Genomic DNA, 142,267 nt, shown 5'->3' on the forward strand with positions numbered 1-142,267 from the left:
GGCCAGTTTTATTTACCTGCTGACCTAGCAGGTTCGGCCAATCGCGGCCCCCACTGGCCGCGGTTCGCCGTCCCGGGCCAATGGGGGCGGCGAGAAGTGGCGCGGGCGACCGATGTGCTGGCCGCGGCTTCCCTGAGTTAGACCCTGAGCTTGTGGGCAAGACCCACCAGCCAGACACCTGGGCAAGAATTTCTCTGTAGTAACTCAGAGCCCTCCCCATCCAGTGTCCCATCTCCGGCCGTTGGAGATATTTGCTAATAGCCATCATGGATGGGCCATGTGCCATTGTGGGCCATCTCATTATAACCCCCTCCCCCCCGAAATGTATCAAGTTCAATCTTGAAACAAGTTAGACTGTTTCCCCCCATTATTCCCCTGGGAAGGCTGTTCCAGAACTTCACTCCTATCGAATTTCAAGCCTAAATGTATTGATGCCCAGTTATATCCATTTGTTCTTGTGCCAACATTGGCCTTTACCTCTCCCATCCTGGTGTTTATCCCTCTGATGTATTTATAGAGAGCAATCATATCTCCATTCAGCCTTCATTTCATTAGGCTAAAGAAGCCAAGCTCCTTAAGTCTCCTCTCCTAAGGTAGGTTCTCCATCCCTCTGATCACCCTAGTAGCCCTTCTCTGCACCTGTTCCAGTCTAAATTTATTTTTCTTAAACACAGAAGACAGAATTGCACACAGTATTCCATATGAGGTCTCACCAGTGCCTGTATAATGGTAATAACACTTCCCTGTCTCTACTGGAACTACCTCGCCTCATGCATCCCAGGACTGCATTAGACTTTTCCTCGGCCACATCACATTGACATCTCATAGTCATCCTGTGATTGACCAGTACACCCAGGTCTTTCTCCTCCTCTGTTGTTTTCAACTGATAAGTTCCCATCATATAGCAAAATTCTTCTTGTTGGTCCTGAAGTGCATAACCTTGTACTTTGCACTATTAAATTTAATCCCATTTCTGTTACTCCAGTTCTCAGGTATCAGAGGGGTAGCCGTGTTAATCTGAATCTGTAAAAAGCAACAGAGGGTCCTGTGGCACCTTTAAGACTAACAGAAGTATTGGAGGCATAAGCTTTCGTGGGTAAGAACCTCACTTCTTCAGATCTAAGGCTTGCATCTGAAGACGTGAGGTTCTGACCCATGAAAGCTTATGCTCCCAATACTTCTGTTAGTCTTAAAGGTGCCACAGGACCCTCTGTTGCTTTTTACAGTTCTCAAGGTCATCCAAATCTTCCTGTATGATATTCTGGTCCTCCTCCATATTGGCAATACCTCCCAATTTTGTGTCATCCACAAATTTTATTAGCACACTCCCATATTTTGTGTCAAGGTCCTTAATGAAAATGTCTAATAAGACTGGTTCCAAGACCGATCCCTGAGTAACTCCACTAGTAACCTTCCTCCAGCCCGGCAGTTCACCTTTCAGTATGACCTGTTATAGTCTCCCCTTTAACCAGTTCCTTATCCACCTTTCAATTCTCATCTTAATCCCCATCTTCTCCAATGTAACTAATAATTTCCCATGTGGAACTGTATCACATACCTTACTGAAATCAAGGTAGATTTCATCTACTTCACTTCCTTTGTCTATCTTCTCAAAGAAAGGGATCAGGTTGGTCTGGCATGATCCACCTTTTGTAAAACCATGTTATATTTTATCCCAATTACCATTTACCTCTATGTCCTTAACTGCTCTCTCTTTCAAAAGTTTGTTCTCAGACCTTGCGTACAATTGAGGTCAAACAGATCAAAAGAGAGATCCCTCACCATCTCCTCCTGTGGTCTCCAGGCCAGCACTAAGCTCAATAGAATTGGGCAGCCTTTCTAATAAAGGCTCTGTTCCCTACAGGCCAGCCTCTGGGATTATTCCTCGGCTCTAGCACCCCCAGCACCGGGCCTTTGGGGAGCCCCGGGGCTCTCTGCACAGATCTCTGGCACCGGGGCACAGTCTGCAGGGCTCCCCCCACCCTGAGGGACAGGTCCTGTGTCTCCCTTCTTCATCCCATGGGCTTCTCAATTCTCATTGTGCAGGGAGGCAGGGGTGGTGGGGACATCTCCAACGTGCTGTGGGCTCAACACATGGCCAGCAGCCATCAAGGTGCTGGAGAGCAAAGCGAGGAGGGGCCTGTTTGTGGAAGCGGGCTGTGCGGGGAGAGGCTATGTGGGGCCGTGCCTCCTATCAAAACCTTCTGCAGTGATGGCCTGCGGGGAGCCGCCGTGCCCGCCCGGCTGCGAGAGGGAGGGGATCTCTCGGCATATCACAGCCCCACCTGGGCCTGCAGCTGCCACAAGGAACTGGATCACAGGCAGCCCGGCAGGAATGAGGGGCTCAGCCTCCTCCAGCTGCTCTGCCTGCCCGGAGAGGCGGCTGCTACAGGAAGGGACCTGGAGGCTGTCAGGCAGAGTTAGCTTCCCTACAGCAATACCCTGCCCACGCTGGCCATCCAACAGCATCCCACAGTGACGCCTGGCTCCTCTCATGACCTACTGGAGACAGAGCTGCTGCTGTAACCCTCATTTCTCCCTGCTGGCTTCCTCCAGCCGCCTCTCCTCTTGCAAAGTCTCCAGGCACTGTGCTCTGAGGAGCGTTTTCAGGGGAGGGGCCTGAGTAGCCAGGAGGCCCCCCCCGGAATGAAGCCGGGCATTGGACCTGTGTGGGCAGCTGCTGTGAGTCACCCTGCACCGTGGCCTGGCCGGCAGCTACCCAGCGGTGGCGTCACGCTTCCAGCGTTTATGGCATCCCCATTTGTCTGCTGCTGGATGTGTGACTCCAGCCCCCGACAGGGGGGCGCCATCTTCACAGGGGCCGAGCCCTTCACACAGCCCCGCCACTTCCAGCCTTTGATCTCCCCTCGCATGCTGGGGCCAAAATAGATCATTAATGGCAGGGCAATGCCAGCAGGGCGCTGGGTCCCTAGAACGTGCCACCCAGGGCTCATGCCTGGATGGGCCATGCTGGGACATCCCCTGGCTCAACAGGGACCTGCTGACACATCAGCTCCCCTGTTGAGAGGCGGTGCCAGTGCAGGGTAGGAGGTACCCATGCAGGGGGCTGCCACTGTGTAGGCTTTGTCCCCCGGGACCATGCAGTAACAGCCTTACTGTGGCATCCCCATGCTGCGCCAGTCCCCCAGATACTTTGGGGCTGCTGCCAGTGGCCAGCAGGGAGCAGGAGGGCCACATCAATTCATGATTGTCCCTGCAGTCCAGGGGGGGAGGGCCATCCCAAGAGATGACCATCCTGCCCTGCAGCTCTGTCTAGCTCCCCATCTTCTGGCTCACAGACTGTTGCCCAAGGCCTTGGCACTTCAGCGGAGGTGGGAAGAATATGCTTTAGTTCAAACTGTCCCCTCTCCCCAGCCCATGCTGGGACCTGGCTTCTATTGCCCAGTCTAAACAACACTGCCTCGGTTTCTCCTGTAAGGAGCATTCTGGATAGGGGATGCAGGTACCCTCTGTCTTAGTGATTTAAGTAGCTACCCAGCTCAGGCCAGGGAGAGCAATGAGACGAGGGATGAGTATTAAACAGCAAGATCTGCCGGGATCAGACTGTAGAGAGGGAAGAGCCCCATTAAGCCCCATCTCATCTCTCGCCCAGAAGCTAGGGCAGGCGCATCCCCCCCAGTGCATTCTCAAACCAGATAGTATTATGGGTTCCAAGGGATGGGGATCCCAGCCTTTCCCAGGAGGCTGGCTCTGCAGCCTGGGAGATCTTGCTGCTGGAATGGTTTTCTCGGAGACTCCATCTTTAATCAGTTTCATCTCCGCAGGGAGAATGACAGGCTGAGTCTCATGGCAATACCTGGGGCTCGAGGGGGGTACATTGCGTGTGTGTGTCTGTGTATGTAGTAAACAGCTGATCAGATATTCCCTTCTGCACCCCTAACCCTCTCATTCATTATCTCTCTCTCTCCCTCCCTCCCCCACTCACCCCCTTCCCTCCCCAGGGATAGCAGCAATCCCTTTTGGTTCATCCCCCTCCCCCCAGTCCAGTCTCCCTGCCACACACCTGGAAGAAAATTAAAGCTGGCCATTGTGGAAGGTTTTGCTCCCCTCTTGGAGCCAATCTCGCAGCACAGCAGTCTCCCAATATGCTCGGAGGGGTGGCAGACCTGCCACAAATACCTGCTAACTCCAGACCAAGGCCAGGTCAATGGGTTATAATTGTCTCTCCTGCTGCTTGGTAATCCACTATTGTCTCCTATTCACAGCCACACTTGTTACTCTGGGGACAGACTGTGTGTGTGTGTGTTTGGGGAGAGTGGGGGTGGCGAAGGGGGTTCTCCTAGAGGGACTTTTGAGCTGTCTGCTAGGGTATGAGCTTTTAAGAGAGGGGCATCTACTGCTTCAGAGAGAAACTCCAGAGCATTGTGGGGGTGATCTGTGCAGGCCCCACTGCTAATGGCAATGAAGATGAATGTTTTACAGAGTAAGGGGTGCTAGCAATCCTAAAGCACTTCACAAACTGCACCAATAAAAGGCTCCTTCACTGAAATGCAACTGCATCTGGGGTGCAGCATCACAACCAAGCCACACACAGGAAGGGGGCAGTAAGGGACATTTTGGCCAAGGATGGTAGGGTAAACATCTACAGTTTGGAAAAGCTTGGGAGGGGAGCTTAATGTCTGGGTTGGATGGTCTTGTAGCCAAAGCAGAAGGCAGGACTCCTGGGTTCTGGATACCCTGCATGAGACCCTCACTGTGCTATGTTTCAGAGTGGTAGCTGTGTTAGTCTGTATCAGCAAAAACAACAAGGAGTCCCTGTGGAGCCTTAGAATCTAACAAATTTATTTGGGCATAAGCTTTCGTGGGCTAGAACCCACTTCATCAGATGCATGGAGTGGAAAATACAGGAGCAGGTATGTGTCAGTTTCTGCCTCTGTAGAGTGAAAGCTTGTCCTAGCACGGCTTTGGGGTCAATAGAAGGGGCTGTCAGATCTGTTTAGCATGGAAGGCAGATGCTGCGGCCATGCCGGGTGGCCAGCCCAGCACTCCTAGAGCCAGCAACCCACTTTACTGCTTCCCTTAAATGGAACAGCTGGGTTTGCCTCTGTGGGTGACCTGGTAATTAGGGGAGCATGTGATGCCCCAGCTGGCATAAGAGGCCTGGTGCTGCTGGGGTTATCAAAACAGGACCCTGGCCAATCTAGCTTATTAAAGGTCGCATGGCACCTTGGCCGAGAGTTGAACGTTATCCCGCTGTTCTAGCCAAAGTCACCAGTGATTCCAGGCAGGGGCAGTGGGTTCTTCAATGGTCAGATAGCTTCTGGGAGTGGCAGGGGTGGAACTGAGAGTGGGGGTCAGGCTTAGGGCCATAGGAGCCAGCAGTGATGGCTGTAAGTCAGGTCTGAGGGGACATCATGGGTCCATCTGCACTACGCTAAGAGACGGCCCAGCTCAGTCTTGGGATGCGGCGCTAGAACATGGGAGTGCAGACGTTCCGGATTGGCCTGGAGGCCCTGTGAGGGGTCGGGTCTCAGAGCCCAGACTCTAGGCTGTGCCCCTCTCAGCTGACCCAGCCTCTGGAAGTGGGCACTATGGGGCCTTTTAGTGGAGCGTAGCCATCCCCAAGAAAGGTCTCTGAGAGGGGCAGTGGAGAGCTCAGGAATCTCTGCCCCTTACTCTCACCCTGACACAGCAGCACTCCCAGGCCCTTGTATTCCAAGCAGAGATGGGGTGGCCCAGCACGGCAAGCTGAAGACCACCCAGTGTCCGCGGCCATCCGTCTCTAGGACTGCAGAGTTTTTATAGCCCTGGACAAATTGGGAGCCTGGCCAGCAGAGCAGCAGTTGGATTCAGTAGCAGAAGCCTCTGTTCCTGCTTCCCACCCCCCAGCACTAAACCTGTCACCACCTCCATCAGGCTCTCTGCAGTCAGGTCCCAGCTCACATGTTAAGTGGCCCCTATTTAGCTTCCCTCCTGCAGATGCATTGCAGGGGGAGGGGGAGGGATGGGGACGCCAGCTACTGCAGGAGCAGCTGGGCAGAGACCACCCTTTAGACCAGGGGTCGGCAACCTTTCAGAAGTGGTGTGCCAAGTCTTCATTTATTCACTCTAATTTAAGGTTTCACGTGCCAGTCATACATTTTAACGTTTTTAGAAGGTCTCTTTCTGTAAGTCTATAATATATAACTAAACTATTGTTGTTTGTAAAGTAAACAAGGTTTTTAAAATGTTTAAGAAGCTTCATTTAAAATTAAATTAAAATGCAGAGCCCCCCAGACCGGTGGCCAGGACCCAGGCAGTGTGAGTGCCACTGAAAATCAGCTCGTGTGCCGCCTTCGGCACGCGTGCCATAGGTTGCCTACCCCTGCTTTAGGCAGCCCCCTCCTCACAGAGCTTCTGCTGCACATTCCATGCAGGACAGCAAAGGGTCTCAGTCAGGCTGAGCAGGGAGGTTTGTGCACAGACAATGGGGTCAGAAGTAGGCCAGGGATGGCAGAGGGGCAGGCTGCCCTCTCGTGGGGGTCCCCATCCCTGGGAGGAGAAGCCCTTGCATTAGGTGGATGGCACCCAGCCAGTGCTGCGCCGCTCCAGCCAGCATAGCCCAGTGAGCACATTGCTCACTCCGCAGTCCCTTCCCTTTGTACCTCTCCCAGTTAGGTCATGTCTGCTGGCGGCCAGTGCAGCCTGACGGCCCTGTGCACAGACTGGCCTCTGGTGCATGCCAAGCAGCAGAGGCTGCCCTGTCTCCTCACTGCCATGTTCCCAGTTCTAGGTGTTGTACTTCCTAGCTGCACAGCTACAGGCCAGACAGCCCATGGGGAAGGCTAGCATGCCCCATACGGACCTCAGTCTACGGCTATAGCAGATGCTGCCCCAGGTCCTGACAGATATACAGGGTTATTAATAGTCTGAGCTGACTCAAGGGGGTGGAAGGAAGCTGGCAGACTAGGAGAGATGGAGAGTCTGCCCTAGCAGCCTCCAGTCACCGTCTGAGCAGAGACCCGTGCCATTTCTGGGGCTTTAGCCTGACAGTGTGGGGTGACATTTCTGAACAAGCATAGGTGCTGGAACGAGGGGTGCTGGGGAGTACTGCTGCACCCCTGGCTTGAAGCGGTTTCCATCATATACAGAGTTTACAGTTTGGTTCAATGGCTCTCAGCCCCCCTGTGAACAAGGCTGGCTCCCTGCCACGAGCTGGTTCAGGATCAGAACCAGACTGAGTTTGAGGCTACGCATTGTTACCAAAGCAGATGGGATCTCTCTATGGAAAACGAGAGATCTGTACAGCGGCTCATTTAGACAGCATCCCTGCTCAGCCAGAGATGCCGTTCCAGTCTGACTGGGCTCAGAAAGAGCTGGCAGACATCCGCCCATGAAACTGCATTCCATACTCCCCAAGGCGCTGGGAGCCCAGCCTCCAGCAAACCAGAAGGCTGCTGAGCTTTTTCCTTTTGCAGTGCTGTCCTCTACAGCACCAGAGCAGTACTACACTGCTAGAGACAGCAGGGCGTTCACTCCAGCAGAGCAGCCTTTTGGCACAGCTGATCAAGCTGCTCAGAAGGTCAGGACTCCAGCCCAGGAGGCTGGAAGCTATTTCTCATCCTGAAGAGGAAGGGTCTAGAAGATTTAGCTAGGGCTTGGAGCATGCAGCAGGAGGGGAGTCAATGACTAATCGGAGGTTTCTACTGGGGGTTCAAGGTGTCTTACACCATGACCTGCCGTTGTTCATGAAGAAGATCATGCCCCCTCCACATGATTTGAAGGGGAAAGTCTTAGGTATTCTCATCATGTGACCCTATACAAGCTGGGCAATTGTCCCTACAGCGTAACACCCACTGCTGTTGCCTGTTTGGTAGACGACCTGCAGCTGAAGCATTAAGGCCTCGCCCTGGTGCTGTTGTATCTGAAAGCCTCTTACCAACAATGCCTGCAAATCCCAGGCTATGGGGAGATAGTGGAACATGGACTGGTCTAAGGTGTGCCGCCAAAACTAGACTATGGCTAGAATTTGAAGCTGCTGAAGGAAAAAAATCTGACCCTAGTTGTGGGGCCTGAGTCCATCCTGAAATTCTGGCTTTGGCTCCTTGGAGTCTCTTGCTCTGTCCAGAGGTGCCCCACCCTCTTCCAGGCTTAAGAAGAAAGTGAAACCCAGGGTGCAAAATAAAAGGCCCTTTATTTTTTCTAAAGACATTTACAGAAAAAAGCACACCAATCTCTCTGGTCTCTTCTGTACCAGGCCCTAGAAGGCAAGGGGAAACAGAAGTCAGATCTTCGCATGGCATAAGGGCAAAGTCCCGGAGCACTTCTGTGCCAGATGAGTTCTCCAGAGACAAGTCACTAGTTTGTACCTCCCACAAAGTTACCTTGCCCCACAGATGGATTCCAGTTGGTTCGGAGCCAGTGCACAATATGAGCATTTGTATAACTTCAGAGCACTACAGAGCAGTGAACGACACAGTAAGTCAGTCAGAACCTGGGAGTCCTACCTCCAGGCATAGGCTGCTAGACCATTTTGCTGGCAGCTAGATACTATGCCAGTAGCTTCCTGCCGGAAGGATTCTACTTAGTGGATTATCCGAATCCCGTTGTGTTGTAATCCTTAGTCCTCTCCTTAAATACCCATCCCCAATTAGGTGGCATTTGATTAGCCATTTTCCTCACACAGCACCACTAAATATAGCATAGTGCATCCAGCATTTGCCTCCAGGGAGGACAATGGAGTGGCCAGACGGTTATGGTTCCCCTAGCCGCTGCATGCATGGGGAACCTGGGACACAATATTGGTCTCTCCATGACAGTACAGCCATCAGCTCATCTCCTTGGCAAGGCCTCATCTTGGTGGCTTGCTCTACTCAGCCAGCCTGCGGTTTGCAGAACAGCCTTACCTTGTAGCTACCTCGCTGCAGATCAGTCTATTTCTTCACTGCTGGCTTTCTCCCTCTGCCAGCTCCTCTTCCCTGCAAAGGGAACAAAGCAAGGCTATGGCTTTAGAGTAGCACAGGCCAGTGGCTAGGCACCCCCAGATTAAATGGCCCCACTCACTAGGCCAAGATGTTAATGCAGAGCGACTCTGCATTGCTCCCACAACAGCACATGGAAAGTGATGAGGCATTAGAACTAGACAGCAAGAGCTCAATTCACGAGTGTGCAGATCTAAGCCCAGGTTTAGTTATCCATATGCCTGTTGGTTATTTTTCCTGCCAGGGTGGTGTTTTCATGTTTGACTGTCTGCCCTATTTCAGGGGTTGCCAGCTAATTAGAAGCAGATAGTGGCATGTGGCAGACACCCACCAGCTGCTAGAATATCTGGTACTCATTTTTTTCAGCAAGTGATTTAGATAGACTGAGTCATTTGCAGAGTGACTTTTTACCTTTGACTAATACTAGTCATTCAGCTCTAGAGACAGTGACGCAGAGATAAAGCAGCCACAGATGAAATGGAAACGGGAGCCCCGTGCAGAACAGAGGGACAGCTTTAAAAACCACATTTGCTTCAGAAGAGACTGCCACAGTGAAACGCTTCTCAAGCCAGCATTAATGCTATTCATGTTTCTCCCTCAGTCTGTCCCAAGGGGCACAGAGATCAGTGCTTGGCTTCTTACCTTGCTGGGAAGGACATCATCATCAGAAGGAACGTTGCTACTCAGAAAAGAAGGGAAGAGAAGGATTGAGAATAGCTTCACTCCTGAAAACTCATGCCATACGTTCACAGATCTAACGACAGATACTGAGCTTCTGCCTCTCCCTGGGACAATCCAGCTGTTAGTGTTTAGGTTTTTAGCATGAAGTTACTTAGACCTAACTGGTGGCTTTGGGCACATGTGATGGGGATAAGGGCATGCCAGTGTTCCTCTAGGATTTCCCATAGCAATTCACAGGACAGTTATCCCTTTGCTCTTTACCAGAGTTAGGCACCAGCGCAGCACTGCCGGGACTAGCCAAAAGGCTGTTATCTCCCATAGACCTGGAGGTTAGTCAATGTCACTGTGTGTTTCCTGGCCTATGGAATTCTAGTCCCCTCTTGCCATGAGATCCTTAGCTTCCACCTGTGCCAGAGATCGGTCAGGCAGTATTCTCACCATCTCATCTAGAGGGTGCTATCCAGACTGTTTGACTCCCCTGCACCGCACCATTGATTATACTCACTTCTCTTCCTCTTTCTCCATCTTCTTCTTCTGGGAAGAAGAAAGATTGAGTTAAATTTGACAAGGCTAGCACAAGTTCTATGTCACGGGTGGGGAGAGGACATTTTTTTGAACTGCCCGAGCATAATTCTCCAAAGTAGGAAGAATTGTGTAGCTTATCCCTATAGCAGGAAAACAGGTTATTGCACAGGCATAGATCAGCTGTAGCAGCAAGAAAACAGTCTATCCATGTGGGACTTTCCCAGGTCAAGGGAGGGGTCCAAGCACCATAGAATACATTCCAGAGATAGCAGTGACTTGGAAGCTATATGCCCACCACTGAAATGCAGCCACCTCTGGGCTAGAGCATAGCTGTTAAACCCTTAGCAATACTATGCAACAGGTTAGGGCAGCAGCATTGGAGGATGCAGTGTTCATTTGACAGGGGGTGGGGAAGAAGAGGTTAGGGAGCAGAACATTACATATAGTTAGCTACACTGGAATTTAACCAAGACACTCATTACCCGGCCTGCTAAGCCCAGGGTTGTGAGTTCAATCCTTGAGGGGGCCATTTAGGGATCTGGGGCAAAAAAACAAAACAAAATCAAAAAAACTGATAGTACATGGTCCTGCTGTGAAGGCAGGGGACTGGACTTGATTACCTTTCAAGGTCCCTTCCAGTTCTATGAGATAGATATCTCCATATTGATACCCCCAGGACTCTTGGGGGCAGCAATGCGGTCTTCAGTGGTCACAAGCACTCAGGAGTCTCATGCTGGAGAAATCACCTCCAGCAGAACATCAGCCGCTTCTCAGGGTTCATTGGGTGAGCCAGCAAGATTCTGCAAGGCCCAGGAGACTAGATAGGCTAGTTCACTCTACTCTCTCACTAGTCACCTCCACACCCAGGGACAGATTCAGAACCAGCAGGTCCACCAGGGAATTAGTGGTGCCGCCAGGGAGGAATTGGGCCATGCAACTGACAGTGGGTGCTCCTCGTTTGACAGTTCTTGCAGTACCTTGGCAATGCTACCCCGCTTGTTGGAAGCTGGATGCTTGATGGCTTTGGGGGGAGAATCCTCCTGAGATTCTTCTTCCTCAGCCACCTCCTCCTCTTCCTCCTCCTCCTCATCCCAGGAGAGATCTGGTACCACTGCAAAGCAGAGCAGCCTTGGCTCAGAGCTGTTCACGCACCCTTAAAGCGGCTAGACACGCTGATGCCTCTCAGTGACCTGCTGCTCATATTGGGGGACTTACACACTTGGCTTTATTCTGGGCCCTGATTAGAGCAAGCCCAACAAGCCGCAGTTAGTAATGGCAGAGATGCTCCTCATTCCAAAGAGACACTAACTTGAGCTGATTTTGGCCCCATTGAGAACGTAGGTTGCAGCACAGCTCAAGTTACCTAGATGTGTCACTGAGGTTAGTGGCTCCTTAGTAGGAGTGGGAGTCTTTAGAACTAGCCACTATCCCCAGAGCACACCTGCCAGCCATCCTGCCTGGAGGAAAGGGTAGGGAAGAGAACCTGTGGTTAGAGGCATGCAGCGCCCCTGCTCTGACAGTGGGACGTTGTGCCGAGGTTGTGGCCTTCCTGTGCCTGGAGATGGTGGAAAGTCACTGAATTCCCAAGGTGCTGGCACGTGGGTAGGCCTTGGACATCCTCTAGGGGACAGAGTAGATCCAGCAAGTGCAGCTCCCATTGGAGCCAATGGGCATTGCATTACATTTACACCAGGGTTGACTTGGGTTCAGATCCCCTCTTCCTACCTCGCTCCATTCGCTTACATGTAACATGTTGTCCAGTGATGTAGACTGGGCCAGAGCCAGCTCTCAACCTGAAGGTGACAGGAGGAGTCAGCTCAACCCCCACCATGGTGGCCTGGAAGAGATTAATGTCACAGGTTATATGGGCCTTCAGCTTTCCCCCTCCTCCTCCTGCACTGCCTACAGACAAGTGCCAGAGCCTGGCAGGAGGTTCCCCCATGCATTTCCCTCCTAGGAGAGACTAGGGCTAGTTAATTTAGAGACAACACAGGAGTTGGTTTATGCACAGCTGAGCATTATCAGTGCTGGATTTTCAGTGTCCTGGCCTGTTGGGAAAGCTACCCATCTCCCCAGTGATAGGCTTCGTAAGCTCTTCAGGGCAAGGACTGAACTGCCTAGAAGGGCTGTTAGCTGGGAGAGCCATGCATGCATTGCTGCCCCCTTGGGCAGCGGTGAAGCAGCAGTGTCTGGTTGATAACAGGTTATGCTGAGTACTCAATTAGAAGCTATATCTGGAAAGCAGGTGTGCTCTCAGGCCTGACAGGATCCTAGAGCAAGTCTTCAGGAGGAAAGGGAAAATGAAGGCACACTTATTTTGCCAGGAGCTGAAGGCTGGGTGGATGCACTCAGCCTTCAGCTCATGGATTTCCCCCTCCCTATAGGGCTGTTGCCACATCAAGCTTCCCTTTGCTATTTCAACCTGTCCACTGCCCAGGGCAGCATTCGGGTTTGCTCCAAGTCTGGCCTTTTCTAGTGAGCTGAGCCAAACTACAGGGTTCTGTCCACAAGCCATTCAGATCTTGTGTTTTTGTTCAGGCCCATCTCTGGTTGGACTTTATGCTTGATCTGAGCTAACCCCAGATCAGTGTCATTGTCCCCCACCAGAGTCCTTTAAGAGACTGATGAGTGGGCACTCACCATTGGCAGTACTGAAGGTTTCAGAGTTGCTAGGGGCACAGGCGTGGTATCCTGGCTGTCCTCAGAGGGTACAATCTCCACAACATTGAACTCATCTTTGGCTTTTTCTCCTAGGCAGATCTTTGGGTGAAAGCATGAGTCATCAGTACCCCTTTAGTGGCAGAACTCCAGCAACATCTGTGAAGGCTCCAACTCTAGACTTCTCCCCCCCGCCAAACTCCAGACCTGGGAAGGAGGGTTCCAGACAAGTCTATAGGGCCCTAGCCTAGGGTTGGTCCCATCCAGGTTCTCAGGACCATCCCTTTGGGGTCCCTGTCCCAGGAAATCTGGGAGGGTGCTCCATACACACTGCCAGCTGCCCAGTTTTATGGGTTCAGGAAAGGTCTTGGTATTTTGTGCCTCAGAGATGGCAACCCTACTAAAGCCTATAAGCCAATAAGGAAGACCCTGCCGCTGCTCATTAGAGCTCCACCACACTTTCTGCCAGTCCCAAGGGAGAGTGGCTTCCTTGACTGACTGATCAGGGCAGCCATTTACCCTGGCAGAGATCAGGGGTGGGAGAATTAGGGCCTATCACCCCGCACAGGTTGTTCTTCCACAGCAGCCCTTGTGGACATGAACACAGGAGCAGACAGTGGGACACAGAGCATAGATACTCCTCTGCAAAACATGCCCCTCCCTTCTGTGGCTGGAGCAGGCCAGCCTTGCAGGAAATGGTTGCACTGAAGGGACTTGGGCAGGCTGGTCTAGTGGCAGTGCCCTTTGAACTGCCATGCAGAGACCCATGTTACAGGTGCTCTAGGGCCAGTAGTGTCAACAAGCATGAATGAGTGCACGGCCCCAGGCAAGGGAGTAATGAGGCTGTTCTCTTCTCTCCCTGCAGGGTTTGCATGCCAGATGGTTCTAGAAGTGGGATTGGTCATATCTGAACATCATGGTACCTAGATTAGGGGTCTTCTCTTCCTCTCCATGTCCTTATATTAGCTTCCTAGGCCAGCCTGTGCTCAGCTACCCACTTCAAACACCAGCGCCCACACCCTGCCCGATAACCCTCTACGGGCAAGGACAGGCCAGGTACTCACTGTCCGCAGGGCCAGCTGCTGCTCATACTTCCATTCATCTGGGATCTTGAATGTATAGGTTTGCTTCTCATGGTTTAGTTCACATCCTGTGGATGAGGCAGAGGCCCCATCAGGTCAGCTCAGCCCACCGCCCGCCCCATTCTCGGCTGAGTCACGTCTAGGCTGAAGTGTCAGAGATGGTGCTTTCACCACACCTCGTTTTTGGTAAGGGGGGGTAGGAGAAGACACATGAGAGAAGCCACCAATACATAAGTGCCCCCAAACTAGAGGCAGCAGTTTGGCTCCCCAAAGCTCCTCTCTGCTTCCTGCACCCGTCAGGAAGGTTGATATTAGAGCCAAAACATTGTCCTGTGGAGCTGCCACAGGTGTTGACCAACGGGAGCTAAGAGATGCTTAAGACACAGGGGAAGAGTTCACTTCCTAAGAGATTAGGGAGAGAAGAAGAATTGGGTGGCAGTTTAAGGAGGTACAAAGTAATTGGACTGCTCAACTCAGAGAGACTAAAGAGGAGACTGTACTGAGATGATTTTCAGGCAGATGGCTGTCCTGAGGCCCACAACAACCTAAGCACATCCTCATCTCTAGATGAGAGCACTCTCCAGAACCTACCACTGGAGCCTGCCTCCCTCCAGAGGGGCAGGTTTTCAAGGGTTCCAGTTATTTGGTTGGTCACCGAGAAGCAGAGCCTCTCAGCCCCTTGGAAGAATGGTTTCATTTCAGCTGAGGGCGGTGATTGTCAGGGGAGCCTTGGAATACACTTCCTGAAGTAGCCCGAAGCCACCTAGTTATTACAGCTTATATTGCAGTAGTACAGAGGTTGGGGCCCCGTTGTGCTAGGCACTGGACAGGAAGACATATGGTCCTCCCTGCCCTCCTGTGTTTGTACGGTTCTCAACCTTTCCAGTCTACTGTACCCCTTTCAGGCATTTGATTTGTCTTGCCTACCCTAAGTTTCACCTCACTTAAAAACTACTTGCTTACAAAATCAAACATAATAAAATAAAAGTGTCACAGCACATGAGTACTGAGAAATTGCTTACGTTCTCATTTTTTACCATAGAATTAAACAAATTGATTGGAATATAACTATTGTACTTGCATTTCAGTGTCTAGTATATAGAGCAGTATAAAGTCATTGTATGATATTTTAGTTTGTACGGACTTTGCTAGTGCTTTCCTACATAGCCTGCTGCAAAACCAGGCAAATATCTAGATGAGTTGATGTACCCCCTGGAAGACCTCCGCGTACCCCTGGTTGAGAATCACTGGTCTAGACAACAAGATGCAACAGGTGGACAGAAACAAGCAGATGGGAGGGAGGACAAGTCAATGGAAACTTGTTTCAGCTGCATGCATGGCTCTTAATCACAGTATACACAGAAATTATATCCCCAGAAGCAGTCATGAGAGACAGGTTCTTACCCCAGATTAGAGACACTGGCTTCTCAGATTTACTGCTGCTGTTGGCACTACTGTTAAGAGCCATGGTTCCTAGGATTCACTTTCCTGGGAAGGAAGAAGATGTTATTTAGAGTGGAGTCTTTACTAAGCTAAAAAACTTTGCAACAGCCCCACTGATATAGGATTTAAGTTTTCCACAGAATTCAGGCCAGAAAGAAGCATTAGATCATTTAGTCTGACCTCCTGTATTTTACAGGCCATTAAGTTTTCACCCAATTACCCCAGTATTGAACCCAATAATTTGGGTTTGACTAAGCTCTGTTTGGATCTGAAGAATCCACCATTCCCATCCCAGTTTTTTCCAATAGTTAACACCCTCACTGTTCATTTGGGCCTTGTTTCCAACTGGAATTTTTCTGGCTTCAGCTTCCAGCCATTGGCTCCTGTTATACCTTTCTCCACAGGATTATAGACTCTGAGGACCTAGTATTTTCTCCCCATGAAGCTACTTAAACACTAATTAAGTTACCTCTCAATCTTCTTTTTGGTAAACTAAAGAGATTGAGAGACTCAAAGAGCACAAGGAGAGACATTTTCCAGCCCTCAAATCTGTATGGTGCTTCTCTACACCATTTCTAGTTTTTCCAACAACCCCTCCCCGCCATTTATTTTGGAAGTTTAAAAAAAGTTTACAAATCCCTGCCAGGTAACTATCAGAAACAAAACCAATCCTTGTAAAAGTGAACTTTTGTTTAGCGAGATATAATACATGGACAGTCATCAGATCTCTCTATAACAGGGTGATACCATATCCTAGAACAGGGGTCGTTACACCCAGTCATTTCTAGTGATTTTATTAAACTGAGCAAAATCTCTCTATGTACCTTTTTAACACCAGAACTGAACACTTAAACACATTGGAGGTTAGCAAGGGCACCAGCAATTCTTTGCAGCAGGATCACTACAAACTGTAGTAGCCATTGTTTATTAGCGGAGTAAAACAAGAGCAACAAAGGGCCCAATCTCAAACACTTAGGGTCTGATTATAAGTGGTGCCAAACAACTCCAGAGCCAATGGCTTTCCAGCAGAGTGGCGGGTGCTTAGCAGCCTGAGAAGTCAGATCCTGACCATCAAGAGCATTGCTATTGACTTCCACAAGGCTGCTCCCCCTCACCAGCATTGATCACAGCCACTATGCTAGGGCAAGATACTTGGCTCTTTCAGTGCTTGCTAAGAGGGACAGAGGGTCCTGCGGCACCTTTAAGACTAACAGAACTATTGGGAACATAAGCTTTCGTGGATAAGAACCTCACTTCTTCAGATGCAAGACATTTTCCAGCCCTCAAATCTGTATGGCGCTTCTCTGCACCATTTCTAGTTTTTCCAACAACCCCTCCCGCCCATTTATTTTGGAAGTTTAAAAAAGTTTACAAATCCCTGCCAGGTAACTATCAGAAACAAAACCAATCCTTGTAAAAGTGAACTTTTGTTTAGCGAGATATAATACATGGACAGTCATCAGATCTCTCTATAACAGGGTGTTACCATATCCTAGAACAGGGGTCGTTGCATCTGAAGAAGTGAGGTTCTTGCCCACGAAAGCTTATTCTCCCAATACTTCTGTTAGTCTTAAAGGTGCCACAGGACCCTCTGTTGCTTTTTACATATTCAGACTAACACAGCTACCCCTCTGATACTTGCTAAGAGGGAGTTGCTCTGCTGGTCCAATGAAATCAGATCCCTGCTTGTCCCCAGCACTGGCAAGATAGGGCAAGTTACAGTTTCATAGCATCACTGTTGTGTCCCTGGTTATTCCTAGGGGATACCCTCTCCAAACAGCACAGCTGCAATTTTCAAGTCCAAATCCCCCGACCATCAATGGTGTTGTGAGCCTAATCCCTTTGAGCTCCTACAGCAATCCTACCACTACATCCGTAGCACTAGCCACACACAAGAGGACAGCAAATCTCTGCCTTCCAGGAGACATTTAGGACACACAATACAGTACCCTCAGGTTACATCTCTTCCCAGGACACAGACATTGCTAACTGCAAGAGGAAGCTTTAAAAGAAAAATAAGTGTTTGCTAACATTTGTATTTGATAACTCACCTCACTCACACAACTTAAAATAGTCTGCTAAAGGGACTGGCACTAACACTCCCTGCAAACAGAGACCTACCCCCCTCAAGCCATTTATAAAGTCAGATTAGGTGAGTGGGGTCAGTACTTCACCCAATCAGCCTCAGGCTTGTTGCTAGACGCTGAAATGTGGCCTTAAGGAGGAACAGCCCTCTCCAAAGAGAGACAGTTCCACAAGCTCACCCTGGCCGAATTCAACCGTGGAAATAAAATCTTGATCATTAGCATCTAGCACATCTACAGCACTTTTCATGCTGCAAATACTTACAGATACTAATGAGTGAAAGAAACCCACTGATCAAAATCCCAGGTTTCCCACAAGAAGGGAATTTATAAAAATCAATCAAGGCCTCAGCCCTGTAAACTGATCTTCATGTGAGCAAGAGTCTGTTTGTGTGGAGAAGTTTGCAAGATCCAGGCCAGTAGAAAATGAGCCCAGAATCAGATATGCAGAAGTCAGAGGGACTCTAGGCTGTTTGTACTGTTGTGACTTTTGTAGTCTAGTAGTTATGATGTTGAACTAGAAGACTTGACTTCTAATCCTGACTCTGGTGCTGTGTGAGCTTAGGTGAGTCACTTTTTGTCTCTCCTCCCAGTTGCCTGTCTTGTTTCTTTAGATTTTGAGCTCTTCAGGGCAGGAACTGTTTCATACAAAGCATTTATACAGCTGTGAGCATAATGATGTGGGTTGGAGCCCCTAAGCCCCACTGTAAAAACTAATAGGTGACAATGAGATTGTAAACTCACTGAGTCAGGGGCTGTTTTTATTTTTATTGAATGGCACCAAACAACACATAGGAATAATAATAATTGTTTATAAAAGGATCCTGTTGTGTGACTGTTTTTCCTGTTAGTTTCTACTATTTGCCAACTTCCTTGGAAGCTGGAAAATAACAGTTCACTCCCTTGTTGGCTTTGCTCTGCACATGGACCTGTCACCGATTTTTATTTCCTTAAGCATGTGGCTGACTATATTTAGGGCAATTTTATTTAATTCAAAAACCTTACCAAATGCTGTGTCCAAGAGTTTGGTCAAAACAGCGCCTTATGGGAGTCACACTGTTGATCTGAGCAAAGCCCTAGGAATAGGGTGTCCATATTTCCCCAAGTGAAATGTGACTGGCTGGCCTGAGGGACTCCCCACCCCCTTCTTCCTCCACCCCCTGCACAGGGCTGGCCCCAGGGGACCCCACCATGGTGCCGCTCACCCAAGACCCCCCCTGAATGTTCTTCCATGCCCCCCTATGGAGGATGCCCGGAACAGGGCTTAAAAAGGGGACTGTCCCAGCCAAAACAGGACATATGGTCATCACCCTGCCTAGGAATAGGGCTTGGCATGGGGATTGCTTGGACAGAACCATCATAGCTTTGTATAGTGTGGTTACAGAGATTGCATGGGAATTATGTATCAGAGGGGTAGCCGTGTTAGTCTGTAAAAGCAGCAAAGAGTCCTGTAGCATCTTATAGACTAACAGACGTATTGGAGCATGAGCTTTCGTGGGTGAATACCCACTTCCCATGCATCCGACGAAGTGGGTATTCACCCACGAAAGCTCATGCTCCAATACGTCTGTTAGTCTATAAGGTGCCACAGGACTCATGGGAATTATGACATACTTGATTTTTGTAGGTCCCACAAAAACAATGGCTGTTGGGCAGTGCTTAATTTGTAATGAAAGAGATGCTGGGGCTGAAGCAATTTTTTTGATTTTCATAACTGATGCGGCAAGCCGAGGTGCTGGGGCTACAAGCTGCCAAGCTTTAGAGGTGCCGGAGGCTCAGCGTTGGCATGTCCTGGCACAAATTAAGCACTGCTGTTGGGAGCCTTTGCTATGCTTCCTTTTGGTTAGTTCTCAGCAGCAGAGTGGAACGCAAGGGAATATTCTCCGCCCATTAAAAATTGAGAAGATTGTGGAATTTGGGCCTGAATTTTGACAGCATATGGCTCTGTAATTTGCAAAAGACCCAGCCACCGTAGGGAAGAAATAATGGCTTTGTAATTTACCAGTATGTGTGTATGAGAGAGCCCTGCTCGCGGGTGCGTGATCTCCTTCTGCAATTCAAAGGACGTCATTGCAATTAATACAATTGCAGGTACTGAGAGTCAGGTGTAGCCCACCTGGTACAGGCCAGTGTTTGGGGATCAGAAGTATTGGGATAGAAAGCAAGGTAGGTTTGAAGAGGTGCTGTGGCTAGTGCACTGGCTCAAGATTTAAGAGAGCCAAGTTCTCGACCAGCCTCTGCGGCTGGGTAACTGGCAAGTCAATTCTCAGCCCTTTGTCTCAGTTTCCCCATCTGTAAAATGAGGATAATGGGACAGCCCTCCTTTGTAAAGTGCTCTGAGTGTGATTGCTGAAAAATGCTACCCACCGGCTGGGTGCTATTATTCTTATTAAGGTGGGAGAGGGACCCTGGTGTCCTGGAGGGAGCTTCCTGGGATGTGGGCGGCACTGGGACCTTGGTGCCTAGGGACAGGGTGGAGAGGGACAGGCTGTGATGTGCTGGAGCTGCCGCCAGAGGGAGCCAGGGAGCACCGCAATACCACGCAGCATCTGCCCAGTAAGAAGCGAATCAGTACTGCAGCTGCCAATTGTAGCTGGGAGAGAAACAGTCCTTCAACATATTTAAAAGAAACTATATTTTACTTTCTTACACTCGATACATTTATATACATCCAAAACTATTCTATTAACTGCTAAGGTCAGACTAACAGTTAAAAACCTAAAGAGTTATGGTCTGATTCAAAGCCCATTGAACTTAATAGTAATTCTTAAAATGAATACTAGCATCAGACTGTGACATACTGTCTGCTAGATGTCTATGTAATTTTCTTGCACTTTGCAACATAATACAGAGGCTGATATGTAGATTGGATTTATGCATATAATAATTCTTATGCCGTGTTTTTAATATTAAAATATTATAATATTTAGCTCAAAAAAAAAAAAAAAAAAAAAAAAAAAAAAAGAAGCGAATCAGGCACCCCCCTGCGCATGCGCCATTCCCTGCACGCTTCGACTCCCCCGAGCGCGGCTGTGCGCATGCTCAGTGACCACACTGGCTGGGCAGCTTCCGGTGTGGGCGGAAGGGGGACGATGGAGGGTCAGGGGTCACAGGCAGCATGGCCGCTGCTGGAGGCGGCCTGGGAGCCCTGGTAAGGAAAAGTGGGTCCTAGAGGGCCGGGGGTCGAGCTCCGGGGGGGACGGGACTAATGGGGAGGCCGAGCCCCGGGCAGGGGGTTTGGGGGGAAGGTTTGATGGGGGGGTCGAGCTTTGGGGGGGTGTTGGGGGAAGTTTAAAGTGTGTGTGGGGGGTCGGGGTTAGCAGATGCCAAGTCGGGGAGAAGATTTGGGGATGGATTTAGAGTCCTGGTGATTATGAAGCCCTTGAAAGGAGGGGGACACAGTCCTGGTTTTGGGGGTGCATGGGGCTGATCTGCAGGGGCTGCAGAGCCCTTGTAAGTAGGGATCATGGTGAAACAAAGTCTTTGTGGGGGGATAGAACCTTTGGAAGGGCAGAACAGAGGGTGTGATGCCTCACGGAGCATCTAGAGGGGAGTTTTGTCCTAGGACACTGTCCTTATGTCACATCCCTGTTTTCTGCCTTCCAAAGGCAGAAATTTGCTCTGTAGGTGAATTTTCATTGTGTCTAACTGGGGCTGAGCCCCACAGTGTCCTGTAACCACTCAGGCATAGAAGGGAGAGCATAATGTGTACCTCCATCTGCCCCCCTCCCTCTGTGATGTCACCCACCCATAGACTAGCATTGCATGTATGTGTGGGTCTCGGGGAGCTGCTCTTTGTAGTGAGGAGTAAAAGGGTCTCTGCACATTTAGGGCTGCATGCCCAGTACAACTGCTCTTTGCTTTTATGTTACAACCCTTTCCCCCTCCTTTGTGAATTATAAACTCTTCAGAGCAAGGATTCTGTACAGTCTTCTGCACCCTGACAGTGCTCGTTTGACTCCTTCGATTTATATATTTGCCATTTAGTTGTGCTGATTTGTTTCAATACAACTCAAATTCACCCCACGTTCTCTTTATTTCTCTGTGTGGTTCCAGTTGTGGCTCTAATAGCAGCCATCTCTCTTTGTTTCATGTGCAGGGGGCCGGGGAAGCCGTGGCAGCAGCCCATGCGTTGTCCCTGCCAGCTGAAGCCTATGGCAATGATGTGAGTATTCCCAGAAAGGCCCGAGAGAGCACTGATGAGGGACTAATAGGTTTTTCTTTCTGCGGGTCCAAGAAAGGTGTTGAATAGGAGCAGCACTTAGTTTTACATTCGTTGATGTGTAGTTGTTACCCCTGAGGTCTCTGTTTCATGATGTATTTGACCTCAGAGTTGTTCCGAGCTGTTGCCTGAAAGTGTGTACTCCAGATTTTTTAAACTTCCCAGTCCTTGTTTGATGCTATTTCAAATGAATACAAAGAACCACTTGTGATTGCTAAAAATCCCGTAGCTTGGCAGTGTTTGGTGGGTAGACAGGGGAACGCTTGCACTGTCAATGCCCATTTGGATATACACAGTATTTCAGTCTCCAAAGCTGTCAAATGGGCACTTCGCATCAGTGCTGCATTCACACCAGACCCCATCCCCTGTCCTATTTGTTAGTTCAGTGTCCCATCTAAATTCCAACATGAATAACTACAGTCTGCCTCTACCACAAATTTAACCATGTTGAAATATGATTGTGAAACACGGAGGTGGCTAAAACCTGGTATAAATAGCTTATTCTTGCCTGGGTGGACAAGAAAAAACTGCTACCCACATTAGGGAAATATGTTCTTGCCTAGATGTGTCTGCTTATAACATTGTTCTCTAACCCAGTTATAATGTAGTCCCTGTAGGCAAGGGGGAGGGGAGGGAAACATATTCAGACATGATTTGGGCAGAAACATGTAAACTTTCCATTTTTGTAATGTAGATGGGGCTTAGGTTTCTCCTATATTTCATTTGTCTGTGTTCTTTTCCACTTCCTGTCTGTTTGACAATACTGTACAACTACTGTACTTCCATGTTCCACCCAGAGGTGGTTGCATTTCAGTGGTGAGAAAGTGTAATTGATGTATAGTTTGAATTGCATCTTAAATTGATAAGGCACTTTAGCATGAAAGCAGCCCTAGAATGTCAGTGAATTGTATCTCCTCAGACTGATGCTACTCTTGCAGCTTTCTTCATATGCTCACAAGCCTTCCCCTGTTTTAGACAGGAAGTTGAGAAGAATATCAACATGAAACTAGTGGAAACCTAAGCCCTATCTATGTTACAAAAACATCTGCAAATGCTTAGGTAATGGAAGGTGCTGGACACAGAGCCAGGTCAGCATTTAAGGGGATGTTACAGCTTTTTTTCTCTTTCTCTGCAGCCCAACATTGAAATGATCTGGGCCATGAAAGCATATCAGCACGCTGAAGTCTATTTTAATGTAAGTCCATGGAGAATTGCTTCTCAAGCTTTTTATTTTAATAAAAATAACCCACTGATATTATCCTTGTAATAAGCCACTACCCGACTGACGTATTTCAGTCTCTCCGGAGAGAAGCCTCAGACTAAAATAGCAGAAGGGGGCTCAAGGTCAGGATTGAGGGGCTTTAGCACAGCAGTGTGTGGGGAGCCCAGGGCTGGAATAGCAAGGAGTGCTGTAGACACTGGAAGCAAGTTTGTTTCTAGCCAATGAGTTCTCATTTCCATGGGCACTGGAAATGAAGACTGAGATGTGGTAATTTTGTGAATGTGACTTGGTCAGTGAGGGGAAGGGATTGTGTATTGGCTTGTAAGATTTTCCCGTATGAATGTATTGATCTAATAAGGGGGTTGTGGGGAAAGCAACACAATCTGTATAGATAAGCAACCTCCTAACAAACACTGGGTCAGGGAATTACAGGACACACTCCAAACTGAAGTTGGGTAGTGCTGTAAATGGTTGGAGTGATCAAAGGACTGGGTAAGATTACAGTGACAGTGCCTAAAGCAGGGGAGAGTGGTCAGTCGCTCTAACATGGGCAGGTCCAGCTCAGATGAAGATTTCGCCTTCCCCAGCTCTGGGGAATGGTAAGTTTCAGTATCAGGCTGAACATGCATATAGACAGCTGATTGTTTTAAAATCACTTGAACCATTTGCAGCCCTTCCCATTTTAGCTCCCAGCAGTTTGCTCTGAAATGCTTCTGTGCTAAATAAATACTTTGCTTGAAGAAAGCTGCTTGGTTGCTGGACATCACTGTTACTGCTCCTGGAGGGAACAGAATTGCTGGGTATGGACCTAAGTCAGGCCTGCTGAGGTAATCAGGGTTGACATGTGGGGGACTGCAGCCCAGTCTGAGAAAGTGAACCACCAAGAGAGGTGACAGCGAGCTGAGGGGATGCAGTTAGCTGTAACTGATAGACACTCTGGTCCAAACTTTGGAAAAGTGCCCAGAACTGAGTTCAGGTTGTTGGGTGAAGGGCTTTTGTTAAGAGCTAGTATCACCTGCTTTGAGAGGTGTGTCACTGTCTGGCTGTGGTTCATGATGGCGAGGGAGTGGTAACTTGGTTACCACTGTGTTTGAAAGCCCTATGTATTTTTCCTCTCATTCAGCATGAATGCTGTGGTGACCCACCCCTCTGCTGCTTGCCTGGTCTCATTTAATCTGATTCTCATGCTTCCTTTATAGCTTATTTCCTCTGTTGACCCCAAGTTCCTGAAACTTACAAAAGTCGATGACCAGATCTATGCTGAGTTCAGGAAAAGCTTTGGTGACCTCAAGATCGATGTGCTTGATCCAGAGGAGCTCAAATCGGAACCAGCCAAAGCGGTCAGTGCTTTATGTGTATCATCACCCTTTGGGACTCAAACTGCCCATGAGCTTCTGGATCTGAGTGGTTGTGAGGGGGAAGGTCCCCCTCTCCGTGGAGAGCGTTTATCTGGCCAGAGCGGGACGGGATAGTGGTATTCTGATATTTAGCTCAAGAGTAAAACAAAAGCTAAGGTGCTTTCCTTAGCTGCCAAATATTTCAAGTCCAGTCTCCAGTTGGGTGTTGCTTTCTGACTGCTGTGTAGTGCAAGCAACATGCTTGCTATTCTCTTGCACAAGTGCTCCCTGCTACCCATCATTTTGAGGCTCCTTGGTTAGCCTGCCTGTACCCTACTGTGTCCTAGATTTGTACATATAGATCTCTTGCTCCCAACCAGAATTGCACTATTCAGAGAGACTTTCCCAAACTGAAGCCCCCTGCAATCCAGCCCGTTTCATTGAGGAAGCATGAAGCTCATCCCTGAGCGCCAGCTCTTTAGAGAAACCTTGGGCAGGATGTCTAGGAACTCCTGCAGTGATTCTGGCCTCTGCTCACTCTAGCTGAGTCCAGTGGCCGTGGAGCTCCCCAGGCCATTGTAGGAAGGTGGCAGGGAGACTAGAGGACACAGTTTATCTGCCTCCCAGAAAGAAGGCTGAAAGCTCTCTTTGCTGTCTCCAGAAATGGCGCCCCTTCTGTATGCAGTTTGATGGAGTAGTTGAAGACTTCAACTATGGCACCCTGCTCCGTCTGGACTGCACTAAGGACTACACGGAAGAGAACACAATATTTGGTAAGCACCTGCGTACACCCTCCTCTTCTCAGACCTGGGCAGTGTAGACATTGAGGCTTGCTTGGTGCTGAAACTGCTCTGTGCCAGGGAGCCTGCCAGCCCCCAGAGCATTTGGCTGGATCAGGATCTTCGGGTGCATCCACAGTCCCTGCTGTAGTGCTGGAAAATCCTAGCTCCCAGGGTTGATGATTTTGAGGCAGCCTTAGGATGCCAGACTTCTGACCCAGAAGTCTGGAAGCCCTGGTGTCTCTTGTGCAGGGTGGTTTGAATAAAGCTTATATTCGAGTAAGTCTCTGTTTCTTTGTGTATGCTGGGGGCTGTTAGGTAAACAGATTTTTTTTTTTCCCTTTCAGTCACCAGGATCCAGTTCTTTGCTATTGAAACAGCTCGTAACAGAGAGGGGTATAACAATGTTGTTTACAGCCAGGCCATGGAGACAAAGTCTGTTGCTGCAGAGAGGGGAATATCTGCATGAGGACTGGGATGGAAATATTTTGTCACTTTACTAGCCACGCATGGAGATGGACAGGAAAGGTGAGGAGGAAGATTCCCTGGTGCCAGGAGCATTCCTATTAATTGTTTAAAGTGGACTCTTACCCAGGAGAGGCACATGAATTCATGGTGGAGGGATAGAGAACAAAGCAAGACTCTGCCCACTTTGGGCCTGGACAACTTGGCTTCAATGTGAGAATTTGTTTGTGGTGCTCTTAGGGCAGCATTTCTGCCATGTTAACTACCAAGCACCCTGTAAATAAATGTGTGTGCGCGTGTCCTGGCTTAATTTGACATGAGTTCATGAAAGCAGTGTGGGAATCTAGCAGAGCAACTGATCCTGGACACAGGGAGAGTCTAGATGGAACTGCAAGCTATTTTACAGGATAAAATACTGACAAGTTTTTATCCAGCTATAATGGCAAAACCCAATGAATGAGCTCTTACTTTCATCTCTGTTAGATAGCTGTCATTAGCTTTAACAAGTAGTGCCTGAATGAGTTTAGGGCACAAAGGGCAGGTTTCACAGATTGAAGACCAGATACTAGCCTGTGGTTGACTTGATGTGGAACACTCCCCTCCTGGGAGTAGCAGCATGAAGCACAACAGAAGATTGTGTATTGTATAATGGCTACTAGTCTCCCCTTGGCTGTGGTAGTCCTGCTCCTTCTAACAGCCTAAAAATCTTAATATTTTATTTAAAAAGTGAAACCAAACTAATGGATGCAAAGCTGTTAAAATACCTCCATCTCTAGCAGGCAGATCAGAGTGAGGGACATAGTCATTCTCTCATAGCAGCTCCCTTCAGGGGAGAGTAGAGGTGATGATCAGTACACAACAGTCAAGATCCAAAAAGACAAGCTCAGTAGAAACCATTGAAGTTTATTTGCAGTCACAATGCTTACACTGTATGCAGCAAACACCCTTACAAGTCAACCAGCAATCTGCTCACACAAAAAAGGACCCAACACACAATCGCCAGAGGAAAGAACAAAAAAAATTTTTAAAAATTGAGTGGGTGGTGTCAGGGAAGAGAAATTGAAATAAAACCTAAGGACAGTGTCTGTGGGCTAGAGCTGAGCTAGAGATGCACACAACTAGCAGCAACAATAGTGGAAAAGTACAAGGCAAACAGGTTGTCCCCTCCCCCCCCTTAACTTTCTTCTGTAAGTAAATTTTATATCCAAAAACATTTAATATGGTGGTTTAGAAAAATGGATTTGGTTTAAGGGGGATGTTAGGTACTTCATGCTATGCAGACCTTGTTATTAAGAACCCTCCATGGTGGTAGATTCAACACAAAAATCTTATGTTCTTGGCTGTGCCATACATTCAGGAGTGCACTCTATATAAATATACACATGCACTACCTCAAGGGAAGTTGCTGCAGTTCTTTTGCTCAGTGGGAGCGCCACTTATGTCCCATAACAAAGGGCTGGGATTTTTTTTACAAGTACTAGGGAGAAGCTCAACCTTTAGAGGGCTCTTATTCCACCTGCACTTCCAGCTTTACAGAAGGGGAAGCAAAGGGACAATTTACAATTAAAAGGAAAATGTGTTGTGGGGCTTCTGGGGACAGGCGGGGGGAGAAGCATCCCAACCCACATGTTGAGTGGGAAGGGCCCTAAGCTGAATGACAACCGGACAGCATCTACTGTTACAGAGGGGAGACACCCATGGGCTAGCACAGCTGGATGATCGTACAGCATGGCTTAGAGTTCCTAATAACAAAGAGGAAACAGTAACAGGAAGTTGTGATTTAAAGGGCCTTATAAGAAAAAATATACATTTGGAATTTTACATTTTTTTTGCTTCGCTCTACACTTGTCACTAAATATATCTCTGCACTTTCACACCCCCTTGCCCAGGAAAGCTTCAGGCCAGCATGAGACACACCTTCCTCACTCACATACACAACCCTCACGTCAGCATTGGTGCACTAGACTCTGTAAAAATTTCAATCATACTTTTTTTTTTTTTTTTTAAACGGAGTCAATATAAACCTTGTTCAAAATGTTATGAAAAAATGTACATGTTTATACAAGGCAGGCTGCAGCAGAGTGCTAGGGTTCCACCCAGACATTCTGGTAGGGAGATGTTGGATTCTCACCCCTGGGCTATGCCCCTTCACCCCCTCCCAAGGAAACAGAAGCACCCTGCCCTGGTGAGTTTTAACACTGCTCCTGTTCCCTCCTCCCTTGGACATGGAGTACGGCCAAACAGCACCGCAGTCCAACCCTAGGGAAGAGCAGGGATCAGAAACGCCCTCTTATCTTTCCATCGGAAACGTTAACCCCTCTGGTCCAGGCCAAAGAGATGCTGCTCTGTACAGGTGGAGTCAGGGGAAGGTGTCAGCTCATCATGTCGTTGCTGTTCACGCCATAGGTGGAGTTCTTCATAGAATCATTTACCTCTCGTCGGAACGCGGACAGGTTCTGAGTGAACCTACAGAGAACACAGACCAGCATGTTAGAGCAGGGGGCAACCAAACAAGGGGCCTTGCGGGCAGCTTGTCAGCACTTACAAGGGCTACATGAAACTTGCTCTCTCCCCTTTAAAACTCTGCTATAGCCAGGAGGCTCCAACTCCCAGCCTATAATGCCAATTCTGGGACAAAGATGGAGCAGTGCATGCCGGGATCTGTAGTGTCTGATCATGCATGAAGCAGGAGAGTAGCTACAGGACTGCATTTTGGTCACTCAGATGTGACAGGCTCCGCATTTCCACTGAAGGGTATCTGGTCAGGGACTTTTCAGGTCAGGTAGTGTTGGCCCTGCAGGTTTCAGTGAGTAGTGAGAAGGCAGCAGAGGAGCAGTGAACATATCAGCCAGTGTGATAATGTAACCTGCAACTACCCAGCCATTCCCTCTGCAACAGGGCATGATGCACGAGTATCTAATCAGCAGTGCATACACAGAGGGGCCTGCCAGTTGGAACCACGTACAAGAGAAGATGCTATAGAGGCGGTTTTTGGTGAGGGAAAGGGAAGGGCCAGCAGCCCTTTGCCCCTGCTCCCATTCCACTGAGCAGATGCACAGGTTTAGATCCTGCACCCCTGCTTTCTGCATGTGAGATGCAGGGGGAACACTGCAGCTTGTAGGAGGCTGCCATGTTTGAGTGAAAGGGGAGCCAGTGACAGTTCCATTATTCCTGCACATCAGCACTAGGAAGCCAGTTTGCCTTTGAGCTGCTGCTTTTGGAACAATTCTAACATGTACACAATGCGTTGGACCCACCTTAGCTCCATATAGCTCCTGGGCAGGTGCTCAGGCTTTTAGGCCCTGGAAGCTGGTGTTACACCAAGGAATTTAAGAGTTTACTCCCATGAGATGCAGCACTTGGCCCCCAGGAGGCAAGAACTGTCCAAGGCATGACCACCACTGTGGGCACAAATGCCTGATGTGTCCACGGAGCCTAGCCCTTTCCCATGGTGTTCTGGGGGCCTTGACACATGGAGCAGGTTCATTAACCATGCAGTGCCACCCCTTGAGGGGAGCTGTCAGCTGCACTGCCTGGTCATGAACCAGGTTCTTTGGCCAAGGGATTTTTCCATACTGACCTGTCCCTATTCTTGGTTAGCAGGTTGCGTTCAATGCCTTCCATGAGGTTCTCGAAGCAGAGGTGCATCGCCTGTTGCTTCTCAGGGGGCTGGCTGTTCACTATACTGTTCCGTAAGTCAGAGAAATACTGGGAGGAGACAAGAGAAGGAAGATCAGCCTTCAGAGGCGAGTGCTGAATGGCGCCAGCTCATCTCGGCAAGGCAGAGAGCGCAATGATTATTTTGGATAGATTCTAGGACTTGGGAAAACGAGCAGCCCACAGGACTTAGAATTAATCATGGTGCAGGCAAGTGCCATGCAAGCTTCCCTGCTCAATCCTCAGTGCGCACAGCCATGCCAAGCCTGGCTGCCCACACCCCAGCTCTGCCTGAGTACCCCTTGTTCATTTGTAGAATACGAGACTGGGCTCAAGTCCTTGGGTCACTCCTGATTAAAGTCAGCTTAACCCAGCCAGAGGGGTTGGGCCTGCCTACCTTTTCATTGAGCAATATCAAGCCTAGCAGAGGTCGAGACATGGACCACTGATTCCTGCAGTCCTCAAAGATGATGATATTCAACACTGTTGACAACATCTGGAAAGATAGAGGGAAGTCCGCAGAGTTAGGCTGTTCCCTCAAACCCACCTCTTGCCCTGGGAGCATGTGTCAGTATTTACCATCCCATCCCCCTCCTGGGCCATTAGAGCTGACTGTGGGTTACCAATAGCATAATCTCTTCTCAGGTGACCCTTATTTGAAACCCAGGTTTGCCGCTGTCTCCCACTAGTCCTGGGTGGTCTCACTTTCGTTACTTTAATTGGAGGTCAGAAGCTGACCCCAGATGTTGAGGCTATAGAGATTAACCCCAGTCTGTGCAGAGCTTCCTGGACTATTCACGTGTCCCCTATTTGAGCCTCAGCAGGTTGCCTCTTAATCCTGCAATGCTATCATGCTGTGGTAGACAGAAATACCAGGAGAGACCATGGATGCTCCCAATAGATTACAATGAACTCCTATGTAGGAATGTGTGCAGCAGCTGAAAGCCATTTGGGGCTCCATGGCGGAAACTCCCTCTATTGTCCCAAAGGGATCCCTGTCTAAGAACCACCTCAAACTAGATGCATGCAAGACCTAAAATGGAGTGCATGCAGGTGAGCATGCCCTTCAATCCATTGGAAAGCCTCTTCGCCACACTCTGTCTTCCCCACCCATGGTCTGCCAGGCCAAGTCAGAACTAGACTCAAAGGTAAGCCCAAGATCTTAACACTGTTGGTTCCCACAAGCAGCTTCCAGTCTCTTCCTGTATCAGACTAAGGCTCCAGTTTGTGCTGTAGCAACTTCCTCTAACCAAACACAAAGCCTGCTGCTTTTTTCAACCAGATCTGCCAGGAGGGGGCAGCATGAGAGCAGCACAATGGTCTCTGATCCTCCTCGAAGTCGGGGAGAAGTACTGGATGCCCCCATGGGAATGCAGTGTGCCACCACGGAAGCAAGCAAGTGTTGGGGGGGGGGGGGGGGGAGAAGAAAGGGGCACACGGGGGACAAGTGTTTCACCAAAAGGGGTGAATGAACAGATCCCAGTAATGGAACCTCTGGTGGAAAAAGGGGCAGACCCACCATCCCAGGAGATATGCAGCAATTCACCTGGCAGATTAACTGAATGACAGAGAGAGGAAGTCAGTCTACAAGGAGCTGGGATTGATTCAGGCAAGGAAAAGGACTATTGGACTGGTTTTACAAGTCGTATTACAGATCTTACACTCTATATTCACGACCAGCAAAGGAAACTGGCCAGTTCTGTGTTCATGGAACAGCAGTAAGAGGAAGATGACAAAAGTGCTAACACGACTGCAGGAACAAAACCAGATTAAATTTATCCTGCGGAGGTGATTATGAACTCCAGCATAATGGCACCAAGGTAGTGTTTGCTGTACAAGGTAATAAACACAGCTTGAGTAGATAAAGCAAAAGGCTCAAGGCAGAGTGTTGATCCCCACAGGAAGAACCTGGTCATTGCCTCATTAAGCAGCAAGATTGTGCTGTTTCTGTTCTGTTGTGAACACTTATATAGCCTCCTGAAGCTTTCTAGCCTCTTTTGAATTGGCTCTTGTGTTAAAAGAGTGTAAGATTACATGCTTGCTGCTGGCAGATATTTTTCTGGTTTCAGCTTTACTAGCTACCAGTAAGTCCCACAACATAGGCTATACCTATTGGGGTATTTTAAAAATTATATTTAAGAAGTTTAGAAGGTTTTGACTTTTTTTTTTTTTTTCAAATTTAAGTTTAAAAACAGTGCATCCAATCTGTGGTGGGAAGGCACAACCTGCTGATTCCTAAGATTACCCCAACCCCATCTGGCTTCAGGTAAGTCCTTTAGCCCCGCTGGACTTCAGCTATAGAATTGGGGGGAGCAGTGCTGGGGACTGAGGATTAGCAACTGCGAGAGACGATGAAAAGCACAGATAAGAGTTCAGCATAATCATATTTTTGACCACCAGATGGGGACAGCACACTGCAACAAGCAGCATATCCCCCCTACTGGTCCCCTTCCCTCTTTACCTGTTGAATCATCTCTGGGTGCTGCTGCATGATGTGCAGGAACCGATCACTCTCCTGGGTCAGGGGAGTGGTTCTCTTCTTGGTGCTGCGGGACAGCTGCTTGAAGAGATACGTGACAATGTGGTCCAAACAGGAACAGCAGCCTGTGCAAACCATGGTGTCTATGAGGATAAGAAAAAGGGAATAGAGTGGGACAACACGAGTATTTCCCTCCATGAGACACAGCTGGGAAAGACCCCCCCCCCCCAACAAGCCCATCACCACTTGACCAGCCCTTCTCCCCTCTGAGGCCTACCCAAATAGCACAAATTTATCCTAAGCCAGCCAGCAGCAGACAAGTTGACACCCTAATGATTCTCCAGTGTGCAAGCCCACAGTAACTGGAGGTGAAGCAACATGGTACCCTGCATTAGCTCACTGTGCCCTGTTCATGTGTGCAGGACATGGGAAGCCATAAAAGTGTTCACTTGTGTTTGCACGTAGCTAGGGTAACTCAGCACAGCTTCCCATGTAACCAGCAGATGTCTGGCATGTGATGCTCTCAGCTGCCTGCTGTCACAGTTTGGGTTGTGGGAACTGCAGTGCCTTTTTAGGAAGACTAAGCAGCACATTAAAACTACCTCTGTTGTATATAAGCAGCTCTTTCCCTTTAACAGACTCATTTGGAGGGAGCAGACACCATTGGTACAGGGGTCATTTTTGTTGGGCCCACAACATAGTAGTTTAAAACGATGTTATGAAGATAAATCTTGGTACCACACATATCCATGTGGGTACAGTCACCATTAGCAATATAAAACTAGATACATCAAGACATGCATCTAACTTCCCAAAGTAACCACATGATCTTACTGATGTCCTGCCTGCACCCCTCCCTGTCGGTCATCACCACGTGTTATGTTAGGTGTGACTATAGGGCCGGTAATGGGAAACTCGTTGTAGTAAGTGCTATTCCTGCCCATGTGCGTTGGCTGGGAAGGGTTCTGAGGTCACAAGTTATTTGGGACTATCTTGTGTGTAGAGCACCAGGAATACTGACTGAGCTAAATTAACACTCAGCCTGTTCATCTACAGAGCTCCATTTTTTACAGCTAGATTTTTCTATTACGTTACCCACTGCTCTATTGCAAATTTAAGGGATTCAACAGAATTCCCCTTCCATATGGGGCATTAATTTAGCGAGGATTGCCATGCACAGTAGAGTTCAAAGTTGTCCTCCTCGTTTGCTCCTCCATGGACTCATTTCAGCCATCTTTATAGACCACATGTCTTTCTTTTCTTCCCTGGTTATGGCACTGGTCTGGGACACTGGGTGCAATTCCTGGCTCTACCTTCTTAGGCAAGACACTTAACCTCTCTGTGCCTCAGTTCCCCAGCTCTAAAATGGGGACAAAACAAGCTCTCTAATCTCTTGTCTATTTAAACTGTTAGTTCCATGTGTGTGTGTGTGTGCGCGCACACACACACACTGGCTGGGGACAGCCTTCTCTGGTGGCCTCTAGGTACACCTCTACCCCGATATAACGCTGTCCTCGGGAGCCAAATTTTTTTACGTTATAGGTGAAACTGCGTTATATCGAACTTGCTTTGATCTGCCGGAGCGCTGCTTTACCGCGTTATATCTGCATTAGTGTTATATCCGGTCACGTTATATCGGGGTACAGGTGTACTACCATAGACAAAAAAAGGTGTGCCATGAAAATTAAACAAACTCCCTCCCAATCTACATCATAAATAGTTCTGAACTCTAGTTCGTTAATGGTTTAAATTTATGCTAATTTAAACTAAAATCCTTAATCTTCCCCTCATTCCCAAAAGAGCCCGTTGCATGTACCCCCAAAAGAATATAGATGGTTACCTAGTGCAGTCAGACCTTCTGAAATGGAAGAAAGAATATACATGATTACATGGGGCTCTAGACTGGCTATAAAGTTCATGTGGTCCTGGGTAAGAACTTCCAGTAAGGAATAGTATGACTGGCTGAGTTTGGGGTAATCCTGCAGAGAGAGAGAAAGAGAGAGAGAGAGAAAGAGGGAAGAGATTTTAGGGTCTAATGGTTAATTTAGAATCAAGCACAGGACTTCCTGCAGAGCAGAGCAAGTCTAATCACATCCCTTTCAACCCACTTTTCAACCAATTGGAAGTTGCTCATTGAGAGAGTCTACTTGACTAACGCTTATGAAAACATTCCCCATGGACAACTTATGTGCGCTATATTTACATTTTTTAGCTCATCACTTTTATGTACTCAGTGTCACACAACAGTATCCAGCCACCTTTCCTTCATTAGTGTAATACTGGAATATCTTTTTCATCCAGTTTTTGGCTTGGGGACTTAGTCAGCTAACTCCAGTGCTGGATGTGCAGCCTTCTACTTTGATGGGTCAGGGGCAACCTATCAGACAAAGAACCCCCTGTGTGAGCCCTTGGAGCATTAGGGTCAGGTTCTGCTGTGGTAGGAAGTCTAGTGAGCACACAGGCCTGGATAATGATGCAAACTCTCACCAACCCTGCAGAGATTCTGGCCAAGCATGTCAGCACAGGCAGGCAGTGGGCAGAGAATACTGTACTCCAGGCTTGTATAGAAGACAGATGTCAGGCTGGCCTCTAACAAGACTGTGTTGATTGCTGATGTGCTGAGAGCTCTGCCCACAGCCTCAAAAGGTAAGGAAAAGTCTCCATTTGCATAAAGTGTTTTTCAGAGAAGAAAGGGATTATTTGGGTCGCTGCTCTACAGAGACTTGCCAACGCCCCCGATGAGAGAAGGGAAGAGAGAAGCTGCAGCATAACGCCCTAGGGAAATGGGGTGGGTGAGGAGGAATGGGGCTATTTTCAGACAGGACTCTGGGCATGCAGCAGACTGCTGAATATGAAGTAGTTCTGTCTTGCCCAGAATCCCAGGACCCTGTGGGAAAGGCACAAGCTCACTCATCTGTACAGTTTCACTATTTCTTCAAAAGCCACTGTTTAATTTCCCATCCTGCACTCTTCACCCTTTTAATAGTGCTTCCCTTCAAGGCAGATCTTACTGCAACTTGGAGTCCGAGCAGCTCTGCTGTAGAACAGAGACAGATGATATGCAATGGATACCAGCCCGTCAGAATCCCCCGCACTTGTCCCAGCTCATACAAGGCTGCACTGCCTGCTTTTCAGGAGCAGAGGGAGATCGTGGTGTGTACTGGGACCTGGCAGGATTGGCTGGAGCTGGGGCAGATGGGAGGGAAACTAGACACATTTGGAAAAGGGGAAGACTGCCTAGAAGGCTGTAACTGCCCTGTTGTCAAATTAACTCTTTAAAGCTCAGCAACTCGGGCTCAGTATTAGTGCTAATGGCACTTGGCATTAGGAAATCCCTTCAATGAACACCAAAGGTCCAACGTTTCCCTTACTACAGTCCAGCTAGGTTTGTAACTCTAGTCTCCAAATACGTTACTGCAAGCAGCAGCATATGGGGAAGGGACAGGACAAGTACAACTCCTGTTTGTCAGAGTGAGGAGTAGTCTTCTGAGCAGCAAGACACTGAAGAATTACTTCATAGGAACACACACTGGCACTATATCATTTTCATTGCTGAGTTTGGCATATCTAATTGTGTGGGCCTTTGGGCATGAAGCACCGAACATGACCTACAATTGCCCTCTAGAGAGAGAAAAGCAGATGTACGTATATCAACATCCTAGCTAAGTCTGCAACACAGGTATGGGTGTCAGCCGGAATCAGCACAGAGGGAATGGGTGCTCTGCAGTTGGCACATAGCTCGTGATTAGATGAGATCTAGTGGTTAATCACAGGTGTGTTGGCTTACCAGAAGATCACTGTGCGGGATGGAGAGCAAGAGCTTAATAAAGGTTTGCAAGGCATTGTCGAGTGCATCGTCCCCGTACAGACGGAAGACACCGAAGTTGACGTAGCTGCCGCTTAGCGCAGCCTTCAGCATAGAGAAGCAGATGGAAATCCCCTTGAGCTTCAAGGCATAGACTTGATCCTTTGGGACCTCCCCTAGCGTTAGGATACGATTTCCTGCACAAGCACAGAAGGAGACTCAGTATCACAGCACTGCTTCCAGACCCCATCTCAGTGTATTGCTCAGTATGGGGAAAAAGCAGTAAAGCTGTCTGTCTGACCAGAAAATGGACACTTGGTGCTGAAACTCTGGGCCGGTTTCATGAGTAAAGCTTACAGCAACCACTTGTCCTGTTCTATGATGTGATAAGTCCCAGCAGGAACTGGTTAGTAGCAGGGCTCTTTACCTACACACCACGCTGTTAGAAACCGTGAGAGAATTGGTCTGCCTGGCTGAACACAAGCGTGTGGCTTTGCTGATGGGAACAGGACAGTGTTAATGGCTTCCCTTAGCGGTAGGATCCAGTCCCCAAGTAACCCCCAACTCCATACAGAAAGGCATTTGGTCATGTGAAGCTCAGCACAGCTGCTGCTTAGCCTCCACCAGAAGAGCCATGAGCTACCCTCTCCTTCTCTCAATCCCATGCAAAATCCCTAAGCTCTCACCCGTCTGTCTGGCATCAGGTCGCGGAGAGAATCCTCCCCCTTTATACAAGCAAGGCCAGTAAGAATGTGGCAAGTTACTTCACCCTGCCTCTCACCCCAGTCTCCTCAAAACCCCAGGCAGCACTGACCAGGGCACCAGCCCCTGCTCACGAAGAGACCAGCAGTCAGGAGCTAAGTCAGGGCAGAAGCTGGGGACTCACCATATGTAGTTATCATTTTACTAGTTTCCCGGAAGAGCAAGATGCCGTTTGGTGAGGACACATCAAACTGTAGCCTTTGGGACCTAGAAGGGAGAACAGAACAAAGTAAACACAGAGCTGCTCTCACAGGTGTGCGAAGGAGAAAGGAGTGACCATCGGCCCTGCTGATCTATTTTGTGGTATCCTTGAGCTTAGAGCCATTTGTGGCAGGTCAGAAGCAGTTGCCCCAGTCTGGTAATAATAATGGCACTATCTAAGCCAGACAGCTCAGAGATGGAGACAAGAGAGCCGCTGTCTCCAAAGAAAAGGCCTGTGCTTCACATGGTTTAAGAATATTAAGTTTCGCACATGCCAGAAATCCCACCTCAGCAATAACTGCTATGTTACTGTCATCGAAACCCAAGGAACATCTTGGTAGGCAGCCTTCCAGCAAGGTCTGGCAGTGCTGGGACTAACCCCTAGCCATACTGCGCTGTAGGCACTTGGCAATTAGATAGTTTGCTTCCCTACAGATGAATACATTTTCAACTACATTTAAATGTAGTAAGGGAATCTTTTTTCTAGCTTACACCTCAACAAATAAGGGGGAAATTCAATAGCTTTGAGGACTTCAGTAACTCAGCCAGAGGTTATGGGCCTACTACACGAGTGGGTGGGCAGGGTTCTGTAGCCTGCAATGTGCAGATGATCATGATGGCTCCTTCTGGCCTTAGTCTATGAGGGTTTGTCCTTTCACAAATATCTCTTTTGTCTTTGGTCTACAGCACAACAATATGGATCCTCAAGAGCAATAAAGCCCCATGTCTGTTCAAGTCTAGTTTCCTTCTTGCATGGCTATAACAACGCTTAGCAGTGCTCTCGCGTACAGAGTTCTGTTCACCTGGCAGTACTCCAGAGCTAAATGTTGGGCAATCTTTCACTCACATGTTAGGCAGCTTCCCAATTATCTGAACAGTGGCAGAGATTTATCTATCTGCTAGCAAAAAGAACCACTGGTCATCTGACCACCAGATGGAGCAGCACTCATTTTAACTGCATGTTTTTAAATTAATGTAAATTTCTCAGATGTTATGGCGATGGGCCCAGAAACAGGTACTCCAATAAACAAACACTGGTTTCTGATCTAGTCTCTCCACACATTCTCTTCCACTAAGAGCTTACAGAGGACAGCTCTTTGGTTTAACTGGGTCATGATGCAGGATTAATATGTGAACTATTATATTTGCTTCCCTACTGAGAGAGTGGCTGCTTTTTTTTGCTGGCAACTTGCAAAGCATAAACAGAGGGAAATGGAAGAGACATGGCTTGGCAGCAGAGAACATTATCAAGCCCCAAACTAATGGGTCACAGAGTGAAGAGACAAGAATCCCATTTGCTTTTGGATGTTGGAGTCTCATACCTGTTATGCACCAACTCTGCCATCAGTTTGAGCACAGGTGTAGTGCAGGCTGGGTCGTGGTACCACAATTCAATCGCCCGCTGTAGAATTGGCATATAGGATGGATAGCTGCAACTCAGAAGCTAAGGAACTTTGTTGTTTCAATTATGAAGAAAAGCTCAGCAGTTTAAACTCAAGTCAAAGGTCTTGCCCTGCTCCAGTCTTTGGAGAGAGGCTCTCTTCCTCCTGGCCTCTCTCTGGGCACTAAGCTCAGCCAATGGTGCTGGCCGGGGCTTACTCTCCTGGAGAACAGAGTCATTTGTTTCCATTTAAACCATCATTTGGCTGGTAATATTTATCTACACAGTATAACAACTGCAATCCATGGCTGCAAAATTTCGGGGCAAAGGGACATAATGGGGTATCTCTATGCCTGCATCCACTGCTGCCAAAGCCAGCCATGATCATTTTACGTTCACCTTTTCCAAGCAGCCTGCCCCATGTTATGGCCATGTGGCCTCCACCAGGCAGAAGACTACAAACAACACCTGGAGTCCACAGGTGTTGCTCCTTAATCAGCCTTATTTGGGGGTCACCAAGGTGAACAGGCTACTTCCCAACTACTGCCAGCTCTAGGGAGCAAGAGATGTAGGGTAGCATTTTCAGAGGAGCCTAAAGGAGTTGGGTGTCTAACTCCCATTAAAAGCCAGAGGAATTTTGGTGCCTAAAGCCTTTAGGCCCATTTGGAATTCAACCCGAAACCTTAGAACTGATTTCTAGTCTCCTTTGTGGCAGAATGTAATACGAAACCACAGGCAGGGCTCCCGAAAGGAGTTTTTTCTTAAAGCTTGAGAGAGATGCACCAGGAGCTGTACATTCTCTTGACTGTAAAGAGAAGAACTAAAAACGAAGAGTTAACTGAATACAAAATTAACTGGGTGCTCAAGGGGTTCAAATCCTGCATCTTGGCAGGGGACTAGACTAGATGACCCTTATGGTCCCTTCTTGCCCTATTGTTCTGGGAGCAACAGCCCTGAACCACAGATCCCTCAATTCTAATGTATGGACGGCTAATGCCTTTAAGTCTTCAGTTCTGTCGTGGCCAGTGGGATTTTAGGGTGAGGATACATCCACTCAAAGAGCATCATAAAGCTGGTCTTGGCATTGAAGGCAAAGGCTATTCCCCTCAGGTCTCTCACAAGGCCGACCAAGGTCCTCTGAATTGGGAAGGGAGAGACACATTACATGTTGAGTGACATACTTCCTGACATTTCCCTCTCCTGGCCAGCACTAGCCCGCCGCCCTTCCAACCAAGAGCAATAGGGTGTTTCTTTGGTGGCCTCCAGTCTCAAAAATTGGACACTCCTCCTCCTTAAGCAACAGGAATGCACCCAAGTTAAGCCAAGGCAGAGAGGATACTGAGAGGTGTCACTGGTTAAAGCCACGCACTGTGTCTGAGCTACTTTGGGTGAATGAGACACCTCCCTTCCCCAAATGCCTGGACCCCTTCTAGCAATCATTTGCCCTGTCTCTAAGAGATCAGGGTCTCCCCAACCTTGGCTACCACCTCCCAAAACATTGGGAGTAAAGCACTAAAGGAAGTTTTGATTAAGTCATGGATGACAAGGCCACTGTTGGAAAAAGAATGGATGCAAAATCCCCAGGCACCGATTAACTAGAAAGTTTGTCTTGCGCAATTCGGACTTACTTTTGCCTCTTGTTCATTGAAAGTGTTTGTGCTGAACATCTGTGCCACAGCCTCGAATGCAGCGGTGAGGGGCAGCATGAACTGTTCATACTGATCCTCATCTTCCCCTGAAAGAGAATCAAGAGAGAATTGACACCTTCCAGCCAGACTCCACTTCCCACAGCAGTATGTGCACAGGTGAGGGACAGGCACTGAGGGTGCTAATTTTAGGGAGCCTGTGTTCCTCTGAATAAAGATGGTGCCTTTATCAATCCCTAACATGGAGAAAAGATTAGGGATGCAGAAAGAACTTTGTGGAACCAAGACTGCATATGGGTTTCTCTGTAAGAGTCAGCTTGTGAAGGAAAACTTAGCCCTAAATATTAGTGGCATGCATCTCTCTCCTGCTAGTACACAGTATCACAGCAATCCCTCCCCCCTCAAGACTTCTCTCCCTTCCTGGTGGGGCTTCTGCGGTTTCCAATAGCTTTTACTGGCTAAGGCATCACCTTCCACAGTCAAGGGGACTAGAACATTTAAGAGCCCTGTGTACAAAAGTTAGCAACCCAATTTCCCCATTTGGTAACTGGGGTTGCAGTACCTAAGTCCACCATGAGGAGGCGCCCAAGTGCAGTGTAGAAAGTAGTCCGACATCTCATGTCAGTCAGGTTGGACTGATTGTTAATACCCAGGAATGAAAAGTGCTCACTCTGTCAATGAAAAAGCAAAGTTAACAGTGAGTGGCAGGTTTACAACAAGGCTTATATATTAGAGGTTCATGGGCATTTAGGGGCCCCTGATTGTTTTGACTCATACTCTGTTCTTTCAAGGGCCTTGGCAGGACTGAACCACTCTGTTTACTTTGCTAACCACTTTACTTCTGCGGCTAACCTCAAAGAATAAATCATTAGAGGGCCACTCTCCCCAGTGCTGCGTGTATTACAGAGATAACATTAACACATGTTCTTTGGCAAGGATACTTGGCCCTTTACCTTTAGTCTGAGGATTCCGAAGTACTATATAAACAATTAAGTCTTGCTACCCCTCCAGTGAGGGAAATGAATTTCCTCATGTGTAAGATAGGGGTGGTAAGAGGTTAGGAGAATTGCCCAAGGTGTCACAGCGAGTAGGTGACAGACCCAGGAGTCCTGATTTCCAGGCCATTGATCCTATCATATAGGTATTTCTAGGAGTCATCATATCCAAGCACCTGTGGTTGATATTTCCTCCCAATGAAAGCCAGGAAAACAATTTAATGCAATGTTATTTATTAATTTCCAGTAGCTCTGCAAACAGTAGAGGACCAGATCCAGGACCTGCACAAGTACAGGAAACCTCCAAGGAAAACCCTTGAGTGCTGTTGTAACTGGTGTTGATTCTGAAAATGATCTTTGAGTCAACACCCCAGAACAGTATGAGAACATACTGCATTGCTGGAGGACCACCTATTGGCAGACCTGTAAGTCCGAGGTCCTGGCCTCTGCGGCAGCTAAACATCCTTTGGCCCTTTCCCCCCCAAAGGTAGGGGTGTCTATTAGATAGAAATGTGACCAGGATGCTAGAATGCTATTACATTTCATCTCCCTGAATTCCCAAAGTAGTTCCATCTGGATACAGTGTTCTTCACTTTCTGCCTTTAGGCTGTAGCAGTGCATCACAATGCCATACATTCCTCCCCAGAGTTGGCTGCCTTTCAGTGACGGGAATGACTGAGTGAGTGAGAGAGAGAGTCCTGTATTATGTTTGTAAAGAAGCAGGAATCATTTGGATGAGAGGGACTATATAAATCCAGGACGTCAGAATTAAAGTGCAGGCTTTGGAAGGAGGCAAAGAGAATAGAGAACATCATCATAAAACAGTCTCTTATGACGCACGTATTCGGGAGACTTATAGTTACACTGCAGAAGTGTCTCTGCGTGTGAAAACACACAGGGCTGGTTCTTGCTTTAGCGTGCACGCAGGCACCTGCATGTGAGGGTTTGTTACATGAGAGAGGCTGGAAGGGAATGAAAGACTTACCGTGTGATTGTTCAGCATGAACTGTACTGCGCTCAGTTTCACCAATTTCCTAACACTACTGTATGTAGAAAGGGTGTTAAGGAAACAGCAAGCAGAACCAGTCAGTCACTGGACGGTTCCAAGTGCCTGCAAAGCACATACAAGGGAATACTTTCCAGAGTACGTACAAGTTTTACACAATGCTTTCTGGCCTTCTGAATTGTTTCTCTTCTCAACCACGTTTTTTTGGACCAAATCCTGTTACCAAGGCCTCGTCTATACGAACAGTTGGTGCGCAGCAAGCCGGAGTGTAACTCTACAGTGCACAAGCCTTCCATGCAGTAAGTGTCTGTGTGGACCCTGCTATCGCGCATTACAAGTTCTGGAACGCGCTGGGATCTATTCTGCTTTGAAAGAGGACGCTGCACATTTTACCCTATTCCAGGCTCCATTTTCATCTTATTTTGGAAGGAAGACGTAACCCCAAGCTGTACTATGCTCTTCGACACCTCAGCAGCACACAAATGAAGGCTGTGGGCAATAAGCTATGAAGTAGCCATGACCCATGGTTACAAAGCCTACAATACTACAGCCATCTACTGGGATTCTTTGCAACCAGGTGAAAAGGGTACCAAGTGTCTATGCTCTCTTGGCTACTCAGATGTTTGGGGGCTATGGGAAATTGCAAATCGGTGAGTGAGGGGTGGGAGAGGTGTTTTTTTTTCTTTTAGATAAGCCAAGTTCACATGGAGAGTCAGCCAAGAATTGGGAGAGTGGATGATGGATGATAAAGTCAGGCCCAATATTACGTGGTTGGAATTTGTGGTTGGAGATGCCTCTCTCCAGCTCTAGGAAGTTCCTGGTGAATTGACAGACCTACCGGAGCATCCGTTAAAGATGCATTAGCTCAGTGGATGGCAATAACTAATGGACTTATGCAAAATGCTCCCATTTCATCTGAACACACTGGTGTAGTGCTCCCCAAATTCCACCGTAGAAGTGTGTTCTACACACCCAGGGCTCTCTACAGAAAAGGATATCCAATGGAGAGGTCATTGAGAAGCTGCAGCGTCTTGGAGGTGATAGGTTCGCATCGACCCCAGTACTTCAAGTTGGTGATGCTAGAGGAGAGGAGAATAAGAACAGGTCAGAGGGACGGCTTGGATTTCTTTTGTTGCAAGGTGAAATCTTCCATCAAACGTCACCCAATACCATCTCCACCCTCCAAGAAGTCACAGACATCACAAGCCACAAAATATTGGTATAAAATTACTGTACTTACATTTGGTTGACTAGAAAATTATCCTTCAGATAATCTTCACTACTTGGGTCCCAAGCTACACTGGCCCATACCCAGGCCCTTGGAATTCTGTGGCACTCCAGGGCTGATTTCTGCAGCAAGGGTAAGAGAATTCTGCGGCAGTGACAACATGCAGACGTATGCAATTCTGCACCTGCACCATCCACTGTCAGCTGCAGAATTCTAGTAGCCCTTGCTTCTTCCAGGAGAGCCATTTAACCCCTTGTGGATGTGCAGCTCAGGTGCGCAAGAGTGGACAGGCACCATGCACACCAAGGCAAAAAAAGATGTGCGGAAAGCCGGTGGCCATGTGCATCCAGGCACTTGGAGCTACTGAAGTGGTTAAAATTCTAATGGTGTCTGCCAAAAAGACACGACAAAACCCAATTGATGTGTTCAATCTGGAGGCAGCTGCCAAGCAACTGGCCAAGCAGGGAGTAGCCTACTAAAGTGGAAGAGTTTTAAGAATGGTACTGGCACTACTTTTGTACTGAGTTCTGCTATTTGAAAAGAAAACCTTTGAGAGAGCAGTCCCCTCCCCACAGTGCTTTCTTGGCTTGTGATTGGCAATAATGGTGTGGCAGTGAACGATAGTGGAGACTGCTCCTTGTAACAATGTCAGACAGCGGATTAAGTGGGCACTGGAATAAGAATCCATCATCCTCATGTAGCTGGCAGGGGATTACATTTGTGTGTCTCCATGGCCCAAACTAGATTCCATGGTGGATAAATAACCCTGGATGCTGCACAGGACCTAAACCCCTGGCCACAGCCTATAATTCTCTCAAATAGCCAGAGGTTACTTTCTCAGTCTGAACAACACTGTCTTATATTGAGGTTGTCCCAGTTACACTTTCAAGTGAACCCTGGGATCCCCGATGACTGCAAGCAGAAATACTTACATTTTCCCTATGAAGACGCTCAGGACCATGGTCTCGTCATTCAATCCCAGGACCTCAGAGAGACGGCGGTACAGCTGGAAGGAAAAGAGAGCAACACAAGTTAAAAAGAAGCCAATGGAATTAGTGATACTTCTGCGGTAAGAGGGTGGGACTCTACTGGGGATGCAGCCTGAGCTTAAAAATAGCTATTTCGTTTCCCTGAGCACTAGGGCCTCCGAGCCGTTAAGCATGGAGAGCGTTTGATCCATGACCCACATTTATGAAGTGGCACGATAGCTCTTTCATTTTCTTCCCCGCTCTATGCAGCACTGATCCAGGGATCTATCTAGTCCATGCTTTTCAAGACCACCAAGAGAAGGTTCCTGCCCTGAGGCACTCCCATTCTAACTTAGACTGATACGCTACATGGGGTAACAGGTCAAACGAGAAGAAAATGTTGTTGACCTGCACGATTTTTCCATCCTCCTTTTCATTCTAGCGAAGTTCATCCCCAGCCAGGCTCACAGCAGCTACAGATGCTGTATACAAAGTGTGGGCATTCACTTTCTTTCTGAGAAGGGGGATTCCCATAGCTCCAATACGAATGCAGTTCCTCTACTGACAGCTATGAGTTCAAAGAAGCAATGAACTCTGCACTCATATCCCTGTGATCTAGCCCCACTCTCAAACACTCTTAAGCCCTCTGCACCTTCAGAAGCAAGAGTGTCACCCTGGTGCTTTAATCCGTGTTCCTGGGCGATAGTGAATTATGGGTTATCAGAATGGCTGAGAGCAGGGCCGGCTCTAGGCACCAGCAAAACAAGCTGGTGCTTGGGGCGGCACATTTTTAGGGGCGGCATGGCTGGCGCCAGAATGCTGTCCCTAAAAATGTGCCCTGGCCGCCCTAGCTCACCTCCACTGCTGCTGCCATGGCGCGCGAAACAGCTGATTCGCGCGCCGCTACTCGCCCTCCCTCCCAGGCTCTCAAACCTGGGAGGGTGGGGGAGCAGCGGCAGGCGAATCAGCTGTTTCGCGTGCCGCGGCGGCTCGGGGTCTCCCCCTCCCTCCCAGGCTCTCAAACCTGGGAGGGAGGGAGGGAGAAGCTCTCAAACCTGAGGGGGGGGGGGGGAAGAGAAGACTCCGAGTGGCCGCGTTCTCCCCCTCCCTCCTTCCTAGGCTTGAGACCCTGGGGGGAGGAGGCAGGGCTGGGGATTTGGGGAAGTGGAGGAGTTGAGGCGGGGCCGGGGGTGGGGTAATTAAATAAGGGGGGAGGGGGGCAGCCAAAATTGTTTTTGCTTTGGGCGGCAAAAATCCTAGAGCCGGCCCTGGCTGAGAGTCAATTTTTGGAATAAAGATGGCATAGTTTCTCTCAATTCCCTTTTCCTGGGCTACTTTAAGCTCCAAGTACACAGATGTTAACTTCCAGTGTATCTTGCGAGAGAGAACACAGCAGGAAAAGTGAGAAAGGCCCACTTCCACAAACCCTTCCTTGTCTGCAAAAGCTGCCCTTTTAGGCAGCCAACGTGTCATGTTTCACCTCAGCGCAAAGGCTAGGGGTTTTTCAGAATGTCTGGAAAAAATTCCAGTAGGTTTTAACCAAGTATCCGAACTCCACCCCAGCCCTAACACCTCTCTTAGGAACTTATATGGCTCCCCATTATCCTAAACACTGAGAGGCACTCAGATCCCAATGCATTTCCCCCCTCATGTCATCCCTGTGAAGTAGGGCAGGGCTATTAACTCCCATTGTACAGATGGGGAACTGAGGCACAGAGAAGCTAAGTGACTTGCCAAAGGTCACACAGGAAGCCTGCGGTGGAGCAGGGATATGAACCCAGGTTTCCTAAGTCCTAGGTTAGTGCCCTAATCAGACATTATCTTACTGAAAAGCAGTGCCAAAGCTGCACTGCTGAAGCTATAATTGTAAGACTGGGAATGCAGAAAGCAGGAAGGATGGGGGCTGCTAATAAGCTTTTTCTTAAAAAGACAAGAGCAGATTAAGAACTAGCAGCTCATATGCCAAAAGATGTGAAGACATTATGGTAGCCAGCAATGCCTCAAGGCTGCATGGTAGAGGGAATTACCTTGGAGGATTTCTGCACCTGGTCTCCAATGTAGATCTTTCGGAACTGCTCAAAGAAGCTCAGCATGGCAAGCTCCAGTTTCTCGTTCCCAGCCTGTGCCAGGCGAGAGTCCGTCAGGTTCATCAACTGCAATACCCTGAAGGGAGGGAAAGAAGCAGCAACAGATCTACCAACCACTCCAGGAGGACAAGAAATACCAGCCTGCCTGAACACTGACAAGGGTGAGCAGAAAAGCGATTTCAGGCAGCTGGTATCATTTCGAAGCTGCATATGGCTGAGAACCCTTTTTGCTCTCTAGAAGGTGGCGTGGTGGGCCAAGAGCAATCGAAACACAGGAATGAGGTTACGTTAAACTAAAGAAGATGACCCCACCCTCCCATGAAAAGGAGCCAGCAGAAGGCTATGCACCACTTAAGTCCCACTTAAGATATGGGCAGAGGGTGGGGAGGGGAAAGGGAGAGGCCTTGGTGCCTACCCTCCATACAGAGGGGAATTTTCACCCCCCTATAGAGCTTATCAAATGCCAAGGTTCAGTACATTCTCTGAGCTATCCCCTGAGCAGAAGCCTCCAGCTCTCATTACAAGACTGAAGAGGCATTTAAGGGGTCACCTCCACCCCCACCACACCGATTTTTGTTATGGCCACGTGGGGCTTATGGATAATGCCCATGAATGATCTATTGGGGTAAGAAAGGGTTTCACTGATTGAGGTTATAAACACGTGGTGGGGGGCAAAGCAAAGGTCAACTCTTTTTTGCGAAGTGGCCCAAAACGAATAGGGAGAGAAAAGGTTAAAGTAAACAGACTAATATGAGAAAGTCTCTTGTGTATAATATAAACGGAGGGCCACTCAAAATGTTTGAGGTCTCATATCTTCCCTCTACTAATGCACCAACTGCAGGAGGAGCTAGTGCCTGATTTACAGTTCCTCATTAACAACACTTATCACATGGCCACCTTCCATAAATTCTCAGATTCAGTCCTCTTGATCCCAGAGAAGCAGAATTAGCTTATGTTCTACATGGAATTTTGCTCAGCTTAGGGTTGTTTAAGAGCCATAAACTACATATTAATTACCTATACCAAATAAATCAGTAACTGTGCTAATAGAAGGCTTAAACGGTTCTGAAACAAGCTACAAAAATGTACCGGTGCCACCTTGTATAAGAATTCCATCCACTGTAAGGTACTGCGATATTCACAAGATATTTACTGTCAAAGCCACTTTGGGTGATATCAGAAAAAAACATCTTTTCCCTAAAAAGAACCAGCATGCACTGGGTTCTACTCTACCGTGGGCATTAAAAAAAATAGGAAAAATTCCACCCTTACATACTGTCCCCATGCTTATTTAGATCCCTTGCCAAACACCTATGCAGACATCCAGGTTTAGACAAATCCCACAGAAGTTTGCTCAGTGGGTCTAGCCACTGCTATCAAAGTCTTTGTTCGAGGGCCAATTCCATCCAGTTATTTTTAGCGAGAATAGAAGAGGGAAGGGAGAACACTTAACGCCCCAAAGAGAATTACTACCATGCAGCCACAAGAATGGAACATAGCGCAGCTAGAAAGCATTCAACATTCCTACCGACAAACCAACTCGCCGTCCATTGCATCCTGCTCATCTGTGCTGGCGAACGAAACCCTGCCACCAATCACTGCCCCGATGATATAAACGAGCCATGTCAGGCGCCCTGAAGCCAACAGATGACATCAGAAACAAACACTTCACAGGCCACGTGGTAGAGAGAAAGGGATTCTTCGGGTTTTTCCTCTGGCAAAGCCAGGGTTCACGAAGAAAAAGATTTCTTAAGAGCATATTTTATTCCTCTGATCAAGAAGCTAAAGTTATGCCAGTGTTACTTGTTTTTCCACTAAGTGGAAAAACATGTACAATTTCCAGGATCAGAACTGTAGTCTGTTTGCTTCAGAGCATCATTTCAAGCTACAGTGTGCTCACAACTTAAGATCACCCTCACCCCAGGAAATTCCTTTAATACAAGACCAGATTCTGTAGACTTTGCACATACAATAATGTTTCCAAAAGGGGAGCACTCATTCTCTGAAAGCACACGAGGCTGATATGACAGATAACTCAAGCCCTAACCATCTGAAGTTGTACTGATTTAATTACAGCAGTGTAGTAAAGCAGCATAGTAAAGCAGCCCAAGGCCCACCCAGTGTGGATACATTTATACTGGTGTAACTTATTCCCAAATGGGACGAAGGTTATACCTGTGTAACTACAATAGGTAAAAAACCCACCCCTCTAACTGAAATAGTTATACCTGTACAAAAGCTGTGCACAGACCAGGCTGAATGCCCATTTTCTCAAGGGAATACTTGTAGGATCTCTCCGGATATGATTCTATCAGGAAAATGGGCTTCTGGAGCTGTAGTTTTTGGAAGGGGCAAACTGGTCAGGGCTCCCTGGCCACTGTTCTGGGAGTGCACTCACCTTCCTGCACTGCGATGTCCATGGGGCTGGCGGTGGCACTCTGTAGCAGCTCCTGGTAAGTCTGGGCTGACTGGTCAAAGAGCTGTACGAGGAGAGCACAGGTCTTTTCATACTCACACCGGCCAATGGTGGACAGCTGATCTAACTGCTGTTGCACAAGGCCAGTGTCGTCTAGTGGATCTTCCAACCCGTCTCTGCATGGGAAGGAAGCAGCATTATAAAGGAGCTTTAATACCAGTGCTAGCCTAACCCACAACACAAGCTTATTTCCAGCATGGAAGACACCTCTCCTAGGCACATGGCTATTTTTTAAATCTGATCATCTGATCCTTTGCCTCTAGTAGCAGTCATGGTGGAGCATTGCACAGACTGATGTAATACAACCAAGCGATCATCACTAGTGTCCTCTTGTTTTATGGGCACAGAAATAACTAACAGAATTGGCAGGGCCATTACAACCTGCAATGAGTAAGTTCTTATTGCAGGCTTAAGACAATATTTGTCCAGGGCTTTAGAACACACCACTTTACATGTTTAAGCAGTGCCAAGTATTAAGGCATCTGGTTTTCATTGTGCTTTAGTGTTTTCCATCTTTCATATTTTGGTTTTCTTCCATCTAATAAATTAACTTTAATTAAAATATACAAGGAGGGCACATCTGATTCTGGACATCCCTACCAAGACACTCCATTGACAACCAAAGCAAAACATCCCGGGGCCAGAGTCAACACTCTATTTGCCTACACATCTAATGCCAAAGACCCTTGCGAGATTTTCCCTTATGTGCTGCAGGCACTGTGGTAGAAGTGTTCATGCGTCTCTAGGCTTCCCTTACCTCAGTATGATGTGCACAGACTCCAGCCTGGACGTGATGTAAGCTTTCGTGACTTCTGGAGTGTATGTTTCTAGCATATGAGGCTCTGTGGCTTTAACATATGGCACTGATGCTGCCAGCCGCTGCCATAGGCTTAGCAGATAATGTACGCTGTTCGGTGCAAACTCCCAGTGCTACAGATACCAAGATAGAGAAAGGAAAGGAAGCCAGTGAATTTAGGATCTTGCAGAATGTCACATTTGTCTTGAACGGTTTGCTGTAGGAGAGCAGATATTCAGAGGCTTTACACAGGATGCTTTGATGCTTCATTTTCCTATATAGCACTGAATTTAAGTCAGCATCCAAATTCCAGGAGCGCCTAAGGAAGAGAACTGTTCAGCAAAAGAGCCAGGGATACTCCAAAATAACTTTCATGAGATATAGCTGAGCTGAAGCCTTCAGCTCCCAGTGCAGGTCTGAAAATACAAGCTTGCAGGATTAGATATAGAACCTTGGTGCCCTCCCTCAATCCTAACAGTCTTGCTGCTTTCTCTCCTCTTTCATCTTAGCATTGTAGCGTAGTGAGGAAAACATGCACTGGTATTGCAAGGATACAGGCAGTGCAGGAATCATCACTTGCTGAGCTCCATCTCTATCATGACTCACTGTGCACAGCTTCTCTAACGCAGCCCCTTCAGTGGTATACACCTTCCACAGCTCAGGGAAAGCCACAAGAGAAGGACTGTCAAACTCTGCTGCACTAGACTTTCAATTCTGGAGACCTGGGTTAAAACAGGTTTTTCTTGAAGTCATTTGGGTGGCCTGGTCCAGCCACTGCTGCTGGACTCCTACATAAGAAAAACAATTCTGTCCTAAAGGGAAGTTACATAGCTGCACAGTAATATGCATAATTACTGACATTTACATTACATAAAGGCAATACAGCAACACACAGTTCTGGTTTGATGAAGCGCCAGTAATACAATTTAGTCCCTCACCTGGGGCCATGCACACACAGCTTTCCTGCTTTTTAATATCCTAAACTGTTTTATTCAGAGCTCTTAGAAATCTCTATTGTTCTATCAAACATGCCCAATCCTAACTCAAGCTGTAAAATTCCAATGCTCCTGTTTGCCTCCCACTAAACCACTGAATTCACAAGTCATCCTAACACTTGATATTTCTAAAAGCTACATACACCCCAATTATCTACAGATCAAGCCTGCCAGTTTGCAGTAGCTATCATGGAAGAATTTTTAAAATACCATTTTATTTTGTACAGAGATGTAGTTGTATGCTGCACAGCAACAGAACACACAGAGGCAACCTCTGCATGATATTGATGGTATCAGCAGTAGAACCACCCTCTAAACTACATTTTGATAATGGGTTGAGGCATTATACAAAAATAACCTTGAATCAGCAGTTGCTACTGATGGGACATGGGAAAAACTTCAGAGCTGTAACTACAACCCTCCCCTCATGTGTTTTTCAGCCAGAGTTCATAATACGATCAATATTGCACTGCCAGACTCTCCTGTTACAAAGCCTGTGTGAATGCTGCAGTCTTCTTGCCATTGGGCCTGACAAATTGGCATAGCTACTACAAAGTAAATGCAAGGAGGGGAACTGCTCCATTTTGAGAGGCACCAACAAGGCCAAATGCAATGAGTTCCCACCTGTAGGCTGGTCACGGTGAAGTTGGCAATGAGTCGGATGACCTCAGGGTAGTTTTCCACCTTCACCAGCTCTCCCAGTTGATAGTTGCTTTTTAATCGAGCCAGCAACCTGCAGAACTCATGGTAATTGTTTGGGTCTGACAAACTCTGGGGAGGAAGAGAACAAACAGTATGTCAAATCATGAGACAGGTAGCACTGTCTAGTGTTTTAGAGCACAGGAATGGGAGTTAGGAGACCTGGTTTTTATTCCCAGCTCTGCCACAGACTCATTACGTGATTTGGCAAGTTATTTTATCACTCTGTGCCTCAGCTCCCCCATTTCTAAAAAAGGGGTAGTGCTTGCCCACCTCTAAATTGCTTGGAGCTCCTTACATGCAAGTGCAAAGTATGATCTCTCAAAGCCACATGGTACAGATCACCAGCTAAAACGAAACCCTACCATTTATGGCAGACCTTGGAACACGTCTAATGTCTGGCATCCAAAACACCAGCCTGCAACACACTTAATTCCCAGTAGCAAATTACACAAAGTTTAAACCACAAGACTCAAGTATCATTCTTGAGAAAAGGAAAGGTAATCTTCTTCCAACACAGATAAGTGATATTTAAGTGATTGGGAGCAGGAAACTAGAGGAAAGAAGTTAAAGAAGACAGACATCTTTCTTCCTTGGCCAGTGCAAGATTGTTCCCCTAAGCATATTTTCAGCAGTTTTGTCCAGTGAAAGTCTCACCTCTCTGTTCTATAGTGGGGTAAACCCCACCATTAGTCTCCCAAGCCTTACTGATTTCAGTGCTGTGAAGTTTACCATATATTTAGCCTAAATTTCATACCACTTTGTCTGGTTCTAGCCCTACATACCATACCAAACAATTCGCTTCCATCCCTGGGGTTTACACTTTTTAAACCTTCACCTCTGACCGTTATTCTCTCCTCTACCTTTTAGTCTCCCATTTAAATGAACTATACATATTTAGTTCATTAAACATTTTAGTTGCTCTTCTCTGATCTCTCATCATCTTCCTCTACATTTTTCTTGTAACGAGGGTGTGACAGGTTCCCCCCGGGGTGCCGCCTGGAACTGGGGTACATACAATCCAACAAGATATTAATGTCTAGCAGATCAAGACATTTAGAATGATACCTCACAAGGCATATTTTGTACAAAACGTATCCTAATTACATGACACAGGTGAATATTGGAGTGCCAGGGTGTGTCAGAAGGTCTAATTTTTTTTTTTTTTAAACAGAAAAACAGGTTCCCTAACAGAAGAGTAGTTTATGGAAGCAAATGCAGTAAATTGGACAAGGAGTACTCTAAGAAATACCTGGCTTCCGATATGCTCACCTGGGGGTTTTCCAGTATTCGTTTAACGCCATCAACGAGATGAGACAGGAACTTTGCTCTCTCTGCATTGTTAAAAAGGGATCTGCGGACAGAAGCTATCTGGACTAAGCAGGACAAGACCTAAAGGAAGCAAAAGGAATAAAGTGGAAAGACTTTATTCAAACTGAAGGGAATGGTTTGAGTTGTTTCCCTTTCCAGAGAGAGTAGTTCATTCAAGTGTTCACCATACTCCTTAGCAATCCAACTCAGTTGCTATAGTTCAAAGGATGATTTTATAATGAAGCAACCACCTCCAAATGTTCTCTCTATGAAAAGAGAAAAATAGGAGAAATCCAGTGGAAACAAGCAGCAGGGATTAAGAGACTACATTATACAAGGATCATCTCTCCAGCTTCAGGGCTCAATGAACACCCAGCTTTAGGAAGGCCCTTCCAGCCTTAAACTCCATTACTACGTTACAGTCTCCACTGTGTTGTCATGTGGTGACAGAGAAAAAAGATTTCCCCAAATGGTGAAAGCAAAAACGCAGGTTGTGCCCTCTCATCCGACTCGTGTCATCTGTCATTGTGTGTAAACAAAGGCTGACTTGAAAAATACTGGCAGTGGGAGGAAAGCCTGCCAGCCTCTCCATACAAGAGTTTACCATGGTCTAGGGAAAATATGAGAGAAGGAAGAATAGCAAGATGCACATTTGTTTAAGTTAAAGCGCTCCCATCTCAGCCTCTATTAAGCTGAAGGTAGATTCCAAGGATGCAGTTATGCAAGTGAATCCATTACCACACTGCTGAATGGGATTATGAACTTCATGAACATTAGAAGCAAATTAATTATAGACTCTTCGCACTGAGGCGAGCCCCGATTCCCCCAACCAGCCTAAGAGCTACCTGCTCTGCTGTTAAAGCCCCTCTGATTCTTGCTAGCTCACACTTTTAATGATCAAAGCTCAGAGCAATTACTGGCTTAATTGTTTTAAATTTCTGCTTAACAGTGTGTTTCTTTTTAAACTCTCTTGAATAACTGAGGCTTAAATCTCAGACTTGGCTAGCAGTATATAATGAAGTGACCAGCTCTGTCCTACCTCTCCTAGAAACATCCTTTTGAAGAAAGATCCTCCCTTCCCCAGCCAGAGTTAAGAAGTGTTTCCATTGCAGCATGCGTCTATGTTAACTAGAAAAATATTTAGCCCACAGTATTTAAGTGCCTATACAAGCAACTGGTCCAGTTCTACCCCATGCTGAAATATTTAGTGCTTTTAAGGGAAACAATCTACCAACAGGGAAACTATGTAAGTTTCTCTCCTCCCTTCCTTTCTTTGCCTGTTATGACCAGCCTTGTTGATAACTAATTTTTAAGGTTTCTGGAGCAAAGATGTTTAATGCTTTGCTGGGCTTCTTCCTGTACAGCACCTGAAGGGCATTTGCTGATTCTGCTTCCCACCAGACCACAGACGCACACAGATCAGAGCAACTTCCAACTGAGAAACATCTTAGCGTTGGACTCTTGCTGACTGAGCCAGCGTGAGAGAAGTTTCCTGGATTTGAATGCTTTATGCACACAGAGTCCAGCCAGAGTGAGCAACTCCATGCACTGACAGTTATTGGATCACCTGGTTGCTGGTAGGCAGACAGTATTTTAAAAGAAAACATCAAATCACGTGAATCCTTTACTTGGGCTGATGCTATTGGCCCTTTCACCATGTGGGAACACAGTCTTGTCTAGTGGATCGAGAATGGGACTAGGGGTCAGGCTCTTGGGTTGTACTCCCAGATTTGCCCCAGACTTGCTATGTGATTTTGGGCAAGTCATTTCAACACTCTGCTTAGCTTTCCCAGACTACAAAATGGGCATACCATCACCTAGCTCCCTCACAGGCAGTTGGGAGGCTTCATTCACTTAGAGCACTTTGAGATTCTCAAACGGAAGGGGCAAAAGAAGGGCAGAGTAGCAATATTTCAAACAAATGGGGACTGCTCCTTAATCCACTCCAAAAACACTGGAGGTACCAAAACTATCAACACTAAGGAGGCTTGGCACAGTCTCCCTTTGGTCTTTATGGGATAATACTATATTATCAAAATAAGCAACTGTTCTGAACATATTCTACATCATTTTAATCGAAAGGCCAGTATCTCAGGCCCATATACCAATGAAGTCCTTCGATATGGCTCTCCTGGTGCTGTAAATGCTTTCTGATATTAGGCGTCATAAGAACCATGAACTCTGAACTCACCAGAGGTGAAAACGATGGAGGGATGGAATGATACAGGTCAAAAAACAACTGTAGGGTCGAGGAATCCAAGAATGCTGAAACAGACAGAAAGGAGCACCTTACTGTGAACATCTGCATTATTGCACTCTGTGGAATACTTTGTTTACAAAGACACTTTTATGCTTGTCTGTCAAACTACAAGGGCATCCACACTCTTTGCGCTAGAAAAGATTACATGATGCAAATGTTTTCAAAGAATTATAGTGCTATACTCCAGAGCCTCCTCCTCCAGAATACACATATTAACCTGAGAAATATAGAAGGGCATTTAAATGAAGCAATCTGTGACTGCAGAATGACTGCTAAGGGCCATGAGGATGTCAAGGATGGACGCTGTGCTCCAGGTGTCCCTAACCACCCCCCCAGAAGCTGGGCTTGGATGACAGGGCACGTATCACTCAAAGTGGCCCTGTTCTTTTAATTACTTCTGAAGCATCTGGCACTGGCCACTATCAGAGACAGGATACTAGGCTAGATAGACCATCAGTCTGACACAGTACAACCGTTACATCCTTAAGTGACAAGTGCAGAGGTACTGCCAAATAGTGCAACATTGTCTTAACAATTGCCTAGTTAGGGAATCCCATTTTGAAGGTGAGTGGCATGAGAGAAGCTCTGGATTTCAGAACTGACAAGGCTCCTTTCTGACTTATTTTCTTCCTTTCTACGAGAAGTGTACTGAAAAAAAAAAAATTGAGCTGTCCACATAAGCCAAATTTGTGATTTCTGAAGTTCACATAGTGTACGATTGAAGGGCCAGGAGGAAGGGTGCTTGTGTGGTTTTGGGCCAGCAATACTAGCAATATGAATCACATCTGTAATCAGGTTAGGGGACAATGGGGCTGTACACCTGGTTCCCTGACACAAAGGTCTATTTATATACTGTGGACAGAGCCTTGGCCAGCCAGCATACTTTCATTTGGCACACTGAAGAAGATAAGCCCGCTTCCCCCACCCCCCCCCCGGAGCATTACCTGATCTCCAACTGGTTGGAATCTGCACTGTGCAGAGATCATCTGAGGACTCATCTGTTGACGTGCCAATGAAATCAAAGTTCAGGCAGTTGTGTGTGAGCTTGAGTAGCTGCATGAGCAGGCCGTGTTGGCTTTCATCATTCAAGTTCAGGTTCTTCCCTGAAGCCTACAGAACACAGTGGATAAAAAGAACAATGCAGTGGCTGAGGCAGGAGCAGAATTCCATTTCAACAGGAGATGACATTTGTAGGTATCACATGCCACCTTCATGTCAAGGCTGAGACAACACCCTAAATATCCCTGGTGCCCCACACTTTTACAACAAAGAATCTGTATTTGGCTTTTTAGTCCTTACATGAAGAGGGTGGACAGTGCTTCCTTTTCACTCAGTTCTCCTTGTACAATAGAAGGGCAGCAATGATTGCCAGCCAGTAATTATTCTGGAAGATCCATCAGATTAGGAAATTCTCAGTTGGGTAGAACACAGGAAAACACTATCTGCTTGACATGCAGCAGGGTCTCTTGTTACTCCACCACCCCCTCCGGTAGGGAAACAAGTGCATTCACTTTGTTGCACAAACAATCTGGATAAATCCTACTCCAGAGTCAAAGCTCTGGGACTAGACAGAAGGATTCTGAAGCAACACAAGGTGATTAATGGGTTTGTGATGCTAGATCAGCTCATAGTTGTTTTATAGCAGCACATGGGTCTGGAGACAAACCAGAAGGCCTGTGCTTTGTACAGTTGCTCTATGCTTTTCATAGAGAAACTAAACTTCTTCTACCCTAAATCTGCCACAAACTGATCTGGGCAGTTGCAATGGGACCCAGTATACTGTTTCACTGATTGTTGGAATTGTCTGCCACAACCACTCCAGAATGTCTACCAGACGGCATTGTTCTTAAATGACTGCCTAATTGCACTGTTTTATGACAGTGATATAGACATAATCATTAGTTCCTAGCAGACCAATCCCTTGCTCCCTCCAAGGGAAAACAACTAGAGTCATTGGAGGATCACCTTGGAAACATCTGGTTTTATACACAGAAGCTTGTGCAAGCTGCCAAACAGATAAAGGAATAACTGGGGTAGTGGGCGTTAGTGACAGGAAAATAAGGACATTAAATGGGACAACAGAAAACATCACAATTTGTCCTTAAAATTGGGGCATCCTGGGAAACAAAAGCAGGATGATTGAGAGATAAAGACATATAAAACTGGAGGCTATCCCCCCAATGAGTCATGTCATTCAAGCCTCCAAGTTTCATTTCACCTTGAGGGACAAATCACAAATAAATCACGCAGGCACATGGCACATGCAAGAGTTCTAGGAAACATTTTAGTTTTAGTTATGAATCCATGGTAACATTAAAAAGGACAAAGGCAAGAGACACAAATCTTGTCAAACCCAAACTCTTTACCTGTATGACTAGCACAACCAGAGATTATTCAGACTGAATGGTTTTTCCAAGTGAAACTTGCTTTTCACCCTTTATGCAATTTGTTTACTTTAATACTTCACTCAGTTTGAAGAGTAAAACTAAACTGGTGAATTTCACGCTGTTTCTATTCAGTGTCATATCCCGATTTTCACACACTGGCACAACACTGGTTGTGATGACGGTCCAACGTGATGTTGCCACTTTGAGTGGATCTGGGGACCCTGTAGATCCATTTCTTGTTTGGAACAGAAACCAGGTGTGAAGTCAGGATTTTATCAGTGTAATTTCTTTTCTTACAAAAACATACACAATTGCTGTGTTCTTGAATAGAGGCGGTGAACTGCATAAGGCAACTTTCTCTTGCAGAAAAACCTTTGTGAAGGCACTGGTGCCCTATTGCAAAAAGCATGCGCCTTGGGCCTCTGCCTCTAGAATTCACACCAAACTGCACACACCTGTGCACCTTTTCCTTCTTCACTTTATACCTGGGAAACCACTAATTCAAAGCTCCCTTCAGACTGCATGGACTGGGAAAGGTGTCAGGGCCATTAACCTTCCTTTTGTGCAGCTGCTCAGCAGCATCAAGGAATTTTGGCAATACCTAACAACCCAGACAAAGGCTTTGTTTACATTGGAATGTTGTACCTGCTTTAATTATACCAGTATAGTAAAAGTGGTACAATTCCCCGAGTAGGAATGCCATTAGATCACTATAACAGTGCTTTATACAGGAATAGCTATCCTGGTATGGAATGGGGGAAATAAGCTATCCGAGGTGTTTTCATTTGAAAATTTTCAAAAAGGTCATGACATTTCTATCTTAGGTTTGTATTAAACAAAGTGAATACCTAAATCAGGGCCTGACTTACCTAATAGGAAAATCAGGCTGTTCTATAACCTTGCCTGTAAATGAACAGCTAAGCACTTTTGCAGTACAGAGCTGTTATGAAGAGAAAGGTAGGAATCTAATCTGAAAATCTCCTTCAAGGCAGATGTGCGGAAAAACTGCCAAATCTAGAAAGAAAGGACTAGTTCCAAGGGAGTTACAGCAGGAAGGAGTTTACACCTACGTTTGATACAGGCATTTGACAAGAACTGCCGTCTCCCTACCTGTTTCAGTAAGTTACACGAAAGCGTGAAGATATCAAATAAAGATGAGTCTCGGAACGAAGAGGCTATTTTCCTGTGCTTGGTCAGGGGATGGGTGGTGTCCGCCTGGATAGAGAGACAAGCAACTTTTAGAACTAGTTTATAGGAAGGAAACAAGGCAAATAGAATTCACAGGAATGTTGCTAATAAAACATTAGTGGCACACCAAGGCATTCCTCCCCCATAATTGCATTGCATCAGTTGATTAAACTGAAGGGACGTTCTCCAATTGTATTACATTCTATTAACATAAAATAATGGTTCCTATACTGCCATTAACTTTTTAGTGAGCTGCTGATAAAACTATATTACCTGTCTTGGGTATTAAGTGAGAACAATGTTCCTAAACTGCTTAAACACACAGTTTCATCTCAAGCAAAAAAATCAAGTTTACTTGAGCTGGTTTTAAAGAAGGATTAAGGGTAACATTTTCAACAGCACTTAAGTGATTTAGGAGGTTAAAGCCCATTTTCAAAAACAATTTAAGCTGTTAATGTCTAAATTATTTTTGAAAACGGAATGTAGGTAAAATTTTCAGAAGTCCCTAGTATCTAGTTTGGGTAATAATTCTTGACCTACTTAAACTAGACCCACTAAATAATTCCTGATAGCTCATTACTCTTTCCACTCCCATATATGAAAGTGTTGGCCAGATGCAGAGTCCTCTACCAGCAGGGAATCACAGTCACAGTGTGAGCCAAGTGACAAGATACCTGGATGAACAGAAAATTACAAGAAGCCCTTAGCATTGGTGTGCATCACTTTGGATCTGGCCACGTTGGTTTTTAAACTCATGTATGTGACTTGTAGCTGCATGACAATTAAGTATGCCAAGTGTGTTAGGAGAAGTAAGTGGATGTTGCTCGATATAGGATACCACAACCACATACTAATTTGAGAAATGTGCTCTAAACTCTGAATATAATACAGGTGATGTTGACCGCATCCTATGTATCATCTTGTAAACTACAGTATTATCACTAGAGATTTTTAAAAATTCTGAATATTGCAAGGCTGGATTAAAATAAATGATCTATTCCCCCAGTGGCCTATGGTGAATTACTTTTTTGTGTGCAAGTAAAACCTTCTTCCCCCCACCCTCACAATCACTCATGGTACACAGGGAAAGAAGGCTTAAATGCATACCATAGACACATACTTAACCTGAAACCACCTCTCCATTCAGAGTTTCATTATTAGACTACTGCTTGTTACCCTAGTTTATTATATACACTACTTATCACCTACCATCTTATACGGCCGCCGTTACTGTAGGATCCAAGCATCTTACAATCTTTACTGTATTTATCCTCACAACACCCTCCTGAGGCAGGGCAGTGCCATTATCCCCATTGTGCAGATGGGGAACAGAGGCAGAGAGAGACAGTCACCCGCCCAAAGGCACACAGTTTTTGTGGAAAAGGAGAGAATTGAACCTAGTTCTCCCCTGTCCCAGAGTAGTGCCCTAACCACTAAACAGATATTTCTCTCATCTCTCCCCTATCAATTATCTATTCAATGAGGTCTAGAAAACAGGCATCCTGTATTCTCTACATGCCCATTGCTGATCTCATGCACTTTTTGCAAGAGTCGGGATTTGCTTCGCTGTTGCTGGCAAGTTTCCCAGCTCTCCAGCGTTGTGCCACACTCTACAAGCCAGTTGGCTGCTACTCTCCCCATACCAGACAAGGCAGTATTTCAGTACATGTATTGTTTGTACAGCTCTTTGAGACAAAAAAATGCTATATTAGTGTAGATATTTTTATATACAAAAGCTACCAAAAATTCACTTTAAGAAAAAAGACCCATACAAATTACATGGTAATGAATCTGAAATTCACAGTTATGAAACCCCAAGTAAATCACCATCCACTGTATTTGCCACATACCAACACAGTGACTGCTAGCAAGTGAGTGTGCTTTTAGCAATACAGTGGTGGCAATTTTAGGAGGGGGTCTTTAACCCAAAATGTATTTAGATAATATTTTGTGGTAGAATTCTTCCTCACGTATTTAAACAAGAGATTCACGAATCATGGCCAAAATTTTCTAACTTTGTTGCCTACATACAGCTAGGCACTTAAATATGGATTTAGGAAACAACTGGTGAGAGAACTTTTCTGTTTATCCCGTCTCCTGTTAGGTATTCGACCCAAGCAGAGAGAAGCTGATCAATATATACTGATTCACTGCGTCTTGCTGGCTTGTTAGTTTTGCCCTTGATATTCGGGAGGTGGGAGTGGTTCTCTGGGCACAGGGAACGAAGGTCTGAGACAGAGAGGTCTCCTGCAGGGAAACTACAGAAGCATCCAAGGCTGAGGAGCAAGTCCAGCCACAGGTTTACAGTTACTTTGTTGTCTGAGTAACCAATGAAGCCAAATCCCAAGAAGTGACTTAAGTCTGGACTAAACACAATGGGTGGGAATAGATTCTCTGTTTAGAGTAGGGTGGGAGCTTGCAGGCTCCTAAACAAAAAAAGTATCCCAATTTTTAGAGAAGCTGAACTTCACTTCAGTGTGAGCTGTGGGTGCTTTGCACAGCTTTAGACACCAAAATGGGAAAGTTCTGGCCTATATTCCCTGTACCTAACAGACTGCAGACAATCATTTTTAATTAAGTTATTCAACGCCATGGTAGAGTTTCAAAGCCTGGGTTATTTTCAAGTGTTTGCACATGTATTAGCAAAAGCAAAGCTAGTTTCCATATTAATGAGAACTTAAAAGGCTAAAACAAAACTAATTAGGATTGGTCCTTTCAGCAAAAGTCTAGATAATCTATCATCTAAACTAGAAGGGTCCCCAAGGAAAATTGCTCCTTGGGGTGACTGGTGGCAGTCTGGAATGCACTATTAAAATCTGTCTGAAGGAGTCATAGCTAGAAAATAAATTGGGCTTTAGGAGTGTATGATTATTTCCTTCATGCTTAGATGTGACCAATTAATGTCTCTAGTCCCAGCTTTTCAAATAAATACCAGAGAGGAAGAAAGATCTAGCAGAAATCGGACCATGGGACTGAAAGACAAGAACTCCTGAGTCCTAGTCCTGCTTATGCCACTGATTCAAATGTAGGCTTGGTCAAGTTATTTAACATGTGTCCCTTTTTGCCCTGTCAGTGCTCCCCACAAAACCCAAAACAAAACCAAAAGTGCAAGAAATAGGGTCAGTATTTGTAAGGAGCACTGAACATGTAACGTTATGTATTCGGAACAGAAACTCAAAATATTTACCAGATTTGCTATGATTATATCCTATATTTATATCCCCATGAAGAAGTTATTGTAATGATTGACAATGCAAAAAGTTAAGAAATTTTTTAAAAATGAGACCATAAAGTTAAAAGAATGTATAGGAATGGAGGACAGAAGATGCTAATGATGCTTTGCTAATTGATGCTGTGGGGCTTTATCCTCACAGGCAAGATAGTACTGGACATGAACCCATTTGCTATTTTAGTGTTGCTTCATTTTTATCTTGGAGCATTACATCCAGGTACTGGAGAAGATGAGAGATGCTAAAAGAGCAGGAGATGGCAAAGAAATCCTTAGATCAGAGGAAATATCAATCTCTTACCACAAAAGCGCATGATAGCATAAAAAAAATAAAAATCAGCGCACACACACACACCAGAACAATACAAATGAGAAAATTGGACACTTACTTCACTGAAGAAGGCTGTAGCACTTACTTGATTAATTTCATTCGTTAGCTGAGACAGGATTGTCACTCCTATGATGCAGTGTTCTACGCTATCCTGATGAGCAAGATTGGAGGGGAGAAGAGGAGGAATAAGCAGTGTCAAGTTGTTCTTGCCAGTTTTCACTGTAATTCCGAAATCCTTCTGCCATGCAGAAGGAAGTACTTGCACACCGTAAATCAGATATATTTGGCTAGATATGCCATGTCCTTGTAGAACAGTGATTGGAAAAATGTTTAAGCACCATGTTTTTTAAAAACCCAGGAGTTCTATATTTAGATGCATTAAAAAAAACAAACTATTCATATTATTTACAATTTGATACGTTTGCCAGACTTCTCAGCAGCTAACAATTTCTATGAAATGCTCAAGCAAAAGCACATGTTATTTAATGGCTCATCTATCTATTCTAAATCACATTTTTGGTGCCTACTTACCCCTGATTCGTCAAAGATTTACATGTGTGCTTAATTTTAAGTACTTAGTTCCATTGAAATCAATGGTAAACTTAAGTGCATAAATCTTTGCAGGACTGGGACCTTAGTGATCATGAAAGCTGCCAATTGACAGCTCTGAAAATTGAAGTCTTAGAGCCACAGAACTCCTGCAGCATGAGAAGTGGCAGTTAAATTTTCCCCAACCACCACCCAATCAATATCTCACTCCTGACAATGAGGCCCCACCTCTAGCAGTCAAGAGAGTTCATTCTCCATGGCCCTTACAGTCTTTGGCTTCTCTTTTATAGACTAACACATTGTTGGCAGTCTTGATACAAAACACCTGCTCACTGGGAATGAGACTTTACATACCAACTAACTTCACATAAGAGCTACCTTGGTCTCTTCTTTTACCACAAGGAGTTCCCTTCCTGTAACTAGATGGGGTTCCCTTCTCGGGCTCCACTTTGGTTAGCACCCGCCTGCACTAATTGTCCCAATTTCTTCTCTGATCCGAGTCTAAGTTCATCCCCTTTGCAGGAGTCGAAACACACTGCAGTCTTGGTGGTGAAGAGGCTACGATCACAGGCCTCTGTTTTGAACAATGGTCTCAAGCATTAACCTGATACTATGTGGCTGTAGCCAGGAAGCTTTGCTGAACCCATGACCTAAAACCAAATACAGCCTTCAACATGTCTCAGGAGACTGAGTTGAGAATTGAGTGAAAAGCAAAAGAATTGTCTCAAAAAGCTAGAAATCATTTGAGCTGTTTATGGAAAGGTGTAATCCTCCGGCATTGTAATATTTTCTAGATATCACTTCTTGAATTTTACTTTTCTACAGCAATTTTTAAGTGCAGAGATCCCCACACTCATCATACTATTCAACTGCCTATCCAAATAAATAAATCCCACCATCACAATACAGAAGTCCCACTCTAGTTCCTTTCCTCTTCTCCCACTGCAGCCATGTACTCTGGGATTAGTTACTACTACTCTTCCATCTTCCTCTAATTTGTGGAAGTTAAGTTGTAAAAACATTAAATTAAAAAAATAAGAAATGAAGTTGAGTGTGTTGTGAGAACAGTGAGATTTTATGCCATGCTAGCTTCCTCGGGAAGAGAGTCCCACAGTTTGGGGCCATCTGCTGAAAAAGTTCAGTCTTCTATCTGTAAAGCTATGCTCTTGTGGGCAGGGACTGTCTTTTGACTGTTTATACAGCTTCTAGCTCAATGGGTTTCTGATTCTGATTGCAATAGCACCCTGAGACCCCCGTGTCTCATAATAACAATCATGTTATGGGATGGGATGTTTCTACAGATATATCTAGCCATGATGTTCCACATAAGATCTGTGAAGATCTTCTATAACCAACCCCCCCACGTCACACACACTTTTAAAACCTTCCTCTGTCACACCCCCAACTCATATCTTGTACTCTGCAGCCAATGAGTTGTAGCCAGTCTTTTTCCACTTCTTCACTGAAGCTATGTTGGCCAGCCAGAGCAATGAGAGATTCCCCCATGCTTAGTCTCTTTTCTTAGCAGTACTACTCTGATGGCTGCCCAGGGAACCCACTCTCCTCCCTGGCACATCACGTTAGAATTTTAAAGGATCTCGCGGTCGTTACAGCCAAAATTAATGACCTAAAAAAACAGATACACCCAAACTGATTGACTGATCGTTTTCCCATACTAAAGGGTCCAAATTCAAAATTGAAGGCCCTGATGGTTCTGGCTTAATACTAAAAGATTGGTATTTAAACAAACCAAGCAGTTTGTCACATTCGAAGTAACAGCTGCAAATGAGGTGAGGTGAGGTGCACAGATCAGTTTAATGGGAAGTCATCCTGCTTTTCATTTTGGATGGATCATTTGGATTTGGGGCTTTGAGAGAGGAATTACATACTTGGAATCCTAAAGTTCTGCCATATTATTAAATATTTATAGCACACCACGAGTGCCAGGCATTTTACAGAAATCAAAATGACAGTCCCTACCCTGAAGGGCTTACAATCTCATATGGGACAGTTATCAGCAATAGCTATTAGCTATATTAACTAATTATTATATTATAATATATATATATTATATAATATATTCACTAATTATTAACTAATAAATAGTTATTAGCAATAGCTAATGCAGTGGAAGAATAACTGCACACTTACCCTCAGAGCATTATATGGCAATTATGCACAACAAGAACACTCCAATCACACCAGGTTTTGGTCCCCAGTCCCCCACTCCGCCCCCACCCCTACCTCTTTGTTTTTTAAAGGTGTCCCTGACCTGTAAAAACCTTGTGACATCTGTGATCACATTTCTGAAGACATATTCATCCTTCTGACAGTCAAACCAGCCCAACTTTGTGATCCTGGCATATAACTGAATTAGTGCTTGTGTTACAAAAGTTGCCAACTTTGGCCTGGTGGCAAGGTAGTTGAGCACATAGTTCCCTGCAAGACAAAAAATAAAAATAAAAATCAGGAAATTCCTAGACAAAAAGACCGTTAAGCTGGACATAAGGTTGGAATCTGCATTAGGAAAAATATCTTTATAAAGCTTACACCGAAACACAGGGAACAATCACCATGTTGGAAAGTATGGAAATGCAGTTATGGTATCCAGACAACCATAACTGATCTTTTATTCATGTCTTTTTTGAGAGACTAGTCATAATATAATACAATACACCAAGGGTTTGGAGGTTCTAGAGATATGAAATTGTGGGTGGGTATTCATGTAGAACAGTTTCTTCCCACACACAAGTGTGTTATTTTGTATTACAAGAGGAGTTCAGTCCTTTGAAAGAACACGTCTGGCAAGAACTGCTGAAAGGTTTAAGGACCATTCCTCAGAAAAGGCCCCCCCAACATCAGGGCATTCCGTTGTCCAGTGAGAAAGGAGAAGCTGATTAACTCTGGCTTGTTAAAGCACCTATGACATGCTTTCTCAGGGACCCCAGATTGCAAGTCACCTTGCTATCCCCCTCCTACATCCAGTGTGACAGTCTTGTGCATGGTAGCTAGATGTCAGTCCTTCAGTCACACAAACACTCTTCTGAGGGCTCTGGCAAGCCCTTACTCAGCCTTGCAGGTTAATAACAGGTGCACCCCAGCCCACGAACCACCCTGAAAGCATCCCTCTTTAGTGTCCAGCCCCTGTCATCGGACACTCTCAGTAATTACTACTCCCAAGGGAATAGTATATACACCACAGCTTGTTTGATTCAGCTGAGTATCAGCTCTAATATAACAATACAACACTGTAATCTATGTATAGTAAAAACAAAAGTAAGTTTAGTAACAAAGGGAAAGATTTAAGGTGCAGTAAGCACAGATAAAAACAATGGGTTACAAGTAAAACAAAAGTATGAAATGCTTGTACTAGACTAAGACTGAACTTTAACAGACTAAACTTGTCTAAAGCAATTTCTCACCTACGCCCTTTCTTGCAGCATTTCAACCAAGGCTGGTTGAGATCCTGTTTTCATGGATATAACTGCACTGCAGGGTCACCTGCTCAAGTGCAGGATAAAAGAGTGATCCTTGTGCCTCTCTCTTATACCCTAGAGTCAGAAAGACTGCCTGGGGTTTCCTTCCTGGTGTCCTCGCACCAAAGTGTCTCCCCACACAAGTTTATTTCGCATCCCCTCTTGACCTGTTTTTCCTGTTGATTCTCACATGTAAATGGGGCTTCCTTTGTGCTATGCTTTACAATGTTTGATTTACATATAAATACATGAGGTAGGTGATTCCACATCCCTTGTCTGGCAAAACCCACTTGCCAACCCTGCCTGGGACACAGATTCTAAAACATTTTCAGTACGTACATACAAGTTCTTAAATATCACCTGTACATACATCACACAACTATTATGAGGATCGGTCTGACACAAGCTTCCATCTGACACCTCACATATACCACGAAAGCAGTGTGTTAGGACAGAGAGTTTGTCAGGCCTGATAAGAGTTGCTGTTATAGAACAGTAAACGCTTTGCCAGTTGGCACCGAAGGGTTCCTAGGGTCACAGCCACACTAAGAAAAGGAGATATCATAGTTACTCTCCCAACAAGACACTGGTCAGAGATAGCCTTCTACCCCATCCCATCAGAATGACTTTCCCACAGGAACTACTGCAAATGACAAGTGGAGTCCCACAAAGCATTCTCAATTCTGAAACCATATCTGCCATTCTCTGCCTGGTGGGTCTTGCGCACATGCTCAGGGTCTGATTGCTATATTTGGCGTTGGGAAGGAATTTTCCCCCAGAACAGATTGGCAGAGACCCTTTGTGTCTTTTGCCTTCCTCTCCAGCATGGGGCACAGGTCATTTGCAGGTTTAAACTAGGGCAAATGGTGAATTCTCTCTAATTGGAAGTCTTTAAACCATGATCTGAGGACTTCAATAACTCAGCCAGAGGTTATGGATCTATTACAGGAGCGGATGGGTAATGTTCTGTGGCCTGCAATGTGCAGGTGGTCAGACTACATCACCACTATAGTCCCTTCTGACATTAAATGTTTATGAGTCTATATCCTTGAAAGAGACTGCCCAAGTGTCCTATTCATTCTCCCTTCCTTCACTGGTGCACTTTTTAGGGCAATCAGACCTGCTCTTACTCTATCACCCCTTAGCATGCAGATCACTGTCTGAAAAGACAGAACATACAGTAATCTACAGTCACAATCAGGGTTTAGTTTTAGTCTTGGATTACTAGAATCCTAGTTTTCCAAGTGGCTTTCCACCTTGGCCTACTCTTTAGAGCTGGCTTGGATCAGAGCTGTGGCTGAGATCCTTTGTCCCTTTGATAGTAGCAGAACTGTGAAACTCACCAGTCTCAGTTCAATGCAATTTCGTATAGACAATAAAACATGAAAGTTATCCCTGTACTGGGTCATAGGCAAAAAGCAGATTTTAGCCAGTATCTGTCTTCAATGACTTGGGAGACAATGAACAGAAAGAAACTCCTCCCTTCTCTCCCCCACCTGGCAAAGTAGAAGAACAAAGAAGGGCAAATACAAAATAATCACCTTTCCTAATAACTGGATTAATTAAGATACCCTTTGCTATTAAGGAACAAGTAGGGAAGAGAAAGGAATTAGGAGATGAATAGCCTAATTCATAAAGAATTGAGTTACTATCTTAAAATTTGTTCATTCATAAGGCCACAAATTTGTGATTACTTTGGACCTGGATAACTCCTATCTATCTGGCATTCAAACCCAGTAGTCTCTGGGCTAGGAAGAGATATTGTCCGACAGCAAACTTGCCTTTTCACTATACATTTTAGGCTACCAATGTCCATACATCTTAATAGCTTGCAGAAAGACTTCCTGTCACAATGTAGTCCTGTTAATTAGTCATTATCCATAGTATTTGCTGGCTATGCCAGTGGCTTGGCTAGAGAAAAGAAAGCTTTCTACTTACGAATGTCTATTCGCTGTTCCAATGGCAGGGGGTTGTTTGTGCGTGACACAAGTTTTGTAAGGCATGTAGCTGCCAATAATTGGGAGTAGGATGACTGTAAAGAAAAAACACAACAAGCAGTGGTGTAATGCAAGTTTCAGTACAAAAGAGGACACAGCTGAAGACAAGGTGGTTGTGCACTACGTTAACCTAGTAACTTTCAAGTCTCTGGAAACCTGGGCTTCAATATTAGCTTAGTTCACAAGTCTAAATGCTCTGGACTGTCTTAGTTCCTTGTTTCTGTATACACCAAGTTTATCCAAAATATTTTAAAAGGAGCATTTAGAAGGAAAAGGTACCAGAGTGACGACAGCGGCAGAAGGATAACATACCCTCCACCTGTGTGCCACCACATAGGGGTGGAGAGAATTACGACAAGCAGGAAGGAACAAGTACCAATAGCAATATGCTGCAGGCAAGTGTTACTGCACACTCAGTCCTAGATTTTATACAAACACTTCAAACTCTTCCACTTGACTACAAAACAGGTTAGTTTTCCCTCCCCCTTCATATTTTATTTATATATCATACAGAACAGCACTCGGACCAATGGACATTACTAACTAATTTAATCCAGGGAATAGGATACAAATAATGTGAGTGAACCATCAGAAATCCTAGGCAGTATGAGATTCTATGAATTACAGGCAGTGTAATTGCAAATGTTTCTTGTGTTAAATAATACTCAGTACTATGAAAAGGATTTGCCTCTATAACCTATTCCAAGAATCCAAGAGACCAGAAACCCATTTATAGTAATATGCCCAAAGAGAGTTTAATGTAAGTGAGTCAGATCATCCAATTTGTGCATCAGCTTTACAAAATGGCAATCTGACACAGACTACACATACATAATGGGTTATATTCAAAGTAATAAAACTGTGCATTAGAGACTTTCCATTAAAATTGACCCCTCCCTTTTCCCCTGTGCTAGTTGCTGGTTCGTCCATGGTAGACAAATGCAATTTGAAACCCAGAGGCTAATTTATTTTTTATTCCAAAGAAATTAAGGAGTGCACACACACACAAAAACTTACAACACAAAGAGATAAATAATTCAGCTCTTGTGTTCAGCTGGAACTGCACTGCACAGTGCCCAATCTCATTCTGTAAAAAGCAACAGAGGGTCCTGTGGCACCTTTGAGACTATCAGAAGTATTGGGAGCATAAGCTTTCGTGGGTAAGAACCTCACTTCTTCAGTATACATATATACAGGAATGGCAATATACAAAAACCTGTAGGAGAACACTTCAACCTCCCTGGCCACACAATAGCAGATGTAAAAGTAGCCATCTTACAGCAAAAAAACTTCAGGACCAGACTCCAAAGAGAAACTGCTGAGCTCCAGTTCATTTGCAAATTTGACACCATCAGATCAGGATTAAACAAAGACTGTGAATGGCTATCCAACTACAGAAGCAGTTTCTCCTCCCTTGGTGTTCACACCTCAACTGCTAGCAGAGCACCTCACCCTCCCTGATTGAACTAACCTCGTTATCTCCATACTGATTTATACCTGCCTCTGGAGATTTCCATTACTTGCACCTGAAGAAGTGAGGTTCTTACCCACGAAAGCTTATGCTCCCAATACTTCTGTTAGTCTCAAAGGTGCCACAGGACCCTCTGTTGCTTTTTACAGATTCAGACTAACACGGCTACCCCTCTGATACTTAATCTCATTCTGGTTCCTTGATCCTTTGAGATAGGGTGGCTAATGTTTCCTGATTTTTGTGAGCAAGCCACTGATCTAATAGACTCAAAGGGCTGAATGCACATTGGGCCACAAGTCAAACCTCAAAAGGTCCTGTGACCAAGCAATTTTAAGCATGATTTATCCTGCCACAAAGTGAATCAAGTGACCACTTGGGGGAAAAAAAAAGTACTCTAAAGATAAAAATTGTTCTTATTTCCCATGGTTGAAATTGTTGCTAGATTGCTTTGAGGACATTATTGGAGAGGCTAACCTTTGCTTTAAGAGATTCTTAGTAGTAAGCTAAAATGGCCCAAAGCAAACTCTGTTTTAATCCCATCTGAGTCTCAGATCTCATGCTGGGATTTTAATCTTTGATCACATCTTCCAAGCTATTTTAGAACTCCTAAAGCAGTGGAAATAAGAGAATTTGCCTTTTAGAATTAACGTTGTATTCTTAGATCAGGCTGCATAATGGATTGGCACATAAGATTAATCAAGAACCAATCCATCAAAAGACAGGTTCTTTTCATGTGATTCACACTATTGGTATAAACAGACACATGGACAAAACTGGAATGATTGTGCAACAATAGCTCTCCTGCTAGAAGTGTTAGTGACACTTGAGCCCAAATTCACACAGTTTCCTAGCATGGTTATAGAGCCATACTTTGCGTTCCCAATCACAATAACCCCTTCCACAGCTCATCTCCCACCAACCCTCCCCCCCCCCCCCCCCCCCACAAAAAAACCCCCACAACTATGCTATATCAAGTCTGGACCACATTTCATAACTGTGTTTAAGCATACTTATCTTTGTACTTTAGGATCTAAGCAGGATTCCTCAAAAGGGAAACCTTTTAGTGGGTACACTCCAATTTTTTTCTAAACGAACAGAAAATGCAGGACCAACTGAAGGTTTAATTCTGGCATGCAGAAGACGTTCATGAATATGACACGTTCCAGCTTACTGGGTATGCATTACCTAATGTGCTTCCCTGTTTTATTCAGGGCATTCACCCAAAATGCCAAATTTTAATGCCAGTTCGTTTGAATCTATTATTATTTTCTACGTACACTTCCTCTTTCAAGGAGGAGCTGGCACTTGCTCAGACAGTCCGGGCTGTTGGTGAACTCGACCAAGGCTTTTTCTGCCTGGAGCCGTGTCGCGGTGTCTGTAGTTTCATACAGCTGCTTGCACAGGTTCTCTAGCTGGGCTAGGCTCTGTAATGGAATGACCACAGGGGAAAAAAAAAATCAGTTAAAACAATTTCTTTTTACAGTTTTGTCAGATAGCGACTCAGCCGTGCAACCCATCTCATCTTTTTTAGGGAATGAGTATGTTGAAATTATACCTGGCTTTTCAGCCCATGCTACTTTTTTTAGACGTTTCATGGCCATCTTCACCTGAATTAGGCACAAAACAATTGCTGCTTGATGGGCACATGAGAAATCCCCTCGCACTACAATCCTGTACAAGAGCAACAGATAGCCTGCCAGACACCCTACCTAAGAATGTGTCTTGCACCATCTCCCTACCCCTCCCTAGCATATTGCAAGAGAGCGAATTCCAGAGCTCTGCCACTCACTCCCAGGAGTTCAACTTTTATCCAGAGTGTGGCCTTTTTCTTAATGTATTGCGGATGGTCAGGAGCCTGGGTTCTATTCCCAACTCTACCACATGCTTCTTGAGTGAACTTTAATAAGTCACACCTTTGTATCTCTGGCCCCAATCCCACAATAAGCTCCATGCAGATGGAGTCATATGCCTGCATGGAACCCCACTGACTTCGATGGGGTCTGCCCACCTAGCAATGACAGGATCAGAGTCCTAGTTTTCTCACCTGTAAAATGGGGATATAACACTTACCTACGATGCAGGGTTACCAAGAGGCTAGAGCCATTAGCTTGTAAGTCATAGATCTTTTTATAGAAGGAGTTATGCAATCACTATGCACACCTATGGTTCTCTATTATACTAATAAAAGTAGGATACGGATTTGGGGGTGGGGGCAGAAAGAGGGGCAAGCTGAACCAATTCTGCGATATTCTATCTTGAAAAGTAAAGAAGCCTTTACCACAATGGGACGCTAATTGCTTTTCTGTGGCCAACATTCCTTTTCCTTTCCACTCCAAAAACCCCACTAATTCCTTCAGTTACTGATGCTCCCATCACATCAGCCCTTCAAAATATAACAAGTTACAGAGCTTCCTCCAGGAGAATCACTAACGTAGTTCCAAATATCAGGTATCCCAGGGGCATTTTCACAATCATTTTTGCTGCTTCTTTTGCTTTCAGACTACACACAACAAGCTTTCCATTATACCCAATCCACTACTGGCCAGGGAGCAGGAGTAACTACGTGTCTTCTTGAACAGGTAGCTACCGTGTAATAGCATCATGTATTGCTGCCAAGACAGCTTGCCAGCCTGAACATCGCTATGAATGTATCTTTTGAGCTGGTGCCCTTCCTATCCCCCTACTCTTTACTGTCATTCTTGCCTCTAAACTTCGGTCTTCGCTCTCAGAATAAACTACTCTCTGCACACACTAAAACCTCTCTACTAAGAAGGTCCTTAGAATTACGCTGAAGTTATTTAAAAGTACAGATTATTAGCACAGCTTCCCCTCCACCATACATGTCTCCCTCCTTCTCCAGCGTAGGACTGGAAGCATTCTGTGCTTCGTAAACATTTTTAATTTATTTGCTACCAAAGGATTTCTAATATTAAAATTTCAGCTTGTTTTCCTCCCTTAAGTTCCAAGCGTTTGTGCCTGGGACTGAAGGATCAGGAACACGGAACACTGCATTACAGAGATGTTTTATCAGGGGAGGAACTCAATAGGATAGGGGAAGAGAGAAAGAACTTCTTGAGGGGTGAGAGATGAGATGGGATCAGTAAAAAAGGCTGAATGCTTGAGAATGAAAACCCAGTGTGTTATTCCAAGTATATTTATATAGCCTTTGTCAGTGTGTCTCCTAACACCTCCCCCTCTCACCCCAGATGGCTACTGGTAAGCAATGAATCTCTGAGCTGCATGATTAGTTTAAGGTCTTGGTTTTGACCTATGACAGCCCTGTCTGGCTTGAGACCTGCTTGCTGGAGAGACCCTACCTTCCCATTCAGTACTGACTGACTGAGTCAGCAGAGGCACTCCAACTGGAGTCCCCCTCCTCTGTTTAAGAAAGAATTGCCAGCAAGATATTCTCTATGAAAGGCCTTCAAATACTCAAATTTCAGAATTTATTCCTCCTCCCTCCATCCCATAATCCAAAATGGATTATATCTGTAAATCCCATCCATTTACTCAGGTTCCTATGGAACAAAAGACAGCTGACATTTGTGGGTGAAATGTGGTGTTTTGAGTTTGATTTTCTCTCTGGTTCTAGAGGAGATTATTTTTATCAACTCTTAGACTATTTTAATTGAAGTAAGCGCTATCTAGAGCTCATATGGGATTATATATTTCAATACAGTTTCCTTGCGAAGGTGGCCTCTGACTATTCATATTATTATTTCAAATTTCTGGAGAATCTAATTTCTCTTCCACCCCAACTACGTTTATCGCTGTTACCCTCCAATGTTATGCAAAGGTGGATACACTGTTTGTTGGAGGATTTTGTCTCAGATCGGCTACATTCTTGAGAATACAAGTCTATGATCTGGTCTACTTTAGAAAAGTTGCACTGGTGTGACTAAATCAATTTTAAAAATCTATCAATGCATACCCCTAACATTCAAGTACTTAAACGGGTTTAAACCTCACTTGAATTGATTTAGCTTAATTCACTAAATTTACGAATTTATACTGATTTATCTTAAGGAAGGTTTAAACTGGTTTAAGTGCGTCTATAGAGGTTTGCATAGGTGGAATTAAATTAATTTAAAATCAATTTAATTCTCCTGGTGCAACTTGTCTAATATACATCTACACTGACTTCAGTTTGTATTTGTAAGTGGTGACCTTTTGTTTTTAAAATAAATCTGTGTGTTTATTACCTGTAGTTGAGCAAGAGATTGTTGTTTCATTCAACAGTCTAAATTAAGGCTACGTCTACACTAGAAACTTCAAAGCGCTGCCGCGTGTGACTGTGGTCATGCACGAGTGCTGGGAGACAGCTCTCCCAGCGCTCCTGGTAATCCACCTCCATGAGAGGAACGGCTCCCAGCGCTTGGAGCCTGTCCACACTAGCACTTTAAAGTGCTCAAACTTGCTGCGCTCAGGGGGGTGATTTTTCACCCCCCCTGAGCACAGCAGTTTGAGCACTATAAAATGTAAGTGCAGATAAGTCCTTAGTTTCCTTGAAACAAAAGCTGCCACTGTGCTCTCAAACAAATGGACATGTGCAATGCTATGTCTGCTGTAAAATCGCTTACCTCACTCCCATGTCTCAGATCAAGATTAAGATTCAAGGCGGCTCTGATCTGGTAGAAGACCGCTGGCGCCCTTCACAGGCACACTCTCATGCGGCCTCAGAGATCAGTTTCACATCTTCTCAAATAACACTGGTCTACAATTTTTGAGAAGTCATCTGCTTCAGAGATAAAATGTGCTATTTATTATGTATTTTGATGTGCTGAATTCAAATATGACAATTAAAACAACTGGCTACTGTTTAAGATATTTAAGTTTTTACATTTTATGTCTGTGTATATTGTGTAGATAGTAGAGTTTTAATCATAAATTGTAAACCTAGGTCTTTTCGTGTGTTTATGGTTGCTTTACATGATAATATTTCACCTGTCCTGTTTATGTAACACTTTAAAAATCAGCAAAAGGATTATATAAATAAAATTTATTATGAAACAAAAGGCAAAAAACTATTACGTACATAGTTTAGTCCTATTCAGTGTCTACTCGGCGCTTCTTGGCTTGTCTCTTGTATTCATTAAATGGAGCATCTCTTGTCACTGTCCAGCAATAGTCTGCAAGCACTGATGGGCTCCATTTGCCCTGATAGCGTTCCTCCATTGTTGCAATGTCCTGGTGAAATCGCTCGCCGTGCTTGTCGCTCACTGCTCCGCAGTTCGGTGGAAAAAAAAATCTAGATGAGAGTGCAAAAAATGTATCTCTAGTGACATGTTGCAACCAAGGCTTTTGTTTGCCTTGAGGAGGTTTTCCACCAACAACCTGTAGTTGTCTCCCTTGTTGTTTCCGAGAAAATTTATTGCCACTAACTGGAAGGCTTTCCATGCCCTCTTTTCCTTGCCACGCAGTGCATGGTCAAATGCATCATCTCGAAGAAGTTCACGAATCTGAGGACCAACAAAGACACCTTCCTTTATCTTAGCTTCACTTAACCTTGGAAATTTTCCACAGAGGTGCTTGTGTTTTGTCAATGGCCTTGACAAAGTTCTTCATCAGACCCAGCTTGATGTGTAAGGGTGGTAACAAAATCTTCCTGGATTCAACAAGTGGTGGATGCTGAACACTTTTCCTCCCAGGCTTCAATGACTGTCGGATTGGCCAATCTTTCTTGATGTAGTGGGAATCTCTTGCACGACTATCCCATTCGCAGAGAAAACAGCAGTACTTTGTGTATCCAGTCTGCTGACCAAGCAAGAGAGCAACAACCTTCAAAATCGCCACAAAGCTGCCACTGATGTTGGTCATAGTTTATGCACCTCAAAAGTTGTTTCATATTGTCATAGGTTTCCTTCATATGGACTGCATGACCAACTGGAATTGATGGCAAAACATTGCCATTATGCAGTAAAACAGCTTTAAGACTCGTCTTCGATGAATCAATGAACAGTCTCCACTCATCTGGATCGTGAATGATGTTGAGGGCTGCCATCACACCATCGATGTTGTTGCAGGCTACAAGATCACCTTCCATGAAGAAGAATGGGACAAGATCCTTTTGACGGTCATGGAAACCCTAACATCGCCTGCCAGGAGATTCCACTGCTGTAGTCTGGAGCCCAACAGCTTTGCCTTACTCTTGGGTAATTCCAAATCCCTGACAAGGTCATTCAGTTCACCTTGTGTTAGGAGGTGTGGTTCAGAGGAGGAGGATGGGAGAAAATGTGGGTCCTGTGACATTGATGGTTCAGAAGTTTCATCCTCTTCCTCGTCTGACTCAAGTGAGAATGATTTTGGTGCATCAGGAACCGGCAGTCCTTCTCCGTGGGGTACTGGGCGTATAGCTGATGGAACGTTTGGATAATGCACAGTCCACTTTTTCTTCTTTGACACACCTTTCCCAACTGGAAGCACCATGCAGAAGTAACAATTGCTGGTATGATCTGTTGGCTCTCTCCAAATCATTGGCACTGCAAAAAGCATAGATTTCCTTTTCCTGTTCAACCACTGGCGAAGATTTGTTGCACAAGTGTTGCAGCATGTGTGTGGGGCCCACCTCTTGTCCTGATCTCCAATTTTGCAGCCAAAATAAAGGTGATCGGCTTTCTTAACCATAGTGGTTATACTGCGCTTTTGGGATGCAAAAGTCACTTCACCACAAACGTAGCAGAAGTTATCTGCACTGTTCACACAAGTACGAGGCATCTCTGCTCACTTTGGCTAAACAGAAATGTGTCCCTTTGCAAAATCAAACACTGACAAATAAGAGAGCACGACACTGTATGATTTCTAGAGCTGATATAGGGCAATTTGTTCAGCAGAGTGATGTAAGCTTCGTTATGATTACATCATCCATGACTTCTAGGAATAACATGATGCAATTCATATCATGTATGATGCAATACCAGCTTCAGATTGCATCATTCATTGTTTTGCCAAAAAAGCAAGTACTGTCCAAACCCAGTCATAGATTTATTCATAGATCCAGTCAAAGATGTATTTTAGTCATTTCTGGTTTAAATTGAGATCCCTTCCCTTTATAACTCACTTATCCTCCGCCATTCCCAAGTCAAGGGTCGTATATACTGACCCAATAGCATATCTTGAAAACTAGAGCCAATCAACAATTTTAAGCATCATTTTCGTTCTCAGTGACCCAGAATTAGTAAAGTTTGACTACATTTATTTCAGAAGCATTTTGGCTGTAGAGCAGTGTAATCAAGAGGAAAATTTCCACTAATCAAATCCCAGAAAGTATTTTGAATCTTGTGAAATCTACTTTGTTTTCAAGTTTTAAGTGGCTCTTTTTAACTCATACCCAAAGGTATCAGTTCAAGATGTTTAACTCCAGAGACACAGTTCTGCCCAAGGGCCTACTGAACAAGAGAATCACACAAATCCCAGTGTCTCCCCAAATGAGAAGCCAAGGATATATTGGCATAGAGTTTAAAATGAGCACTGCTATGCTCAGTGAGAACATATTGCAATAAAAGATAAGGTAAGTAGCAATGAAGACTGTTTTATTACAGTACAATCCAACTGGTATATCCCAATAGAAGAAAGAATGTACCAATTAAGCAATCGAAGGCTCATTGGAAATAGGTCATTCTGGAAAATGTTCACTTATTTCCATGAATTGCTTTATAAATAATTAATGTCTACAGCACTGAAGAATTACAACAAAACTAGCTTACTGCAGGGCTTTAGGCAGGACACTCATACCACTGATGTTCAAACCAAAGCAGGCCAGTAACAACCTCTCTTTTCTGGGGGTGAACATTACTGGATTAACACACATGTCCTTCTTCCCACTTTGGAAACCTGGGTTCAGGTAGTGGCGAAAGTCACAAGTATAATGAGTTAGGTCATTTTAGTCTCATATCGCTAAATCTACAGGGCACACTGGAACAATGCAGAAGAATCAGTAATCTTGGCTCAAGAGAAATCTAGCAATGGAGTAGAAGCGGGTGCTGCAGGACAACACTACAGTACCTCAGTAGAGCTGTATGGGGAGAGCTTGCAAAGTTCCTGTTCATATTATGCCTTGCCTTTGAGAGCACTCTCAATAGGCCACTTTCACAAGCACCAAGTTAGTCAGAGTTCAAGACTAGAAGAGTCTGTGACGGGTTGAATCACAGAAACCCCCTTGGGAGCTGCCACCTAATGTACCAAGACTACTTCTATTCCTGTTTTCCCTGCCAGCTCAGGACTCCAGCACCCTGTCTTGCTGAGCCAGACACTCCCGTCTGCTCCAACACAGACCCAGGGTCTGAATTACTTGCCCCAAAGCTGAAGGTTTACCTGAAAACAGCTCACAGAAGTGTGCTTGTCTTTAGCACTCAGCTGTCCAACTCCCAATGGGGTCTAAACCCAAATAAATCCGTTTTACCCTGTATAAAGCTTATACAGGGTAAACTCAAATTGTTTGCCCTCTATAACACTGATAGAGAGATATGCACAGCTGTTTGCTCCCCCAGGTATTAATACATACTCTGAGTTAATAAGGAAAAAATGATTTTATTAAATACAGGAAGCAGGATTTAAGTGGTTCCAAGCAGTAACAGACAGAACAAAGTAAGTCACCAAGCAAAATAAAATAAAATGTGCAAATCTATGTCTAATCAAAACACTGAATACAGATAAGATCCTCACCAGTTCCAGAATGCTCCCTTTTACAGGCTAATCTCCTTTTAGCCTGGGTCCAGCAATCACTCACACCCCCTGTAGTTACTGTCCTTTGTTCCAATTTCCTTCCAGTATTCTGGGGGGTGGAGAGGCTCCTTCTTTAGTCAGCTGAAGACAAAATGGAGGGGTCTCCACGGGTTTAAATAGACTCTCTCTCTTCTGGGTGGAGACGCCCCTCCTCAGTCCTATGCAAAGTCCAGCTCCAAGATGGAGTTCTGGAGTCACCTGGGCAAGTCACATGTCCCTGCATGACTCAGTCTTTACAGGCCAAAGCCATTGCCCAGATGGTATCCTGTATGTCTCCAGGAAGACTTCTTATGTGGATTGAAGCATTCCAAGATTCATTGTTCCCCAAGTGCTTCCTTGATTAGGTACTTAACCTTACGAATTCCTTCCTAAAGAAACTGACCAAATGCCTCACAAAGCTTACTTAGAAACCAAGCAAGTATACAGCCCATATTCTTAACCTCAAGTAGAAAATGATATATGTGTACAAATAGGATGAATAGATATAGTAGACCATAACCTTTACGGAGATATGTTACATGGCACAGGCAGCACAAAACATATTCCAGTTATGTCATACATACATTTATAAGCACCCCCCCAATAAAGCCTTATGGGGTACACTGTCACAGAGTCCACTATACCTAGTCTGACCCCCTACAGAGGATAGGCCTCCCCCACCTCCCCATCCCACTAAACCCAACCACTGAAATTAGACCAAAGTATTGCAGCACTCAGAAGACTAGACTATCATGTGTCATAGGCAGAGAGATGGAGCTGCACCAATTATTGAGGTCCCTGCAATGGCAAATTTCAAATGTGGTTTTATTTACTTATAAGTCATAGTAACATTGTTTAGGGGTCTATCACCACAGAACATTAGAAAACATTACTGTTAAGTGAAAGGTCTCCTTTAAATGAAATGAAAGTCATTAGGCTGCCACTTATCCTTAAATGGGACTCTTGCAAAGGATGTAAAAACCTGGGGTGAAATTCTAGCCCCATTAAAATCAATAAGAGTTTTACCAGTGACTTCCATGGAGACAGAATTACACTCTTGGTGAGTGCTTTTGTTTGTTTGTTTTTATGATGAATGAGGCAGATCTGAAAGTTACGTGTTCTTTCAAATTTAGAAGCATCAGGAATACAGAGTCTGGTCTTCCCTAGTTTTGTTGGAGGCCCAGTGGGAGTAAGAAAAGAGGTTTATTTTTGTGTTAATATCTTAATTTTAGGGGAACAGATGTTCAGTCTTTAAACACAGGCTTCCTTTATTCAATGTGTTAATAAGTCAATGAAGTTAAAATAGGTGTTACCATATACAATCCACCAAAGAGTTTTAATCTCCTCATTAAAAATCATTTCCCTCTTAACAGTTCAATTTTCACTCTTGCCTTTTGTGATATCATTTGCACCGGCTCTGCAAACATCATAGTCTTCTAGCCTAGACCAGGACAAGAGTTTTTAAAACACTAAACAAAAACACCCTGTGGAGAATGAGGGAGATGGCTTGGTTATTTGTTAAGAAACCGCTATGTACTTCAGTTTACCTCTGATATTTGCCTGTCTCTCTGCATGCATCTAAGTAAAAAAAAAAAAAAAAAAAAATTTAAACACTGACATAGAATATCAGGGTTGAAAGGAACCTCAGGAGTTCATCTTGTCCAACCCCCTGCTCAAAGCAGGACTAATCCCCAGACAGATTTTTGCCCCAGATCCCTAAATGGTTGAACTCACAACCCTGGGTTTAGCAGGCCAATGCTCAAACCAGTGAGCTATCCAAAGGAGGCAGTTAGGTGGAACCAAGCAGGAACCTAAACAATGAGATAAGACCCCGATGGTAAACAACTAGGAGGGAGTTAAGACAACAATGGCAGGGCCAGTAAGTGGGAAGATGCTATTTTCCAGATGACAGGCACAGTTGTGGGATACCAATGCTGAAAAGCATAGAGATGGAAAAAAAGAGACTACAGTTAAAACAAGGATGGGGATACTGATTGTCTGTAGCTGCCTGGGGGTGGGGTGCTGACAGAGAAACTGCAGCAAGCAAACTGACTATCCTCATCTAGAGATGGAAGTAACAGGGGTGAGTAGAGCTTACCAAAGCTTGCAAGAAAAGATTAAGGCTTAGGTCAGAGGAAATACATGCACAAGTCTTTGTTTTAACCCCTCTCTCGGCTGTGTATCCTTGGGTAAATAAATACTTGGCTTTGAAGAAGCCGTGAGAGTCAGAGTCACTTTAATCGGTTGCTAGTCCCAGGCTCCCAGAGGGAAAGGGTTTACTGGTGCCCAACAGGTGTTGGACCTGATGTAAAGTTGGTAAACAGGGGACTGCAGATCAGAGACCCAGGCCTTGGCTACACTCGCGGATTCACAGCGCTGCCGCGGCAAGTACTCTACCTCTCCGAGGAGAATAGCTTGCAGCGCTGCAGGCGCTGATTACACTGGCGCTTTACAGCGCTGCACTCGCTGCGCTCGGGGTGTGTGTGTGTTTTTTCACACCCCTGAGCGCAGCAAGTGCAGCGCTGTGAATTGCCAGTGTAGCCAAGGCCCCAGTCTAGGAGTGGGAGGACTGTATGGTTCCACCCAGAGAGGTGAAGGTAGTGAAATATGTCAAAGGGGTGCACTGGAGAGGATCTAAAAGGGATCTAAAGTGCAGCTTGCCTCGTATCTAGACAGCCCCAAAACCTTGCTTCCCCCCAGATTTTGAAGAGATAGCCTTCTGGCCTATTGTATATACACATCAAAGCAACCAATTTTTTCCTGCTTTGTAGATCACCTGTAACATATTCAGGTATTGGATTAGATATATTAATGTGCACCAAAATAACCAGTGCAGAACAGGGCAAGTGAAGGATGAAGGAGATGCTTTTATTTGGCATTTCCTTGCATTTGTGGGTTAGAAGTAACGCCTGAATAGTAGTTTTACTGTTAATATGCTCAAACACCCAGAAAACATCCACAGAAGGCAGTACTCCAATCAGATCATTCTCTTTGATGAAAATCTTATTGATTCTAATTTTAGAAGAGAGTTTCACTGATGGATATTTATGCCCTCACGCTGGTAAAGTAATTACATGAATAAATGGACTCTCTCAACAGCCCTTGTGCTGCATTCTAGGTTTGCAGTGGTGAATTGTAAGTGAACCTCAATCTTTGTACCTTAGTGTCCTCATTTGGAAAATGAGCATCGTATTACTCACCTAACTTGTTTTGGAGAGAATAGACTGCAAGGCAAAATTAACCCTGTTAGCAAGTTCAGCCATCACAATAGAGTACAGGTGGACATGTTCTCTTGCACAAATAGAGCTCTGACATACAACAATCACAACAGAAATTGTTGATGCTCTGTTGTTGAAACGGTTGACTAAGAAGCCATTAGGATGTCACTACCAGTAACAAACAGTGAGGAATTTTGTGCAAGTTGTTCTTCCCTGGCCCACATTATGTTTATTGGAACTTTTTGCTGCACTGCAGATTTTGTCTCCTCAATTCAGCTTCTTGAGAAACTGACAAAATAATCACAGCACAAAGAAACTTTAGACAAAAACAGGAAGACTTCAAAACAAAGCCCTGTGATTCCATCTTTGCGCTAATTCCAAAGGAGTGGGAATGTGGAAGCGTCTGAAAGGGACTGAGCTGGTGTACACCGAATCTCCATGCTCTCATCATAACAAGGTGCTCCTTGCTATATGGAATGCAAAACAAATCAGTTAAGGGCAGCATACAGCTGCTACATTCAGTTATCGAATGCCCTCCTGCCAGCAGATAGAGTGCTTGCTAACAGGAGCTTGCTCTCTGATTTCTGAGCCTGTGTTACACGTGTTCTCTGCAGTGGAAGGACTCACCTTTCAAACCAGGCCTCATACCTTGTTTTGGGAAGCTACAATCCAGCAGATAAGTTTCCATCATAAATTCCACTAGCTCACCTATAATCCTCTGTAATTCAGGCAAACTGCCTGAAGAGCAGGAAAAGCAGCACACATGTGGTTGGTTGTGAAGTTCTAGCCAGAGACCTGAATCCAGAGATCTCTTAGGCCTTGGCTACACTTGCGAGTTACAGCACAATAAAGCCTCCCCCAGCACTGTAACTCACTCCCCGTCCACACTGGCAAGGTATTTACAGCGCTGTATCTCCATGGCTACAGCTCTGCATGTATTCCATCTTCCCGAGAGGAATAGTGTGTATTGCGCTGCTGCTGCAGCGCTGCGGCGCCAGCGTGGCCGCCCAATGTGCTGTGACTGGCCTCCAGAAGTATTTGGCAGTATCCCACAATGCCTGTTCTAGCCACTCTGGTCATCAGTTCAAACTCTACTGCCCTGGCCTCAGATAACCAACCATGTGACCCGCCGCCGGGAATTTTAAAAATCCCCTTCCTGTTTGCTCAGCCAGGCGTGGAGTGCTATCAGCGAATCTTTCCAGGTGACCATGCCTCCACGCGCCAAGTGAGCCCCAGCACGGAGCAATGGCGAGTTGCTGGACCTCGTCAGTGTTTGGGGGGAGGAAGCTGTCCAGTCCAGCTGCGCTCCAGCTGTAGGAATTACGATACCTTTGGGAAGGTATCAAAGGACATGATGGAAAGGGGCTATGATTGGGACGCCCTGCAGTGCAGGATTAAAGTGAAGGAGCTGCGGAGTGCCTACCGCAAAGCCCGTGACGCAAACGGCCGCTCGGGTGCTCTCCCCCCGCGACCTGCCGATTCTACAAAGAGCTGGATGCGATACTTGGGGTTAACCCCATCTCCACTCCGAGCACCACCATGGACACTTCAGAACCGGAGTTGGAGGAGGAGGAAAACGGGAGTGAGGATGGTGGGGCGGATGGAGACACCCCGGAATCCCTGGAGGCATGCAGCCAGGAGCTCTTCTCGAGCCAGGAGGAAGGTAGCCAGTCGCAGCGGCCGGTACTTAGTGGAGGACAAACAGAAGAGCAGGTTCCCGGTAAGCGGGCTTTTTCGGGAAGGAATTTTTTCGGTGCAGGCTATTTGGGAGAGGAGGGTTAGGCATGAATGCCTAGATGCGGAATAATAGTGCATTGATGTGGTTTATCACATCACGATAATCGGCCTTGGTAATCTCTTCGAATGTCTCATCCAGAACGTGTGCAATGTGCTTGCGCAGGTTTATCGGGAGAGCCACCGTGGTCCTTGTCCCAGCCAGGCTAACGTGTCCACGCCACTGTGCCACGAGGGGACCACTGCTGCACACAGGCAAGCTGCATATGGGCCAGGGTGGAAGCCGCATTGCAGTAGAAGACCCTCCCTTGCTTCCCAGGTCACCCTCAGCAGCGAGAGATCGTCCAGGACAAACTCCTGTGGAAAATGTTGGGACAGTGTTCAGTGTAGGTGCCCCCTGCAGCTGTTGGCTCTCCCCAAGGCACAGAAACCCAGAGGACAGTACAGCCCTGAAACAATCAGTCCCCCTTACTCATCATTTTGAGGCTCCCGTGAGTTGTGTGTGCTCTGTATGGGACAGGAAAATTATGCTATTGTGTAGACCCTGTGTGTGCCCTCCTTAAGTGCGGGGGAAATCATTACTCTGACTGGTATAAACAGTGCTGCCTCTGTTAAATGTTGCATTTTGCCTATACAGCTGCATCAACCTTGAGACCTCAGCCGTCCCTCTTATCACCTGCTCAGAGACTGCAAAGACTCAGGAAGAGACTGCGAAAAACCAAAGACGACATGCTGCAAGAAGTGATGTGGCAATCTATTAAAGAGAATGAAAAAGCACAGAACTGGAGGGAGAGAAAAAGCAGGATCTGCCAGGAAAACACAGCGCACCGGCGGCAAAGCACGGATCGGCTCATAAGCATCCTGGAGTGCCAAGCAGACGCTATCCAGGAGCTCGTAGCCATGCAGAAGGAGCAGTACCGCAAATGCCGCCCGCCCCCCGCAAGCCCTTGTCCCAAAACTCTTTCCCTTGTGCCCAACTGTTACCTCCAACCCCCTTTCCCCAACTTCCGGGTTCTTCACGACAACAGCTGCCTCCAACACCATTATCTTCACCACCCAGCCCTGAAAACTACAACCCTTACCCTCTGCACTCAACCCCCATCACCATGCAGTATAACTATCCTGAAGTGTAACACTCACTGCACAGCACACCAGACAGGACATAAGCGAATCTGTGATTGTACCGTTCTCCACTCCACCCCCTTGCCCTTTCTGATTCCCAAGCAGTTGTGTTTCTTTTCAATAAATGGATTTTTTGGCTTTGAAAACATTCTTTATTATTGCATAAGAGAAAAAGATTCCTTAGCCCACGAAAGCAACAGGCACTGCAAGTCTGCTTAGCAAACGCTGATTCCTAAGATTGGAACTACTGCACTTCACTCCCGTGCAGGGCACCAGATATCACTGCTGGTTTTCAGCCTCAAATTGCTCCCTCAAGGCATCCCTAATCCTTGCAGCCCCACGCTGGGCCCCCGTAATAGCCCTGCTCTCTGGCTGTGCAAATTCAGCCTCCAGGTGTTCAACCTCGGAGGTCCATGCCTGAGTGAAGCTTTCACCCTTCCCTTCACAAATATTATGGAGGGCACAGCATGCGGATATAACCGCGGGGATGCTGTGTTCGGCCAAGTCCAGCTTCCCATACAGAGATCGCCAGCGGCCCTTTAAACGGTCAAAGGCACACTCCACAGTCATTCGGCACCGGCTCAGCCTGTAGTTGAACCGTTCCTTGCTGCTGTCAAGGCTCCCTGTGTAGGGTTTCATGAGCCACGGCATTAACGGGTAAGCGGGATCTCCAAGGATCATAATGGGCATTTCAACTTCCCCTACCGTGATCTTCCGCTCTGGGAAAAAAGTCCCGGCTTGCAGCTTCCTGAACAGCCAAGCGTTCTGAAAGATGCGTGCGTCACGCACTTTTCCTGGCCAGCCTGTGTTAATGTCAATGAAACGCCCACAGTGATCCACAAGCGCCTGGAGAACCATAGAGAAATACCCCTTCTGATTAACGTACTCTGATGCTAGGTGGGGTGGTGCCAGAATAGGAATGTGCGTCCCATCTATCGCCCCTCCACAGTTAGGGAAACCCATTTGTGCAAAGCCATCCACTATGTCCTGCACGTTACCCAGAGTCACGGTTCTTCTGAGTAGGATGCAATTAATGGCCTTGCAAACTTGCATCAATACGATTCCAATGGTCGACTTTCCCACTCCAAACTGGTTTGCGACTGACTGGTAGCTGTCTGGAGTTGCCAGCTTCCAGATTGCAATAGCCGCCCACTTCTCCACTGGCAGGGCAGCTCTCAATCTCGTGTGCTTGCGCCGCAGGGTGGGGGCGAGCTCCTCACACAGTCCCATGAAAGTGGCTTTTTTCATCCGAAAGTTCTGCAGCCACTGCTCGTCATCCCAGACTTCCATGACGATGTGATCCCACCACTCGGTGCTTGTTTCCCGAGCCCAAAAGCAGCATTCCACAGCGCTGAGCATGTCCGTGAATGCCACAAGCAATTTTGTGTCGTACGTGTTACGCAGCTCGATAGCATGGTCGGACTCCTCACTCTTACTGTCACTTTGGATCTTAAGGAATAGTTCGACAGCCAAACATGATGTGCTGGTGAGACTCGTCAGCATAAGCCTCAGCAGTTCAGGCTCCATTTCCCGCAGACAGATCGCGCTGTACAGAAACCATTGAAAGATGGTGCCAGAGGTGGACGTAAACAAAGGGATTTCTGGGATGCGAAGCGATGCATCACGGGGCGTTGGGACAGGACCCAGAATGCCCCGCACCCACGCCCCCTTCCCACAACCCACAGCGCCAGAATGGGAAGAGGTGCTCTGTGGGATAGCTGCCCATAATGCACCGCTCCCAATGGCGCTGCAAATTGCCGCAAATGTGGCCACAACAATGCGCTGGCAGCTGTCAATGTGGACAGACTGTAGCGCTTTCCCTACTCAGCTGTACTAAGACAGGTTTAACTCACAGCGCTGTACAGCTGCAAGTGTAGCCAAGACCTTACTCTAGGTCCAGTAGCATATTAGATCACTAGTGAGTTTTAGTTAGACAACTACCTGTAAACTTTTTGCCAACTAATAGGTTATACAGAAGACTGCTTTATCAGTCCGGGATACATTGATAAAAATAAAACAATCTGAAAACCCCAAGGCTTGAGCTCCTCAAACAAGGCTCAAGTTAGAATTTAAAGTTTGCATTTACACTTCAGCTCCATAAACAAATTTTAATTCCTCAGATCTGAGACATTTCTGTGCTGATATCACATTTTCCTCTCTTACTGGCTAAGTCTGAAAGCGGAACAGATTAAAGATGTAGCTAAATTAAAAACAGGGAAGTCAGAGGACATTTAACCATGGATTCCTCTTTGGCCTAAAATGCAAGACTTCCTTCTCTGAATCCAGTGTCAGAAAGTGGCATCAAACAAGACATTCTAAAGGGACAAATTCCTGAAACAACCATGCTACTTAAGGTGCAGCAAGTTATCCGTACAGCTTTCCTTAACACCTGATCCATCGGTTCCACTACTTTTTCAAATGAGCTTCTCTGCTGATGTTTAAGACTACGTTTTAGTCATGGGTATTTTTAATAAAAGTCACGGACAGTAAACAAAAATTCATGGCCCGTGACCTGTCCATGACTTTTACTATATACTATATTCCAATAACACTGTTCACACGACCATGGTGTTAAGCATCTGTATCTGTCGTTTTTCACTACAAGCCTATTTTCAGTCATTTGTAACTGGCCTGGCAAAACTGACTTTGTAGAGAAGTCTGGCCATGTAAGTTCAGTCCAGAAGCAAATATACTGTTTATAAATGATCGAGTTGATTGTAAAATAGCAAGAGGTACTATGAAGTGGTAGTTCTGTTCTGCTGCATTACTCTGCTCCTGAGGAGTCAGTCTTCTGTGCATATCTGTTCAAGCAGGCTGCTGAGACAAGCAAATCCACAATAATTCTGCTTTGCCCTCCCCACAACACCATATAGCCCATTAGAAATGCCAATACCAGCAACATGGAGCTGAGGGCACACAGGGATAAAAGTTTAAGCAACGGACACACTTCTAGGACAATTCAGAACAGTCATTCTTCTGAACATCCTTAGTCATGAGGCATCTTTTTCAGTCTCCTAAGCAATAGCATGGTGCTATTCAATATTCATATTCTTTATTTGCTATGTTTTTCTGTTCTTATTGAATGAATAAGCAAGATAAGCACCTACAAAGACTAGAGAAACCACACAAGCAATTCCATTACCCATTAAGCAAGATCTTAATAATGTAGTTGCCTGTTAAAATCTACCACCTGTAGACACAATCATAGAAATGTAGACATGGAAAGGACCTTGAGAAGTCATCCAGTCCAGTCCCCTGTGCTGTGGCAGGACCAAGTAAACCTAGACTATCCCTGACAGGTGTTTGTCCAACCTGTGTTCTAAAAACCTCAACTCAAGGGAGGTTGTAGAATCCCCATCAAAGCCCATTCCAGAGCTTAAGCTATCCTTATATTTAAGAAAGTTTATTAATATCTAACCTCAAATCTCCCTTGCTGCAGATTAAGCCATTACTTCTTGTCCTACCTTCAGAAGACACAGAACAATTGATCTCAGTGCTCTTTATAACAGTCCTTAACATATTTGTAGACTGTTACCAGGCCCCTCCGGAGTCTTAGTTTCTCAAGACTAAACATGCCCCCCCCCCCCTCCATCCCCAAGGTCAGGTTTTCTAAACCGTCTCTCATTTTTCTTATTCTCCTCTAGACTCTCTCCATTTTGTCAACATCTTTCCTGAAATGTGGTGCACAGAATTGGATACATTAGTCCAGCTGAGGCCTCTCCAGTGCCAAGTAGAGAGGGACAATTACTTGCTGTGTCCAACATACAGCTCTCCTGTTAATACATCCCAGAATTATATTTGCCTTTTTTGCAGCTGCATCACGTTGATGACTCATATTCAATCTGTGATTCACTATAAACCTTAGATCTTTTTCAGTAGTACTACCATGTAAGCCCATTATTCCCCATTTTGTAGTTGTCTATTTGATTTTTCCTTCCTAAGTGAAGTACTTTGCCCTTGTCTATTGAATTTCATCTTTGTGATTTCAGATTAATTCTCCAGTTTCTCAAGGTTGTTTTGAATTTGAATCCTACCCTCCAAAGTGCTTGCAACCTCTTCCATCTTGGTGTCATCTGCAAATTTTATAAGCATACTCTATACTCCATTACCCAAGTCATTAATGAAAATATTGACTAGTACTGGATCCAGGATTGACCCCTGCAGGTCCCACTAGATATATCCTCCCTGTTTGACAGTGAACCATTCATAACTACTCTGAGTATAAACTGGTTGAAAGATCTGAACCCATCTTATAATAATTTAATCTAGACCACATTTCCTTAACTTGCTTATGACACTGTCATGTGGGACTGTGTCAAAAGCCTTACTAAAAAAATCAAGATGTGATATATCTACTACTTCCCTGTCAAGGAAGAAAATTAGGTTGGTTTGGCATGATTTGTTCTTGACAAAGCCATGCTAACTATTCCTTTTAGCCCTAGTATCCGCCAGGTGCTTACAAATGGATTGTTTAGCAATTTGTTCCAGTATTTTTTCAGGTATCCAAGTTAGGCTGACTGGTCTAAAATTCCCAGGTCCTCTTTGTTCCCCTTTTTAAAGTTAGGTAGTATGTTTGCCCTTCTTCAGTCTCTGGGACCTCAGCCAACCTCCAGGAGTTCTCAAAGATAATTGCTAACGGTTCTGAGTTAGATTCAGCTAGCTCTCAAGTACCCGAGGATGAATTTCATCAGGCCTGGCTCCTTTGAATACATCCAACTTATGTAAGTATTCTTTAACTGGTTCTTTCCCTATTTTGGTTTGTCTTCCTTCCCCCTGAGTTGTTAATATTAACTGTGTTGAGCATCTAATCACCACTCAACTTTAGCGAAGACTGAAGCAAAATAGACATTAAACACCTCAGTGTTCTTGATATCACCAGTTATTAGCTCTTCTTTGCCGCTAAGTAGAGGGCCTACACTTTCCTTCTTCTTTCTCTTGCTTCTAATGTGTTTAAAGAACATCTTCTTATTGCCTTTTATGTCCCTAGCTAGGTTTAACTCATTTTCTGCAAGATCTTAATAAAATACCAGTTATTTTCACAATGACAATGGACCAGATTCTCAGCTGCTGTAAGTCAGCATAGCTGCATTGGCTTCAATAGAGCGATGACAATGTACACAATCTGAAGGAGAGGCCCTATATATGAACTATTAAACATTTATCTAATATTATACTTCCAAAGTTAAAAACAAAAGGATACACTTAAAAAAATTGACAACCAACTGTATATAGTTTCACACTACGGTCCATTCTTTAATATTTTGTTAGAGGCCTGGATATAACATTTTCCTCCTAATGAATGGCCTCTCTGCCCTCTGGCAAACATTGATTCTTCTCCTCCAGTGTTCTGAACTTTGTTGAAATAAACACAGCTCCTTTTGTTTAACACTGTTTTCCACTTATCATGACAAATCATCCTTTTTTGTACACAAAACATGATCAGTGTCAGCCTAGCACTCAGAATAAGGTTTGTTAGTTAGGCTAACTAACCAAGCTAAGTTTGTTAGTAAACATACATGAATGGTTAGGAAAAATTATAGTTATTCCATCTGCTTTCAATCTTTAAAAAGTTTTTCAATGAAATAGAAGAAAAAAAGATATGGAATCAGGACCTCCACGATCTTGAACTTTTGAGCAAAGTTTCAAGTTGGACTGCCGATGTCCATTTAAAAGATAGGCTAAACCACAACAACAGCCTGACGAGCTATTACTAGCTCCAATGTTGCAGGCAGCAGTACTGAAATTCCTTTTTTAGCGATTGTTCACTGCTTAGCAGGTAGAAATGCAGGCCAGCTGGAGCTGAAAGGGAAAAGATTTTGGGTAGGTCTACAATGGAGATGGAAGGTGAGAGTTCCAAGCTCAAGCAGACACACCTGCCTTTGCTCTGATCCAGCTAGTGCACTAAAAACAGAACGGTTGCTGTATGGTGCAAGGGGCTAGCTGCCTGAGTATGAGCCCGTCTGAGACCCTAGGACTGCATTCAGGGTAGCTACACTTCACAGCTAGCACACTAACCATTGATCGCGCTCATGTGAGTATGTCTACTTAAGCTGGAAATTACACCTTCCAGCTTTAGTGACGACATACCCATAATCACTCTACAATTCCTGAGCATATGCTGTGATGTATAACAAATGTTCAAGCAGAGGTGAACAAAGGAAAGAAAGATGAAGATTTGATTAATTTAAAACTCGATCAACAGGCAGAAACATTACCGCTATCCAACCCCAGAAGAGTCTGCAAAAAACTGTCCTTGTTGGGGATGAAAGTTAACACACTATCATGCCATTTAACACACAAGCTTTCCTTTCCACTTTGGAAGCCTAGGTTCCAACTGTAGCATAAGCGACAAGGTGAAGTCGTTTTAGCCTCTGAAGGGCAATAGGTCCATATCTATAAATTCACAGTGCAGTTGGGAACAATGCAGAGGAATTAGCAATCTACTCAGGAGAAACAGGAGGTGCACGAGAAAGCATGCAGAGCCCTGGTAAAGTTGTGGAGAGGACGGGGAGCTTGCACAGCCCCTATTCTCAATGGCCCCCATTCAGAAAAGCATGTAAGCATGTGCTTGAAGTTCCTATGCCTATGATCTTAGAAGCATCATCAGTTTACTACTTTCACAAGCACCAAATTCAAAACACTGAAACTATTCCTGCCCATTCCTCTGGAGAGCTTTATTTTAATTTTCTGTCACAATAATGTTGCTGTCAAGGTTCATCATCATATACAGTATACAACATTAGAAGATACTACCATTAAGTCTCCGGGCTTGTCTAACTTTCCTGAGTGTGTCTGTGCAAAGTGATAACACTGTCAATTTAATGCACATTGGATTAAATCTGGACTAAACCAGTCTAAGGCCACTTTACTTCCAAACGACAAGCTCCACATGGGGGTTTAGTGCACATTAGCTTCACATCTTTAGTTAATTCATCTTAACTTTGAGTGTCCCCATGTAGACATGCCTCATGTTAAAATTAGCCTGACACTCCCTTAGCTTGCCCAAAGTATCCAAGTGCAGAAGGGACATCATGTAAAGGAATCTTTTATGGCACATATACAGGAATACCAAAGCACAACAGGGCAACTGAAGGATGGAGTGGATGGCTGAACTTGGAATTTCCTTGTATTTGTCAGATTCAGTCCATGAATGGCAATATTATGTTTCAACTGAATGTGCTCAACAGCCAGAAAACATTTGCACTACACACTGTAATCCAATCAGATGACATTCTCTGATGAAAATCTTTTAGGTGCTATTTTAGGGAGATCCTCACTGATGGATATTTCTCTCCTCGCATGCCTTAACTAGATCACCTATTCCATTAATAAGCAGAACACTTCAACTGTTCCAATGCTATATTCCAAGTTTGCAATGCTAAGCCTTCAGCATACTCTACCAAAGTTGCAGTGAAAGAATACAGGAGTTTCTTCTCCCTCCTCCAGCAGAGACCAAGAGAAAAATCAGACTAGCTTTCCTCTAGCAGTAACTAATTTTCTGAATGTTGCATGATCTGCTGTTAGGAGTAACAAATAGGTGGGGATTATTTAACTTCAGAGACTAGGCAATATCTGGTGTTTTTAACCAACATTAAAATACCATGTAGTATAGTGATTATGTAGAGCAGGAACCCTGTATATATTAGATAAGGGCTAAAGTGTGAGACAGCAAAGTATTCAAAAGTTAATATGCTAGTTGAGTTCTACAATTTAAACACAAACAATACTAAAATGAGTGGAAGACACCTAAGCAGAAGGGGACCCAAAGGAGAGAGGATGTCATAAGTTACAAAAGCTTATGTCCATCACAGCTTTCATTCAAGAAATGCTCTTTATAAACACTAAACCTCACAACACACTTGAGATCGGAAACGATCCATTTAACATGTGTGGAAACAGAGGCAGAGCAGTTAACTGACAGTGTCAAATGGACGAGCATCCAGTAATCCTGGCTGCCGATGTTCTGTTCTTGTCACTAGACGATACTTCTACTTAGTAACACACTACTTTGCAACAGTGTCACAGCAACTTAGGTTGCCAATTTGGACACAAAGAAGAGAAAAACTGAGTCACTCAAAGTAGTGAGGAGGGCATCAACTCTCTCCCCTGCCAATGCAGGATTGTTCCCAAAGTTACAGTATTGTAAAATACTCTGTTGTAAACACTCTACTTAGAGGCCTAAAGTATCCTATGTAAAAGTGGTAAAATGTCAAATTTCTCTTATATTTCACACTGTGTTAAGTAAGGCCATAAGATAGCTTGAAACTTCAGTCATTTCTTAGATGGAGTATTTGTTATAACCTCATGTTTAAACGTCTCTGATCTAGGAGTGAATTCTTCATATAACCACATCTCGTGACACCATAGGACACTAGATGAAAAAGCAAACCACTATCACATCCACATTTGCTAACAGTTCTGCACACTCACCGTTTCTCTGATTAAATACTTAACTCATTTAGCATTTCCATTTTCTAGTAAATTATGTTTAAGTTTTCCTCCCCTAGTCTTCCTGTTATCTTCGCTGCACACAAATGATCAGGATTACAATTTATTTGTAAACAAGCATTTTATTGCACACACCGGATGCATGCTGAAGACTTTCCATGTTACATGGATGGTATTTTCTAAATGTGGGGTGAAACTGATTAAAGTAAAATGTAACAATAGTGTATTGAGTCAGTAACTATTCACACTCCTCAGACCAAACCTACATCTAAAGAAGAATAGACTCAGAGCAGAAACAGCTATAAAGAAAGTTGACTATAGCTCCTTCCCCCATCTGACGGTATCTATTCCTTACTAGCTCATCACCCTGTACGAATCATACAATTTTAACAAGTTTGTTTGTACACCTAAAAACCTTAAAAATATGCAGAGATAAAAGAGCAAACATTTTTTCCCTCTACCCTCCTGTGCTCCCATTAAGCTAAATAAAATTTAAGTGTTGAATTTTAACTGACAGGGTCCCCCATCACAGTTGCAAAGTGCTTTGAGATCCTCTGACGAAAGGTATTACACAAGTGCAACACACCATGGCACTGTTTGAAATAGCAAACTTCTTGATTCAAAGACATCATTCCATCTGTTGTATAAATCTTCTCACTGAGGAAGAACACATGAAACACAAACCTGAGAAACAAATGAGCAGATACATTTCCCTCCCCAAAAATGGATATTGAAGTTCTCTCTTGGGCCAAGACCACTGTAACATGTGTTTTGAAACACCCCATCCTGTTAGCAGGCGGGGATCTTGTTGGGGAATAGCTAAGGGGATACCGTTGACTGACTGAGGCAGGTAGCTCATTATCTTAGCAAGATTAAGGGAGGAATTCTACAGATGATCTAGAGTGTGGGCTGAGCATTCCTCAGATAGGAAACACCAAACCTTTGAAGGCCTGAGATGAACTTTGTGTGCATCTGAAGAAGTGGGGTTTTTTACCCACGAAAACTTCTGCCCAAATAAATCTGTTAGTCTTTAAGGTGCCACCGGACTCCTCATTGTTTTTGTGTTATTTGTTTCTTTCTTTGTTAATACGCCAAACTCCAGGAAGGGAATGAGCTTTTTATCCTACAGTGTGTGAACTTTGCTTGAGAACGGTTAGGGAAAGGCATCTGCTTACAGCTGCATACAGTTTTAGCCCTAAGCAAATTTTAGCTAGATATAGTTTCCGGGTTTTTTCCCACCCAGGTCATCCATTTCTGAAGAGTATGATGGTAATTTTTTTCCCCATCTTTTTGTTTTTAATGGAGTTGCTGACATAGGCTCAGTGAGAATTGCCTCAGTACTGATGAAAAGCCAAAAGTTTTAGGCCAAAAAAAACCCCACCACACTATTCAGGGGTCTCAAGTTAGGTGCCCAACCAAGTCTGATCTTCAAAAATTCTGAGTATCCAGCAGCCTCTGTTGACTTCAGTGGGAGCTGCTGGTTCTCAGAACTTTCGAAACATCAGCCACTGACTTGGAGGCCTTACTCTGGTGCCCATTCTTTAAAGTCTCGGCCTCAGTGCTTTCCCAGTGAGAATGAATATCTGTGGAGCTGACAGAGTGATAAAGCATAAAAAGGAGACTGAAAAAAGTTAAGGCAGAAAGCATAAAAATAAAATTGTCACCAGTGTTTTCCACACATCAAATATAAACAGTGTGTGATCATCTTCAAATGATAAATACCCCCAAGAAAACAGCTACTGAAAAAGGAGGCTTCAGGAAATGGCTGTGGAATTGATCCTATATTACATGGTGGCTTAAGAAACACTCTTTGCATACAAGGGCTGCAATAAGCTTTAAGCAGGTTTAGTTCAATGGATTCTGACTTAGCCGTGCTGACAGTTCCCGTTTCAGATAATCGAGGAAATGTATGCTGCATTTGGCACCTCTGGAATGGTGGTTGAAGCATGAAGGGACATATGTCTCTTCAGCGCATCTGGCATGTAAATATCTTGTGATGCCGGCTACAACAGTGCCATGCAAACTCCTGTTCTCACTGTCAGGTGACATTGTAAATAACAAGAGGGCAATATTATCGCCTGCAAATTGTAACCAAACTTGTTTGTCTGAGCGATGGCTGAAGTAGGACTGAGTGGACTTGTAGGCTCTAAAGTTTTACACTGTTTTATTTTTGAATGTAGTTTTTTTGATATATAATTCTACATTCGTAAACTCAACTTTCATGATAAAGAGATTGCACTACAGTATATTTTTATTAGATGAGTTGAAAAATACTATTTCTTTTGTTTTTACTGTGAAAATATTTGTAATCAACAATATAAAGTGAGCACTGTACACTTTGTATTGTGTTGTAATTTAAATCAATATATTTGAAAATGTAGAAAACATCCAAAAATATTTAAATAAATGGTATTTTATTAGTGTTTCAGAGCGAGATTAATCGCGATTAATTTTTTTAATCACTTGACAGCCCTACTATTTATGCACTTCCAGCACATTACAATTATTTATTGCAGTAATATCTGTAGGGATCTCCTTGCATCTTTCAGGGAATCAATAAAAATTCCCCATTTTCTCCCCTAAAGCAAACATTCTTTTGACCAAGGTGGGCTGGATAGGATTTCTTTGAGAGTCTAGCAATGCCACTCCTACTCAGGTACTGTAGAACAACTCGAGGCACCTGTTACAAGGTGATGAACATATTGCCTATGCAAAATTCCCAGCACTTGCTGACCCAGAGAGGTAAATACCAGACTTGGGAATCCAACAATGATTTGTGGCATCATTTCTGATTTAGCACGGGCTTGTGCTGTGCACAGATTTTCCTGAGACGCAAGCTCAGGGGATGAGTTTCCTTACGAGTGGTAAAATGTGTAGTGTTTCCAAGCAGATCACTCATAAAAACCTACAAAAGGGTACATATATAGTTTTAGACATGCTGCAAGATCTGTCCTTCCTCACCGACACCTACCATAAATGAGCTAACACAGCTTATCACTTCTTTAGGACCAAAAAGGCACTCAACCCTACAGTGCTCATAAACAGAGGCAATCCCTGCACCAGGGATCTTATAATCTAAAGAACAAGAATGAGAGAGTATAAGTAGGAGGTGAAACTGCTGACATACAAAGTAGAAACTATTCAATAAACTACTCAAATGCAAACAAATATCACAGCATAATTTCACTGAGACTCAGCTCTGGTTTTCCAACAAGGACGACAGTTGGTTACAGGGTATTAAAAGGAGGAATGATAATCATGTGCTTAGTTTAGTAATATAAAAGCGTGCCTTCAGTGAGTATGCGATGCTTATGCTAGTGGCACTTACATATATAGCAAATTGCATCCCAATTTGCAAGTGAAAATAATAATGAATTTAAAAAAAAAAAAAAAAAAAAAAAAAAAGAAGAGGCATGGCAAAGGCCCATTTAGTCCCACAAAATGAAATGGATAAAGATAAACCCTCCTATGAAGGAGCAGATCAACTGACTTCCACTTCTGTCTGATCAGCTGGAAACAACAACATGTATTTCAACCAGTTGTGTTCTGGGTTTGCAGTTTTGTGACACACTTAGAAATAGCAAGATCCAAATAAACACAGTAGAGACTCCTCAAGCTCAACTCAAATCATAGTGCTTTAATGAAGCAGTAACCTGAACCATTGCATAAGTGGAGCCCTGCAAATCTGCGGATATCTGCTTTATATCCACATCTGTGGATATCTGCGGACCATGTTTGCAGATCACGGACCGTATGCGGATGCACATTTTTATCCATGCAAGGCTCTATGTATAAGTACCCCAAGAACTTGTAAGAGGAAAAGAAGCCCTTGCAACTTACCCTCTGTTTTAGAAATTTATGAAGCAAGAAATATGTATAATGTGAACAATTCTTAGTTGCACTTACATAGACTAGGAGCTTAATCTGGCTAGAAGTTTTACATGAAGCAAGTCTGAAAGTCCTGGCTCTTGCAGATAGTTAACTAAGATTTAGATGATCAATCCAAATAATTCATATTAAAAAATATACCTCATTGCAAGGCACTTAGATCAGGGGTTCTCATACTGGGGGTTGGGACCCCTGAGGGGATTGTGAGGTTATTACATGGGGGGGGGGTCACGAGCTGTCAGCCTCCACCTTGAACCCCGCTTTCCCTCCAGCATTTACAATGGTGTTAAATATATATATATATAAAAAAGGAGTGTTTTTAATTTATACGGGGGAGTGGAGGGGGAAGGTCACACTCAGAGGCTTGCTGTGTGAAAGGGGTCACCAACACAAAAGTCTGAGAACCACAGACTTAGATGTTCAGACAGTAGTAAGCTACTTCACAAGAATGATGTTTGTCCAGGGTCTCTTGTTATTTTCCCCACTTTAAGAAACCTTTTGGTGCTGCTCATTACATGAAAGTGAGACACTACCTTATTCGATAATTGGTTAAAATCAATTTTAATTCCTGTAGAAGTTAGCACTTCCTCTGTATTCCTACCCACTACATTTGATGAAGGTCAACCACCATTTCCAACTGAACTGGAACAAGGCAAGTAGTGCAGCCATTGTGAGCATCACTTGTTCATGCAGGAGTGAAACCACTGTGCTGGATATACAGTATAGGGTGATCAGATGAACGATGCCATCATCTGGACAAGTCAAGGTCCTTTTTTCAAGTCTCTGGTGTCTGTTTAACCACAAGTTAATAACCGCATAGTTTTTTATGAAAACAGGGAATATAATCCTATGTAATCCGAGTAAACATTCCCCATTTCAGTAAATCAGGTGCTAAGATCCAGGCTACTCATGAGTAGGGCCCTATCAAATTCACAGACCATTTTGGTCAATTTCACAGTCATAGGATTTTATAAATAGTAAATTTCATGATTTCAGCTATTTAAATCTGAAATTTCAAGGTGTTGTAATTGTAGGGGTCCTGACCCAAAAGGGAGTTGTGTGGAGGGGTGCTGCAAGGTTATTGTAGGGGGGCTGCAGTACTGCTACCCTTACGTCTGCACTGCTACAGGCAGTAGTGCTGCCTTCAGAGCTGGGCGGCTGGAGTGTGGCAGCTGCTGGCCAGGAGCCCAGCTCTGAAGACAGAGCCACCGCCAGCAGCAGTGCGGAAGTAAGGATAGCATGGCATGGTATTGCCACCCTTACTTCTGCACTGCTGCCTGCTGAGCTGGGCCCTTGGTCAGCAGCTGCCACTATCCGGCCGCCCGGCTCTGAAGGCAGCAGTGCAGAAGTAAGGATGTCATGGCATGGTATTGCCACCCTTACTTCGGTGCTGCTGCTGGCGGTGTGCTGCCTTCAGAGCTTGGTGCCCGACCAACAGCAGCCACTCTCCAGCCACCCAGCTCTGAAGGCAGTGCAGAAGTAAGGGTGGCAATATCGCAACCCCCCTAAAATAACCTGGTGACCCCCCTGCAACTCCCTTTTAGGTCAGGACCCCCAATTTGAGAAATGCTGGTCTCCCCTGTGAAATCTGTATAGTACGGGTAAAAGCACACAAAAGACCAGATTTCATGGTCTGTGACTTGTTTTTCATGGCCATGAATTTGGTAGGGCCCTACTCATGAGACATTCCTAAGCACAGAGGCTACTTCCACACAGTTACTACCAATATTTAACTGCACACATTTGTAAAGGGGTTGGAAACACTTTTTAGATTTTCCTATTGAAAAGAAATCTATTCCTGAGACATCTAGCTGTTAAAAGCATTTTAGAAAAGAAGTTTGGTTTTTAGAAAAATCCAAATACATATCGCTTTTTAGACACCTTGAGTGGCAGGGTTGGAAGAAGATGTGCAACCTTTGTTTTCAGAACTCAAAATTGGACAAATACTGCAAACGCTCACTGTGGTTCTTCACTTCTTGAGGTCTCTTAACCATAGATTCATTAACACATCAGAGGCTTGGACAGAATCATCACCATTTGCAAGCACAAGGAGCAACAGTGAAAAAATGGGTTATCTTGGTTGACATGGATTAAAACCACACACACACACACACACCCCAAGAGTTAGGGACGGTAATATTCTGATTGGTAAATTGGCAAAATAATCCCTGGAGTGCACCATCTGAGAATACCGCAGTTCCAAAATCCTACTTTTCAGTTAGTTTTTAACTAAATAAGATTTCTTTTGTAAATCCAGCAAGAAGTTTTATAGGAGTGAACTGCTTCTAAAGACACAGATCAATTTTCCCATACAGACTTGCATTTTGTTATAAAGAGGGGGAAAAGGTTTTGTAATCTCTTCCACTCTGTTTGGGACACAGGAGTGGAAGATAAGGAATTTTATTGGGCTTTGGTATTTGCAATGGGAAAATAAGATGAGTCAACTACAGTACTAATAACGTTTACTGCCATGAAGAAACAAACTGGCTTTCAAATTCCTGGATCATATTTCCCCCCTAAACTAACAAGAGCTACAGACAACATTTGGGGCTTTAGCTGTGCAAACAAAAGCCAGCCTTCAGGTGCAACAATCAAAAGTGCACAGAGTCTTCCCCTGCTATACATTTCACAGTCACATTGGTGATTGACAGTATGTTCCAGACATGCAAGACACTACAGAAGTAATATTTTACCTAAATGGGAACACATTACAAAGAAGCCAACATTTAAATCAAGCACTCTGCATTGACAAGCCCGAGCCATGCCTATGCAGATTCCTTAGGGGTGCAGAGCTGCTCTCTCATCCAGATTTAAAAAAAAAACCCCAAAACAAAAAAGCCACCCCTGAGACGGGTGCGGAGTTCCATAACCAGTGAACACCCTGGAGGTGTAAAGCCTCTATGGTACTGCTGTATCTCTTCATCCATAAAACTGCAGAAGCTCAGCAAAGCTTGCAAACTTATCTTTAACTTACTGATTTAACTAGAGGCACTTCAGAACATTATCCTCTACTGATATTTCTTCTTTAGCAGTGTTCTCAAGTACAACGTCCAAGGACTAGAACTCCTGCAATCACCAAGTTCACAAACACACCCAGCTAATGACACAAAACCACAGAGCCTTCAAATAGGAAATTAAGCCAAAACACTTGGATGATACAGAAATAACACTTCACTTCTACCTAATGTGAACATAGAAAACAAAACTATTAATTCAAAGTGACAGGTTACTGGATAGACCAGTAAAGAGGTATATTTGAGAACCATGCATTAAGTACCGAAAATGCCACTGCAGGAGAAAAATAAATCCTTCACAGATCTGCAAGTACAGTGTAGAAGGTATACCAATGAAGAGCTCATTTTACTGGCAACAGATGAAAACGATGGAGGGATTAAGAGATGGCTCTGAAGTGGCAGCATTCCACTGATAATTACAATAAGTTGTTAAAAGGATACATTTATCTTCTTGAATAAGATTTTTATGAACTTATCCACTTATTGGATGGATTTGCTGGGCACCGGTGTACAGTAACTTCTCACTTAAAGTCGTCCCGGTTAACGTTGTTTTATTAATTAGAGAATATGCTCATTTAAAGTTGCACAATGCTCCCTTATAACGTCATTTGGCAGCCACCTGCTTTGTCCACTGCTTGCAGAAAGAGCAGCCTGTTGCAGCTAGCTGGTGGGATCTTGGAACCAGGGTGGACTGGCAGCCCCACTATCAGCTCCCCGTTCCCATAAGTTTCCTGTGCCGTAGCCGCCCAGCAGGCTATTAATTGCCAGCAGTTCACCTGTCCCTCCCCCCACTGCCATGTGCTGCTCCTGCCCTCTGCCTTAAAGCTGCTCTCCATAGCCTCCTGCTTGCTGTGCAAGGGGGGGCTAATGTCAGGGTGACCCCCCTCCCCCTGCTTCTGCACCCCGCTTACCCCATTTCCATAGAGCGGGGGGGGGACACGACAGGGCTCAGGACAGAGGGACCTTGCTGGCAGGAGCTGCTGTCTCAACTTTCTGATCTATTTAAAAAGGCAGTGTACTTAGAGTGGGGTCAGCGTACTTAAAGGGGTAATGCGCATCTCTCTCTCTCTCACACACACACGGTGTGTGTCTCTGTCTGCCATGCTGTCTCCCCTCCCTCCATTCCTGCTGCCTTGTAGAGCGTGAGGCTACATTAACAACGTGTTAACCCTTGAGGGCTTGGCAGACTGCTAGTTCATCATTTAGCAGTAAGGCATTCCTTGGGAAATATCCCACCCTCTGACTTCACCACCTCAACCAAGCTTCACAATCATCATCGCTGTGTACCAGTATTAAATTGGTTTGTTTAAAACTTAGAGTGTGTGTGTGTGTGTGTATATATAAAAAATTTTTTTTAAATATATTTAAAAAATTCCCTGGAACCTAATCCCCCCTACTTACATTAATCCTTATGGGGAAATTGGATTTGCTTAAAGTCGCATTTTTCAGGAACATAACTACAACGTTAAGCAAGGAGTTACTGTAGTTACAACCCCATACATGGGTGGCTTTGGTAGGTTTGGCAATTTCCCAGGAAAAACTAGTTTAGAACAGGGCACTGGTAAATACCTGTTTAAACAGGAAAACCGGGAAAATAATCGCATCAGTGTCTAGCGAGTTCAGCAAGCATAGAATGAATCTTTTCAAACTTCAGATACTTCCATTCAAAACTGAGGAATAGGCTTGGTCTATCCACTACATCAAAGTTGGTCTTCCTATACATGTAGAACTTCCTTGAGAAAATACTGAGCCAAAACACAGACGTTCTGATGCTCAGTATTATAGTTACATATATTAGTAGAACATCCACTGCAATTTTACTTTTTATCTGTACATTAAATTAATCTACATATCTACAGCCTTATGTAACCACAATCTGAATACGGTAACTAAAGTTAAACGTAACGTGGAGTGCATTAACAAAGTTTTTAAAACATGGAACTAACTAGTTTTTCCTGGGGCAGTAAAAAAGCCTCATGATTTTACCTGGTAAAAATCACCTCTGGTAAATACCATCCCATCCCTGGGCTTTGGAAAAGGGTTAAAAAAGTTATGGAAAACAATATGGGTCACTTCCTGCTTAAAGAAGAGAGGCTGACCTAGAGAATTCCAGCCCTCCCTTCCATCCAATGATCTATTCAATAACAGATATGGGGAGCATTACAATTTATGCTGACAAGTCATTTTACAAATGGAAAATCAGAGGCAATATCGTATTTTAAAGAAATCTGAAGAATGTACTTTATCTGTTACCTTACTCCCCCAATGTTTTCCTCCACCTGGGGAAAATTATTTTGATGAGACTCAAAAATATACAGGCATACGGTCTGAATATAGCAGATTAAAGTTCGTTCCTCTAATAAGTGTTGAGAGTTACAAGGTCAATATACATTTTCTGGCATTTGTGAATTAAAAGAGATTTCACATTAGTGAGCACCATAGAAATGCTCATAAAATATTTCAAGAGCTTTACATTTTTACATCAATTTTCAAGTATTTAACACAGAAGTGCAGAGAAAGCTTTGATTGCAAATGCCTTCCAGTCCAGTCACTATGGATTATTCAGATTTCATTTTTAAAGTAAAGAGGATACCTGGCTGCCAACTGGACCTTAATAGTTTCAATTTATAAAGCAACCTTGCACCTTTATAAAGCATGCCACAGGCCAGACAGTGGCTGCCTGAATGATCAGCCAATTAAACCCAAGACTGTACAAGTGATTAATTAAAGATGTTAATGAGTACATTCTCAACATGCTTATACCTGATTTCATAAGGAGGCACAAAAGGAAATGTGGCTCAAAGGACTCAGGAGAGGGGTTGGAGCTCCTTGTTTTCACCCCAGGTTTTACATTAAATCATTGCGTAGTCTTGGACTCGTCCCTTAGCCAGTCTCAGTTTTCTCTTCTGTAAAATGGCGATTGTAACATTTCCCTCCCTCTTTGTAAAGCATTTGGAATATGTACAGCACTTTGCGGGCACGAAGTATTATGAGGAGAAAAGAAAAGAGCAGAGGAATTCCATGACGACACATGGTGTGGTGAGGGGAGCAGGAAGATTTTTAATCTAAGAAAAGCTTTTTTTCCTTGGGGAATGGGAGTGGCTTTAGAAAGACAATCGCTTACCTCGTGAAAGTGCATAACTATTCCATGTATTTAGAAAAAACTGATAATTAGAGATTTGTACTTGGGCAGTTGAAGCATGAAATGGAGAAGGAATAGTGTAATTGTTACTGACCATGTTATCATCTTCCTGCTTGTCTAGCTAAACACATGTACATTGTCTTACCGACACCTCGGACTTGAAAAGGTGGGATTTTCACAGGCACCCAACTCCCATTTGAAAAGTCTCCCCTTACACAGATGTGCTATTAGCGACCGGTTCTCCATCACTAGAAATCAAATATCAGCTTGCATTCAGACAACTTCAATCTACTTGATTTAGACAGGCAGCTAATTACACAATCTGCCTGTCCTGTTCTTGCATACAACTTTTTGTTTGATTTATGTTGTTTCTGTGTTTTTAATAAAAATATATATTTTTAAAAACTTCTTTAGCAATGTGGGGCAGGGAGAGAAGAGGGGCTAGATGCTAATTTTAAGAAGTCTTGGTTTGGAGTAACACAATTAATCTTTAAATAAAAAAAGTTAAAAGGGAGACAGGGTAAAATGCTCTACACATGAGCAGCCCAAGTCACCTTAGAAACAAGGGCATGGGAGGAAAGTTCAGAGCCACACTTCTCATTCACTGAGATTACAGCACTGAAATGCAATTTTATGGCTTATATTACTACAAACTGGCTGTGGGTTTAGGTGTTTGCCACACACAGGGTAAGTTTTCAGTTCTCTGGAACTCTGCAGCCAGAGTATTATGCGGGCACACAATATAACACTCATTAATTTGGCACAGTGTCAACAGAAAGCTGTGATGTAAAACAAGTGTTGCATTTCGGATACAAAAAGTGATTTGAAGCAGTGCACTTCATTCCATGCCCAGCTGTAATTAGCCAGGTTTGCAGCTGATGTGATGCAACCCAGACCAGTGACAGGTAACAAGATACTCTGTTAGACACAGTGGGTATGCCTACACTGCAATGAAAAACCGGCAGCTGGCCCGGATCAGCTGACCCAGGCTCACAGGGCTTAGGCTGCATGGCATAAAACTGCAGTGTAGATGCTCTGGCTCTCGAGGGTTAGAGCTCTGGGGCCTTCCCTCCTTGCAAATGTCTCAGCGCCTGGGCTCCAGCCCCAGCATCTATGCTGCCACTTTATAGCCCCCAGCCCAAGTCAGCTGACCTGGGCCAGCCGTGGGTGTTTTATTGCACTGCAGACATACCCTCAGTCTTGTCACTGGCAAGTGCACCCCAAAATGCTGAAACTGTCAATTAGCTGCTAAAGCATATTTTCTGTTTTGCGGTGCCTGGCTAATCGATTGGAATCTGTTAGCTCTTATGTGAATGGCCCTCAAGCCCACTTTTTACACTGTGACATCAACTCATTTTTCTAGATTAGAGTAACTGATTAGAAAAAGAGATAAGTAACTGAGCAGGTACATTCACTATCCCCATTCTATACATGCCATCACAGTACAGTGAAGGGATGAATGCCTTAAAGAGCAGATGCAGAACCCTACCTTTACTTCCCAAAATGCTTTTGGCTTTCAAAATCTACCATAGGGGGAAAAAAAAAAGATTTTTTTGGGCCCAACCCTGAAAGGTACTGAATGCCTCCAGCAAGGTGCTGAGCAGCTTCAGTTCCTACTGGGGTCAATGGGACTTGAGGATGCTCAGCTTCACCCAAAATCAAGTACACTGTCAATTCACGTGAAAGATTCATGTTTTGAAACAGACTATTTAAATGGGAGGCTGATGCCCTGGTTCTGATAACGAAGGGACGAACACAGCCCCACAATATGTCACAAAATTACCACATTAGTTATAGGGAGCATGGAACAGACTTCAGATATTATGTTTGCTTCCATATCAAGCTGCAGTCTTGACATTAGCAGAGATGTTTTCTAAGTGGGTGGTTACTACCTACTTTTCACCAAAAGTTCTAGGAACTAGTGTGCACTTGGGGCGGGGCGGAGAAAAGCAACAACAACCAGAATTCTTATCTATCACCTACCTGCATGCAAATCTGAGGATATCTGTTACTCCCGGGGGAATTCTGCGCCAAAACATTAAAAATTCTGCTTTATTTTGACAAATAAAATATGAAATATAATCACACTGATTTCAATTATTTTGGTAATATATTTAAACTACAATACAATGGATGGAGAATGGGAGTTTGGAGCATTGGAGGAAAACCCCAACCTGCCCTGTCTAATAGTAGTGTAATGTAGCTACTCTGAAACCTGTAGCTAGTATTGACCATTTACTTCTTGTTATTAGTCAACAAATATATGCAGCCATATGCTCCATGTTACATCATATGCAACCGAAGAGCAAGTGAGGGCTGGGGACTCAAACTCACAATTTATATTGGCTACTGACCATCTCCAGAAAGGTCAGTAGCAAACAGTTCATGGAGCACATTTTGATAGGAAATTTTTTCAGTTCAAAAATTTAGACCAATTCTAATCACTAAAGCACCATAAGCATTTATAAGGCCACACTGTCCTTTACAACTGACCACTCTGGCAATGTAAAGGAGCTTTAAAATTTTTACACCTGTTTTATACTCCTGGGTGGAATTCACGGAGAACAATGGGAACAATTCACTAAGCAGGCAGACTGCTACACACTGCTCTGCCTGAGGAAGCCTGCCCCGCGCCCTCCTCAGAAACACCCCAAAGCCCTGCCCCTCCATGCCAAACGTGCCGCAATAGTGAGCAAGAGGGACAGTGTCTCTCTCTCACACACACGCACAACTGCCCAGCCCAACCTCCATACTCCCTGAAGTCATTTTTCTGCAGGGAAGCAAAGAAATCTGCAGGGGCCATGAATTCTGCGCATGCGCAGTGATGCAGAATTCCCCCAGGAGTACCACATGCACTCAGAATAATGCAAGCCAACAGACACAGCAGGTGGAGTTATCCTTGTACTATATTCCAACTCCTAATGTCAAAATATTATGAGTAATATTTTCTCCATAAACAAGCTTGCTTAACCCCAGTAGGCAATCAGGAACATGGTGAGCATTAGCAAATAAAAACATAGCCAGCAAGCATCTGTAATTGCATACTAAATGTCCATTCAACAGAACCAAACCTCAGAATGGAGTAGGTACTACTGATAACCATTTATGTGGCATCACTATAGTATATGGGTTCACTTTGCATGTTTCAGTGAAGGCCAGTACAGGGAGCACATATTTATGGTTGCACTGTACAGCCACATTTGCTGGATTCACTTAGTACTTTATGCAATGGCCCTGCTAGGCTGCAGCTCCTCTAAAGATCTTATTCAAGTCTGATTGGGGTCACAATTATGCAATTCTTCAGGAATTATTTCCATCAAAGCACAAAACCACCATTTAATTTAGACCAATAAATAAATAAATAAATAAATAAAAAAGTCTAACAGTGCCACAGTTAGATGACATAGGGAAACACAGAGAGCTTGTTGGAGGTCAAGCATGAGGTACAGTGAGAACTGTATAGATCCTCTAGACTTGAACTGGCTAAGCTGTGTTTGGAGGATTGGACAGCCCCTGCCCACAGCGTACATGGCTAAATTCAAAGCTCTAAGGTTAAGTATTCCCTTCTATTGACTTGAAAAAGGAAACGCAGGCAACTAAGATACACAAACTATTTAGTCTCAAAGAGCATCACAAATGATTTACAAGTGTCTCCTTGAATCACACAGCTGAATCAAAACAGCAAACTACATTTTACCTCTTAAATCTGCCAGCAAAAACAGGACTTTTTTGTACTTTGCTATAATTGGACTGAGCATTAGACCAACTGCAGTTCATAGCGAGACACTGCCCAAAACCAAGGGCAACAGGACAATATGAACAGTAAAGGAAGTGATTTGCCGTATTACAGAGGATCCAGTGTTCTCTTAATACTTCCCTAATGGAGTTAGTGTTGGTACTGGAGAGAACACAGTCTGTTAGAACGGGGGCTAGGAGTCTAGACTCCTGAGTTCTAGGGTATGTTTATACTGCCCACGTTACAACACGGCCACGCTGTGACGTGGGCAGTGTAGACACGCTTTATTGCCGAGGGAGAGCTCCCCGGCGATAAAAACCTCCCACCCCTAAACAAGCGGTGGTAGCTTTATCACCGGGAATCATCGTTGTCTATACTGGTGCTTTTCGATGCTAAAACTTTTGTCACTCAGGGGGGTGTTTTTTCACACCCCTGAACCACTAAAGTTTTAGCACTGAAAGTGGCAGTGTAGACACGGGATTGACCTTATTAGCCACCTGAGGACTCATAACTCCCATGGAAGATGATCATACTCGGTAACGAGTGATCACCCATCACATCACAGGCAGCCTAATCTCAGCTCTGACACTCACTCATTGCAGGACCTTGTCATTTCACTACACTATAACTTTTTTCTCTCTGTAATATGGGTCTCAATGTCACGGGGGAAGGCAAGACTTAATTCTGTAAAGTGCTTTGACATCTTTAGATGAATTATAGAAGGTATTCCTACCTAGAAACTGAGGGCAAGATTCTGAACTCATTGAATCAATGGTAAAACCTCCCACTGATTTTGATGGGGATAGGATTTCACTGAAATCCTTTTCTTCTCAACAGGTTACTAATGAGTGTGAAAAACTTTGAAGAAGCCAACCCATTTTCCTCCTCTCAGAGATAACGGTTTCATGACACAATCATCTGAACAGAGGATAGAGGGAGTACATGCTTTTATATATGGTGCCTCTGAGATCAGCTGTCTCTTACAAAAGGTGTTTTACCTGCTTCCTAGGAGAGTAGCACATTCTATAAGACAAGCCACCCAAGCAGGCTAAGAGGAAGAATGGAAACAGCCAGCCAATTGCTAGTGATTTGGTCCCCCAAGCTGAAAAGGAGCTGGAGCTTGAGCTTCCCCTTGTTTTACTTTCAGACTTTTGACACTGAAATGATGATAATCACAGCACCAAAAATGTATGCATCTAAATCCATGAATTCCTGGGTTCCTTTTAAAATGCCATTCTGATCCACTTGCCACAAAGTTATCCAGTAATTCTGTTGCTCAGTGGCTGGACAGTAAAATCAAAATCTAATTTGTGAAAGAAAAGCTGATAACACTATTTTAAGGTGCACTGTGTATTTTCCCCCTAGGTTCTTGAGCAGATCTCAGACTATTCTGGGGAAAAGTCCTCCACAAGAGCTGTCAGACAGCCCAATGACACGCCAAAGGTAAAAGCATGGACTAAAAAACAAACAAACCAAAAAACCCAAACCAGTATTGTAAGCAAAATTATAGTTGGACAGTGGGCTAAATCATGATTCTTTTACCAAGCAAACATGAGATTACAGAGATAGCAAATAGGAAATACACATCTAGTCTCCAGGGTTTCCCTTGGGGCAAAATGTGTTACATGTTCCCAGAGCCAAATGATTTTTGTGTTTGATCCAAGACAATGTCCTTTTGGAATACAGAAATACACCAACAAAATTCAGGAGCTATTAGGGCTTGGGAGTGGCAGGGGATTGGCCCTGCAAGACATTCATTAAAAAACAAACAAACATTACTTTAAGAATCATGCATAAGAGGCTATTAACATGCATGCACACAGGTGTGTGTGTGTTTTTTTTTTAAACACTCACTCCAATTTCATGCTTCAGGTTATATGCACTACATACCATATTTTTATGGGAAACAGTCATTTTTCTTGATTTCAGTCTCAAGTTTTCCCTTCTTAACTCTGCTCCTCCATTCATCCAAACGACAAATGTTATCAGGATGCCTCCAACCACATTTTTCCACTGTTTCCAATACAACAGCTCTGAGGTGAGAGGGCTTTAGTTTACAATGAAAGAAAACATTTCATCCTGCCTCTTCATTTGCTTCCCACCAATGCACTTCAAGGACCTGGTTCCACATCTGAATCCATCTTACGGCACAAATATAGGCTTCTTCTGAGTCTTGATTTGAATTAACTGCTGCCAGTTTAATCAGAAGTTGCAATCAGATGACTAACATCCCTTGAACCTAGGTTTTTCATATGCAAGCAGTCAGTTAAGTTCTCTGTTCCATCAAGAGAACGACCACCTACTACTGTACCTATGAAGGTACCTCTACAGCACCTGACCTGTTACATTTCAAGAGCAAAAGATCTTGCACTATAAACCTACAAGTCGGGTTACCCAGAGCAGGTAAAGATAATATGATCACCGATAAAAGTGAGGCAACAATTGTTAATTGATGTAATTAGTTCTTATATTCAGGTCCAGGGGAATCTTTAGGTACAACTCAGTACACAAATTTCAGAGTAGCAGCCGTGTTAGTCTGTATCTGCAAAAAGAACAGGAGTACTTGTGGCACCTTAGAGACTAACAAATTTATTAGAGCATAAGCTTTCGTGGGCTACAGCCAGAAGTGGGCTGTAGCCCACGAAAGCTTATGCTCTAATAAATTTGTTAGTCTCTAAGGTGCCACAAGTACTCCTGTTCTTTTTTCTCAGTACACAAAGCCACAGAAGCAAGTTGTTACCCTTGCCCTACATCAACATTTTCCCTAAAGGCATATTCTAACTCATCAGGTATCTCCTAATAAGTTTACCCATTTTAGGTTACAATATGACATCAAATCCCAGATCTAAGAAAGGAATGCTGTACAGAAAATCTGTTTCCAAGGAAAAAGAAAAAAAAAGGACTCTTATCACTACTTTCCCCACAAAGTTATTTCTAATGTTATCTCTTCATCTCCTGTTTCCATCACATATATTGGAGTTGGAATGACATTCACAGACTGAAAAGAGCAGGTAGAAACATTAACTCAATCAATCAAAGGCAGGAAGGGAACAGCTTCTATACCAGTCCTCTAAGACCACATAGCTTTCCACAGCCACTTACAGTCCTTTTCATTCCAAGACCCTGCACAGTAATTCTGAAGAGCTGTCCAGCAGAAAACTATCCCAACTGGCTTTGACTATGTGGATTGCACTCAGAAAAGAAGTGGAATTTTCTACATTCACCGAGTTCCGTTTTTAAAAAGCTACAGAACATGATGCTACAGTCCTTCAGCTGTGGTCTCAAAGAACTCAACTCTGCTTCCACTTTCATCAACTTGCATCATATTGTAAACTCCATAACTTGTAATAATTATAAATAAATCTACACTTTTGCACTTTGTTAAGTATTAACATGCAAGTTCTAATGACAGTAACTCTGGGGAGTCAATATTTAATAACTGGACTGGAAGTTTGACAAAATATGGCCACTCTGCTGCTAGTCTTCTATACTATATCATCCAGATATCAGTTATCTGAAACACCCTATTATCCAAAACAGAATCAAGTCTCAAGTTATATGCTACAAAGAAAATGCTCACTCATCCAAACTTATATTCAATGTCTCCCTGTATCAAGGGTGTTCCAGTTTTTTAAACAAGCATAGTTTATAACAGAGCCCCATACAACCTACTCACAAAATATCCAAACAACTGGATCAGCATTAGAAATAGCATGTTGGTTGGTTGGTTTTTAAAAAAACACTACAACAAACAGGAATTGAATCCACTCATCCAATCAGTGATTTTCCCCTAGCCATAAAAATCCAGAAATCCTGAGGCAGCTTTGAAGGAAGCTAGAAGAGCCTCTTCAGAGGTAGTGCTATACTTTTTTGCCCCAAAGCAAAATAAAAAGGCAAAAATAAAATAAAATCATCCCATTACAGATAAGTAACTTGTCCATTAGCAATAGTTGTAAAGAGTTGCACTGATGCCTTCTGATAAGTCTCCTGTAGCTTAGTGACAGGTTAACAGTACTTGTAAATAAATCTCCATTGGAGTGGAACATCTTCAAGCTTCTTATGTTAAAGTTTAACTAGTGCACCTGAAGCTAGCAATATTAATTATGTTATGGCCCTAAATTCCATTTGCTTGACCCAATATTTAAAGAAGAAAAAGCCTGTTTTAAAATGACAAGAACAGCAAGAGACACTGTCACCGGATTCTGTGGGTCTATCCGTAAAGTCACAGGTTAGGTTGTGAAGCTGATGTGTCACTAATGACAAACCAAAGAATACAGCCGTTCTCCAGTGTCTTTATGGCACGTAAAGTGTTTAGTAACACAGCAATCCCCAACAGATTATCTAGGCTGCATTTGATAAGATTATTTCAACCCCACAAGACAACCTCAGAATTACAAGGGCTATATTCTGAGTTAATAAACTACTCACCCTTGTGGTTCACAGAGGTACCAGATGCAGAATATATTTAACAGTTACATGAATAATAAGTAACTATCAAAACATTTTTTTTACTCTGATATCATGCATATAATCACAAATTAAATCATCACTATTATGGGAAAACATTATTTCCTCTATACTACCATTCTGCTGCAATATTTCTAATTCCAGGACGAGTCCTTTACAATGTTCTTCATGAAAATGTGGCTGTGTAAATTGTTAACAGGGGCACTATCAGCTTAGATTTGGCTCAAAATTTAAATTTTGTAAGATCTCCAAATGTATCTCCACAAGCTTTTATTTTGAATCCAACTGAAACAGTTGTTTTTAAATAAATAGTTCCCATTCAGTGTTTCAAATGTAACCACTGCAAAAGTAAGACCCCGAAAAAGAAACTGACTTACATAAAAGTGAAATTGACTACATTGATTTTAGATGCCCAAGCAAAGAGAAATAAAAAACTGAAGCACACACATCATGTGAAATGGAATTTTGAAGCTTTCATTTTTAATACCTTATGGTGTTATTAGTGATAGACAATAGCTTGTTTACATATGATTTTTAATTTGACAATGTCTCTTAATAAATAGTTTAACAATAGTCACTTTAAAGCTTGCTTTGAAAGCCTTCAGAAAAAGATCACCAATACCATCTAGTTAAAAAAAACCTTGATCTGTTAGTTAACACTACCACTACCAACCACTGCTATGCTCTTCAATAAAGTATCACTGAAGTTCAAGATGGAAAGTTAACTATCAGGTCAGCTCCTCCAACCCCTGGCCATTGTTCTCCACTGCTGACACAGAGAGACTCATCCAATCTGTACAACATACAAATAAAGGTATTTCCACTGCTTTCCTTGCGAGACTATGCCACCCTATGACATATATCAAAGGCAGAAAGTTTCTTTCTGATACTCAAGCTACATTTTCCCTTTCTTAATTTCACCCCATGGTTCCTGGCAATAGGGACCAGAATCCGAATGTAGCATGTATTTATCACCTCATTCTCAAACCATATGAACTTCATATCAGCAGACATTTTATTTACTTGCTTATGGGAGACAAATAATCCAGGCCATGGTGTCAGACCCAAAGCCAAGACTTCTGCCATGTCAATTTTGAAGCTCCCTCAGTTCTTCTCACTTTGGGGTTGGCAGTCCCTTACTACTTTTAACAGGAAAGGGGGTGAACACCAGAAGGGTTTAGCAGAGTACAGGCAAAAGTTTCCAGTCGTCTCTGCCTATAAAATAACCCAGGAAGACCTTCAAAGCCCTCTGACACTAAGAGTGACCAGCTACTCTAGGGAACGCTGACTCTACAGTGCTTTCAGGCATTATTTCCTGGAGCAAAGTGCTCAGTTGCAGTAGCTGATGGCAGATTGAGGGCTCCAATCCTGGGCAACTGTGTCCCAAATGCCCCTTCTCGCCACCAGCTTTGCAGTGATAGGCTCCCTCTGATGCTGCTGCCCACCCTGGCCTGTTACCCACCACTCTTGGGCAGCTGCTAATTGCTAGCACCTGGGAAACTAAAGTGAGTGGAGGCTACATGCAGGTAACATAATGCAGCCCATGCTCCCCCCTCCCCCCCCGCAGCGGCTGCCTTGGGTGCAGTCTGTGCTCAGGCACCCCTTGCTCCTGCAGGGCCCAGCACCCAGCTGCCCCTTGGTCTGCAAGGCCTCTCCCCTGGCTCCCACCAGTCTGCACAGAGCACGTGTGTGTGTGTCGGGGGTATCAATGCTCAAGCACCACTCAGTCTCGGGGGGTTCATGCGCCCCTTGACTTCCAGATGCCCCAGCACGGGGGGGGGGGTAAGCCCCCCTCCCTTTATCAGAGGGGAGCTGCCCCAGCAGGAGGCGGCCCGGGCCTAGGAGGAGGTGCTCAGTCTCAGGGGCAGTCCGTAACCCGCCCCCCGAGCGCTGGCACCGCCGCCTCATGCTGGGAGCGCCGCGCCTCGGGGGCCAGCTCGCAGCGGGGCCCGGCGCCCCCAGATCCGAGCCACACCCCGGGAGGTGCCCGCTGCCGTGCAGCCTCCCCGGGGGGAGCCGGGCCCCGCAGCCCCAGCAGCTCCCGCGGGCCAGTCTCCCCCGCGCCCGGCCCGGAACCCCGCGGCCCGGCTGTCCCCTCCCCCCCCGCGCGCTCCCTCCTCACCTGCACATGATCCGCCATTTTGCTCCATTCATGCTCCTCTCTCCTCCCCCCGGCCGGGCCGCCGCGCCTGCGCGCTGCACCTTCCAGCTCCCGCACTTTGCGTAAAGGACCCCACCGCGCTGGCGGCGGGGTTTAGAGAATGGCGCAGCCCGCTGCGGCGGCGTAAGCGACGCAGTAACGTCGGCGGCTAAGAGAGGAGCGGGGGGAGGGACGGGGACTAGGCTTTGTTTACATGGCTCTTAAAGGGGCCGCGCACTGCAAAGGCAGCGCCGGAGCAACAGGCCGGGAGCGGGCTGTGAGCCAAAGAGGCAGCCTGTCCTGCTGCCCTCCGCTTGCCACTGTCCTAGCTCTGCATCTGACCGTGCACTGCACACTCAGCTAGCCCTGTGCTGGGGGCAATGCCCTGCCACTGCACCTGGCGTTGTCCTGCCCCCTCCCCTGCCTGCCTTGTGCCAGGGTCACTGCCCTCCCACTGCATCTGGCCTTGTCCTGCCCTCCCTCCCCCAACGGTGCGCCAGGGTCACTGCTTTGCCACTGCATCTGGTCCTGCACTGCGCTGCTCATCTTTCTCATGCCAGGGGCACTGCCCTCCCACTGCATCTGGCCTGGTCCTGCCCCGCCCCCCCCCCAGCCATGTGCCAGGGTCACTGCTCTGCCACTGGATCTGGTCCTGCACTGCACTGCCCACCTGCCTCATTCCAGGGGCACTGCCCTCCGACTGCATCTGGACCTGCCTTGCACCCTCCCCCTGCCCCGTGCCAGGGGCACTGCCCTCCTACTGCATCTGGCTTTGTCCTGCACTCTCCCCCACAGCTGTGTGCCAGGGTCACTGCTCTACCACTGCATTTGACTGTGCACTGCACCCTTATCTGCATCTGACCATGCACTGCATCTCCAACTAGCCCCGTGCTGGGTTCACTGCCCTTCCACTGCATCTGGACCTGCCCTGCACCCTCCCCTTGCCCCGTGCCAGGGGCATTGCCCTGCTACTGCATCTGGCTCTGTCCTGCAATCCCCACTGGGTGTGTGCCTGGGGCACTGCTGTACCACTGTATCTTACCAAGCACTGCACTGCCTACCCCAGCCCAGAGCTGAGACACCCTCTTCACATATGCAGCTCTTGTAATGTACCTTAGTCCTCACCTATGTACTATCATATTCCCTTGGTTCTTCACTCAGCAACACTGAGGTATTTGCACCCTGATCTGTATCCTCCGCCCCCCCCCCACACACACACACACTATTCCAGCCCTTCCTACCCCAGTTTGTTTAATGCACTTTACCAAACCCAGTACAGTACAACTCCTCTTCCCCTTGCTATCCAGCCCTACATTGCTCCTCTATCCTGACTTACAGGACCCAGCTGCTTTTTCGGTCCTGAGGCCATACACAGCTCTGATGAGACATCTTAATTGTGACTGGCAATTTCCAATCCAAACTGCATATTGCTTCATATGGAAACATCTCTATTATCATTGTTGTTTTGTTGGTTGCTGTTTATTTATAAAGTACCATACATCTACACCCCTTAGAACCGCTCCTCTACCTAAAATCAGATGACCAGCTGGCAGTTTTGTTTCTGAAGTCATTATAAATCCAAGAGACATTACCTCTGCCATGCTGGTTGTGAGCCTAGCCTGGCTGATACCATCTCTCTGTCTATTCATTTAAGCACATGGCATTACCATGCCAAGCATTTCAGGATCTTTATCAGCACCAGAGACGGCATGCATGGAAAGAAAGGAGATTTTTACTTTTTAATTTGCCCTATTCTCCTTCCCATTTCCCCCTTGCCCAACACACACACATTCGCTAGTTTCAACCAAATTATGACTCCACAGACAGGGATGATGCAAACTTTGGTGCCCCCTCATGGTTCCAGATTGAATATCGGCTATGATGCAAGATGTTTGTAGTATTTAGTCAACATTCTCACCTGGGGAAGGAATAGATGACAGCGGTGGATGGAAACATTTCCCTGATGGATTGTATTTTCTAATGGACAACCTATCCTAAATTCTCAATTACTGCAGGACAATCTTCACTCATTCATATATTTGCTTTCCACAACCAACTCCCTGTATAACTTTCCATGAGTGATGTACCCGAATGCTTGGCTGCTAATATCTAAATTGTATCATTAAATGTATTAATCGTATTTGGGTTATTGCTGATTGTGTACTATATATATTGTATTACTTTTAAACCAACCTTTGTACTTTTGAATAGAGGCACTGTCTCATGCAGTGACCAAGATGCAACAATAGGTAGAGAACTATATGGCTCCTGATAAATGAATTAACATCGGGAACTTCCGGGCGACCATGTTCAAGAGTGCAGAAGCTCATGGTGCCAGCACAGGACTCACTGGGAAAAGGAGCTCAGGGAAGATGTTGGGGAGTGGCTGCTTGCAGCCAAATTTTCACACACAGCCTCTAAGTTTAGGTGACTAATTTTGGGTGCCTAATCTGAGACATCTTGGGTCTGAGCTGTAGAGGGGCTGAGCCTTTACAACCCACAGTCATTTGAGTCGGAGCTGTGGGTACTCATCAAAACTGGAGTCCAGGAGGTATCTCACATTGGGCATTCCAAATCAGAGGCCATTACTGAAAATGTTGGCTTTACCCTGTACTATGTATTAACCTTTAGCCCCCAACTCTGAGCTGCATGCAGCTTTAGCTAAGTCTCAAATTTTTAAAGCAAAAGGCAAACAAAACAAATCCTAGCCTCATGTCCTAGGAACAGATTATCTATCTATCTATCTATCTATCTATCTATCTATCTATCTATCTATCTATCTATCTATCTATCTATCCCAACAACACAGTATCCAGATGCCATATACACAACTCAGAGGTACAGCAAAGGATCAGACTTTCACCCCTTCCTTGTTTTATGCCACTTTCACAAGTGCATCTCCTCCCTTTTCTATTTCCCCCTCCCTCTAATGAGTTGAGAGTCCTTTTGTTGCAGGGTTGTGGCATGATTTTGCTATGTAGCCAGGTGCTTTATTTGTCTGGCTGTTTTTTTAGGTTTGAAATGCTTTGTATTTGCTCTTCATTGCACGGCATTTATAGACCCATCACGGCAGGCACCCTGCGAATAGACAGCAGTAGTTGCAACTCTATTTTAACTTCCTTCTTGGTATCTCTTTTCTGTCTCATGTCAGGTTTACAGGGCATGCGTGGGCAGAATAGGAGCTTGGAAGCAGTGAGCACAGGTATATGATGTATGTGGGCGAAGGTGAGATGAAGACTTTGATCATCAGAGTTTGTAGATCTGACATACGGGCTGTGGTACCCCCAACAATAAGCTCTGACCTTTTGCATTCTTGCCAGCCCCAGAAATCTTCCTAGCTCTGAACATAGCCCACCAACGATGAAAGATCTCAGCACTTTTAACTCAGTACCACCCAGCCTGCCTGTACCTACAATCCTTGCCTCAACTGACACAGAGAGTAGTTCCCTTCCACCAGTTTATCTCCTTTCCCTATACTTTCTTCCTGGAAAATTCTCCAAAGAATAGAGCAGCCCCACATCCAGCTGTCTTTCCTTCTTGAAAGCGCTCTATGATCACTCAAACTGCCCAAATGACCTTGATCTGGGGCCAGCAGGAACTTGAAAAGGAATCTGGGAAAGTCAAAGCAAAGTGAAGGGCAAGTAAATTTCCCCTTTGATCTGAGCAGCTCAGCAGGAAGGAGTCTGGCCTCAATTATCAAGTCGCATTCCAAACAAAAGCTAGAATGGAGGCCAGGGGCTGAACGCACAGTGCTGCCTCCAGGAAAGGAAGAACAGCTGCTTGCTAGACTCCGTCAGGCAAGCTGTCACAGTCACACCTGCTGTCTCTGAGGGTGCCACCTGCACAACTGATCAGCAGAGATAAATACAAGCGGAGGGAGGATTTTTCTCCCTTCCCCGCAGGGATTGTGCTGGGCTGTGTTTGGAGGTGGAAGGTCCAGGATTGCTCTGTGGCTGCATACAGCAGTGAATCAACCTTGGGCTTAGCATCTGCGAAGACAAGATAGGCTATGGAGACTCCTGGGGCTGGGGGAGATCTCAGAAAAGTAGGGACAGCTGAGAAAGGAAGAATCAATGAGGAAGGGAGGTTGGAAAAAAGAAAGGAAACAGGTTGCCCTTATGCACAGGGAATAATACTTTGTGCCAGGAATAGCCCCTATAGAGCCAGTGACACTGCTTGTGGAGTAAGGTACTAATCAGTGTGGTAGTGAATCACAATCAGGCCATAGGGAGTGTGAGGGAGAGGGAAGGGATCCGAAGGAAAGAGAGGGGGGTGAGAGGAGGAAAGATAAAGGGAGGAGACAGAAAGAGAAAACCCCACTGCTTCTTTAAAATACTCCAGTGTTTCACCAACCGCACTCTGTCACTAATGCAAGAGCTGAGGCCTAGTCCTGATCTCCCTTACACCAGTGTAACTCCCTTGATCCCAATGGTACTGCTCCTGATTTATACCAGAATGAGACAGGTTGGAGACTTGTAGGGTTTGGGAGCTTACAGGAGAATGCGGTAATACTTTTAGGGTCTGGCTACACTTGGAGCTGGGGGTGTGATTCCCAGCTCAAGGAGACACACTTGTGTGAGCTCTCATCCGGCTAGAACGCTAACAACAGAGGGTAGCTATAGCAGCATGGGCGGCAGGATGGATTAGCTGCCCTGAGTACATCCCCAGCCCAGCACCTAGGCATGTACTTAGGGCAGCTAGCCCATCCCGCCGCTCATGCCACGTTGGCTACACTCTCTTTTCAGCGTGCTAGCTCAATCAGAGCTAGCGTGAGCATGTCTCCTTAGGCTGGGAATTGTGCCCCCAGCTCCAAGGGTAGGCGTACCTTTACAGAGAACCTTTAGGGGAAAGTCCCATAGAACTGGATAGATCACCTTTCTATAGGTGTTGTGAATCCCTCCGCTAGGACTGAATAGCGAATTCTGTCCCTGCTATAGAAGTCTATAGGATGGCTGAAAAACCTGGACAAAGTCTACAAGGAGCTTTATCTCTATATAGCTCTTATTGCCATATATAGATAAAGAGGACGACAGGATAAGAGTGAGGGTGAAAGAGCAAAAAGATAAATGCAGAGTACTGGAGAGGAGGAGAGACCGAGGAGAAAGCAGGCCTTTCCATGTGCTTCCTGCAGCCGACTACAAAGACAAGGCAAGATCCTTTTGCATTTATCTCCCTTTGCAATGCAACTCTTAATGGGAAGCATCTGTGGGACACAGATGGTCTCCGGAGGAGCCCAGCCAGGGCTGGATTGGATCCCTCCAAAGACATCCTCTTTCCTCTTGTCCTCTGTCCTGTCTGTTGATTGAAACCAGAGCCTGCCTGCCATGGGGGTGTGAGAAGAGGGCGGGGAGAGGAGGGCAGCTCATGCTGCTGGAGTTATTAGTGTTCAGCTCTGAGTGAAAACAAGAGGATCGGGACATGGGGCTCCATCTGCACCCAGCTCACGCTTCCAAATGGGTCAGAGGAGACGTAGTGCCCTGTTCCTTGCAGGGAAGAAGAGACTCCCAGAGATAGTCTGCAGGATGTTGCTACTGCTGGTGATGGGTCTGGCTTGGTCCTTCCATGGAGCCTCCTGCTTGCCGCATCCCACCGGACTCACATGGGCAGAAGAGGGTGCAGAAGGGCAGTGCCAGTGTGTGCCACAGCTGTGCCCTAGAGCCACAGCCTGCCCAGCAGGCTTGGTGCGTGACCACTGCGGCTGCTGCCTGGAATGCGGGAATGCCGAGGGGCAGCCCTGCGACCTGGATGGCAGTGGCACCTTCTATGGGAGGTGTGGAGAGCACCTGGAGTGCCAGCTAGACATCCAGGAGCTAGGCTATGGGGGGATCCCCAAGCCGCAATGTGTGTGCAGGTCCCAGGGGGCCGTGTGTGGCTCTGATCACATCACCTACCAGAACATCTGCAAGTTCCAGGAGGCCGTGCGTGAGAGAGAGAAGTGGAACCTCAGCATCACCAGTGATGGGCCCTGCCAAGCAGGTAATGGCCCACCTCCTTGTTTGCCCTCTGCTGCTTGGGGAGAGACTGGGAGGGGGAAGGTGTCCCAGGGATAGATGAGGGATCCAGCCACTTTTCTAGCATACCTGGGGTGAGGTGAAGAACGACACAGGAGTTATCTAATCCTCCAAGCCATGGCCAGATTCAATTGGCCAGGTGTCTATCATTGGACCGCTTGGATGGCTGGGAGGGCCCTTCAGGGATGTCTTTAGCATTCTGGGCCTCTCAGCAAGGCTGTTATTGGGCAGGTGGAGCCTCTCAATCTCTCCTTCTGCCAGCAAACCCTTTCACCTCCTTCCTTGATCAATCCGCACAAGAGATCAGGGGACTTGAGTGTCCTAAAGGGCTTTCAGAGCTGTCCTGCAAATCAGGTTTCCTTGTGTGCTGGGCTCCCCTGTGAGCTAGCTCCCCAACCCCCTCCCAGGCGTGCCTTAAAAGCCAGAGCCGGATTCCTTCAGGTGCTGATGTATAATGAAAGGAGGTTGGGCAGAGAGAATATTCAGGTGCATGTGTACATGAAAATCGAACACATCCATTCACTATCCCATGCACAGGCAGCTGCACTCCAGTTATGATTTATGTATGTACCGTGTGTGTGTACCGTATATATGGTCCATATGTATTGTTTGTATATCTATCTATCTATCTATCTATCTATCTATATAGTATGCAAGTACCATATGGATATATGTACACAGTGTCTTATGTGCCATGTTATTGTATATGTGCATGTACCATAGGTATATTGTATTAGTACTATATGTATGTTCCATATGTGAATGTATGTACTGTGTATATCTGTATGTACCATAAGTAGATAACATACATATGTACTGTACATAAGTATATGGGGTCAGATCATCAGCTGAGATAAGTTATTGGAGAGGTGCTGATTTACCCCAGCTGGGGATATGGCACTTTAAAATGTGGTTATGTATACGCCACATGTGTATTTGCTCCATATGTATTGTATGTATCATATGTGGGGGTTAGGGACAGAAGGCCCAACTGCAACCCTTACTCACACCAACACTAGCCCTTACTCATGCAAGTTTTCCCACTGACTTCCCTGGGGCTACTTCTGTGTGTAAGAGTTGCCTGTAGCACAGGGATCCTTTGGGATAAAAGGCTCTAGAGAAATGCAAGCTAATGGTAGTGATTATTATTAATGGCTAGAGATGGGCCAAAAGCCAAATCGCAGATCTGATCGCTCCCAGATTTCAGGGAAATTACAACCTGGATCCGAATCCGAACTCTGTGGCTCAGACCCATCAATGACACCTAAAATCAACAATGAATTCAGTGTATTTCTCACATTGTCTGTTTTCTCTGATACGGTGGGCTGGGATCAGGCAGAGGGCGTGGTTCATTGCCGCACTCATTACAATATAAGGTGACTTGTGTTATCTCCTAGCCATGTAGACTGACCAGGCAGAGTGAGTGGTTAAATAGGATAGGAGTAGCTGCTGCTTAATAAGATGCTTTGATTATTTAAATCTCTGCCAGGCTTCCTGCAGCAGCCTGTATGATTCTGGTTAGGGGAGGTTCATTTCTGTCTGGTGATGGAGGCGGGTTAGGTTCTGACCTCCTGAGCTTCTACAATCCTCGGCCTTTTGTCTGGATTCTGTGCAGTTCCCCAGATCAAGCACCATCCCCAAGACCAGGTAAACATGTCGGGCCATGATGTGATCTTCATGTGTGAGGTCTTTGCCTACCCCATGGCCCTCGTGGAATGGAGGAAGGATGAAGAAGAATTTGCTCTACCTGGAGATGATCCTCACATCTCCATCCAGGTGAGTGACACAGTCACAGCCCCACCTAGGCAAAGGGTCCCCCAGCTCCGCTCCACCCAGGTGAGGGTCCTTGAGGCAGCTCCATGCAGGTGAATGACCCTGACTCAGCTCCGCTCAGGTGAATGATCCCAACTCAGCTCAGCCCTCGTGAATGACCCTGACATGCACCTCTGCCCTGGTGCATCACACACTTATCTCCATCTCGGTGAGTCTCCTCCACGCTCGGTGAGAGCTGGAGGCCCTCTGGGTGTGTGCATTTTCCTGAACGGCCCAGCTTGGCAATCGACTGTGGGACTCATTTGCCCTATCTCTCTTCCTGCTCTCAGTCCAGGGGTGGCCCTTTGAAATACGAGCTGTCCAGCTGGCTGCAGATTGAAGGGGTGAGGAAGGCGGATGGAGGCACCTACTTCTGCATTGCACACAACAAGCTGGGCAATGCCACTGCCAAAGCTACTCTTCTTGTCGCCAGTGCAGGTACCCTGTGTCCCTGCTCACTTTGTGTGCGTGCAAGGAAACAGTCTCACGCTCTCAGTATGAGGCCTCCTGAAGGGCCCAAGCTCCATCCTTGACCCAAAGAATCAAAGGCTGCAATGAAATGTTGGTTGTCATGGCTTCGTATGCCAGGGCAAGTTTAGGCTGCCCTCAGTTACACCCGGGCAGCTCAGCTGACTTCAACTGAGTTGCATCCGTGTAACCATCGGGCAGGAGATCTGATATATTCCCTGGAAAACACCATGTTACGCCGGCAGAGTTGGTGGAGAGGGGAGGGGTAGACACAGGGAGAAAGGAGGAGGGGGAGCGAGATGAAGGCAATCAGGGATAAAGGGAAGGGGGACAGAAAGAGGGAGAAAGGGAGGTTGGGAGGGAGGGAAGGAGGCCTTTTGCAATGAAATCCTTGGCTCTGTCCCCATTTTTAGGGGAAACTGGAGGTGAAATAATAAGATCTGAGGCTGGGCCCCTGTCCCACTCATTCCAGAGGAAGAGAGGTGGAGGGGGAGAGAGATTCGGGATGTGCCAGCCCATGTGCAGACAGTCTGCAGAGCTCCCCTGTGAGCCAGAGGCAGGGGCTAGTCTCATGTCCGCTGCATGGCATTCAGTGGGGAAAGGCCTGGGTCAGAAACACCCTCCCAAGATGCTATGCTATGGGCAGAGGCAGAAACTGGAACAATTGCTACAGAGCCCACCTGGGCTTCTCTTATCCCTTTCACTGATCCTGCCTCTCCCTTTCCTTTATCCCTCTTCCCCGCCCTGTGTGTCCTGCTGCAGAAGCTGCTCCCCCTTCCCTGTTTAGCTCCCCAGTGAACCCAGGAGAAGAGGCTCCCACAGCCAGCGAGGAAGAGGAGGATTACTCTGATTATTACTAATGTGGTGCCATCCCTGTCCCCAGCTAACTGACCCTGTTGCAGAAATCAGAATGGGCCGCGTCAAGACAGGGGAAGCAAATGAGCCTGGAGGGCAGGGCTTTTCCAGCTTCCTCTGGCTGGTGCTGAGATGTCCTGGATCCTGTGATGCCAACAGCCATGGGCCAGGTCTCTCATGAAGGACATTAGGATATGGGCAAGAAGCTCCAAAGCTGACTCTCCTGCTACTGGCTTGCCTGGGGAATGGGTAAACAGACTCCTGAGGGTTAGGAAGTGCCCCTACCTAGCATGCCTTAACCCCGTACCCTTCATTCAGGCAGTGGTGTTCAAAGAGATCAAAGGGGCCATTTGACTGAAGGAGCCAAATGGACATTGACTAGATGCACTTACTGCTACTGAACGCTGCAGTAACACAGCTGTCCTCTAGAGAACCCTGGAGAGCTACTGCGCAATGTGGTGAGGAGTGAAATTCCACTCTGTGTAGTGGGGTCAACACAAAGCCTGGGCATCGCTTCAGTCTCACTTAGTCCCTGCTGTGCAAAGGGCCAGCACGAGGGCTGTGCTTAAGAGAAGCACAGGCTTTCTCTCACCTTCTGTACACAGGTAAATGTCACTCAGGGCCTTCATTTTAATGCTCCACATTCTGCTGGGGAGCAGGGGAGTGCTGCTGAGGTTACAGTTGTAAAGATGCTCCAGTGCTCCAGGGATGGTAAGGGCTAGGTTGTAGGGGAACAAAAAATGATGTGCGTGCAGTGCTGGGGAGCACAGTTGGCAAGATTTCCCTCTAAGCTAGCCAGGGGGAGACGGGGGAGAAGATCAGAGCTGGATGCATTTCAGGGAAACCTTAGGCAGGTGCACAAGTTCTCTGCACCCCCCTGCAGTGCATCGGAAGCAGGACTGTACCCAAGCCTGTCCCAGCGGCTGCAGGATCCTAATGCAGCCTGGGCTCTCCTCTTGCCAGAGGATGCAGAGGGTGGAAGGGATGGGGGTGGGAGCAAGGGAACAGAACAGACTGGAGAGTGGAGCACCTAGTTGAAAGGGGGCTGTATCTGGTTTGCAAGCACTCAAGGAAAGAAAATGATTAGCTGTGAAAGATGCTTCCTATGAGACCTGTAACGGTTTATATCCTATTTGCAGCGAGGGTATAAATAACAGCCTGTTTCCGGGTAGAGAAGAGCCTGGGTCTCATGTATATTTTAAATGATTCCAAAGAATTTCATTCCTAGTTATGTCCAGCTGGTGAGGGAATGTGATCTCCTGTGGATTCTTGCAATGATAACACTTTGCCTGGCTCTGGTGCCTTCCATCAGGGCCCATTGCAAACATTAGCTGATTAGCCTTCAGCCTCATATCATTATCTTCATTTTACAGATGGGGAAACTGAGTTACAGGGAGGGCAAGTAAGTGACTTGCCCAAGGTCATGCAGTCATGAGCAGAGAGGCATTAGTCCCCCTCTGTGGGCCAGGTTTCATTGTCAGAAAAGCTTGCCCTTTAATTAGGTGCTTAAGCAGGAGCTGAAGCTCTTCTGAAAACCTGGACCCAGCTGTGGATGCTGAGGCTTGCTGCAAGTTCTGGCGTCTGATGTCTCTGGGGTAACCACATCTGGAATATCATGTTCAGTCCTGGGCACCACATTCCCAGATGCACATTGACAGACTGGAAGGAGTTCAGAGAAGAATGACAAGGATGATCAAGGAGGTGAGGAAAGATTAAAAGAGCTAAATCCATCTAGTTTAGCTAAGCAATGACTGAAAGGGGACGTGGTAACAGCCTGTCACTATCGGAAGGCTGTGAACTCCAAGAAAGGAGAAGGGTTATTTATGGTGATTCGGGATTAACTAGGAGGAATGGGATAACAGTTATTATTTGTTTTGCAGTAGCCTGAGAGCCCGCAGTCCCATTGTATATAGCAAAGAGACAGTCCCTGCCTCAAAGAGCTTGGAATGCAAGTAATGGTACTAGGAAAGGGACTATCAGGACAGCCTTCCCGATGGTGAGATCCGTAAGGTGGTTTGGGAACTCCATCACTTGGGATATTTAGGACTAAACTCTAGAAAACAGGCAATAGGGAAGAATCCTGCATAGGTCTCTTCTATGAACCCAGGAGTCCTGGGTCCCAGTTCCCTGCTCTAACTGCGAGAGCATGTGAGTGCTCGCTTGCCAAAGGTCTTTGCAGTAAATCCCCTGTATAATATTAGGACGGGCACAAGGTGCTCCCACACGAGTACTTCTTGGGCAATCACGGCCCCTTCCACGTTCTTGGGGAAGAGGGTGTGTTGATGTGAATTACAGCCTGGTACCCCCCCTGAAAAGCCCCAGATCTGAAATGTCCATTGCAAAGACCCTTGCACTGGTCTGAACTCATTGGAATCTCTGGATAACACTTCCCCATCCCAGGCGCCATCTCCTCTTTCCCCAGCCCTTCATCCCAATTCAGGACCCCCCCCAGGCAGAACAGGAGCAGGTATGCTGCCTGCTGCTGTGCCTCATGGAGGAAGCTCTGGAAGAATGGCAGCAAATCGAGATTATGGCCCTTGTGTGACCCACAGCTGGGCTTAAAGGGACAGTGGTCTAGGATGGGCACTTACTTTCCCTCTCCCACCCATGATTGCTCCCCAAGACCGTTTCCCTCTTGCCCAATGGCTACTTCTGTTATTCCAAACACCTGGAACAGAGTAACTGGCCTGTCACACGACTTTCAAGTGCCAGTGCCCCATTTCAGCAGGGATTATATTTTTCTGTAGACCGAGCACATCATGCAAAAATTATTATAATTATTATTAGAAATAAAGTGATTGAAATAATAAAATACGATCGGTTTAATTTCATTTAGCTTAACTACAAATGGGCCGAACAGCTACCCTCGAGCCAAACTTGCCGAAATGTTAGAGATGATCTGGATCTGCAGGCTGCAGTGGACCCAACGTGGACACTGGATTCACATGTCCCCAAATTTTGGGAAAGCTCAGATTTGGATCTGTAACTGAGCTTGGGGATTCAGGCCTGATGGTGATGGTCTCTCATCCCACGGCCCGATCTGTGTTTCAAGTTAAAATGAAATATGCCAAAGAAGCATCAGGTCTGCAGTGCAAGTCCTTCCCTCCACCCCAGCAAATAGCAAATTGGAAAGTTCAGTATTCAGGTTGCCCTGTGTCCCAGTGAAGGGAGTATAGATCTGATATTCTTGGGATTTAGCAATATACTGATGAAGCGGTTCCAGTCTGATAGTCTCTGGGTAGCCATCCGGATGTTGAGGGAATGTGGACCACATACTTCCCAGCTTCCCATGCTCCCAGAGAATCAGTGTGGCTCAGAAATATTACAGATGCCCCCAGTGTGGTTGAAACAACATGGAACCAGATATATTCACCTGATGCCTAATGTGCCAATGCAATGGCATGGGATGAGCATACCTCAGCTGTCCAATCTGCCAGCAAAAGCATACTGCTCAGATAGCATCTGGCTGTGTAATCTGCTAACAAGATGGTACAAATCTTCAGTCCCCCAGGTGCCCAGCAGGGGGAAGAGATTCCGCTCAGATATTCCTAGGATGCTCAATATGCCAGGGAAGGGATGCAGGTTGGATAGTCCACAGACACCTGGAATGTCATGGCTCTGATATCTCTGGATGAGCCATCTGGTGAAGTATGGATCCTATTCATAGGGTGCTCGGTATACTAGCGAAATGATGGAAAGAGAAACAGCATCTCTGAGCATCACTCTAAATAAACCAAAGTGCCTTCAGCGTGCTTTCTCCAAGCGGAGTTATTTCAGTGTCAGTTTTCTTGTCCCTGTAAAATACAGCGCCTCTGGAATTTGTTTGCAGAAACAAAGCTGTGTGTTTGGGGGCTGCATGGAATAATCATTGGGGCATCTTCAGATGGAAGTCCTGAGCAGTTATGGCTGTTAAAGATCCCATGGCACTTTCCCTAAGAGTCATGGAGCCAGACTTTGATCTCAGTTATACCAGGGCAAATACAGAATAGCTCCACTGAAGTTGATGGAGCCATTCCAGTTTTACACTGATGTAACTGAAATCAGAATCTGGCCTTTTGCATTAACCCTGGTGTCCTGACCAAATCTGTTATTCTATTCTGCCTCCTTAAATCCCCCTGGCGGTTTCAACTGGGTTTGGGATTCTACTTCACTTGCTGTCCTAAATTTCTGTGCAATGATGCCATATTGCATAGCTGCTGCCTCCTGCCCCAGAGGTGGCTATGTTTCAGTGGGATGGGGGTGGGCGGTGGGTGAAGTGATTCTTGGACATCTTGTTTGCAATGTATTATAGGTTACTTACGGGTGAAAGATGCTATATAACATTATGCAGCATTATTGTCAGTCTCGTTAGAGACCTGTCCCCTTGATTGGCGCCATATCCAAAAACTTAACTGCCTGCCACAACACCACCTATGCAGCATAATGGGAATCAAATGACCCGACAAAATCACCAACAATGAAGTACTATGCCAGCGCGGCGGCAAATGACTTGGGTCAGAACAATCGACTGCCTAAGAGAGTTCTGTACAGTGCATTTGAAAAAGGCAGTAAGAAGATTGGCCACCCCAAACTCTGCTGCAAGGATTGCATCAAGCAGCACATCCAGTCTGCCAGGCTGGACTTAGTGACCTGGGAAGATACGGGCCATGACAGGCGAGCTTGGTACTCTGCTATGAAGGGAGCAGAACATGCAACAGAATGTCATCGCTCCATTTTGCCCGACAGTCGGAGGGAACGTAGACACCAACTTGCCTTGACACATTTCCTGAACCCTACATGTGGAAACTGATTGCCAGTCACAGTCGTATTCAAATACAAGTGACAGTCATTATTATTATTATTATTTATTATTATTATTGTCAGACACATAGAGAACACGGGAGGGGTGAATTGGCCACTAGAGGGTGCTCTGACAGATGTAGACCTACATTTGCAGGTAGAAAGGGTGCTTAGTTCATGCAAAGCGCATGCCACCTGCTTCTGCTCAGACCCTCCCTTACTTGTCCAGAGGGGCCAAGCCAGCCCCATTTGCCAGCAGGGTGCAGGGAAGCCCATGCAGTTAGCTAATGTATGCACTTTCTCCCCTAGGGTCTCTGTTGTAACTAGTGTGTCCCAGCCCTATTGTCTGAGAGTGTAGGATCCCCTCACACACACCATGACCCCGGGATTCCCAGAGCAGCAGCGCACAGCACAAGTTAAATCAAGTTCCATTGTATCAAACGTAAGCGACCTGTTTCCACTGTCCCTCAATTTCAAAGACAGGCTACATTGCTTGCCTGGCCCTGCTCTGTGGTTAAAGATAGGCATCCAGCCTCCAGGAAGTGAAGCCAATGTCTCTCAGCACCAGGACACTTGCTTTCTCCTGCTTTGCATGACTGCCTGTTGCCCCATTACCCTGGAACCACCTCATTTACCTGCTCTGAGGAGCGGGCATCAAGGATGAGGTGGCTGTTTCTTTAAAGCTCATAAGTAAAGCATGAGGCAGGTGAAGAGAACCAATGCAAGCAACAGAGAGAGAGAGAGCACAGACCCCCACCAAACCCATCCCCCAAGAGCCCCACATCCCCGGGATTTGAGGCTCTTCACAATCTGAATGTACTTGGGACAGCTGGACCCTGACTTCGTAATGGATTAAACAAACTTTCTGGCTCCAAATGAGCCCCTCTCTAATCCAGATGGGCCTGCAGATCCCAGGGCACGTTGGGGTATTGTGCAGTAAGAAAAGAGCCCAGAGTCTGTCCAAGAATAGTGGAGTTGGGTGGGAGAAGTGGGTTCTGACCCAACCTGTTGCCTGTGCCTTTTCTGAATCGAAGGAGGGTGATAATAAAGTAAAAACAAAAATGTATAATCGGTGCATATGTGGAGTGTGTAGGAATTGGGTAGGATTCCTTTAAATAGTTTGTGAGCCCTCTAGCGATGCTCACTAAGCTCCGTGTTTCAGAAGCTGCCAGAAATCAGCCAATGCAGTGGTGCTATTGTAACCCATACCTTGTTGCTAGGCCTGGCATGTTTGTGTATAGTTAGTAAATACAGCTATCTGGGATCCAGTATGTCCCCTGTGGGGTCTTCAGATTGGTGTTGTGGTGTAAAGAGCAAAAGACTCAAGAATGTCTGTGTGTACAATGTGCAGCCTGTGGATCAGGGAGTACAATCGGTGTGTGTGTGTGTATCTCTGTGTGTCTGTGCGTACAGCCTCAGTGTGTCAGTGTCTATGTGTCTCTGTGTGTCAGTGCGTACAGCCTTGGTGTGTGTGTGTGTCTCTGTGTGTGACTGCGTACAGCCTCAGTGTGTCAGTGTCTCTGTGTGTCAGTGTGTACAGCCTCAGTGTGTCACTGTCTGTGTGTCTCTGGCTGTCAGTGCGGACAGTCTCAGTGTGTTAGTGTCTGTGTGTCTCTGTCAGTGCATACAGTTTCTGTGTGTCTGTGTGTGTATCTCTGTGTTGGCATGTACAGTCTGAATGTATGTCAGTGTGTTAGTATGTTTCAGAGTGTCTGTGGACATAGCAGCACTCAACAACAGCGTCTGTAGCTGCCCTTTTTGGTAAGATCGCAAATACAGGAAGCTGAAGTGTGAAACGTATATGTTTAGGAAAAAAAAAAAAAAAAACCCGGCCACACGTCACATGCTCATGAAGTGAGATCGGGAGCAAACCCAGCCCTGAAGGCAGAAGCAGGACGGCGTCTGGGGAGGGAATGAGTTAAACTGAAGGGTAGGGAGCCGGAGCTAGACGTGGCGTGGGCTAGGTGACCGAGAGGTGCTAAGCATGGGTCAGAGGTGGGAGGTGTGAAAGATCGAGAGAGATAGAGGGGAGGGCTGGGACAGGAAAGTGCGTGTGACAGAGTGAGAGGATGCTCCTTGCTAGAAGATGGACGAGACGGTTGTAAAACAGGGATTATTGTACCTCCAGCAGCAGCAAACCTTCGGGAAGGTAAGGACCGACTTGGGCATCTCCGCTAGTTCCGGAAGCCTCTAGCTGCTCTTGACTGGGGATTCCCATGCCCTGCCTGGGGCCTGGGCTTCCTCCATCCTGGACTCAGACAGTGCCTGCCTCTGTGCCCCTAGTTCGCCATCTTGCCTTATTGCAAAGCGGGACAGTTTGCAGGGCTGGCCCCTCATCCCTGGCAGGGCCCTGTTGCTGTGCTGTACCCGGGCTGGGAATGGCAGTAGGGTCACAGAGCCACACGGGTTTCCTAGGGGTTTAAATGCACCATGTATGGGCCTCTCTGGGGAGACGAGTCCCCGCTTCACACTCTCCGCCCCATTAAGAACCCCCTGGATGTTCTGCCTAAACAGTCCCTTGCCCAGTTTCACCCCATTGATCCTACTGTGACGTGCCCTGTCCAGCATCCCCCCTCCTGCTACCCGTCTTCTGCCTTGGTGACTCAACTGGGCACAAGCTGCAGCTCACCAGATCTTCCTCCCTCTTGTAGGAAGCCCTCATCAGTCCGGTGACTCCCAGGAATGAGTCACATCCCTTCAAACGAGAGCCCTGGCGTAGGCAGAAGCTGAGGTCTCTGGCTTTCGTTGTCCCTCCGCTCAAGACATATAGGGCCTGAGACTCACAGTACAGAGACGGGGACAATCTACACTGGGGAAGGGGAAGAGGAGAGCGGCAGGGATTTGTCTTCATGGCACTGACACAGGCAACTTGCCAGGGGCCTGACAGTGATTGGCATAAACATGGGCTGGGCTTTGAAAAAACAACACCACTGTTTTGCAACTGCAGCAGGAGCTCCCCTGCTCCCTGCTTGCTCCTGCGTTGCAGGAGACCCCTGTTTCCTCAGCTCAGTTCTGATATACGGTGTCACAGGACCTCCCCTGTGCTCAGCATCCGTGCTCACACCCGCCTGCTGTGCTGCAGGGGCAACCCCAGCTCTCCCCCACCCTGCTTCTTTGCAGCATTTTAGGAGCTTTCATACTTCCTGCCCAGTTTCTGGGCAGGTCTCAAGATGATCCGGTTGCAAGGATCCGGGCCGGGCTCAGGTTGCAAAGAGCTCCCCTGAAAGCAGAAGTCTGCACAGCTAGCTTTCACCTGCTTGCAGCGCATACTAGTTCGTGGAAAGGTTCCTCTGGAAATGCTGCAGCCAGACCAAAATGGGAGTTCAAACCCCAGAGCACTGCCTGCCATTTCCGGTGGGAGCTGAACAGTCAGGGGAAACTCACAATGAGACCCCCAAAGATATATCCACACTGCCGTAAAACCCCACACTGCACTGAGTCTCAGAGCTGGGGTCAGCTGACTTGGACTTGTGGGGCTAAAAGCAGTGTACTCGCTTGGGCTGGAGCCCAAGGTCTGAGACCCTACCCCCCATGGGGTCTCACAGGAACCTCTATCCTGCAATTTTGTAGCGCTGAAGTCTGAGCCCTGCAGCCTGAGTCTGCTGACCCGGGCCATCTGCAGCCGTGCCGCAGTCTTTTCTTGTAGGGTAGATGTACTCTTAGATACCTGGGCATGAGCCCTGGGATGCAGGAGGTGCACTGTTAATAGAGATGGGCCCTAACTGGACTCCTGGGTCCAACAGCCCCCTAGACCCCGGGAAGTTCAGAACTGGGTGCAGGCATTGGCTCCTGGGCCCAGGTCTAGCTTTCAAAGAAAGACATAGGGCCAGACAGAGCTGGCTCAAGCGTTTTTGCCGCCCCAAGCGGCAAAAAATAAAAAAAAAGCCATGATTGGTGGCACTTCGGCAGCAGTTGTACCGCCGCCGCTTCATTCTTCGGTGGCAAGTCGGTGGCAGGTCCAATCTTCCGAGAGGGACTGAGGGACCCGCCGCCGAATTGCTGCCGAAGAGCTGGACATGCTCCCCTCCGTTGGCCCCCCTCCGTTGGCCACCCCAGGCACCTGCTTGCTGCGCTGCTCCCTGGAGCCGGCCCTGGGGTCAGATCATCAGTGGGTGTCAGTTGGCCTAAGCTCCCTGGGCTTCACTGACTAACACCAGCTAAGTGTCTAGCCCACAATGAACAGTGAGAGGTGATTGTTTCCCCAAGACCTTTTCTTTGGAAAGGCTCCTTTGCAGCACAGTTAGAAACCTCAGATTCCCCTTTCTCTTGCACTGGTGTAACTACGGAGTGACTCCTGATTTACCCCAGCGTGAAGGAGAAGGGAGTTAGGCCCCTGCACCACATTTAGAGACGGGAGGACGCAGAAACAGGCTCTTTCTCCTGTTGGTCAGCTGATCAACGTAGCCAGTGCTGGTGATAACCAAAAGGCATTTCTGTGTGCGGCCTGTGGGCACCAGAGAGGGAGGATCTCAGTCCAGATCCCTGCCCTCAAGAGTCTGCATTGCACAAACCAAGCATGGTACTGACTAGCCCTCTGGGGGTGGACAGCCTAAAGGGGGGCTGGAGTTCCTCTGCTATTTCCAAGTGGCTCCCTAGGGTTGCCAGCCCTCCAGGACTGTCTCCAGGAATTAAAGATGAATCTTTAATTAAAGATTATGTCATGTGATGAAACCTCCAGGCAGGGCCGGCTCCAGGCACCAGCCCACCAAGCTAGTGCTTGGGGCGGCACCTGGAGGGGGGCGGCGCGGCGCGGTGCTCCGGCTCCGGCCGCCGAGGAGAGCGGAGCCGCAGTGGGCTCACCGCCCTCCCCCGGCACTCTGGCCGCCGGGGAGAGCGGAGCCCTGGCCGGGCTCTCCGCCCTCCTCGTGGGGCTCCGGCTGCCAGCGGAGCCGTGGCGGGCTCGCCGCCCTCCCCCCCGGCGCTCCGGCCGGTCGGGGAGAGCGGCCCGTGGCCAGGCTCGGCGCCCTCCCCTGCCGCGCTGGGGGGTGGAGGGCGGAGCAGCGGGAGGCTTTTTTGCCTTGGGCGGCAAAAAAGCCAGAGCTGGCCCTGCCTCCAGGAATACGTCCAGCCAAAATTGGCAACAGCTCTAGGCCAGGGTGGGGAAGGTTGCCTGGCTGTGGCTTCAGTTTCGTGGCTAAGCAGCAGATTCCAATCACCAGCACTAGTCATACACGTGAAATTGAATAGTAACCCCAACCCCCCGTCTGCAAATGTCAGCCCCGCATGTGTGATCTGTGTGCGAGAGCCTGGCTAACAGGCCACGAGCATAGATGGAGCATATCTTCTTAGCAGATAACCAAATGAATGTTTGCAACCCTTGTTATTTCTGTCACTGTCAATAGCTCTCCACCCACCCAGTGAAACACCCCCCCACCGCCAAGGCTGGGCTAGACAGAGCATCCTGGACTCCCCTCCCCTCCCCTCCCTTTCCCTCCCAAGGAAGATGGGTGTGGTGTTGTAACACATGAGAGCAGAGCAGGCAGGATACCAGATAACCATCATCCTTGACCTGTGGCGGCTGTTCCCCCATGAAAGTTTAACCCAAGCAAACAGCCTGTGGCGACACTGTGGAGATCAGTGCAGGCAGATTGGGAAGCTGTTTGGTGCACTGCATATGCATGTTGCAGATTGTCCTTCGCACCACTCTAGACTGAGCCATGTACACAGAAAGGTCAGGTTATCCTCAGTTAAAGTGAGGGCTTCGATTCAGCTGGTGCACAGTGGGGAGGTAAACTGGACCCTATTTCCTTCGGCCTACTTATTCTCTGTTTATTTTGTAACACAAAGGAAGTCTCCAGCTGTTCTGGTTGTTGAGCTAGCTTCAAAAATGTGACGCAAGTGTCCCTGATGCAGTGACGTCTGCCTGTTTTTACAGAATCGGAAACAATCTAGGGCCTGATCCAAAGCCCATGGTAGTCAATGGCAAGAGTCCATTTCACTTCAGGATCCTTTAGATCATGCACTTAGGCATCAACTGGGCCCTAAGTGAGAAAGCTGCCACAAAGACGTCATTTGCAGGGTGAAATTGCTGTCTTGGCAGCAGTTCAGCTGGTCAATTTGGCAACAGTATTTCTGACAGAGCCATTTCAGGGCATGTACACATAGATAGCCACTCTGAGTCCAGGTTAAGAGTATCTATCTATCTATCCAGGGCCGGCTCTGGCTTTTTTGCCGCCCCAGGCAAAAAAGCCTCCGGCTGTGCCCCCCAGCGCGGCAGGGGAGGGCACGGGGGGCGGGGGGAAGGCGGCCGGAGCCCCGGGGGAGGGCGGCGAACCCCAGCCGGGGCTCTGCTCTCCCTGGCAGCGAGCCCCGGCTGGGGCTTCGCTCTCCCCGGTGGCCGGAGCCGGAGCGCCACACCGCGCCGCCCCCCTCCAGGTGCCGCCCCAAGCACAAGCTTGGTGGGCTGGTGCCTGGAGCCGGCCATCTATCTATCTATCTATCTATCTATCTATCTATCTATCTATCTATCTATCTATCTAAGGATTTTATCCTGCTGCCCATCACTGCAGTATCTGAGCTCCTTCCACATAAAATCAAGAGCACTAGTGAAGTCTCTAGCGGACTTTGTGGAGTCTCTGGCCCTTCAAGCTAACGTAACCTGTACCAACATAATGAAAGATCTGAATGAAAACCAATGTTGGTGTTTCGTGTCCAGCATGTTTGTGCTTAGACCAGCCCTTTGAGGTTACCTCTACACAGCCATCAGCCACCCACAGAAGCAAGCCCCCAAGCCTGGGTCAACAGACTCAGGCGTGCAGGACTTGTGCTTCAGTGCTAAAATTAGCTGTGAAGACAGGAGACAGCAGTTTGAAGTTGCAGCTGGGGCTGGAGCTTGGGCTCTGCTGCCAATCCCCCTCTCTAGGTTTCAGACCTCTGCAGCCTTGACCTAGGTATTTTTAATGTGATAGTGTGAGCCGCGCAAGCCCAAATCTGTCAACCAGGGCTGAGAGGCTCGCTGCCACGAGCAGTGTAGATGCACCCAGAGTCTCAGTGTCTTTGTGGATTGTCGGGGATGTTTACAGGAGCCACTTAAAAGTAAACACTTAAGGGAAAATTTTCAGATTCCTCTAAGGCACAGAATGGGAGTTAAGTGTCTAAATGCCTTTGAGGATCTGGATCTAAGTGACTTAGGAGCCCAAATCCTGTTGACTTGCAATGGAACTTGGACTCCTAAGGCACAGGTGCTTTTGAAATTGTTACCCTCATGGCCCTTTTTAAAACAGCACTGCAGGGTGGAGACAAGGACCGTGTCATCCCTGCAATAAGAGGTGTGTTTGCTTTGATAAACCTTAGTGGAGAGAAGGCACTGCAGTTTTTACTGTGATGGAGCTAGGTGAGCTTAAACCCAGGTATGTTGATATATGGTTAAACTCCACTAGTTACACCAAGGTAAAAACTGCGGGTGGCTTGTTTCCCCTAGGGTTTGCATTGAGCTAGCTAGCAATGCAAACACACCTCTTATTGCAGTGAAAATAGTCCATGGCTCTAGATCTGTCTTGATGTAAAAACACAACTGTTTTTTGCCATGAAGAGGTGGGAATAGCTTTAGTTTTCCATGTAAAACAAACCAGCTGTCCCCGGGAGGCCATTTACAGCCCAGACATTGCAGCCTTGGGCTAGTGCATGAGAATCAGAAGCAAAACTTCCTAGGAACCCAAAGGGAGAGCTAATACCCGCATGTTTCTGTTCCTTTTGCTTCCTTCCCCCTGGTCAGAAATGGAGGAAGTTCTGGGCAGTGCTGTACCGGGAGAGTGCCTGCTCCTGCGCCCACCTGGAGCTCTTCGAGGGCTCCGGGCCTCCCACTTCCGAGAAGCCCAAGAAGGCTGAAAGTGGCAAGAAGCTCATCAAGTTGAGTAACTGTGTGCATGTGGCTCAGGCTAATGGGGACACCAGCAGCCCCAAGGAGACTGTCCCCTTCATTCTGGAGACCACGGACAAGCGCTACTTGCTGGCAGCTGAAAGCACCGAGGTGGCCAACTGGGTCCTCACCCTCTGCGATCTGGCCTTCGCGGTAAGAGTGGCGGCGTGCTCCCTGTGGTGGTGGGGAGTGATGTGGGCGTATGGAGGGGTCCTTAAGAGTGAGGGGGATGCCAAGGATCTGGAGGGGGGTGTTCAGGGGTGGGGGACTCCAAGAGCTGGGGTTTCCATGGAGGTGGGTGTTGGAGGGTGCCAGGGAGAATGGATGGCCCAGCTTTGCTCATTAGTACTGAGCTTTGGCCTACACTGAAGTGTTGCTCAGAGTCCTCAGGGTGCTCTCTCAGGCCAGCTCTGGTGTCCCCTGTGTCCTTCACAGGGTCTCCAAGCCCCTGTTGGTCTGGGGAGTGGGAGGAGCCTTGGCAGTTCAACAAAGAGCCCCAGGCACTAGGAGATGAGGTTGCAGGAAGGGGGATGCCCTCTCTATCAGCTCTGGCATCTGGATCTCAGTGCTGGGGAGGAGACACCACATGGGCCCAAATCAGCGTGGCTGGACTTGGGCTGCCCCACACTCACCCATTTCTCTTCCCTGTGGGTTCCAGAGGAGCAGGGAGGAACGGAAGGCAGCAGTGGGGAAGGACAGCCACCCGGTCTCGCTATCCATGGAGGAGAACTCCCTGTACAGCTCCAGGGCCAAAGGTAGGGTGGGAATGAGAGAGCCTGGCTCTGCGTGTGCGTGCGTGCATGTGTGTTTGAAGTGCATCTAGTTCTGGTGGAAGGTGTTGGGTCAGCAGGCACTGGAGACTGGACCTGTGTGTTCACCTCCATAGAACTCACAGGCTAGGAGATGAGATACCTAGAGCCATGGATGGAGCCACTATGAACATGCAGGTAAATAGATGCAGTTTTGGGCATGTGTGTGTGTGTGAGAGAGAAAGAAATCGGATAGACTGATAGTTGGATGTGCATGGTGTGAGATGGGTATTAGGATGAATATGTATGTCCGTAGAGAGACAGGCGATGTGTGGCGAAAGCCAGCCAGCCAGCTGGATGAGCGGAGTGGGCACAGCAGGGGCAGAGGCAGGGCACAACAGAGAAGAAGCCCCCAGCAGAACGATTCAAGTGGTTTTGCTTTCTTCTTTCTGAGAGGAAGTGGGGGGGGGGCAGCGGGAGGGTGATGGAGTAATAACACCTTGCCCTGGCGGAACCCGAAACCACAGTCAAGTATGACTCAGCCGCGATCCCTGAGCCCTGCTGGGCGCTTACAGAGGAGCAGACCTCTCCCTAGCTCTTGCGGGGGCTGCTGGGAAATGTAGGCTCTTGCCCTCTCTTTGCAAACAGAGACATGCCCTCTCCTTTGCCTGCCAGCCCCGTACTTACTTTGGGGGACACTCACACGCACAAGCGGGAGTTTAATATCCCAGAGCCCTGGGGACTTGAGCCAAAGCCCATTGAAGTCAATAGAAAGAATCTCATTGATTTCTGTGAGCTTTGGATCAGCCCCTAATCTCTTGCCACCAGCCCCAGCTTGGCTGCCGCATGCCCCTTTGTTCCTTGCTCTCCCCTGCATACTGCCAGAATCAATTGCATTGCTCCACATTAACCCCTCGGTTCCCAGGCTATCGGCATCCAGACCTGCCCCCCAGTGCACACATTGGAGCATTTTGCCTTTCAAACCCACCAGGTCCCATTTCTAAGTAGACTCCACTACTGACCAGCAATCAGGGAGTAACAACTTCCTGCTACTTGGGTAGCTGACCTAACGGGGGCTAGAACCAGCAGCCTAGAGATCCAGGGACCATCAGCAATCACCTCATTCACGTTACCACCAACATGCCACTGACTCGTAACAAAACAGCAAATCGACATAACGATGACATAATATGAATATAACAATGCTTCCCAAGCCTCACTCCCTGTGACGTGTTTGGTCTCTTGGGGGACCCTTGTCCTCTGGGGTCTCCTAACCTGTTTCTGCCTCCTACTTCACCCCCTTCCCTTGGGCAGCAAGCTTTTGCTTATGACATTCTTCGGGGGGGGGGGAACGTGACATCATTAGAAACCAGAAGCCTGCAGCCAGCCTCTGGGTCCAAGTGCCCTTCAGCGAACTGGGAACGCACCTGAAACTGTTGCAGATCTAGTTGCAGCGCATCAGGGTTGTGTCCACATTCGAAGCCACATTACAACCACGTTCAGAGAATCCGTAGCATGGTTCTCAGAGCACAGTCCCGGGATTTACCCAGGCCAGGGAGACTGTGTCTGAATTGTTTTAGCAGCAATGGTGCTGGAGACCCATTAGCACACGTCATTCTTCCTGATCACTGTTTCTGAACACAGTTCTTGCTAGCGCATCTCAGGCCATGGCGACAGAACCTCATCTAGTTTAAGTCAGCACAGTCCCATTGACTTCATCTTCTCTGCCAGCTGGAGGTCTGGTCCTACCCAGTCAGAGTAGCAGATGCTCACACCCACTTTTCCCTCGTGTAACAGATTGCATGCAGGGTGGTGGGTCCCAGCCACTCTGAGCCACGAGCCGCCAGGAGTCGGGGACCAAAAGGAGTTTTCCCAGGCCACAAAATTGCACTGGTTTAACTAAAGGGGTGATGCTGAACTTGTGTGCAAAGCCAAGCCCTGACAGATAGAGGAAAGGCAGCTATAGACATCGGGAAGGAGGGATTCCCTGGCCCACCATCCCAGTCTCACTGGAGCGCTGCACTGTACCCAGGTAGGAAGGAAGGGAATATAATGGTGTGCTCAGAGGAGGCCCTTGTCAGTATCACTTGGCTATTATTATTTGCCTTGCCTTAGTGCCTGGGAGCCCTAGTCACAGACCAGGAGCCCATTGTGTTAAAGTTAAAGATTAAACCTGGAGCCTTAGCCCATATGCCACTTAAGCCACGCTGCTAATTTTGAATCGGAACATGGCTGCAACAACAGCTCAGCCCTGCTCTTTGCAAGAAGTGAAATGGAAAATCAGCTTCATAAATAGCCCTCCTGCACTTCCTGCTTTGTGGTTTGGTAGAACTGTGCCTCGCGCTGATAACCGGCCGCTCGCAACTGTCCAGAGCGCTTAGAACCCTTGTCGGTCTTGCACCATTTCCCATGAGAGCCCCTCAACCCTGCTCTCCTGTGCTGAGGAGTGACTGAAGGCACAGAGCCCATGCGCCCACTCCCACGAAGCCACGGGAACAGGCCATCAACCCTGCATGCCAAGTAGCGCAGCTGGGCTGGGTGATTTGAGTGAAGGGAGAGGAGCGTGGGATGGGGGAGTGAGGCAGCCGGCAGCCACGTGGAAAGGGAAATTGAGGCTCTGGCTATGCCGCTGACTTGCAGGGTGACCTTGGATCAGTCACTTCTCTGTGCCTCACTTTCCCCATTTGTGCAATGAGGGTAATGTGACTGAGTCAGCGCTGCACACAGCTCGCGGATCCTCAGAGGAAAGGGCCTGTCTGAGGGCCAAGTGTTCTGAATGTTTATATAGGGAAAAGATTGAAATGCAGGGGCCAGAAGGGGCACTTTCTCCCTCTGCCTCCATCTCTGTGTCTCGCCGCCTCCTGAGTGCTGCTAGGAAGGCATGTGGTGAGCCGACAGAGCTGGTGTCCACAAACACAGTAAGAGTGTCACACACACTTGGCTCGGGCTCAGTTTACCAACTGACCCGCAGATGTTGGCCTGTTGCAAACATCCTGCTCGATCATCAACGTAGCAACCTCTCCACGTCAAAGGCAGCCTGAGCAATGGACCTGGGACTCTTTCAGGGAAGTGGAAGGGCGCACGGGGTGCTGGGAAAGGAGCAGAGATTAATCCTCCCAGAGCATGGTTCCTGCCTTACAAGAACCCGTAGGGTGGGCTGGCAAAGGAAAATCACCCCCTCTCCAGGCCATTGCTCCTGTCTTGAGAACAGGCATGCCAAGCACACTTGCTAACTCACATGCACGTGTGTATGCACACAGTTGCACATTTGCACACCTTTCCACCTGGAAATATATACCTGGGGACTCTCAAATGCAAACGCACACACAAACTCACTTGCATGGGCACACTTACATGCATGCACACACATGTGAGCAGGCGCAGTCACAGTCACACACACACACACACACACACACACACACACACACACACACACACACACACACCTTTTGTTTGCAGGATTAAACAGCAGCATTGGCAGAGAATTGAGAGCAAAGGGCCAAATCCATGATAGATGTAAATCCAGGGGTGAGTCTGGCCCAATGTCTTGATCCAGCCTGCACCTCTCCCTTGGTCTCATCTCCAACCTGTGTTTGTCTCAGGCTTCTTCAGATGGTGAGTCACTTTTTTTTATCCACCCTCTAAAGGAGAATGGGGTAGCCTGTCCCTGCAGTTGGAGGGTTCTGATCTGCTACGCTATCAGCTGGTGAGAAGGCAGCACACTCACCTCCCTTTCTCAGAGAGGGCCAAGGGGCACGTTGCAGGGAGCAGATAAGCTACAGGGAGATTGTGCTGGGCTACATAGCACTTGGCAAACTACTGCAGGAGACGGGCCTGCCTTGAGCTGAAATCCAGTAAGGTGCTAGGGAAGTGGGAATGGTCTTGCTGGTTTGGCAGGGCGGCGGGGGAGATCTGCTGCCTGCCGGGCTGCTTTTGCATGCAGCTGTCAGGACCATGCCTCGGCTACAGAGGGCTGTTTAACATGGAGTGGGGGTCCAAGTCGTGTCCCAAGGCTGCCGGCATCCGGCATGGCTCTGGGGAGAGGCTGACCTGCATTCTCAGAAGGGAGCTGGCCTCGTAATAAGAATAAATACCATGCTCAGGATTTTCCCTCACAAGCTCTTTGCAAACCGATCACCTAAGAACCGCTTGACTCCCCTCTGTAATGCTGCTGCCTCCAGGGTGGAACCTGGCAGCTGGTAAATAGAGGCCCAGGAACCCTTCCCGGCAGCTTAGGACAGGAAGGGGAGAAGAAGCAGGATCCAGTCGAAACTGCAGGGAGCACGCGGGGAGGCGGAGGATGTAATTGGCCAAGCTGGAATTTGGACAGAACACTGGGTTAGAACATCCCTGTTCTTGGGGGAAGTGCCCTGGGCTCAGGACCTGGGGTTTGTGTACCTCTGGAAGATAGGGGATGGGTTTGCCTCTACTCTGCCTTTCACCTGGTGGAGTCATTTACACTTGGGCAAAGTGAGTGCCAAACGTGAGCTCTGGTGTGAGTGGAGTATTCCAGATTGGCAACGCTGTGCCCAGCTGTGAACAAAGGCACAAAGCGCCAGGGGGAGGCGAGAATCAGCCCCCTCCTCTCTAACAGATCCCATGCTCAGGTGATGAGTGCGGTCCAGACAGATTGGACAGCTCCTCCCCTCCCCACATCCTCCTGGGGTAATGGAGTCAGCACTGACTCCAAGGGAAGAGCCCCCATCATCACACGAGGGCATAGGACACTGACTCAGAGAGAGCGTCCTTTCCTGAGTCACCCGCACCCCTTATCACAGCACCACGGGCTTTTTGGAAGTCTGCCATCCATGTGCCTGCGTCACGTGGCTGAAAGCACAGTGTGAATCTGAGGTGCGTTTGGATCAGAGTTTGGCTCCCACGGTGGCTGCCGGAAGCTCTCGGTGAGCGCAGGGCTGGGCACAGCCCTTGCAGATCCCAGCTCCGTGGCCCTTTCAGGCGGCTGACATGACATGCTCCATGTTCCGCTTCCGGCAGAGCTGGGGGACATGAGGGCCCCAGTGAGGCCTCGTGGTCGTTACAGCACCTGCGCTGAGCAGGAGGGGGATGCAGCGTGGCAGCGGGAGCATTTGCATTTCTCGGCCCCACTCACTGAGCTGAGGGAGTCCTGGCAGGAACAGGAAGGATGTGGTGGGCTCATCTCGAGGAAAGTTCACCTTGCATTGTGCCAGCTGTGTCACACTGCGGGGGCCAGGGGGAGGAGGGTGCAGCAGGGGGCAGAGAGGGGAATTTACGTCCGTGGGCGTGCTGCATGGAGGAGTTCAGAGATAGCAGGCCTTCTTCTCCGACTGGGGGCACATCCCCTCACTGATGCACTGTTAATCTCTTAACAAAGGGCTCTTGGAAAGCCCTTTACCAACATCCCAGGGTCCTGGGTGCTACCGGAGATGAGGAATCGAGTCAGGTGATCTCCCACTGAAATGGCAGTGCTGTCTCCAATCCACAGCCACGGGGCAGAACTGTGCTGCTAGGAAAGCAAACTGCGGGGAGATGATAGGCGAGCACACCGTAGCGTTCAGCTTGGGCAGCTCGAAATGGGGGAAGTGGGTTTGCGTGTGAGAGAGGCTGTCTGCATATGTGTGTCTGTCTGTGTGCGACCGTGAGTCTGTGTCTCGGACGGGGAGCGCACGTGTGACTCTGTGTGTGAAGATCTTGCAGGGGAATCCAGGGGCTTTGGGGGTTCTCTGCTCCCCCTCCTGGGGAGGGGGGATGTTTCTGGGACATTTCTGCTGTGCATCCCAAGGGAAAAGCATTTGCCTTTTAGGAGTGTTTTGAGGAGTGCCAGGGATGAGTCAGAGGCAGAGGGCAAAAGCCTCCCTGAGTCTGAGGGCCCCAAAGACTCCCTGAGTCTGAAGGCAACTCCTGGCAGCACCTCGCTAATACCCGTCAGCTCTCAAGAAGGCTGGAGATTCCCTGATCTTTAGTCTTTCGCCTGCCCCCCACCCCGTGTGGGGTAAGCCACCTACCGTGCCACATACCATCATCCCCAGTCTAACCATTGTATGATGGTGCCACTGGCCCATATGGACTTGGGCCGTAGTAGTTCCCTCTCAGGCTGAGCGCCCAGCTGCACTGTCTGTGGCATGTCCTACTCCACACTGGTTATGTAGGACACAGCCAGGCCTGGTGGTAACTGCACTCCCCCCATCTCTGCGTTGCTACATTAGCAGATGACAGGCCTGCCGGGGTACGTGCTGTTGAGCCGCAGGCTCCCAGCAGCAGGGCTGACAGCGTGAGGGAGACCTGGGAGCTCATGTATTCATGCAAAATTCACGAGGTGCCGCGCGGAAGGGCTGTGAGCTGCAGCATGGCCGGCAGGATCACCTCTAGCACGTGTTCCTTTGCAGCCGCAGCCACTAAGGAGTTCCAAGTGACCGTGAGGGCCACGGAGGCCACCGAGCGCTGCCGCCTCTGGGGCAGCTTCATCCTCCGAGCTGAGAATGAGGCCCTGGAGCTTCAGGACCTGCAGACGGGGGGCGTGCTTTATACCTGGCCTTATAAGTTCCTGCGGAGATTTGGACGGGATAAGGTAACCACAGACCCAGAGGGAGGGAACAGCTCCTCTGAGGTGCAGGGTGGGGATGGGGGGTATCAGATCAGGAAGCTAAGCAGGAAGTCTGTTAAAAGTCAAGCCTCTTCCTGTCAGAAAGGCTGGGCCTGGAGTAGCTGTCAGCTGGCACTCGCATGCCATTTGCTGTAGCCCCTTCTGCCAGTAGCTGGGAGGTGAGCGCTTCCCACAGCCAGCGCTCCTGCCCTGCTCACTAGAGCCTCACCTATTGGGAGCTGGAAGCTCCCCCCACAGCCAGCACCCTGCAAAAACTGGGGTAGTTTGTGAGCTTCTCCAAGATAATACATGTGCACTATCCTGCTGGGGGAGGCAGGGACTGGAGTAGCTGTGACATCCCCCTTGCACAAGCCAGAGCTCCTGCAGGGAGACTGAGCCCCCTTTTGGGTCAGGACATCCTTGTCCCTCTTGCATAGGTCACATCAAGGCAGGCAAGGAGAGTTTTCTTGGGAACAAACACATCAGATAGCTAGGTGAGAAAATTATCCATGGGGGGAGTAGGTATAACAGCCCTCAGTCTGAGTCATCAGCTGGGTTTGATCCTAGAGCCTTCGATCCCTAGCACAGGCCTTTCGCACTTGAGAGCAAGGAGAGTTAGTTAGCAGCTGTAGTATGTTGTTATCCTCAATGTGGCAGGGGCTGCTGTACCCACACAGTGCTGGGGATATGACCCTGCTTGGCTTTGCACCCCTGCCAGGTGACCTTCTCCTTCGAAGCTGGTCGAAGATGTGCCTCTGGAGAAGG

General features: G+C 46.4%; 5 protein-coding genes across 14 annotated transcripts in view; 3 read left to right on the forward strand and 2 right to left on the reverse strand.

Annotated features, from left to right (window-relative positions):
* Nucleotides 1-8,115: 8,115 nt before the first annotated feature.
* On the reverse strand, nt 8,116-19,911 carry NPM2 (nucleophosmin/nucleoplasmin 2). 6 transcript variants are annotated; one of them, XM_065584607.1, is made up of 10 exons: nt 19,762-19,911; nt 15,272-15,355; nt 13,850-13,935; nt 12,768-12,887; nt 11,853-11,964; nt 11,105-11,238; nt 10,108-10,136; nt 9,564-9,600; nt 8,847-8,918; nt 8,116-8,200 (listed from the first exon to the last, which is right to left on the reverse strand). In XM_065584607.1, exons 2-9 carry the CDS (start codon nt 15,333-15,335, stop codon nt 8,874-8,876), a joined length of 627 nt encoding a protein of 208 aa, XP_065440679.1. In that variant the 5' UTR covers nt 15,336-15,355; nt 19,762-19,911; the 3' UTR covers nt 8,116-8,200; nt 8,847-8,873. The 6 variants fall into 6 exon arrangements, with proteins under 6 accessions (XP_065440679.1, XP_065440680.1, XP_065440677.1 ...); XM_065584608.1 differs by lacking the exon at nt 19,762-19,911 and adding an exon at nt 17,362-17,498 and having other exon boundaries at nt 10,108-10,133; XM_065584605.1 differs by lacking the exon at nt 19,762-19,911 and adding an exon at nt 17,362-17,498.
* A 487-nt stretch (nt 19,912-20,398) lies between these two features.
* On the forward strand, nt 20,399-25,729 carry PBDC1 (polysaccharide biosynthesis domain containing 1). Its single transcript, XM_005285094.5, has 6 exons — nt 20,399-20,545; nt 21,494-21,559; nt 22,752-22,811; nt 24,038-24,178; nt 24,837-24,948; nt 25,302-25,729. Exons 1-6 carry the CDS (start codon nt 20,513-20,515, stop codon nt 25,421-25,423), a joined length of 534 nt encoding a protein of 177 aa, XP_005285151.1. The 5' UTR covers nt 20,399-20,512; the 3' UTR covers nt 25,424-25,729.
* A 573-nt stretch (nt 25,730-26,302) lies between these two features.
* XPO7 (exportin 7) lies at nt 26,303-112,550 on the reverse strand. 5 transcript variants are annotated; one of them, XM_065584602.1, is made up of 29 exons: nt 112,391-112,488; nt 70,077-70,223; nt 67,270-67,363; nt 65,702-65,876; nt 64,128-64,294; nt 61,392-61,457; nt 57,669-57,773; nt 55,116-55,281; nt 54,103-54,176; nt 51,873-51,992; nt 50,526-50,672; nt 48,868-49,040; nt 48,033-48,226; nt 47,163-47,268; nt 45,575-45,710; nt 43,512-43,585; nt 42,350-42,430; nt 41,331-41,394; nt 39,913-40,021; nt 39,333-39,439; nt 38,753-38,841; nt 37,646-37,753; nt 36,247-36,329; nt 35,343-35,557; nt 33,396-33,534; nt 31,538-31,698; nt 29,474-29,572; nt 29,000-29,127; nt 26,303-27,885 (listed from the first exon to the last, which is right to left on the reverse strand). In XM_065584602.1, the coding sequence occupies exons 8-29, from the start codon at nt 55,228-55,230 to the stop codon at nt 27,792-27,794; spliced, it is 2,616 nt and encodes an 871-aa protein (XP_065440674.1). In that variant the 5' UTR covers nt 55,231-55,281; nt 57,669-57,773; nt 61,392-61,457; nt 64,128-64,294; nt 65,702-65,876; nt 67,270-67,363; nt 70,077-70,223; nt 112,391-112,488; the 3' UTR covers nt 26,303-27,791. The 5 variants fall into 5 exon arrangements, with proteins under 5 accessions (XP_065440674.1, XP_065440675.1, XP_065440676.1 ...); XM_065584603.1 differs by having other exon boundaries at nt 61,365-61,457; nt 112,391-112,454; XM_065584604.1 differs by lacking the exon at nt 112,391-112,488 and adding an exon at nt 73,380-73,642 and having other exon boundaries at nt 61,365-61,457.
* A 4,799-nt stretch (nt 112,551-117,349) lies between these two features.
* On the forward strand, nt 117,350-125,244 carry LOC122172166 (kazal-type serine protease inhibitor domain-containing protein 1-like). Its single transcript, XM_042840345.2, has 4 exons — nt 117,350-118,384; nt 120,035-120,195; nt 120,522-120,669; nt 121,462-125,244. The coding sequence occupies exons 1-4, from the start codon at nt 117,862-117,864 to the stop codon at nt 121,557-121,559; spliced, it is 930 nt and encodes a 309-aa protein (XP_042696279.1). The 5' UTR covers nt 117,350-117,861; the 3' UTR covers nt 121,560-125,244.
* Nucleotides 125,245-128,195: 2,951 nt separating this feature from the next.
* Nucleotides 128,196-142,267, forward strand: part of DOK2 (docking protein 2) — a 15,406-nt gene continuing 1,334 nt past the window's right edge. The window contains exons 1-5 of the mRNA XM_005285091.4: nt 128,196-128,482; nt 134,048-134,344; nt 134,850-134,946; nt 141,306-141,487; nt 142,221-142,267. The exon at nt 142,221-142,267 is cut by the window's right edge and continues 1,334 nt beyond it. Of these exons, the coding sequence (XP_005285148.1) occupies nt 128,420-128,482; nt 134,048-134,344; nt 134,850-134,946; nt 141,306-141,487; nt 142,221-142,267 (686 nt within the window). The 5' untranslated portion in view covers nt 128,196-128,419. The remainder of the gene's footprint in view (nt 128,483-134,047; nt 134,345-134,849; nt 134,947-141,305; nt 141,488-142,220) is intronic.

Source organism: Chrysemys picta, chromosome 2 (assembly GCF_011386835.1).
Source record: "Chrysemys picta bellii isolate R12L10 chromosome 2, ASM1138683v2, whole genome shotgun sequence".
Lineage (NCBI taxonomy): Eukaryota > Metazoa > Chordata > Testudines > Emydidae > Chrysemys > Chrysemys picta.

Coding starts and splice junctions, on each gene's coding strand:
- NPM2 (XM_065584607.1), bottom strand. CDS start 15,335: ATGGCTCTTAACAGTAGTGCCAACAGCAGCAGTAAATCTGAGAAGCCA. Junction 13,936..15,271: donor GCCAGTGTCTCTAATCTGGG/GTAAGAACCTGT, acceptor CCTCATCCACAG/GATGTGAACTAAACCATGAG. Junction 11,965..12,767: donor AACCTTCAGTACTGCCAATG/GTGAGTGCCCAC, acceptor AATCTCTTCCAG/GCCACCATGGTGGGGGTTGA.
- PBDC1 (XM_005285094.5), top strand. CDS start 20,513: ATGGCCGCTGCTGGAGGCGGCCTGGGAGCCCTG. Junction 22,812..24,037: donor ACGCTGAAGTCTATTTTAAT/GTAAGTCCATGG, acceptor CTTCCTTTATAG/CTTATTTCCTCTGTTGACCC. Junction 24,179..24,836: donor AATCGGAACCAGCCAAAGCG/GTCAGTGCTTTA, acceptor TGCTGTCTCCAG/AAATGGCGCCCCTTCTGTAT.
- XPO7 (XM_024105546.3), bottom strand. Junction 37,754..38,752: donor ATGATGCTCTTTGAGTGGAT/GTATCCTCACCC, acceptor TCTGAGTTGCAG/CTATCCATCCTATATGCCAA. Junction 29,128..29,473: donor TGATATTGCTCAATGAAAAG/GTAGGCAGGCCC, acceptor GTCTCCTCCCAG/TATTTCTCTGACTTACGGAA.
- LOC122172166 (XM_042840345.2), top strand. CDS start 117,862: ATGGGTCAGAGGAGACGTAGTGCCCTGTTCCTTGCAGGGAAGAAGAGA. Junction 118,385..120,034: donor TGATGGGCCCTGCCAAGCAG/GTAATGGCCCAC, acceptor GATTCTGTGCAG/TTCCCCAGATCAAGCACCAT. Junction 120,670..121,461: donor TCTTCTTGTCGCCAGTGCAG/GTACCCTGTGTC, acceptor GTCCTGCTGCAG/AAGCTGCTCCCCCTTCCCTG.